Genomic DNA, 121,896 nt, shown 5'->3' on the forward strand with positions numbered 1-121,896 from the left:
CATTCCGTTTCTTCCGTCTGTATTACGCCTCGAGGAAGCGATGCTCTGATAATCCAGGTAACAAATAGGACGGAGTAGTGTTATTCCTTTTTTGGGAAAAAGGTTGAGAATACTAAAATTTTTCTGTTTCTTTCATTTCATTTCTGCTTCCTGGTCAGCAGGATCACGGAGGTTACCCGAGGTTCGGGAATTGAGGACGCACCTCGCGAGAAAGGTAACGCGGTAGGATAGAATACAGACGCCGATGCAGCAATCGCATCCTACTTCGCAGACACACACACATACTACACATACCCAAGCGCATGCTCCTTCGTCCTCCTCCTCGCCTCCGAAACTCTCCCCTGCGACGACACCAATAACAACAGCTACGTCGCACTTTTACAATATCTCCGCCGGCGATTCAGCTCCCCCGCTACACGGCGCTGGTCGAGTAGGTATCACCGGTACGGAATCCGGATCCCCGATGGACCTAAGGATGGAGATGGTGAAGGTGAAGGAAAATGCGTCGACTCTTCCGCCTGCGAGCGTTTGTCCTACCGACCATGAGAATATAGAGCCCTTGGATGCTAGGGTGGGGGAGGGGAGGCAGGGAGAGGGGGCGGATGCGCGTGCGCATGTCGCCGCCAATGCGGATGTTAAGGCGCTTGATAAGAGGAGTTTGGATTATATACTTAAAAGCGGGTTGGCGGGAGGTTTGGCGGGTTGTGCGGTATGTTTTGCTGGTTATGTTTATGTTTATGTTTATGTTTATTTTCAATTTTTTTTTTGTCCCCTAGATGTCACTGGTGCTTTCGTCCGTAAAAGAGGAAAAGATAACTAATCACATATGTAAAACCTATACAGGCGAAAACGGTCGTCGGCCCTCTGGACCGTGTCAAGATTCTCTTCCAAACCTCCAACCCTCAATTCGCAAAATACTCCACTGGCTGGTTCGGTGTCGTGAGTGCCATGAAAGACATAAACAGCCACGAAGGCGTCCGGGGGCTTTTCAAGGGCCATTCGGCAACCTTACTTCGCATTTTCCCTTACGCCGCTATCAAGTTCCTGGCCTACGAGCAGATCCGCGCCGTGGTAATCCCGTCACGGGACAGAGAGACGCCGTTCCGCCGATTGATTAGTGGCAGCACTGCTGGGCTGACGTCCGTGTTCTTTACATACCCTCTGGAGGTGATGCGGGTGCGCTTGGCGTTTGAGACGAAGCATAATGTCCGCTCGTCGCTGCGGAGGATTTGTCGTCAGATTTATAATGAGAATAGACCTGGGACGGTATCCGCTACCGCTACCGCTGCATCTACATCTACCTCATCAAAACCCCTCACACCTCCCACGTCCTGTCTCCCATCCAAGCCCCCCCGCTACGGCCTCTCAAACTTCTACCGCGGCTTCTCTCCAACCCTCCTCGGTATGCTCCCCTACGCCGGCGTTTCCTTCTTGACCCACGACACCGTCGGCGACTGGCTCCGCCATCCAAAGCTCGCGGCCTACACCACAATCCCGCACTCCGACAAACCACCCGCCTCCTCCCCCGCCTCCGCCCCACAGCCCTACAAGCGTGTGCAACTAACGGCCCCGGCCGAGCTGCTATCAGGCGCATTAGCAGGCCTCGTGTCACAGACGAGCTCGTACCCACTTGAAGTCATCCGGCGCCGCATGCAGGTTGCTGGTGCGGTGGGCGATGGGCATCGGGTGGGGATTGCGGAGACGGGGAAGCGGATTTTTGCGGAGAAGGGGTTTCGCGGGTTTTGGGTTGGGTTGACGATTGGGTATATGAAGGTTGTGCCTATGGTTGCGGTGAGCTTCTTTGTTTATGAGAGGTCGAAGTGGTGGTTGGGGATTTAGGAAGGAGGGGGAAGGAAGGGGGGATGTTGGTCTGTTTTACGTGTTTATGTTTTGATTGGTTTCCTTTTTTGCTGCATTGAGCGAGATATATCTCTGTCTTTCTCTGGTTTTTTGTTTTCTCATTCCTCACTGGCATGGCATGATATATTTTGCATTTTTTCCGTTGTTGCATATATACTCCCATCCTCAGCCTATCTACCTACATAGGCATAAGCTGCACATATGTCTCGTTTTCTATGTCTATATGTCTCATAACTAGATATTCCTATTGGCATTGGCTTTGTCCGTGTTAGATATTCATGCGGGTTGGCTTTTTCCTTTTCTTTTTTTCTTTTTCTTTTTCTTTTTTTTTTTTTTCTCTCACTTCTCGGTTTACCCTACCTTCCCGGGTGTGGATGATCAGTTGAGGAATTGGTGGGATATTTTCCAATCTTTTTTCTTTACATATACTCCGTAGATGACAAAAGATAACCATGCAATATAACTATCTATTATTAGCTGGAATATGATAAGATTAGCTTCAAAATTTAGACGAGGTAAAGGTGAGAGCATGGTGCAATATGAACGAGAGCTTTGGACAGACATCTCTACCCGATTGCAAATATTCCTTGGGGTTCTTATGCTGAGCTAGATTATTATTAAATGATGTAGTATTATGGTGATATTCTAATGTAGTTAGTTATCTTGATGAGGAAATGCTATCTACATACATCTATGATACATATCTCTAAACTGAATTTGAGTATCTATATATAAATCATGTCCATCCCATCCTACCCAACCAACCTTGACAAAACCAGTACGAAAAAAGATAAAAAAAATCCATCAAACAAGCACCCTCCTCAGCCCCTCCGAACCACCCAATACCCTGCGCCCAGTAACCGCACACCGCCCCTCCCCGCTCTCCCATCTCCCAACCCGACTACTCTTATTGTCAAGATCATTCCCTTTCCCGCCTTCCCCATCCGTACCGCTCATCTCTCCAGTCACCGTTTGTACCGTATTCTCTCTCCCATGACCATGACCATCACCATCATCTTCCCACTCCGAACCTTTCCCATTCATAAAGTCAATCTGCCGCTCATGCTCTCCGTTTATCCAGCGGAAGATGCAGCTGTAGCAGAAGACGTACCCTGTCTGGCAGGCTGTAGGGTTATTAAGAGGGTTGAGACAGATTGGGCAGGGGGATTGAGTGGAGGCAGAAGCAGGGTTCGCATCAGCAGCGGCCGGGTCGACGGCTGGTAAAGGTACGGTGAAGATGGGGAGGTATGATGTTGAGGAGATGGGGGGCGGATTGGGACGTTTGGGGATATGTGTTTGTGAGCTCGAAGGCTTGTCGGACGATTTGCTGGTAGTTGTGGATGTGGTTGCCTTCTTCGCCGTAGCAGACGCTGTTGCAGCCGCGGTCGCTGCTGTAGGCGATAACATGCCCGAGACAACCGGGGCGGGTAGGTCAAGTGCCTCTGTCGCTTTGCGAGCGAGTTGGCGCGAGAAATCGCTCGCGTGCCACCACTCTAGAAACTTTAGCGCGAATATGGAGGTTGGAAGGAAGATCTTCAGTGACCCTAGAAGATGCGGGTATATATTCTCCGGGCGGAGGAAGCCCAATGCACCGCTGGGCCGGGTGCCCGGAGTTTTCGTCTTCGCCTTTGGAGGTTGCGTAGCTAGCTCTATTGCAGCGTGGTCGGCAGGTCCCAGCCTTCGTATCCGTGTGCCTATCAGCCATAGGAAAGGCGAGGAGTACTTTGTGTTATCGAACAAATAGGCAAGATTAAAAGCTAGAATGGCAAAATAGTACGCCGCGTTCAGCGACGGGTAGACATTCCGCAGGAACCATTTGTAATAGTGCATTAGCCGCTGGCGCACGGTGGGGTTGTGCGGGAGGTCGTCGTCCGGATGATATCGTGGCCCTCCTCCTCCGCTGGCCGCCAGCGCAGCATGCGGAGCGGCGTGGATATCATATCCTTCATCCAGTTTCCGTTTCAAATAAGGTATCCCGACCATCACAGCCAGATTCTTCCATATGTCTGACGAGCGGAGCTTAAGCGTTTCGCGGACGGGCCCCGCCGCGCCGAGCTGGGCGCGTGGAACCTCGCCATTTTTGGTCGCGAGGACGCGTTCGCGTTTTAGAGAGTAGAAGTTCTCGGTAAAAGAGCCGCCGAAGGTGCGAAGGTAGTAGCGTTCTACGAGGAGGGAGAGGAGGGCGTATAGTTCGTCGTATGAGTTGAGGGCACGGAGAAGGTAGCGGGGGTGTCGGTGCGTGGCGACGGCGAGGACGTAGCGGAGAGACGGGGGTAGAAGGGCTGAGAGCTGCTGCTCTGAGAGGATTTCTGGGGATTTTGGTTAGCATGGAATTAATGAATGAACGAGCTCAGGAGACGGCGTCGAGTTGGTATTTCAGCACATAGAAACGAGGCGTATGGGAGAAAACGGAGATGAGCTTACCGAAGAGCGAAGGCTTGAAATCGTCGAACTCGTTCTGTAGAGCGGACATATACTCCATGCTAGCGAATTGATGTTCTTGACTGCCTCTCTGTATTGCAGGGAGAGATGGGAAGTTCTTAACACAGGCTAGGCCTGAGGAGACGGTCTGCCGGCTTGTCGCCGCTGATGTTCTCCTGGAAAGTTGGGGATGGCGGCTTTTGGTCAATAAACAGCCGAGGTAGGTAGCGATGAGAAATGCTGACTCATCAGATTTCAGTCTCGTAGCTCATCATTGATTTATTTATTCGTCTAATTTTCGTTTTTCCATTGAATTTCGAGCTCTATGCTATATACATGCGGATCTCATTGTATTGTCCAGGAAATTTATTAGGGGTATATAAACTAGAATATTGAGGGATCGTCAAGACATGGTGGAAGGGGGATTTTGTGCCCCTCTCAAAGGAACCTCCTTTTCAATCGTGATTCGACAGCGGTGCCACAGCCGGACCAAGGGACTCGGCTCGTTTCGCTCAACTCTATCCATTATCTCTGGATGTGCTATAGCAAGGCATCTTGCTATAACCTCTGCTAGCTCACGGTCCATATATACTGGGGGATTTTCTCTTTCCATCATTGGAATACAGTTCAGAAGGGTCGACTTCCAACCTTCCCAGCCATCCGATTCGGCGTGGAGCTGGAAAAGAAACACGTAAAGCGATTTGTCTCGAGGCATCCCAGCCAGCGCTATTTCTTCCCATGTATCCCAGAACATTGAGTACCATTCGTGGTCGAAGAGCACACGAAGCAGGCTCAGATACTCGTTTGCGCTCAGTTCTATTTTGGCGGCTGTTTTGACTTTGAGTAGACGCGTCTGGACGCGATTTACTGTCTCGTACGTATCAAGGGAAACCGGAGTACGGTTGCCGATAACCGGGGCATTCATAAGATCCCTTACTGGGCAGACCGGCACGCGAAATGAGGCGCCGACAAAAAGTTTCATCCAAACAGTCGAGTTAAGGAGGTCGATACCTCGGAGTCCCACATGATCTATGGTTTGTAATGCCAATTCCATATCAGCGGCTGGAAGAAGCAGATTGGGAGGATCCGAGGTCAGATCGGGTTTGAATGAGAGCAACGCATCCAAAATCTCCAGGAATTGGGGGGGCGTTACACCGTAGTTTGAGATGAAATGCTCTTGGGTCACCTTGAAGAGGTCGGTTTTGCCATAACCGGGATGATGAAGCATGATTGCAATGCATATAAGTTTTATTCTTTGAGCGGACGCCAGATCATCGGGAGCTTTCGAGAGTTTCCGGTAAAATTGCTCTAAAAATGTCGTAGAATTTGTGTCATTAACGTCTTGTCCGAGATGATAGATCGCTTCATATGGAGAAATATTTCTTAACCGGGAAGTCAGCGATGTTAGGGGAGTTGATTCAGAAATCAGTTCCGGAAGTTTAATTGTTCCGTCTGGGTTGATCGGCGCGTAATTCAACCCGTCCTCTTCGAGGTCTCGGTACTGACAAGACCCAGTAGATATACCCCTTCGTTGTTCATAGTTGACCGAAATTTGGGCCGCGTGGCTAACTCGATGACTGATGTGAGCTGGTGTAACAGATGAAGGTTTATGGATATCACCCGCCTCTTGTGGAGGCTCTTCCGCCTGCGGTTGCGGGAGGCCTTCATTCTCCAAGGAGTTTCGTTCCAGCGTCCGACGCCAAAGACCCTCTAGGTCAACTTCTTCCCTTTTCTCCTCTGTCATCAATTGCACAACGATCCGAGTCCCCTGCACAAACGTTCCGAAGCCAACAAAACCGACTTTCCGAGCCTCTTCCTCCGGTTTGCGGAATTGACCGCCTTCAACGGTTCCCACATCGACACATATCCAACCCGTTGTGATTCCATCGTCGGGCGCCGTAAGAGTTGATTTGGCGCTCTTGGCTAGCTTTGCACGACGAGCCTTTCTTCGGAGCTTAATCTTTAGCTCGTTTCTGCCTAGGAGACCATCGGCATCAGGCCGTAACTTATAGGTAGTACGCAGCCACCGACACAATCTATCTGCTGAAACATTGAGATGTTTCACGCCTCGAGCAGTACCGAAAATCATAATGAGATTTGCTCCCAGAGCGGGAGGAGGATCAAGTTTGCGGAGATCAAGCAGGCTAATATCATCGAGGCCAAGGTCGATAGATATATGTTCAAGTAGGCCATTTAATATTGGGGGTGGGTTCTCCGGAAGAGGAGGCAGCGGTTGTTGCTTTCTTAGGGGGTGTGATGTTGTGGCTTCAAGTTCTTCTTGAAGGTACCAGGGTATATGTTCTTCGGGTTCTTCTGGTGGCTTCACCGTCTCTTCCGTAATGTCCTTCTCAGGCATAGGATCAACAGCCACTTCAGCATTGTCAGAGGGATGGCTCGAAAATAATTTCGCGTGCTGAGATGAAAAATTCCGTGAGAGAGGTGGAGGGCGGGTCTGAGAGGCAGACCATGAACCACTTGCTAGAGGCATGAATGTCACACCAGAAACGGAAACAAACGAACGAACGACATTATTTCGACAAGCATGGCATTGGATGCCCGTTAGTAGAGCCCGACGCATTGTGAATATGACAATTGCCCGCAAATTGGGCCGATAGGTGCAAATACTGCTTGTCCGTTAGCAAGAGGAAGAAGGAAGAAGAATCAAAAAAAATGGTTGCCGTGTTGAGGATGTCGGTTAAATGTAAATCCGAGACGAGGCCCATTAATAATCTACTTTATGAGATTCTAGAGGGGCAAAATGCTTTTTGATATTTTGCGATGACATCCGTTCTACTTTACAACACTCGCTCGAAATACTAGAATTATCTCAGTTTCCCATTTTATCTGCCATCATGTCGATGGACTTGGATTCCCCGATGCCCATGCAGCAGGTTGCATACAAACCGCAGCAACAAACAGCAACGTGAGCACTTCCAACCGCCTGTCTTGACTTACCGAGAAAGAAATTATCTAACAAATTATTTAGGATCCTATGTTGTAACTGCGGTGCTCCTATCGATGGGACAACTTCTGCAGGCGCCCTTTGTGAAGATTGTGTGAAGCTTACAGTTGACATATCACAAGGAATACAGCGAGAAGCCACACTGCACTGTTGTAAGGACTGCGAACGTTGGCTACAGCCGCCTTCCCAGTGGATAAGTGCTACCCTCGAGTCGAGGGAATTACTTGCGCTATGTCTCCGAAAACTGCGTGGTTTGGGCAAAGTTCGCATTATCGACGCCGGATTCATATGGACAGAACCTCATTCTAAACGAATTAAGGTCAAAATTACAGTTCAGCAAGAGGCCTTCGAAGGGACCATTCTGCAGCAGACCTTTGAGGTAGAATATGTGGTGGCGTCTCAACAATGCTCCGAGTGTGCCAAATCGTATACCCCTAATACCTGGAGAGCGGCTGTGCAAGTCCGGCAAAAAGTCCCTCACAAACGAACGTTCTTGTACCTAGAACAGTTGATTCTAAAACATAACGCCCACAAGGATACGATTAACATCAAGGAAGCCAAGGATGGCCTGGACTTCTTTTTCTCACAACGAAACCACGCAGAGAAGATGGTGGATTTCTTATCTTCTGTTGCTCCAACTCGAGTCAAGAAATCGCAAGAGCTCATTTCCATGGACGTTCACACGTCGACCAAATCTTACAAAATCTCCTATTCCGTTTACCTGGTACCTATTTGCAAAGACGACCTGGTTGCCCTCCCCATATCGCTGGCCAAATCCTTGGGTAACATCCATCCTCTTACTCTGTGTTATCGTGTGGGAACTTCGATTAGTTTGTTGGATCCAGCTACCCTTCAAACGGCCGACATCCCTTCCCCAATATACTGGAGAACTCCGTTCAAAGGCGTGGCAGATGTCCAAGAACTTGTTGAATTCATTGTTATGGATATCGAACCTGCTGGTCGATCAGTTGGCCACTTCCATCTCGCTGAAGTCACCGTCGCACGGGCGTCCGACCTCGGAGTGAACGACACTACTTATTTCACTAGAACGCACCTTGGTGGCGTCCTTCATGTCGGGGATTCTGTGAAGGGTTATCTGTTGTCGGGGTCAAATTTCAACGACGCCAACTACGAGGCTTTGGAACAAAGCCATACATATAGTTCTACGATCCCCGACGTGATTCTCGTGAGGAAGCACTATCCCAGGAAGAAGAAGCCCAAGAGAAACTGGCGCCTCAAGCGTATGAACCGCGAGGAAGAGGAGGCTGCCGCCTCATCACGGAAACAAGAGAGAGATCGTGCGGAGGAAGATTTCGAGATGTTCTTGCGGGATGTCGAGGAGGATAAGGAGTTGAGAAGCACCTTTGCGCTTTACAAAGCCAAAAAGGCGAAAGCTGATGCTGAGCGTATGGATGGTGTCGATAAAGATGCGATGAGTGTTGTGGAGGAAGATGACGAGGATGACGATGATGATGGCATCCCTAAGATAAACATGGATGAGCTTCTTGACGATTTTGAGGAATTGAACGTGAACGGTTAAGACAGGTTTTGCCTGTTCTGCTTTTCTTTATAGCCATGACTAATATTTTGCATTTATGATGGGGCCATTGGCGTTACTATGAGGGTAGATGTGATTTAAAAAAATATATATATATAAAGTATTCAAGAATCACGGAACTGTGGCAGTTTCTTTATTTGGATAAAGGGTTAACTGATGTAGACGCAAACGAATCTTGTCCTCGAGTGTATAAATAATATCTATAAGCATAAGAGAGAATGACCACCCTTAGAAGATCTTCCCCAACACCCTCTTCGCATCCGCATCCAATGCCTTCTCCCCCCTATCCCTCGCCTTCCCACTACCCAGCACCTCGTTCTGCCTAAACACCCTCCGAACATCCAAACCAGCCTTGGCCTTAAAACCCTTCTCCTCCCCAGCCCCAACCCCATCTACATTCCCACCCGCAGCCTTTTCTCCTTCCACCACCTCCTTCCCCTTCCCCTTCGCCTTCTCCGCCCTCTTCCTCCGAATCCCCTCAACAACCTTCCCCCTCTCCACCCCGGCCAAAAACGCCTTCTCCTCCCTCCTCGCCCGCGCATCCTCAATCCGCCTCCTCGCCTCCCTCTCCGCCCTCTCCCGCTGCACCTGCTCCATCAAATCCGCCCACTTAAACCCCCTCAGATATTTAATGTTCCACACGTCGTCATGGTACCAGCCGCCCTTCTTGCCGCCGACGATGGTCGCATTGAGGGTCTCGGCGCATATCTTCGCGGTGCGCTTGGAGGCAAATTCGACCCAGCCGTCTGTGTATGTGCGGCGGCGGTTGCTGCTTGCTCTTTTGCCGGTGGTGGTGGACGAGGAGGCGTTGGGTGGGACGTAGGGGGAGAGGAAGATTTTTGTGATGGGGCTGAAGCCGCGTTGGGTTAGGAGGGATTTGAGAGCGGAGGGTTTGAGGTAGGGGGGGAGGGAGGAGAAGTAGATGACGCCGGTTTTGTTTTTCTTGCGGGTCTCCTTGGGTTTAAGAGGCTTGGACTTCGTGGTGGGGGCGGTGGAGGATGTCGTTGAGGTGGGTTTCTGATCTGATTGCGAATCGTATTCTTGGTATCCCCCCTCCTCCTCCTCCTCCTCCTCCCCCCTGCTTCCTTCATCTTTTTCTCCATCACCGTTCTCTTCTTCGTCATCGGTATCCGCATTATCAATAACTTCGTCCTCATCCCTATCCTCCTCATCTTCCGCAGAAAGAACCCCGGCATCCCGCCCGCCCTTAGAACCCCGGCCGTTAACGATACCAACCCCACCCTCATCCGCTAACGCAGATTCTGATGCAGATAGAGACAGCTTCCGCCTTTTCGTCGCTCGTCCAGTCACCTTCCCCTTCCCTTTCCCCTTGCCTTTAGCTTCCAGCGCAGCTTCAGAATCATACCCGCCGTCACTCCCTTCCCCACCACTGGATTCTATATCCAAATATTCGTTCCTTTTTCGGACCTTCATGATTATTTTCGTGTGGTGTTCTGCGACTGCAGAGTAGAAAGGAGTGCAGAATGTTTGCACTGATGTTTTTTAGGGTTTATTTTTTCCCTAATATCACTGCTTTGTTGCGGAGAGGCCCAGGTGGTCCGTGCATTCTCAGCCATCAAAATATTTTTGGCTCACTACATGCTCCTCCCAGGAGCCAGTTAAATGATTTCTACTTATTCCCTTTTGTTCAACGATTATCAGAATTCAAGAGTTATTTATTTATTGTATTTATTTATTTTTCACCAGTAAGGAAAATTGCATATTTGGGCCATAAAAATGTAAACAGAAGTCTCTTATATCACTTACTAGCTAACCAAAGAAGAAACAAAAGTGTAGGTGATATAACTAGTTATATCATAAATAAAACTATATCTAATTACAAAATTCCCAACAGTAAAAACTGCAAAATTATCTTGCACCCCCCCCCCAACCATCCATTTCATCTCACTCCCCAACTATATACGGCGCGGCCCCCTTCTCGAAGATAAGATGCGGTTTCCTTACCGCAAGGTCTAGAATAGTTTGGGCAAACACACTGTTCGCCCACGCGAACCAGCTACGCGTGTAATCGGCGACATTGTTGACGTTGACGCTCTCGTGGATGAGGCCGAGCAGACTCGCGTCGCGGACCATGTTGATAGATTCGAGAATTTCATCGTCGTCGTCGGATGTGTGGGCGCGGACGAGGACGGACATGGGCCATGCGTTTTCAACGCCGACTGGGAAGGATTAGATTTAGATTTAGATTTAGATATATTTTTCAACAGAAGAAATCTCCGAAAAAAGTGAAGAGGGAGATGTCCAAAGTCTCGAGAAATCATAAGCTTACTGTGAGGGCCACCGATGCCATGGAACGCCGAGCCAGTCAGATAGTACGGATTTCCTGCCTTGGACAATATCATCTTGCGCGTGTTCTGGTAGATTTTATCGTGCTTGTCGACGAAGCCGAGAAGAGGCAAAGCGAGGAGGGAGGGGAGATTGGCGTCGTCCATGAGTAAACGCGAGCCATACCCATCAACCTCAAACGCGTATACCTCCCCAAACTTCTTGTGCAACACAACCCCATGCTCGCGGATACCCTGCTCGATAATGTTTGCTCTATCCTCCAGCTTCTTGATGAGGTTGTGAGGCCCGCCGGCGGCTTTGATGGTTTTCGCCGTCCGCTTCAGCTCGACCGCCATCTGGGCGTTGGCGGGGATGAGGAAGCCGAAGGTACTGGCGTCATCACTGGGGCGGAAGGCGCTGCGGACAAGGCCCGTGGCGTTGTTTAGGGGGTTCCCAATGCCGCCCAGATTCAAGGTTTCGGTTCCTACGTTGGTCATGCGCGTGAATGTGTATTCGTTGCGGAAGTACTGGCCCTGTTCGTCAAAAGTAGGTTCGGATTGTTCCTGGATAACTTGAAGGACAGTATGCACGGCCTGGTACCATCTATCAGAGACAAAGTCTGTGGATTTGGTTTCGGCGTAGAACTTGTTTCCTAGCGCGAGGAAATTGGCTAGGGAATCGAGCTCGTATTTGCATTCGAAGACAACGGATTCTTCATAGGCGGGGTGAACGGTGTCTTCCTGGGTTGGGGGGATGGGAGCGAGGCCACTTGGAGGGGGCGGCTGGAACGCATTGCAGTAGGGAGATTGAAGGACGAATTCAACCTGGGTGTTGATGGCGCCCAAGATAAGGGCCTCGATTTTGGGATCTTTATTCGCGAGGGCTTGATACGGCGAAAGTTGGTTTGTCGAGTCGCGCAGCCATTCCGCATTGATATCGCCTGTGACAATGAAGGACTGCGGCCCCTGCCAGGCTTCATCTTGCGGATGTTGTTTCGATTTTTTGGATCGCCGCTCCTTCCCGGACACATGCCATCGGACAGTGGTATCCACGGTATTGGGGAATGCATTCCGAAAGAGTTGGGCAAGGTCCTTGTCGACCATGCGGGATGTCACATCCTCGATGACCTTTTCAACGAGCGGTGATGAGAAGGTTCGACATGGCTCAGCAGGCCGTTGGAAGGAGAGCTTGAGAGGGCCTTCGGAGTACGGGCCACTGCATAAAGAGAATCATCCATGGATCAGTAAAAAACCATTCGAACGTGCGCACAGTTTTCTTATCTCTTAAGGAACGACGAAGTTCAGTAAACGGGCGCTCACTGTTTAACCTGAGAGTACTCGAGGAAGTCAGGGCAAGCTTCCGCGAGCGATGCGGGATCATCCTGAGGGTTAGACCCAGTGTTGCCCGCGAGGGCAGCAAGCACCGCAGCTGTCTGGGGAAGGATTTTCATGCTTGCAAGCTGCCGAGCATGCACGAGCTAGTCAGAGGTACTCGATATTGCAACGAGATAGGTGACGTGATAGGCAACTTGTTTAAGCTGGGCTTGTAGAAATGCGTGGGCTGCTTGTTCTTATTGCATTCAAGGACATGTAAACCCCAGTTCGGCCTTTCACGCGCCAGAAATGTCCAGCCATGTATTTACTCAGGACTCCAAGTTACTTCCCATCCACTCCACACCAGGATTCCAGGGTTGATTTTGCGTCGAAAAAGTGTGGAGAGAGCTGACCAAGAGACTCACACGCGATGCCCAGGTGTAACCCTTGGTCCACCCCCCTCCCGGAACGCGCCAGTGGGGAGATCAGATGGTTTTATGCAAAGCTAAATAATAACAGCCCAAGCTTGGACGACAATCCACGACGGAAGCTACGACTAAATATTTATATGACTTCCCCCGGATTTCCAGCCAATGGTATTTATTAAATAGCTTCTTCCCAACAACTGGGAGTTCTGATCCTTTCCGTTGCGTTTCGGTGAAACCCGACCTGATCTGCCAAGCACTAGATCTCCAGCCTTTTTAAATACTACCTAGGTAAAGAGTACAGTGCAACTTATATCTTTCCTTCTCATTCCTTCGTAATTTACACATTCCCTCTTATGTGATATAGATATTAGAGAGTGCTGATCTGCGGTTTAGTCGGATGTACTCCGTACAGTACAGCCATAGGTAGCTCCCCTTTCACGGAAATACAGCTTCTTTCTTGTAGTTGGTGGATGTCCTAAAAATGCCCATTTTTGGGAGATATGGTTTTCATTCCCCCCGACATTTGGGGGTTTGGGGGATTAAAGGGGAGGGCCCTCGGGCCAAGGGGGAAATGGGGAAAAAAAAAAGGAAGCACCAAGAGAAAGGGAGGAATTCGGGGGCGAAATGGGAAAAAGGGGAAAAAGCCAGAAGGGGAGGGGAAGAGAAAAGGGGGGGGGGGGGGGGGGGGTTTATATGATTTCAATGCGGCTCTTAAATAATTTCCCAATCCCAGGTACGGAGTACTGCGGATGCTTCCACACTACATCGAGAATGACACATGCCCAGGTGGTGGTGGAGAGCACCTTCCACATTCACTACCTTCAGTATATTCTGCGGTTGGTTTCATGTACCTCATCTGCCTTATCAAACTCACTAGGTACATGTACATGAATGAATGTTATCATTTGACAGATTCATCATCACTCTCTGATAGATTCACTTCTCTGTCCCTACTAACTAACAGGGACTGCACACAGCACAGTGCATACTTCAATGGTGATATGAATTCTTAAGTGCGATCTTTCTATCAAGCATTTCATTTGAGTCCTCTGATCCTGTGCCTGTCTGAAAATAGTAATAAATACCTGCTACTGTAGTTATTTGCGGAGCGAAGCGAAGTAAATATATGATGAAAACTCTGATTATTAAAAGTGGAGAATTTCCCTTTTGAGGTTCTTGGCATGAATACAGCCCACTGATTAGTGCAGAATTAAGTGAAGTGTAATTTCATGACATTGCACTATGACTTCTTCTACACACTCACAATGTGTTCATCTTTTATCTCATTAATTATATCATCAACTATATTATCTACTCTGTACAGATTCTTGAATAATAGATTATATATCTTATTAACTATCTACTCTGTACAGATTCTTGAATAATAGATTATATATCTCATTAACTATCTACTCTGTACAGATTCTTGAATAGATAATGCATCTGATCAATCATCTTTTATAGATTCTCAAGAATAAATAATGTATTAAAAGCCTGTGTTCACTGCTTGTGAAATCAGTCTCTTAATTAATTCATTTCTTTACAGTGTTTTACTACTTCTACAGCTGTCTGCCTTCAATACTGCACTCAGAGAACTCAGATATTGTAATCTTCTCTCATTATATCTTTTCTATCACTGATTATCTCTTTACACTGTGTAGAACTGTAAATAGATGTGTGTAGTGAAACTAGATTCTTCTACAGCTACAGATTCTGTGATAAATAAGCCTGAACTTTCTCTGTTATCTCAGACATGTTAATACTTCATACAATTAACAGCAGTCTCTTAAGTCTGTGAATAGTCTATTGAAATAGACATATTATCTGAGATTAAGTTTTATTACTATAAGATTCATAGTTCTGATATATCTTTATTAACAGCAGTCTGTAAAAAGAAAACTGTCATTCAAAGAGCTCACTATGTTATCAGATATTATAGAGAATATTTCTCATTAACTTTATTCTTAACTTAATTAAGAAAATAACTGTGACTGTTATCTTTGATAATTAATTCATCTTCTGATTCTGCAGATCTCTCTTCAGTCTTTCATCAATCATCTATATCATTATTTAACTCATTTTTAAGTCAATTTCATTTCACTTTTACAGGTATACTTCTGCTGCAGACATCTTTTACATTATTTTTCTTATTCTCAACTTCTCAAAACTCTGTTTCTCAGAGCTCTGTAAATTCATTCATTAATTAACTCAATAGAAGAGTTAGTAGCTTCTTAACATCTCAGTACTCTATATAATCTGAAAGCTCAATTAATACATTAAATATAGAAGCTCTTATAATTCTTTAAAAACATAATCAGTTATAAGCTGTAATTATCTCAGACTCTCTGATGAACTCTCAGAGTTCTACTTATCTTACAGATTCAGCTGTTAATTCTGATAATTGACAGTGTATGCAGGAATTTCATCACACACTTGAAGATTTACAGATGAAGATCTGTAGCTGTTATTAAATTCACTAGTTCAGAATAAATCTTCAAGATAATATTTATACTTATTATTATGCTGTTGATTTGAGACAGCTGTCTGATAAGCTGTTTTTATTCTCTTAAGAGAATAATCTTGATTCTTGTGACATTCACTCTTGCTACTTTCTGAGACTTTCACCTCTTTCTTTCTGAGGCTTCTGCCTCTTTCTGAGACTTTTATCTCTTTCTTTCTGAGGCTTCTGCCTCTTTCTGAGGCTTCTGCCTCTTCCTTTCTAAGGCTTCTACCTCTTTCTTCTGTAAAAGTCAATCACAATAAACAAACAAGCATGTATATATATATATATAGAGGCGTCCGCCCATCTTCATCTTGAAGAATAAGACAAGATTTATCTTTTTACATGTATGATATATAATTGGCATACACTATAGATGATGTATGCTGCAATTTGATAGCATATTTTATTAAGAACAAGATTCTTGATTCTCTTAGATTTCACTTCATCTTCAAAAGATGTAACACTGATAATTGATCTGAGTTGTGAATAATGAAGTTCAGTTAACTGATGATTGATCTAGTTGATTTCTCTACATTCTTTCTATCTTTAAGAAGATATAACACTGATGATTAATCTGAGTTATAGATAACAAAGTTCAGTCAACTGATGATTAGTCTGATTGACTACTCTATCTTTTTTCATCACTGCAGCTGATAATCAGTTCAGTTGTAATAGACTCACTCTATACACATCTGTTACACACTGCAATGAAGCAGGATGAACATCTCACTAGAAGCAGCTCTCATCAGCTGCTCTGCTTCACTGAGCTGAATGAGTCTGCTGAGAAGTGAGCTTTCTATGAACCTGCTCAGAAATCTGATACTGAGCACATCTATCTACAGACAGCAGTGAAGAAACACACTGTCATGATCATGAAGGTCTGACAGAATGCAAATGAATGATATGATAGTGTCAAGAACTAAGTCATATTATATAACTGTATTAAGACAGAGAACATTCTTATAGAAGTGTTCATCAGGTGTTATAACAATGTTAAAATGACTCTTGACTCAGTTTCTGTTATAAAATGAAAGAATACTATTAATTCTTGGCTACAGACTTTCTGTACAGAGGTCACAAAGCATATGAAAGAAAGAGAATCAATAGCTTCAAGCTATGTTAAGTTTAATAATCAGAGTCATACCTCTTTCAGTGAAGTCACTGTATTAGATATAATTAAGAAGTTAAAGCAACTGAAGTTTCAGCTGACTCAGTGAGAAAGTAAGCTAGATAAGTGTGAGCACTGACTCAATCAGCAGCAGAATCAGCTGAATAAGTATATCACTCTTATTAATGAGCATGTCAACAAGCTTCAGAATAATTTCCAGCATTTGACAGATAGAAGAAGCTGACTGACAGAGATATGAAATAACTTTTACACAGAGAAAGCAGTACTTGCTGCTCAGAGATAAGAGCAGTAGCATGAAAATCAACAGTAGCAGAAATAACTGACTCAAGTTGAAGATGATGATTCTCTCACTGAATTCTTCTGATGACTGAATGTCTTATTTAATAAAGACTTCAAATCACTCTCTAGAGCTCTGCAGACATCTGCAATTCCAAGAGAGCTGTGTGATGCTGAATGAGATGTGTTTGAGAGCAGAACTTACTGCTCAAACATGATAAGAAATAGATTCAATTTTACATGAGAGACAGACATTTCATGCTTTATCTATGACACAGAAGAAAATTGAGTCTGCAGAGAGTAAGTGTCTGCAGTACTCTTGAAGAGAGAGATCTGTCTCATCTGTGATCATGATGACTTTCTGCTAGACAATAGATTCTGTTCATTCTCATAATGAATTGATGATGTGATTCACTACACTGAAGATGATGAATGAGAACATCTGATGTGACTGAGAGTGAGCAATGTTATGCTGTTCAATTCAGTGAAAGCAGATGTAATAATATTCATCAGTTATCTAGAGTTTATCATCATGCAGAAGAGAGAAGATGCAGTACTCTGAGTCTTTTCATTATACTTAAAGAGACAGATATTAGAATGACACAATAATCTGTCTACAGAAATGAGAAAGAATATGAGTACTTCTCTTCTCATTATAATCAGCAAGCTGAGATGAGAATTTCAGCTATCTGAGAAGAAAGTCTGAATGAAAGCTCAAGAACTGTGTTTCTTCTTTGAGAAGTTGAATAAGCTGTTATTAACACTGTATATCTTGTGAAAGATTAACTTGCTGTGAGCTGTCTCAATCTCTGACTCTGTGATGATGAAGAGACTTCTATGAAAAGAGTTGAAGTTGAATCTATCTCTGATCACATCTCTTATTCTCACTGAGTGTCTGAATGACTTCTGAAGAAGAATTAGAGACAATGAGTCAGTCATCTGATATGCTTGAACTGATCAAAGAACTTAATTTACTGAATATATATAAGACTTCAGATGAATTGATCAAAATAATGACTGCTGCTCTTATCAGATCTTCTTGATTAAATTATATATGAAAACTATCAAGTCATCTATGTCTGCTGCAGACTCTGCAGCAACTTTCTCTGTGAGTGTTCTCACAGCAAGCAGACTGCTGATTAGACATGCAGAGGGCAAATCACCAGCACTCACAGCAGAATACTATGTGTGCGAGAGCTCTCATTATGCTAACTACTGCCTCAGAAAAGAGAATCTAGCAAATCAAGTTAAATGAGAGAGTGATAGAGAAGAGGATGATAATCTATTATAACTAGATCTCAGTCTAGATTCTGACAGTGAGTTAGAAAAATAGACAATGAGTCAGACACTGAGAAGTCTGTCTTATTCACAGATGCTCTCTCAGATAATTATCTGAGTATATTTAACACTGATATATATACTATCACAGCGCATGATATTCTTATAAGTGATTGAGAATATATTAGTGAACTGTAGTACTTACTCTACATCTTTCTTATCATTCTCATTGATACTCTCTGAGATGATCTCTCAGTTTGTATTGATACAGGCGCGGATATATCACTTATTAATACAGTGATAGCAAGCTTATTCTTTCTCTGATGTCAGCTAACTGCTCTGTCACATGATCAACATGTGTGCATTCAAGAAGTTGATTTAAATACAAATGAATCAAACCTATTCATATCAACAGCTCTCACTTTAAAGATGAATAATGAGGCTCTTTTTCATCTGAAGAGTGAATTCCACCTGATGCAATATCTTGAATGCAATATAATTATAGCAAATGATATATTATCATCAGTGAGAGCCATCATTAATGTTTATAATGAGTGTATTATATTTCATGGAAAATATGCTATAAATGTCAAGATCATCAGAGACACTATTCATGCAGATAGAAACTCTTCTCTGTTATAAAAGTAAAAAAGAATTATCATCTGCATCACAGATGTCAATGTTGTCAATAATAATTCAATTAAGAAGTTGTCTCTGTTTTCTATCTCACACATGGAATTATTTCTATTGACAGATACAGAAGATCATGACAATTCTCTTCAGATTTTCATGATAAATGCTCTCACTGAGTGAGTTGAAGCACAGATATCAGATCACTGAGCAGTGAGTGATTATAAGACAATTCAGAAGATCATTGACTGACATCACAAACTTTTTAATCTCAACCTGAGATTATTTTCAGACAATGTAAAGATGCTGCTATAGTTTATTAATGAAGATGATTTTTCTGAACTGAAGCAGTAATCATACTCTCTCTCACAGAGAGATTGAGAAGCAGCTGATCAAATCTTGAACTTGCTTATTCAAAATGAAAGAATTGAGAGAGTTTCTCTTAGAGTCAAGAATTCTATCACTTCTCTCATGTTCATGATCTGGTATAAAGAGAAATCACATGTGATTGTGAACTTGTGAAAGATCAATCTATGATTGCTTTCAAATGTGTATTCTTTACTGACACAGCAGAATGTTCTGCAGTTGTTGAGTGATTTCATAGTATTCTTATCAATGAATATCTGTCAGAGCTTCTTTCAACAGCTCATAGAAGATTTCAATCACTTCAAAACTATCTTTGTTACACTGTATTAAGAGCTTGAATACTTTATAGTTGCTACAATGAGATTGATAATCTCATCTGAATTCTTCCAGCAATGTATGAAAGAGATACTGGCATAATTCTTGTAATGATTCATCTTGATCTATGTTGATAACATCATCATCTTCTCATGTTCACTAAATAATCATCTTCATTACATGCAGATAGTATTCACTGCTCTCAAGATGTTTGAAGTGATGATATTCTTATTCAAATATCATTTCATCTATTCCTCTGTATATTTACTGAGCCATCATGTTGACTGACTGAGAATATTCACTCAGAAGAAGAAGATAGTCACTATTACAAACCTGGTCTTCTCTATAACTCTTGAGAAGCTGAAGAAAGTTGTCAGCCTCTTCAACTACTACTGTGACTTTGTGAACTTCTACACAGATAAGATAGAAGCACTGAAAACACTTAAAATCAGAATACTGTGTAACAGCCTCTGAACAGGTCAGAAAAGAGCATTGTATGCAGCAAGAATCAAATTAATTGAGTTTAAAGCATTCTCACAATTTCAAGTTCTACTCACAGAGACTCAACTCTTCTTCAATACTGTTAAACAGGTCTTAATAAATACTCTCATGAGAGCATACTCTGACTTCAAGCAACTGTTCATCATGTATGTGAATTCTAGTAAACAGTGTGGAATAGAGATTGCACTGCATCAGATGAGTGCTGATAGAATTGAGAGACTCATTCTATTTCTATTGTGATGATTGAACTCAGCAGAGAGATAATATTGAGTGACTGAATTAGAGTGCTTGAGATTGATGTGAGCTCTGAAAAAGCTTTCTCAATACCTCAACAGTGAATTCATTATTATGACTGATTATATTACACTCATATTCACTCTTCAGTCACTCATCACAGATTATCAAAGCAATTGATTGATAAATTGAGCTCTGACTCTTAGCATGTATATCTCACACATGAAAATCCGCTATTGCAAAGACACTTCACATTATAATATTAATACTCTCTTCTGATTATGCACTCTCACAGACAATTCTGAAGAGATTCTGCAAGATGATCAAGAAAAGATATATCAAGTGCTTACTCAGCAAGCTGATGAAATCAAGAATGAGTTCATCACTGCTGTATTCAATGTAGATGTCACTCTCTTAAACAATATCAAAGATCAATTATGTAAGAATCTATCAGCTGATTCAACCTTGAAAAAGATCTATTATAAAGTGATATGAGAGAGAAAATATCATTCATTCACACTTTAAGACAGTCTTCTGTTCTTTATCAATGACTGTCTCTGTATTACACAGACCTTAGCAGGAGACCTCATTCACATGTGTCATGATACTGTCAGACACTCAGGTCTTCATTGAATAGAAGACATTGTGCACTGATTCTTCTTCTTATCTCATGCTTGTAAATGAATTCTCAATCACATCTCATGTTATCTCAATTATTAACTGTCTAAGCTGCTTAATCACTCTCAGTGAAGAAAATCACATCTCATCTCATCTCTGAAAGAATCATTTGAGATTCTATCAATTGATTTTATTACAGAATTGCTGATAAGTGACAGCTGTGACACAATACTGACAGTCACAGACAAATTCTCAAAAGCTGTCATTCTGATTATCAGGCAAGAGAAATGAGACACTCTGTGATGAGCAGAAGAGTTCTATAGAGAAGTAGTCTGCTACTGACAGCTCTCACTGATCATTATCTCAGATAGAGATCTCAAATTCACATTGCAATTTTGAAAGAGCATTCTTCAACAGATGAAAATCAAGAGCTGAATGATAACTGCTTACAATTCTCATTCAAATGATCAGAGTGAGTGAATCAATCTCACTATTAAAATCACCTTGCAAGTGCTTCTCATAGACAAGTATGAATCATCTTGAAGAACTCTACTCAATCAGATGAAAAGAGCTCTGAACTCAGTAGTCACTCACTCAGCAGTAGTCTTTTTATTTGAATTGCTTATAAGAGTCAAGCTGAGATGACTGCTGCTGAGAAATAAAGAAGCCTCAGCAGATGCAGCTGAATTCATTGTGATCTGTGATACTGTATAACAGAACACTCTAGATTTATACACTCTTATAAAGATTAAAATGATGAAATCCTTCAACTGCTTTCACACTCAATCAGTCATTAAAGTGAGTGACTTTGTCTTTCTTAACCTGGCCTGCAAGAATGAAAAAGAATATACTGTTTAAGAATCTTCAAAGATCTCATCTCTGTGAACTGATCTATTTGAGATTGTTATGAAAGTCTTTAATATTATCTTCTATCTACTACTTCTTCTTAAGTGATGCATGCACTCTATCATTTCTGTCATTCATTTGAAAAAAACACTTCTATGTTCTGCAGACCTTGAACATTCACTCTCAGAGTCAGTCATTGTGGCTAATCAGTCTCAATTTGAAATTGAAAAGATCATTGATAAATGCACAGAGAGGAGAAAAACATACCTTCAGATCAAGTGAAGAGAATATGAAGATCTGACCTGAAAACCTCTTGATATGATTGTGAAGAATACTTCAGATCTTGTCAAAGTCTTCATGATCAAGAGGCCTTATGAGTGATCATGTCAAGTCTAAGAGAAACAGGTAAGAAAGAGAATGTCATGAGTAAAAGTAACAAGGAAAAAGAGGAGAAGAAGAAAAGAAAAGAAAATTCATTATCACTATTTTTAACTACTGACTGCAGAAGAAAAAGAAAAAAGAAGAAAATAGAACAAAGAAAAGCAAAATCAGAGATCTTTTATCTGTCACATTCACTTCAAGCCTCTTATCAATCATTCTCAAGCTCATGTTACAGCTTTGTCTTCTGTTTAGTGAGACATGTGTTCCAGAATGCAATGTTCATTAACAGACTGTTATTCATGAGATTACTGAAGTGTGTCTCACTAGATAGCTTGAAGAAATGATTATTGTTAATGATATCATCTGTGACTGAGATCACATTAGTAAATTCTCTGATCTTGTCTAACTTCTTCTGAGTGACCTGCACAGTGTTCAGATTATATTTATCAAGATTAAATGACTGTCTCAACATCTTCAGATTCTGTGTCATACAGTTGATAGTCTGATTCTTGAAAGATAAAATTAATGACTGCTATCTGCTGCTTATCTTGATATTCTTGATCACTCTGACAGAAGTTGAACTAGCATCTTCCTTACTAATTCAGATGTGCTTGGTAGATTTTGAAGTGACTGAACTCAAGGCCTTTTATTTCAATGAAGTAAGTGTCTTCTCAGCAGAGACAAAGATCAAATCATTTTCATCTGCATCACTATCTTTGATAGTGTCATCTCTATTCACACTTACAGTCTTCTCAAACCTCAGCACACTTCTCTCAAACAGCAGATTGTCAGTGTTTTTTCCAAACTTGTACTGACTATGATGATTTAAAGAACAGTGAGCACTCTTATTATCTTACTAATAGTTAATGTAAGTGCCATGCTTCTGCTGAGTCTGATTATCATCTGAAGAAGTAATCACACACTCTTTGAATCACCTGTGACCTGCTGTATAAGACTGACAAGATGTGAGAGCTACTTCTCTATGAGTTTGAAGAATGATGACATTCTGATTAGCTGAATCTTTGAGATTGACTGTTCTTAGAGTAATTAAGTCATCATTTATCATTCATCACTGCAACTTTTGTTGCACAGGCATTTGTCTCAGCTGCTTGATCAACTGCTGACTGAGCAAGATAAAAAATTCACAGTTCATGAACAGCATTTCCTTGCTGTGTTCTGTGAGTCTTTTGATAATTGATACAGCATTCACAAGTTCTTCTACAGTCAAATCCTGCATTATTAATACACTCAGCTGGGCTGACTTCTCATTCTTCTAAAAGTGTAGATCAGTTTTGTCATTATAATGCAGATGATGTATATAAGTCATGTCTCATAGTCAAGGCATCTGATCATCTTCAACAACTCTCTTTCACTCTGTTCTTCTCAGTACATTATTCTCTAATGTGCTATATTACTTCTGACTATCTCTTCATCACTGTTTATCTGCTTCAGTCAGCTCTGGTTTCTCTTCATCTTTCTTCTCATGAATGTCTTTCACTGCTGACTTCACTTTCACTTCTATCTGAGCTACTGACTTCATCTTGTCTTCAGTCACTGCCTCCGCATCTGTATCTCTGTCAGAGAACTCATGTGTATTTGAAGACTATGACTTCTTCAGCTTGATGAATAATGTGATAAACTTCTGTTTAAATCTCTCTACAGTCACATCTGAATCTTTTGAGCTTCTGTTCTCAGATTTCTTTGCTGACTCATCTGCTGCTTTCTGACCATGTAACCTAGTCAACTAATGATGAGATGCAACTGTCTTTTTCTCATCACTTCTTGAATCTACTGTAGACATCAAAGAATGAGGTTCTGACTCTTTGATTTTATTTGTCTTCTCTGCAGTCTCAAGAAGGGCATTACACTCTTTCTAACTCAATAACTGAAATAATCTTTTCAATACTCTTCTTGTGTCACTTCTGTCAAGATGATTGATCTGATCAATCACTTCTCTCACATCTGATATTCTGAATACCTTTCTTGAACTCATTGCTGCAAGTTCTCTGAATTTCAATGAAAATTTTTTATGATAATGAGAATAATGATGAAAAGATAATAAGAAAGAGAAAAGAAAAATAAGAAGAGAAGAGTGACTGATTATATTATATACTTACAGATTATTCACTTATATCATTCTCAGTCTTCTGACAGAAGATCTGTTTCTTTATCATTTTCAATTCTCTTGTTCTCTTTTGTCTGTGTTCACTCTGCATTTTACAGTTCTTCATCTTTCATCTATTTTATTCATTCTTATGACTTCTATCATCTTGTTATCTCAGACTCTTTATCTTTGTTTCATTATTGTCTCATTGTACCCGTATGATATCTGTGAAAGACAAAGATTCTCTATGATATCTATTGCCTTGTTGTCTCAGACTCTTTATCACTGTGTCATTATCATCTCATTGTTTTAACTCCTTTCTTTACTCACTCTTCACACAAGGAGAATATTAATCTGCATCTGAAAAATGCCTAACTCATTCCTTATTAGGTTTAGCTTTTTTCCCATCATCTCATTTTCAGGCGTCCGCCTCTTTTCAGATAGAGAGACTATGACATTCACTCTTGCTACTTTCTGAGACTTCTATCTCTTTCTTTCTGAGACTTTCACTTCTTTCTGAGACTTCTGCCTCTTTCTTTCTGAGACTTCTGCTTCTTTCTGAGACTTCTGCCTCTTTCTTTCTAAGGCTTCTGCCTCTTCCTTCTGTAAAAGTCAATCACAATAAACAAACAAGCATGTATATATATATATATAGAGGCGTCCGCCCATCTTCATCTTGAAGAATAAGACAAGATTTACCTTTTTACATGTACGATACGTGATCAGCATATACTACAGGTGATGTATGCTGCAATTCTGATGATCTTGATTCAGATCTCTCTGTTCTCAGTCAGATTGAAAAGATGTTAATTTCATATGTACATATCTTCATTAAGGTTTGTCAAGTCAGAGAACATCAGTATAAATATAAAAATCATGTTGTTAACTTTCTTAGAGACACTGACTATGTTTATGATACTCTCTCACTTCTTTCTAAGAATCTTGATGTTATTATATTAAAGTCTTTAAATTCAAATGCAGATTCTCACTTACAATATCAGTTTCACTGAGATTTCATAATTTGTAAAGAAGCTGTTACTCAATGACTAATCTATCTTTATAAAAATCATCTCAGTTATCAGAACATTGTGATTGATAAAGAGACTTAAAATCAGTTATCTGAAAATAAAGATGTCTCTGATCAGATTCCTTTTCATAAGCTTGATAAACAAGAATTGACAGCTATTGAGAATGAGAATTATTTAAATCTTGATAACTTGAATATCTCATCTGAATACTCTGATGTTTCAGATCTTTTAATCTCACAGTCTGAAGTTAAGTAACTTTATCATGAACTTGAAATGTTATAGTGAGAACAGATTGATTATCTCACTCTGTCTTCAGTCTGTAATACATTACTTAGTGAGTTTAATAATACTCATTCACTCTTTTCTTAAGTCTTTTCAACACTGTTCTCATAAGATGAAGCTGAATTCATTCTCTCTAGATAAAGAATAATTAGTCTTGCAGATTATATGCAGTTTCTTCTTAAATATCATAACAGCTGCTTTGTCTGTTATAGCTATTTTTAATATGTTCTTTTCAATTCTCTATTCTGTAGATAGATTAATAATTGAGACTGCTTTTTCTATAATTAAACTGATTCTCTTATTAAGAATCTCACTCTAGAGAAGCTGCAGACTGCTTTTACTACTGACACTTTATAATCTGCTATGATTTTGAATTCACTTACATAGTTTACAGAGAGTCTTCATGAAACTCATTCTTTTTAAGATGCAAAATGTCATTAGCTACAAGCCTATGTTCAAAATATCAGATCTCTGCATCTATTTCTTACTCTCTCAGTCACAGATCATCACTGAGATGATCTGATACATTACTTCTCTGACTATATCATTTGAAAGCACAGCACTGATCTTGAGAGGTTGAAGTTTATAAGAGATAGTATTCATGACTATTCTGCTATAGTTGCACATTACTTTCATCTATAACTTGCAATCTTCAAGGAAAAGATTCTAGATCTGAAATTCAAAATTCTAGATCACTGAACTTGTTATGAGTGATAAGACTGTGAATCAGTGCACTCACATAGTGTATTTTAGTGTAAGAATGCACTGAATTCTGAACTTGATATGAATGAAGACTCTCATCAAGTCTTTGCTGACTACTAAGGTCTTATTATTACAGCTGAGAATTCTGAGTCTAATTACACTCAGTCTGACATCTAATATTCAACCGCTCCATCACGAACTCGCTCGATTTTTCGAATAAGAACCCGCCGATAGATCCATCGAAAAGCCCTCGATCATACGAGCATTCTGACCCCATCGCCGACCGCATACCCTGTGTGGTGGTGGAGTTATCCAGCCAAACGTGAACTGGACGTTGTTCGAAACTCCTGTGTGGGAGTATCCCCCGTTCTCCCCTACCACACCACAACCCCGGGCCAAAGTGCCATACAAATTGTAAGGTGAAGAGACCTAGCCATATGCACCAATCTTCTCGATTTTGGAAGATCCCCGATCTGTAGTTGTGGAGATATCTGAGGAGCGACCTCCGCGAAAACCCTGTCCATCTTTGATGTTCCAAAACACCAACGCCAAGTCCCACCGTTGTACCGCCCTTCCTAATCTGGCCCATCCCCGGCAGAAAAATACAAAAAGATACCTCGGCGATAATATCAAGCACATAACCAACGGCCACTTCTGAAGTGCAACCTCCGCGGTCTGTCTTCAGTGTATCTGGACATCAACGCCAAGTCTCGCCCTCGTACCACCCCTCTCAATCTGGCCCATCCCCGACAGAAAAGTACAAAAAGATACCTCAGCAACTGTACTCAATACATAATCGGCAGACATGACAACTATAAAATCAGTATACTTCAAGGTCTGACTGAGCCTTTGATCCCTGCACAGTGAGATATATTAAATCTAGTTTTAATACCTCAATATTCAATAGATTCTGCAAGGGATTGAGAACAGCAACACTAGATTTCTATTGAATTTGAGAATTAACTCTATATTGATATAATCATTGACAAAGTCTTCTATTTTGAGATATAAATAACCAGTTCCTCTACATCTTGCTGACAATATTTATATTATCATATAGAAACAGACTTATATTCTCTATAATATCAAGACTCTGAAGAGAGAAAGTCTTGATAGAGAATATACAGTAGTGTATATCTTAGCAGTTTCTATCTCATTCTTCTGCAGCAGTTAATGCAAAAAAAAGATTTTAGAAATAGTTTTTTACTTCTCTTAAAAAAGTAAGGTGTTTTTCTCTGAGTTTTACACAATATTCTTACAAAGAATTAAAAACAGAGTTGTTTTCTGTCATAATTTCATATTCTTTTAAGTAAGAATTACTTTTTCAGTGACTGAAGAGCTTTCATTAATACTTAATTCTTTTTTACACTCTTTATTAACTGATTTGAGTTGCACACCTGTTGTGTGAGGAGAATTGGATAATTTAGAATAAAATTGAATAGTTTTAATCAATTTCTCTTCAAAAAATTGATTTATTTTTTGTCAGTTTTTCTCTCAAAAACTGTTATATCATCTGATTTACTATTAATTGATATCATACTTTTCCTCACTGTATCCCAAGAAAGAGATTGTAAAGATTTTATTAATTTATCTTAAAAATTAATTTTAGTTTATTAGATTCTCTTCAAAAATCTAACCTAGTTACTGAACTAGTGTGAAAAAAATCAGGTGTTTTATACACAAAAGTCTGTGATTCTTCTTTTGAAATAGTCTGATCAACTTTTCAATTGAAAACAGACTTAGAAACCTCTTAATTGAAACAGTCTGACCAACTTTTCAATTCAAAAGAGTTTAATAAATATCTCAATTGAATCAGTCTGACCAACTTTTCATTGAGTAAGAACAATGAGTTCAAAAGTACACTCAGTTGATGTGAAAAAAGATGTATTCTCAAATGCTATTCCTGAGATTGAAATTCTGAAGAGAAGAAAGAAAGAAGAGATAGAGAAACAACAAGTTCTTGAAATACAGAAACTTGAAAAAGTAAGTAAAATTCTTGAAAAGCAGTGTCTGAGTGAGATGAATGAAGAAGTTCTGTTAATTCTTCATGCTCAGGCTAGACAACTACAGAAAGTGATCAAGTTCAAACTTGGAATTTGAAACACAGTTCAAAAAACTTTGAAAATTTCTAATACAATCACTGACTCTTCAGTTTGCTCTTCTTTCTTTTCTACTTCTTCTTCTTCTTCTTCTTTGAATTAGAAGAAAACATATGCTTAAGCAGCTGAATCTGCTGCCTCTAAACCTGCTGTCTCTAAACCTACTGTCTCAAAACCTGCTCAAAATTCTGAGAAAACTGAGAAGAATACTGCTCATGCCTCTATTCATAGAAAAGTGAAAAAGAAAATGCAAAAAGAGAAAAACTTTCAAATCTTCAGAAATAGAAGACTTATTCTCAAAGTCTTAAACCAGGACATTCTGCAAAGAAACAAGCTAAACTCAAATCTCATTTTCAGAATCAGAAATGAAATTAATCAGCAGTTCTTTTCTCAGTTGATAACTAATATTGAAGTTCAAAAACCAGTTATAGCTTCAATTGAATCATCATTCTTTGAAAACTTTATTATTCTGACTACAATGCCTGAATTCAGTGCTGAATTCTTTATTCAGAATGAGAATCTCTGAAAGTCAGCAGTAGAATCTTTGTTAAACACAATAATTGTATCTGAAAGAGATGAAAAGTGAGACAAATTCATTCTTCATGATATTTCAGTTGAAATTTTTGACTGTGAAGAAGAAATGCTACTTCTTAAAAATGAATTGAAAGAATACAACTTTATTCAACTGAGAAAGAAGCCTGTATAACTAAATTCAATTGAGTTCAGACAAAGCAGGAGAAATGCCTCTGTTCTAGTATATATAAAAACACTTGAACAGTCAAAGATCTCTGAAGTAAGAGTAACAGGTTTGAAAATGAGAGTTCATGAATACAAAGACTCAAGAATGAATCTCAAAGCTCAAACACAGTGTTCAAACTGTCAAAGATATAAATACTTTACAATCTCATGTTTTAGAGACTCAAAATGTGCATTCTGTGCCAGAGATCACAAAACTAGTGAGCATAAATGTGAAACATGCTCAAAAAGAGATGAAATTTGTCAATATACTCTGCTTAAGTGCTCTAATTGCAAAGAAAAACATTGTAAGAGGCCTACGCCGAATAGATCGGTATAATATTGATAGGTCTTATATAACAAAGATAAAAACATTAGAGAAGGAAAGAAAGAGAAAGTGTGAGAATCAGTAATTGAGATGGATATTTATACGCGTATGTGGTGGTGTATGTGGTGAAGCTTCGAGGTGGAAGAATATACACGTGTTCATAGCGGCCGAGGATCAGTGATCAGAAATGGCTGAGAATCAGAGTGTATGCTACACGCGTTCATAGCAGCTGTGAATCAGTGATCAGAAGTGGCTGAGAATCAGAGTGTACACTACACATGTTCATAGCAGCTGTGAATCAGTGATCAGAAATGGAAGAATCTATGAAGTGTAATGAAATAGTCTATATGATTGATCAGGCACAGCTCATCACATTAGTCCTCTCTTTTCAGAAGCAGTTCTCATCAGTCAAGGACTGCTGTTTTGAATAATATGAAACTCAGAGTCCAGGTCAGTTGATTGTAGCTGACTCATTTCATCAGATATTGTTGACTGTGGCTGCAGAATCTCTTATCAAGAATATCTTCAATCTCTCACTCAAGCTCATTATCTTCTTCTATGATGCCTGGCAGCTGTCAGTCAGAAGTCAGCTGAGAAGAGAACAGATCAGTGATAGTACAGCAGAGCAAGCTTATGTGAAATATATCATGAATTTCTAATAATGTATCAAGACAGTAGTTGTGACTATCTAGAACTTCTATCACTTTATATCTGACATGATGATAGTCTAGTGTATGAGATGAACATGTGATTCATATATTCTTGAGATTCAATCACACAAGATCTTCTATCTTATACTGCTCTGCAGAATCTCATCAGATGTTAATTTAATCTTCTTAGTTTTATTTTATAATTGTTATGAAGACCTCTGCTCAGTTATGAGTGTCTCAGAGCTTTATTACTATATTATCAGCAATCTGAATCAGACTGCAGAGATTCAGTGTGTACTATGTAATCTCTAGAAGATTCAACACTTTCATATGATACTCATGTGTAAGAAAGAATGAGCTTACATCTGTTGAAATAGCATCTCAACTGTTGATAGTAATCTCTGTGTGTAGAAGAAGATCATGTCAATCATCTTATGAGTGATTACAGAACTTATAAAGATAATTCTTTACAGTCTGAATTATTTATTCTGATGCATCATCAGTCTCAGAGTGATAGATAGTTAACAGACAGTGTGTAATCTTGAGAACTTGACAGATTCTTGTTCAGAGAGCACTCACAAATTGATGACTCTGATTCAATACTATCAATCTCAGCAATTCATATATCTGATAGAATGAACTCTGTAAGAAGGCTTCAGTGACTTGTTCAGTATTCATCTTATTACAAGATTTCAATATTACACTCTTACTTAGTCAGTTAACAATGATTAGAATGTTTCTGCAGTTCTTGCTCTTAGATAGATTAATAGTGAAGTTAATTACTACATCTCATCAGATTCTATCAGAGATATCAAGTGATTTCAGTAGATCTTTTCTACAGTTCTTTTATAAGATAACAGAAGAACAGTAATTGCAGTTTCAGATGAAGTATCTGATACTATTTAATATCTCAGATTAGTAGAATTCTTGAGAGATCATTCTATACAGTTATTCATAGCTCAGATAATTAGTTATATACAAATCATGCATCTCTTGCATTATCTGAGTGTATAAGGGTTTGAAGTGAGAGACTCAGCATTATTCATGAAATTATAGAGTATTATTGTCATTGATTGAGCATTCTGAGATATCAGTTCTGATATGTAGTTCTGAGAAAAATCAGAGTGCTTCTTGATATACTGCTTCAGTGAGAGTCTGAAGAAGTTCATCAGTCTGAGCTGCTGTATGCCATAGTTTGTTCAGTGTAGAGAAAGTGAAGATATTGATATCAGTTCTAATCAGAGAAGTATGTATGATGTCATGAGTTATTCTATCTTGATCAATTAATATCTTCAGATTCAAGAGCTGATGCTCTCAGTTTATTCAGTGAGTATCTGTTACATCAGATGATATATCTTACTCTTATTATAAGAGAGCATCTGCTATTGAGTTCTGACTGTCAGAACAGTAGTGTATTGTAAAATGAAAGCAGCTTAGAAACTCAGATCATCATATCTGTTATTCAGTAAGTTTACAGATAGTTATAAAGTATTTGAGATTCTTATGATCTGTGACTATCTCAAATTCAGAGACACTTCAGAGTTCAGAGTCTCATTCTTCTAAACAGTGTATAATTGTGAGAAGTTTCTTATCATAGATCTTATAATTATATTCAGCAGAACTCAGTTTCTTAGATATGAAGACACATGATTATAGAACATCTTTATCATCATATTACAATATCACTTCTTCTGTCACATAGTCAGAGAAATCAGCTTCAACAACTGTCTCACAATCAGAATTAAATATTATTAGCAGAGAGATATTAATGAACATCTTCTTCATCTGTGTAAATGCAGCTTCAGTATTCACTGATCATTGAAATACTGAGTCTTTCTTAGTGAGATCTGTAAGTAATCTTGTAATATCTGAGAAGTTTCATATAAATCACTGATAGAAGTTAGCAAATTTGATAAAGCTTCATACATCTTTCACAGTACACAGAGCTTCTCATTCAAGAATGATGAAGACTTTCTCAGAATTCATTTGAATCTTCTTATCAGCTTCTATAATAAAACTCAGATACTTGATACTCTTGACTTCAAAATCACACTTGTCAATATCTATCAGTAGTTCTGCTTCTTGTAGCTGTTGTAATATCTTTTACACATGTTCTTGATATTCTTTTCTGAATTCATTGATGAAGATAAGAATGTTATCTAAATAAGTAGATACAAACTTATTAAGAAAATCTTGAAGCACTCAGTTGATATACTTCTGAAATGTACTGAGAGTATTAGTCAGTTCAAAGAGTGTGACTATTCATTCAAAGAGGTCATAATGTATTTGAAATGCTGTAAGTCATTCATCTTCTTCAGTGATACAAATCTTATGAAATGCAGTGATGATATCTAGTTTTATAAATTATTGAGCTCACTCAATCTGTGCTAGAGTTTCATTGATGAGAGATAAGAGATATTGATCTTTCTTTATTAATCTGTTCAGACCTCAGTAGTTCACACAGAATTGAAGTTCTTCACCTGATTTCTTTACAAAGAGAATAGAGGCTGCAGTGAAAGAGTTGCTAATGTATATAAATTCTTTATTCAACAGATTATTAAGTGTCTTTCAAAGAAGAAGAAGTTCATCTTGAAACATGCTATAAAGAGAGCCTCATGATGATTCAGAGTTCTTATTAGACTGACTGTGTGACCGTGTCTGAGACCAGGATCAAACTTTACAGTTGTCATGTTGTCTAAAAGCATTACTTCTGATCATGATTTGTGTTCATCACATTGATCCCAAATCACATTATTTCAAATATTAAAGGTCTCAGATTCACTTTTCAAATAAAAATCTAGTCCTGAATAAAGAATATGTTTGAATTCTTAGTCACATTTTCATTCTGATTCTATTATTGAGAATGACATCAAATGAGACCATGAAATCACTTCTCACTTATATAATATCATAACATAGTGCTCATTTGTTGAAAATTCAACAGAGAGTGTTATCAAATATCATTACTTTTCTAAACACAGATTATAATTCATATAATTTTAATTATGAAAAAAACATAAAATACAAAAAAAAACAAAAAACAAAAAACAAAACAAACACAAGAAAAAATCACATTAAAAAAAAAAAAAAAAAGAAAAGGAAAAGAAAAAAACAAAAAATAAAAACAAAAAAAATCAAGATTACAGGGCTGCAGCATTCTCAAAATACTCACTTCTCAGAGTCTTCACAATGTTCATTATCAACTGTGTATTTCTCACAGTGAGAGTAACACAGCTGTGATAAGTCATTGTCTTAATATCATCTTACAAATAATCAGTATATATCTGTATAAATGTGAATAATTAGAAAACATACACTTAAAAAGTGTGGCCAGGGTGGACTCTGCTGCCACTTGAATAACATCAAGGACAGAATGCTGGAATCAATGATTCTTCTCATCAATTTCACAGACAAGGCATGTGAAGGTGGTCTTGAGAAATATAAGATTTCTCAACTTCTGATAAAAATGAATCTCATGAAGAGACTCTATTTTCATGATATCAGAGACTGAGTGTTATCAAAAAGTGTTACTTTTATGCAATGCACATGCACTTACTGTGATGATTCATCCTCTGTGCATGTGACTGAGAGTTGCAGCTTTTCCACGCCGCATGGCTCTCTCTGGAATGCTGCTGTCAGTTTGCAATTCACACAGTCTCTCAGTTCAGCACACGCTGCGCATATGCAGCTCTGCATGCTGGGGCTGTGTTGATCATTATAGCCTGGCGTGGTACTCGCTTTTCGCGAGCCATGTTTTGTTTGAGGGGGAGAGAGAAAGATATGACTATTGTTTTATTGAGAAGAGAATGAATAATTAGTATTATTGAATTATTTTGATTCATCTGCATTTAAAATTTGATTAGTTTATACTCTTTAATTTGAGGGTTTCTATGAGTGTTTTAATAGTTTTCATACCAGCTTGGACTTAGTGATGAGTTGAAGAAGAAGAGAAAAGAGAGAAGAAAGAAATGAGAATAACTTATCTTTATAATATGAAAACAGAGAATCACTGCAATCATTCTTTCTAGTAACAAAGATCTGTTTTCTGCATGTATCTCTGATATAGATTATATGATAAATGTATACAAAGAATATCAATAGTGCATGCATTGAATGAAGATAATGTTGCTACACAACACTGTAGCTGTTTCTGTACATCTCTGAAAGCTGTTAATAGTTTCTTTGTCTCTTTATATTTAGTAAGTCAATAATATATTCCGATGCACTTTCTCTTTCATCATCATCATCATCATCATCATCATCATCACTATCATCATTATCATCATTATCATCATCATCATCATCATCATCACTATCATCATTATCATCATCATCATTATTATCATATCATTGCCTGCCTTCACCTCTCTTCAACGCTCATTAAAATCAATCATGTCATCTCTCTTTAAATATTCTGCGGTTCTGCGGACCACCAAGGCGTGTGAGAGCTGTCACAGATTGAAGGGAGAGAAGAAGAAGGTGTTCAAATGCAGGGAGACAGATTGCAAGACATGTTATAATGCCTTAAAGAGGCTCTGCAAGAGAGCAGAATGATAATGATTTTAAGTAATACTTCTGATAGATTTAGACTGAACTAAGTATAGAAATAATGTGGATGGCACTGCTTATGAGAGATTGAAAAAGAAGACAGTGAAGAGCCTCATACAGCAGTGATGAGACCAGGAGAAGTCCTGAGAATGATTTAAGGCCAAGATGAAGAGAGAGAGAGAGAAGAAGAGTGTTACTGTAAATAAGCAGTAGCAGAAGAAGATTGAGAAGGTATTGAAGTGAGAGATAAAGAAGTCAAAACTGGTAAGTTTTTATTGAGAGGTAATGATTTTTGATAATGCTTCTGTTCTCTAATTGATTAGCAGAAGCTGGCAGAGAAGGAGAGGATTGAGGTCTTGTTCAGGTCTTGAATGCACTTCATGATCCAGAACATTGAGAAGACAGCCCTGCTCTCTGAGCATGCCAATCTGCTTACTGCTGAGGTGGAACCCGAGACAGCAGACCAGGAAATGCGGGATTTTGAGGCACAGATTGACCTGACTGAAGAGGAGCAGCAGGAACCCTCCTCTGAGAAGACAGTGAAGAGAGATTTTGAGATGATTATCACCTCAGATAAGAAGAAGGAGAAGAAGAAGAAGAAGAAGAAGAAGAAGAATAAGAAGTGAATTGTGAAGAATGATAAGAAGAATGAGAAAGAGAAGAAGTAGATTTTTTTCTTTTTATATTAGTTAGTTATAAGTTTAAGTTTTTAATTATTAATAATTAAAATTGATTTTGAGTTTTCAAAAATTATTGTACAAGTTGTAATCAAGTCAGGAATGATATATATATATATATATATTTAACTATCATGATTCACAAATCACTATAATGTATAAGTATCAACATTTTTTCAACATTGATATTCACAATATTAATATATTTTTAATGATATTATCTGATAATGCAATTTGATAATGCTCTCTTTCACAATATTAATATATTTCAAGAAATATAACAGAGATTAATCAAGATTATTTATTTACTTTTATACATCAATGATATTCAATCTGAGTTAGTACTAAAATTATAACTAAGCTAAGAAACAAGATTATTTTCTCTTATATTAATTCTTCTTACACACATCAGTGATCAGTTATTGAAAATAAATTATCATCTTTCTCAAATTATTATCATATCTTCTGAATTCACTTCTTTCACTTCTTTTACTTCTATTGAAGATTCACAAACTCTTCAAGAAATCACTGTGAATCACAAAGTCTACATTGTTTACAATTCAACACAGAATGCTCTCTTTCAATCATGATGAATAATCACTTCATTCTTCACATCTGATTCCAGGCCATGAAATTTATGAAAAACTCAACACAAACATTGAGATGAACTATGGAATAATTATTAACAGGTTGCATTGCAGATTACTGAAGAGTCATCTCTTTACTGCAATCACTGCAACTTCATTCAGAAACATTCATCATAAACTGGTCATAACTCTGAAGAAATTTTCCAACATCTGAAGTCATCAGAATGCAGACAACAAAAGAAAAATAATCAGAAAATTACTACTGAGCTGGTAAGTTACTCTACCAGGTAATGATTTTTAGTAATGCTAACTTTCTAATTTGAAGAAAATTATGTGAAAATGACTCTGTACCAGTACTCTGATTTCACAACTCTCATCTGATAACTTCTGTGAACAATTACTTCACATGTGTATATCTCTGAATCTTTCTCTTCAATCAATTGAAAACCCCGAATTCTGAACACTTCTTCAAATGCTTAATTCAAATCTTCATATTCCACATCAATCCTGTCTTCAGTCCAATCTTGAGACACACTACAAAGTCAATATGCAATATCTAGGATCAGAGTTGAAGAATCATTGAAGAGTGTCTCTCACAGTGAATGCATGAACTAGTACAAACAATCTTGCATTTATGAGAGTTACATGTTATTACATTGATGAGAACTGAACTTATCAAGAGACATTAATTGAATTTGAATCATTGATCAGTAGTCATACTGAGGATTATATGACAGAGGTATTAATGACTGTGATTAAAAATGACTATTGAGATATTAGTTTCAGTCTTCTTACAATTACAACTGACAATGCTGCAAATAACTACACTATGATGAAGAGCTTGAAGCAAAAATTGACTTTGCATTCCTGGAATGATAAACAAGATCATATTCTCTGCATTGCTCATGTGGTTCAACTTGTGATGCAAACACTGATAAAGAATCTTAACATCAAGGTGAAGAATAATGAGATGACTGATTCTTGAGATGAGAATGAGATGAAAGTGATTACTCAAGTAACTTTTACATTCACTTTACAAAAGATAATGTTTTTTGACAACACTTTTTAATATTGCTTTTTGATAATGCTTTTTGATAACACTACTGTTAATTTTGAATAGATTGACTAATAATTTAAATATCATAGATTTGAAACATTGCTAATGCAATTTGTACCTCTTCTAAACAATAACAATGATTTCATGATATTCAACAAATAAACAAATCAGTCACATCACTGAATATGATACAGGATGTTAGAACATGATGAAGTTCAACATATGAGATAACTGTTCAGACTCTTTGATTGTGTCAGATGATTGATCATTGAGTGCAACACTCTGATCAGAAAAAGATCCAGATATTGAAACTTTCTGATATGAAGTGAACTCAGTTGAAATATGTGATTGATTTACTGTTTCAGTTTTATAAGACAACAAAGGCAGTCTCAATCACTTGTACACCAATGCTGCAGTCAGTCTGGTGAGTGTATAACAGTTTATTTACTCATCTTGAGAAGCAGTTGAATCACTCAAAAAGAAATTCAGTCTGGGATAATGCTATAGTGCAGGCTATTATTACTGTAAGGAATAAACTGGCATATTACTACAGCAAAACAGAACAATCTTTTGCAGAGTACTATGCTGTAGCAGCTCTACTAGATCTCTCTCATTGAGTTAACATCTACACTTCTCAAGATTGGACAGAGGAGAAACAAGACTCATATATCAAATTAGCCTGAGACTACTACAATACCAACTATCAGAGATTTAAATGAGCAGATGTTTAAGATGTGAAGACAGTGAAATACAATTCCCTAGTAAGTAATGATCTTTGATAACACTTCATATCACATAGAACTATTATACTCACTTTGAAACAGAACTTGCATACATTGATTGCAACTGAAAATCAGGCAAAACTACATGCTTGTAAAACTGAATTTGACTGCTATCTTCAAGATGATCTGACAAATTTACACACCAAATCAATTCTAGAGTTATGAAAAATTGTTAAGAGTACATATTCAACTGTTGCACTGATGATGCATGATATTCTGACAATTTCATTGGCAGGGGTGAGAATAGAGTGAAAGTTCAACTCAAGTTGAGATATTTGTCACTATCACTGAGAACAATTACAAGAAGAAACAATCAAGAAACTCATGATTGTAAAACATGAAATTATCAGACAGTTTAATACCTCTGATCACAGTATATCAGAGGAGTGTAGTTTTCATGAGAAAGTGAAGAATAAACTTGCACAAGAATGTATTTAGTTGTTTCATGAGCATTATCAATAATTATTATCAAATTCTGATTATATAAGCAATCACTGAATGAACTGAATGAGACTGATTTTGATCTTCAGTCCCAGTTTCATTCTGATTTTGAAAGAATGATCATCTTTCACAGTTTATTCTGAAAAATTACTCTCATTTCACTGTTCTTGAATTAAATCTGGTCATTTTTCACACCATTTCTCTCAGAAATGGTCCATTTTCAGATTTTTTTGAGGCTTGGTCCTGGTGGGACTCATGCCAAGAAATGTATGAAATCAGACCAAATGGGACCAAATGTGAAATTCATGGTCCCGCCGGCCAGTCTAGTTCTTATCATTCTTTTTCTCTAACTTGATACTGTGATTCACTTCAGAATCTTATAAGAGAGATATGTTTATAATATTATCTTGTCAGAAGATATCTAGATATTCATGATATTATTGAGAGAGTTTCATACAAGAATCTGTTGTTATAACACAGAATAACTTTTCTAGAGCCTTTTTAATATCAGTCAGACTGGTGAAATAGATTGACACATAGTCTTGCTGTTGACAACTCTGTCAGTGATTTTAGTAATGACTTCTTTTTCAGAGTATTTTATATGCATTGACAGAGATCTGTGTCAGGTTCATGATCTTGTGAATATCATTTTCATAAACTCTATCATTATTAGAGAATATCAAGCTTCTGTTTCAAGCATTCAACAAGATGCCTTGTTCAGATAGTCAGATAAGTTCTAATATAAGATCATAATCAAGATTATCAACTTTATACACATAGACATCTTCACATTGATGTCCTTCTACATCTATGATCAGCTTCACCATGTAACAGGTACAAATGTCTTTTGAATCATCAAATTCTGCAAGAAGTCAGGGTTTTAATAGAGAGATACACTGAAAATTATAACATCTTACAACTGAAGATTTTATCATTGCATAGTGACATAGATCACTGTCTATCATGGCCTTCATATTATACATGTTATTAATCACAGTGAATACAAGAATTGTATTCATTATCATCTTCTCTTTAAATCATTGTCATCTGATCTCTTCAAGCTTCTGTTTGTAAATTTGAACAGAAGCTAATCTTTTCCCTGTTTCATTGAGACATTCTTATAGTTATTCTCTGAATCTTCCTCTAATGCAACATAGTTGATGCGGACAGATGCTGATTCATTCTTTGAACAAGAAGGCACTGATCCTTCTCTTGAATATGAAGACACATAGATTAATCAGCAGTTGAAAGCAATGTGTTCTGATCAGTTACAGTTAATGCACACTCTACATTAACATCAATCAGTGACTTCTTCAGAAGTGATCTCAGAGACTCAGAAGCCTGTTCAGATAGTGAAGACCCTTGCTTGTGTATAGATATTCAAGTCTACTCAATTCATAACATCTGCATCATTGTTATTTCTCAGCACAGGTGTATGAGTCACTGAAGTGTAATGTCTTCTATCACTGTTCTGTATATTCTTGAGCTTGATAAGACAGTTATTCATTATTCAGAGCTGTGTGTAGAAGTCTTTATAAGTTGAGTCTTCATCTACACTTATAAGAGCCTGTAAGAGTTCAAAAGTCAATACCTTCTTGAGTATGCTAATCTTTATTCAATTCTTTCAAGACTGATCATCTGCTTCTAGAATCTTGATATTGAAGTCAGGAATGAATGTTGTAAGAGAAGTGTTTCTCTGTCAGACACTCTGTAATCAATCTAATACTTTCTGTTACATGGCAGTGTCTCAGAACAGAACATTAAGATGTTTTATAATATTGTCAGATGTTTATAACACTGATTCATATACTTTCATTCATGAATGAAACTTCTGTTTCATGTGATTCTTCAATCATTCATTAATATATCAATCTTGATTAATTAATGAACTGATGAAATCTTCATCTACACTCAGTTTCATGAGCATTTTCATTCTTTATAATGAGTAGAGAGTGAGATCAGAAGCATTAAAATATATAGAAGCATTTAAGCATTCTTTCAGTGCTTTTATATTCAATTCTGTAGATGCTGAAATTGCATGAGTTTCTTGTTATGATAATCATTGAATCTCTTCATATTGATGTTATTAAGTTGTATGCATATCAGCTATTTATTGTTATTGTAGTTTCAACATTGCTTAAAGTCACTGTGACACTGCATCTATGCTCATGTTTGAGAGTTTCATATTATCATTAGACATGATTATATTGATTGTTGAATATATGATATCTGTGAAATCTGAAGAAGTGTAATCATATTCTTATACATCTGAGTGTCAGAACTCTCAGGTCTTTCACTGACATTCTCTTGTAAGATCTTATTCTCTTCATAAGATCTTGTTACAGGGTCAGAGTGACTGGTGAGCAAGCTTCTATCTGAGAACTCAGTGTTCACTTAACTGTGTGACTGTTTCTTATGTGTTGTTACATGTTTGAATATCTCTCAATGAATAATCATTCCTGATGAGAAGATAATGTGTGGATAATTGTTTCCTAATAAGAAGACAATGAACATTTTTATAGTGTAAGAGGCCTACACTGAATAGATCAGTATAATATTGATAGGTCTTATATAACAAAGATAAAAATGTTAGAGAAGGAAAGAAAGAGAAAGTGCGAGAATCAGTGATTGAGATGAATATTTATATGTGTATGTGATGGTGTACGTGGTGGAGCTTCAGGGTGGAAGAATATACACGTGTTCGTAGCAGCTGAGGATCGGTGATCAGGAATGGCTGAGAATCAGAGCGTACACTACGCGCGTTCATAGCGGCCGCGGATCAGTGATCAGGAGTGGCCGAGAATTGAAGTGTACGCTACGCGCGTTCGTAGCGGCCGCGGATCGGCGATCGGGAATGAAAGAATCTATGGAGTGTAATGGAATAGTCTATATAATTGATCGGGCGCAGCCCGCCACAAACATGTATCTAGCTCAAAAGAATGTATGTTTACTTCTAGAACTCAAAAGAACTGAAGAAAAGATGAAGCTCAAACTCAATCTAGAACTGAAGAGAAGAGTCAAGTCAGTAAACTCACAACTGCAAGCTTAAAAAGAAGAAACTCTCAACTATCTAAGTCTTCAAACTTCAACTCTCCAGCTAAATGTAAACAGAACTTGAATCCTCAAACTTCTATTAAGATTAGAGAATTGAGAAATGACTCTAGTGATAAACTAGATATAATGCAAGCAGTTGAGATTTCTACTTTTCAGAACAGTTATAATCTACTATCTGATGATAGTGATTAGATTCTACTCTACTCTCTTTTAGTATGAATATACAACAAAAACAATAAAAAAAGTTTAAAAACTCTTCAAAAATCACATTTATTCAAAATAATGTGAATAGAAACTCAAATTGTATTTATTCTTATCTTCAAATTACATTTGAATAAAAAGTTGATTTTATACTGCTTCAGAAGCCGAATTTTGATGCTGAGCAAAAATATATTATTTCTCATTCAAGCTACTACTGCTTTTTATCTCAAAAGTCTGAGATAAAGTCAAGAGTAGTGATCTATGAAAGAAAGAGATCAAGATATCAATTTAATCTAAGATTTGATATCATGTCTGACTCTGATATTCTGGTGAGTGATATTATAGATAAAGAAAATGAGTTTGATACTATACAGCTCATAAATATCTATAATGAAAAGTCATTGAAGAAAAATAACAATATCTGAACAATTGATAGAGAATTTCTGAACATAACTTCATCAAGAAACTTTATAATTGCAGGAGATTTCAATGCACATCATTTCTGATAAAATTCAGAATGTAAGAGAGCAGTGAGAGCTGATAATCTGATTGAATGAATCTTTGAGCATTCAATAGATTTGATTAATAAGTCTGATCAATAAACATTCTTTAGAAAAGGCATGAAACAGAAGTCTATTATAGATCTAATCTTCATGTCACAAAATCTAATGGAAAGAAGACTTGTAAACTGGTTTATTGATTCAAATGAGACATCAGAATCAGGTCATGAGATTATTCAATTTGATATTGAACTGAGTGAAAAACAAATGAGTGAAAATCCTCTTCTCTCTAATCAGTATAACTTTGAAAAAGCTGATTGAAAAGCAGTTGAAGAAAGTATAAAACTGCTAAAATCTGAAAGACAGAATGAGCTATATTGAAATTCTAGTCAAGATATCTCAAATGAAATGCTTGAGAATAGAGTGAAGCTTATTACATCTATTATTCTAACAAGTGTTAGAGATAATATTTCAAAAAGAAAATCTTCTGAGTATTCAAAACCTTGATGAAATGAGAATATCTCATCTAAAAGAAAAGAATTAGCTACTGCTAGAAGAGATTGAAAAAATGATGTAATGTCTGATGAAGAGTTCAAAGCTGTCAGAAATGAATATTTTTCAGATATTAAAAGAGCTAAAACAGACTGCTGGAATAAATTTCTTGAAGAAGCACAAGAGAAGGAAATTTTTAAAGCTTTTAACTATACTAAAACAAGAAGTGTAGCAAAACTTTCAGCCTTAGAATATGAGTTTCAGAATGAATCATATACAGCAAACTCTTTTGAGGAAAAATGTCAAGCTTTTATGAGAATTCTCTTTCAGAACTCATCAGACTCAGATTCAGATTCAGAGAAAGAGAATATATCACTTCTCAACTACATTGATGAAAATGACTGAAAATAATCTGATCTTACACAAGATGAATTAGAGTCAGCTATCTTCTCAAGTTCTGTTAAAACTGCTGCAGATCCTGATTCAATTAATCACTTGATTATTTAAAATACATATTCCTACTTAAAGAATGAATATTTTGAGCTCTTTTTCAATCTCTTGAAAAATGAATATCATTCTGAATGCTGGAGAGAAGCCACTGAAGTGATTCTTGCAAAACTTAATAGAAAAACTTCAATTTCTAAGTCATATAGAGTAATATCTCTATTAAACTGTTTAGAAAAGGTTTTAGAAAAGATAATAGCTACTCAACTATCTTTTATAAGCTCTATAGATGATTCTCTTTTATTCAGTGAATAAGTGAGAGATAGAAAACAGTGTTCTGTAATTAACACTATTCTCTCAGTTGTTCATGATATTTAAATAGCAAAGCATGAGAGTCTGATCTCAACTGCAGTTTTTATTGATATAAAGAGAGTATTTGATCATGTTTCAAAGTCAAAGTTAATTCAGATATTGAAGATATTAAAACTGTCACTTTCTCTAATAAAATGAGTTAACTGTTTTATATCTAAAAGAATTATACAACTCTTCTTTGATAGAATGAAATAAGACAAGACTGAGATAAAAATAGAAGTATCACAGAGATCTTCAATCTCACTCATTTTATTTGCAATATACACTGCATATCTATTCAAAAATAGAAATATGAGAATAGTGTGATCTCTGAGTTATGTGAATGATATTGGTCTAGTCTACAGCTCAAAAACTATCAAAGAGAATTTGAAAGTAATTGAAGAAGCTGCAAAGAAAATCTTTGTTAGAGCAGATATCAATCAAATTCAATTTAATATGAATAAAACTGAGTTAATTCATTTCTTTTCTAGACTCAATGAGAAAGAACTATCTCTAACTCTTTTAAATAGAGAGATTAAACCCAGTGTAAATGTCAAATGATTAGAAGTATGATTAAACTCCAAGTTGAATTTTAAATATCACATTCAACAAAGAACTGTCAAGGCAGAAAGACTATTGAACAACATAATCAGACTATCAAATACAGAGAGAGGTCTATTCTTCCAGGCTATGAGACAGTTATATATAACCTGTATTACATCAGTAGCTGATTATGAAGTTCAAGTTTGATGAAATAATCAAGAGAATTTCACTGAACTCTTTCAAAGTCTGTAAAACAGAGTCTTAAGAAGAATTCTGAAAGCATTCAAATCATCTTCTATTAAAGCAATGGAAATTGAAGCTTCAATTCCTTCTTCTGCTATTAGATTTGAAAAGGCCTGTATGAACTATGCTCTGAGAGTTGTAAAGATGAGCTTAAATTATATAATCAGAGAAAGAGTCTCTTCTTCATTTTCATTAATTAACTCTGGAAATGAACTGAATTGAAATAGATTTCTTGATTGAAATGAAAATAATTCTTCAAAGAAAATGCCTTCTCAACTGTACAGACTATGCTCTCTGATTAAAAATCAATTTTCTTCTTTAAATGTTGAAAAAGTTGATCATGAGAAGTTATCTCTCTGGAGAGAAAAGCTTGAATCTCTTATAGACTTACAAATAAGTGAACTATCAAAAGAGAAAGAATATAAACAGCATTTGAAGAGAATTTCTACAATCAATATAAAAGACTCTATTCTGGTTTATTCAGATGACTCAAAAAATGAGAACTTGAATAGATTAGACACAGGCATTGCTTATACTGAAGATAATATTAATTTTATCTCAGATTTCTGGAATCTAGACTCTGAATGTGAAGTCTTTGATGCTGAACTATTTGCAATAGTGAAAGCTTTCAAACTCATTGAAATAAAATCTCATAAAAGAGAAAATTGTTTGAAAGAGATATGAATATTCTCTGATAGTCAAGCTGCTTTAAAAAGACTTAGAAATAGTCAGATTCATAATGATCAAATGAATCTTGAACTGATCTTAAACTCTGTTTTGAAAATTCAAAAGAGAAGAATATCAAAGCTGATAATTCATCTGCACTGAGTTCCTGCTCACATGAATATTCATAGTAATGAATTGACTGATTCAGCTGCAAAAAAGAGTGCAGAATTAAGCAGATCTATTCAAAAAATTATGTCCTGATCTTTTATAAAGAGAAAAATAAAAGAATCTTGTTTAGATAAGTGAAATGAAAGCTGGCAGAAACAAAAGAAGAGTATACATTATTCAAGATTTGAAACAAAACCCAAGTGGAAATCTTGTTCAATTAAATGTAAAAAGAAAATATTCTCATCTATAATACAGCTGAAACTAGGACATGGCTATTTCAAATCTTATATACAAAGATTTGATGATAGATTTGACTCAATAGAATGCTCATTCTGCAATACAAATGAGAATTCTGAGTATATTGTAATACACTGTGCATTATATAATAGTCTCAGAGCCAGATTGAAAGAGAAGTATGATCTAAATCAATTAAATATGAGATTCTTATTCTCAACTGAGACAGGAATTAAATACTTAATAGACTTTCTATCAGAAACTCAAGCAGCTATAAGAAAATGACTAAATTCAGAATTATCTGAGTATGAAGAGGAGGAAATTAATCAGATATAGTCTGTTAAAACAGCTATACACTCTCTTTTAATAATTTGTTTTGTTATAGTCTCTCTTTACTTTATCTTTTTCTTTATCTTTTTCTTTCAATTTCTTTCTATCTATTTATTTAATGTGTCTATTTTTGAGACTGTGTTCTTTTTCTCTTTTCTTTTGTCATGATATTGTCAAATGGTTTCAAAGTATCAAAAGATGTTAAAACACTGTAATTTGTAAACAGTTTTTGTATTCTGAGCTGGAATTTTCTGATTTTGCATATCTGAAATTGATGAATGTATAATAGTTAACTTTACAGACATAGAAAAAACCCTGAGAACTAAAGTTCTCAGGTAGATGTCATAATCTCTGACTACATACATCTATAATTAAAGAATAATAATAATAATAACACTCAGTCTGAAGATACACAGTCACTTCTTTTCCTCAGTCATTCTGATCAGATAAATGTTATTAAACATTTATCTGCAATTCTCAACTGTGTTTAATATCATCACTGTAGTGAAAAGTACTGCATTTGTAAACACTGAGTCACTGATAATCTATATTGCTGATTTCACTTCCTGTATGAATGTCAGACTGACTGTGCTATTCTCAAATCTTTGAATAGTAGATATTATCAGCTGCATCTCTGTTATAATGACTCAATTCTCAATAACTACAATAGATTGATTACAGTTAGCTGACTAGTAAATACTGATATTATTCTCTGCACTGATAGCTATACTGTTCTTGATTATCTGTCTAAGTACATTGTCAAGACTGAAACAGACACAGAATTCTATCATCAGATTGTTCAATGAGTGATTTCAAGAGTCAGTTCAAGTCACTCACTACTCTCTACAGTTATTAAACTTATGAATCAGCTCATTGATAAGTGCAATTGATCTGCTCAGAAGATTTATCATCTTCTTTTAAATCTTTCTTTATAAATAAGTTCTTATGAGTTAATTGCAGTTGATTGTCAGTCTGAATCTTAACATCACTATAGCTATATTCTTGAATCTAATGAATTACAATGTAATTCATTCTTTTTGAAAAAATATAAGCAGTAGTTAACTGAATTTGAAGATCTTTCATTTCTTAAATTTCTTTGAATCTTTTCTCACAGTCATCAAATTAAGAGACATCTCTGTGTAAAATTCTGAGTGTTGATCTACTTTTCTGTTTATCAGTTTGAAACTGATTCAGAGAACTATGCTCATGTCAAACTTCTTCTTCATCACTCTTTTCATCAAATTGAAGATCTCAAGATTGTTGATCTTCTCATCTCTTGACTCTCTTTTACAGAGATCTTTAATTATTGTCATCTTTCTCATAATCACTCAGTTGATGCCTATGGTGAAGACATGCTGAAATCAGAACCTGAGTTTGAAGATGATCAGAATAATGAAGAGAAGCTTGATCTCTCTTAGACATTGCTTATCTGTTAAAACTCACAGTGTGATAATGATGATCTCATTAACATCTGAAACTGTAAACAGCTTGATCATTAGTTCTTAGATTTCAACTATAATTGAAGCTCTTATGTTGACACTTATATCAATCTTGACACAGAATTTTAAAACAATATGAAGACTGACTTTCTCACAGACACTACTCTTTATAAATATAACTTATTCAAGACTCTAGACTCTGATCAATGCCTTCTTCATGACACTATTCTCTATTATTATACTGAGATTCTTAACAGTGAATTCTCAGATTCTTTACTAATTAATCTAGATGATAAAGATAACACTGATAAAACTTATCTGATTATAATTTTATCTATAACTCTTCAAAATCTTGCAGAGGCTCAAGATCTCTTAACCTCAATTATTCAAGTCATGTCAACTGATATAGCTGCTCACTTCATCAACACTCAAACCTTGCATGCATTATTTCAGCTTCTCATACATAAGAACATGCTATATGAACTGCTCAACTCTCAAAATCTTTGATCTTTGCAGGCTCTTTTTAAGAATGTTCACTATCTGTTAATTGATGAAAAGTCAATGATTGATTTATAATAATTAATAACTCTCATGAATTGATCAGATCTGTTGTTATATATTCTCTCATAAGAATGCTCATTTTAATGATCTCAGTGTCATTCTCAGTGAAGATTTCTATCAGCTTTCATCTGTTTTTCAAACTCTGCTCTATCATAACAGATGTATTGATCATAAAGAAGATATTCAGAGCTGTTAAATCTACTTAGCTTTTAGTAAAATCATTCAACTTACTGTGATTTAATAATAAGTGAGTGAAGATGCTATCAGCTGCCAGTTCTGTGAGATCTTGAAAAATCTTTGTCTTGATCAGTTAACTCTGAATGATTGAGAGTTTCTTTCAAAGTATGTGCAGACTCTTATCTCTTATAAAGTCTCAGTCTTTGAGAATGCAATTCACATTTATGCAAAGAAGTGTCATATTCATGTCTATAATAATAATACTATTCAAAGCTGTAAACAACCTGTTATTAATATTCAGATCATAAATATTAATATAGATACTTCTCAGTTAGATTCTGATAAGACTGATAATCTTCATCAGAATCTTTCTCTCTTTATCAGCTACTGAATTATACTTCTATAGAATATTTGAACAGACTGCAGTCTTGTTAACAGTGCTCTTAAGACTCTTTATGATATTGTATGAAGTTCAGATGTGAAGAATTCTCATCAAGATTCTTCATTTATACTGCTAATTAATTTTAACAAATATAACAGCTCTGCTTATTTGAAATGAGAGAGTTTTAAACTTGTGCCTATCTTTCACAGCTGTTATAACTTTTCTCATGTTAATCAAGCCTGCAGCTGTACATAGTTCTCTATTACAGTTGTATATATCTTTACTGTTTATAAATCTCAAGAATTATCACTTGATTGAGCTGTTCTTGATATTTTCAAGACTGAATTCCAGGCTGATCTCACATATATTGTGATTTTATAGATTAAAATATATCAAGATCTTCTATTCAAATAACTCTTTGATTATTTCAGATTTCATCAGCCTGATAATGAAGTAAGCAGAAGCATGCAGATATGTGAGATTGATTATATAAGATATCAAAGTCAACAGATAACTAAGTTATATTTCTTTTCTTTTTATAGGTCTCTACTAATCTATATTCTATATAGCTTCATCTGTTCTTTATTTTATCTTTTTCACAGTTTACATTTAATCTGCTTATTCACTCATTCTTCATTACTGTAAGTTCTTTATTCTCTGTTTTATTATTCTCTTCATCTGTTCTACTTGCAGATTCACTGAATTCAATCATTGAATTTAACAAATCTATTACAGCTGATTCTATTATAATCACTGAATCTGAGAATGAGTAGTTAGTAATCTATAGAAGATATTGAAATAATCTAAATATTAATTTATACAGCTCAGATTTAATATAATAATATCTTTAATCTGAGAGATTAAGAATCTTCTGAGACCTGTGTTATTGAGATCTGTATTACATTATATGATAAGAAATATTGAATTCTTGCAGCTGTTAATACATGTATGAGAGAAAGTGAATGAATCTCAGAGTATTCTCTTTCTCTTTGAAGAATTTATCTTATCTCTCATCTTTTATCTCTATCAGTTGTTTTTTTTTTTTTCAGAAACTATGTCATTTATCTCTATTAATTCATCAGAAGTTCAAAAAATCATTAATACTGTTATTATAACTGAAAATAACATCTTGAAACATGTTCATTGTAAGTAAGATTCTTAAAATGATGAAAATTATAATTTTAACAGTCAGTATAGTTCTCAATAACCTTGTTCAGTCTATTGAGCTATCAGCTGTTAACTTCATTTTCAGTTCTGTATCTGTGTCTGTCTCTGCTGTGTCTGTTGATTCTAGATTATTAAGTTGACTGTTGACTTATTTAACTGAAAGAATGTCTGAGAAGCTGTTAAAGAAGCTACAGACTCTTATTAAATTATTCTATACTTATAAGTCAGTCTTATAAGAGAGTTGTCAGATTAATATAAAAATTAATACAAATTATAAAGCTCTTCTTCTATAATCTTATAGTGTTGTTTTTACAGTTCTCTGCAGTCACTGTGCTAGAGAAGAAGACTCTTTTATCATCTGTATCAGCACTCTGAATTGATGTTATAAAGCTTGTACTAGTTATCATTATAATAACACTGAAAGTTACTGCTCTTATTATAGAAGTAAGTCACTTTTTAATATGAAATATATCAATTTCAATACAATTAACTAATAGTTATACATAGTCAATGTCAGTATGTTTTTACAGTTCTATTCCTTCTATTATTATTAAAAAATGAATCTCTATATGTTTTTACAGTTCTATCCCTTCTATTATTATTAATAATAAGCTGTAAAATCAATCTTGCAGGGCCTTCTGTTTTGAGCTTAGCTCTGCAATGTCTTTGCACACAGAGGCTCGTGTGCATTAAGATATTTTTAGTTACTGTAACTATATGGTTTAGTCAGTCTTGGCTTTAAGAGAATGAGCTCCACAGATCTCTCGACCCCTTTCAATGTGTGTTTCTATTTCATACAACCTTCAATGAGAAGGTCTCAATTACTAATACAACCAGTATCAATGGTGTGTGTTCATTGTAACCCTGGTATAAAATACCCATCTGACAATCCCAGTTCCGTGGCCGAAAGAGGAACGGACGTTACCCTTGCTTTGAAAATGAACTTCCCTGTCATTTGGTGGCTTGGTGGGTGGATCGGTTTGCGGGAAAAAGCTTATCTGGTATTTCCATCCCTGTGAGTGTAACCTAGTGAGTGACTTCGGTGCTGCTCCTTTCTCCTTGAAGGTTACCATGTCAAGTTTCCGACCTTTTTCCCCAATCATCATGATGATTTTATTGGCTTCGGGCTTCTCCTTCGAGGCTTGCTTACTCTTTTTTTTCTTATGGTTATGGGTTTACCCTACATACTGTGTCACATACTGTGTCACATATAGATCGCCCGGGGAGAGAATGATGTCAAAGGCATTAAGGAATCGGGCAATAAGTACGGGAATATAATAGAATCCAAAAAAGAATCTGACGTAGAAAGATGCTAAGTGGTTGATGTTACATTCATAACTTTGGGCCTGCTACCGCTGGAGACGAAAGCGATCATCCATTGTGGAGAAATCTATTAAGGCTGTTTTCTGCCAAAGAACGACATAATGTTACCCTGACCCTGACCCGTTTTCTGGGTTCCCTTATGACTAGAAGACTTTGGAGTCACCGAGATGGCCTGCTTTCTTTTCGCCGGTGGTGGTGCTTCGTCTTCTGAAAATGATTCCCAGACAGGTTCCTCTTTCGTTACTGTGCAATTGGAAAACAAGAAAAGGGAGTGTGAGCTGCTGGCCTATCATGTTTCGTATGTGCTAGAAAAGAGAAGGAGAAGGAGCAAAATAATTGTACGTACCGAGATATCCTTCTGCATCTTTTATCGTCATCTTTTTCATCACTTGTCGTCTCCCTCTCCGTCGGCCCTTCCGAGCGCTCGCTTCCTCATCAGGCTCGGGCTTCGGTGCTTCTTCGGGCTGCGAGGCTTCGGCAGACTCTGGCTCTTCCGTGGTGAATGGTTCTGGCGCATCTGTCATTTCTTCATCTTTTGTTGTTTGTGACAAGTCAGCCCACAGCGAAGTGATCTGTAACGTATTCCCAGAGTCACTGGAAAATATACCTTCCATCATTTTCCGAAGCTTCTCTTCTCTCTCCTTCCTTGCCTCCCTCTTCGAGTTGCTGGTTCTCGTCCCTGTGTCAAGGAATAGGTCCTCTCGCTCTTCTTCCGATGAATCATCGAGAGCAACTAGAATATTATGAGCAAGGAAAATGAAAGAAAAAGGAGTAATACGTAAAGGTATCATACCATCTTCAGGGTCACTGGGTTCAGCCTACTCATATAAATCAGTATTTACTCTGACAAGACAATTGAGAGTGATGTTTTGGACATACCGATTCTACGTCAGGACCGCTCGATCTTTCAGGTGTATCTTTCTTGACTTTGGGCTTCGACTTGGCAAAAGCCTTGAATATATTCGAAGTGTCTCGTTTTAGAGAACTGGGTTTATCAGCCGTTCCACCTTGACCGTGACTACGATTGGATGGCCGTGAAGATGCTATAGATGATGCTTGAGGAGCTTGATTTTTAGCTTGTGACTGAGGAGGTTCCTCGACTTTGATGGTCTTGGGTGCTTCATCTGTTTTGGCCGGCTTTGGTTTTTTGACTGTTTCGATAGGAACAGGTGGTGGGGGCGCTGGTGGAAGTCCCGATCGCCGCTTTTAGATTTTCGACCGTTGGTTAGCATATCCAAAAATTGAGCGAGACTCGTTGGCCTTGGGTTCCTACCTTGACGTTTCTATTGAGGATCATGCCGTACTGTTTACCGTGCTCGAGGGGATCTTCTGGCTGGGGCTGCAGTATATCATGTCCAATGTCGCTTAGAACATTTAAGTCCTGCAGACGGGTGGGCTCAACGCTATACATAAAAATTGAGAATATTGTTTGATGCAGGCTCTTGGCTTCTATAGCAAGATATTAGGTCATTGTCCGAGCAAATAAGGTGAGAATTTAATTAAAATTTGAGAATACCGAGCAAGTCTTCCTCGCGCACCAAAGTTATCGTAGTCGTTGGGATATCATCGTTCTCATCATTATCTTCTTGCTGTGCCACCTGGCTGCTCATGGAGGGACTGCTTTGCATAATCTCATCGTCGCCATCCCTGATGTGGCCCTTGAGCGCATGTTGCTGCGTAGGAGCTTGAGTGCCAGTGATGAGATAAGTTGCATTGACACTTTGGGGTTTTTTGGAGTTCTCAACGCGGTGGAACTCAGAAAGCATCCTTCAGAAGATGGGTTAGCACATTTTGTTCCCACTGATCAGAAAGATATTTGAAACCTCCGTACTGTTTGGCTAAGTTGGAATGGACTTTTAGAGCTCTGCTCAGCGAGCGGTAGGTAACCTATGGGGAAGGATTAGCGTGTGTAAACCGCACGATATATGCTTGTAGGTTGCTTACAATCTCTTGCTCATTAAGAACCTTTTCGGCAAGGTATCTTTTATAATTGGCAGCCATCGTGAATTATATATCTCAAGCTTATGTCTCGATTACTCCGTACTTTGAAGCCTCTTGGTAGATGCTGCAGCTTGTCGTCAACGCGTGGGAACGTGATCAATTAACGCGTCTTAGTCATCAAGCTTTGATGATGAACTCGGACTCTTCTTCACGAGGTTTGGAGACGAGAGATTTGGCCGCAATATGAGTACTTTACAGCTGCAAGATCATATATATTAGTTAAAGAAACAACGGTACTCCTTTATGTTTGAATACCCCTTTCTTCCCCTTTACTCTCAATTTCACCACCCTTCTCTCCGTACACGAAACTTCAGTGTAAATGGATCATGCCTACGACATCACGGACTCGACAGATTGGCTCGGCACGCCCCTCTCCCAGCTCGCCCGTGTAGAATCCGCCCTACGATGTCAAGTATGCAAAGACTTCTTCGATAATCCCGTCATCACCTCTTGTTCACATACCTTCTGCTCTCTATGTATACGCCGATGTCTAAGTACGGAGGGGAAATGTCCCGCCTGCAGGACCGCGGATCAGGAACTCAAGCTGCGAAGGGACTGGGCGATGCAGGAGATGGTAGACTCTTTTAAGCTGGCAAGACCTAGCGTTTTGGAGTTTGCGAGAACTGCTACTGTGAGAACGGATGAGCCGGAGGAAGACCTCCAACTGCCTGCAGCGAAGAAGCGGAAGATAGATTCAGGGGTATCTGCGCCGGAGAATGGCAATGCAGCGACCCGTGCTAAGGGCCGGAGAACACGTTCACAAAGTAGAAGATCGGAGGATAAAGGTCTGCAAACACAGGTGGAGGTTATTGAAGATACGGAGGATGAGGATTTGGAACGAGGTATTCCTCTCACTTTTCGCGACGTCTGTTTTCTGCACAAGCTAAATACATCTAGATGATGCCCTTGTTGCATGCCCAGTCTGCCAGCGGAGAATGAAAAATGAGGCTGTATTCGCCCATTTGGATAGTTGCACTGGCTCCTCAGATCCACCGAAGCCGTCCGTATCATTTGGGTATGTTAAGCAATTTTCGAATTAGGAATGAGAGATATGATAATCGTTACTAATATAACCTAAGACCTTTACGAAGTCATGCTCCAACAAATACCCCAAAACGCCTCCCGACATTAAACTACTCGCTCCTGAAGGACACAGTTCTGCGGCGAAAGCTCAAGGAGCTAGGAATTGCCGACTGGGGTCCTAAACCCTTGTTACAAAAGAGGCACACGGAGTGGATGAATATATGGAATGCAAACTGTGATTCCAAGGTACCTAAATCGAAACGGGAGCTATTACGGGAACTCGATATCTGGGAGCGGACACAGGGTGGTCAGGCACCAACTGCTGGTATCTCAACATCTTCAGTAATGCGCAAGGATTTCGATGCCTCCGCTTGGACGACAACGTATGGTGACGACTATAAGGCACTCATTGCCAATGCTCGCAGAAAAACGCAACAAATGGTGCAGGTGGCTCATTCCGAAACCGCTCTAACAACAGATGAAGGCGCGGGAACCGCAGGCAATGAACGTGATCCAGCTATAACCAAATCAGCTCCACGTGACACTCGACATGAGACTCAGGGAGTCGAGAGTGAATCGAAAAATGATGCAATTGGTGGTGCTGTGAATGAGGTAAATGGAGAGGATCAAAGTGTGGGCATGGAACTTGATAGACAGAGAATTTTAGAGGACGCTGTGGAGTGATATATCTTTCTCCTTTTCGAGATCGAATGGTGTTCTAGTGGCGTTTTAAGGCTAACGAATAAATGTATCCAATACATGGTACGAGCAGTATTTGTCTCCCAAAATTGTGCCATTGCCTCCGGGGTATCTATTCTGCTATAACCTGTTCAGCTTTCTGCGCCTCCGTATTCTCCCTGTCTTCGATAGACATATTTGATAATTTTCCAATGCTATCGTCAAGCTCGGAGTCGTAGTCTACTACCGTTGCATTCTCTTTCTCAGCTTTACGCCGCGCTTCAGCTTCAATCGCTGATTTCTCGAATCGTTCAAGCTCCGCCAATTTTCGTTGCGTTGCTTCCGCTTCCTCAGCATCGCGTGCTTCTCGTTCCTGTTTCTCCATAGAGGCAAGCTCATCGTCCAGCTCGTCTTCATCAACTGCTTCTCCAGCCTCATTGATGATATTCCCAACTTCATCGACCTTACTCATCTCCTCTCGCAGCTCTTCCAGAACGTCTTCGACTCTCTCCACCCCACCGACTTGGGCATGTAAGGATCGAAGGGCGCCGGCGCTGGCTTCCATGACTCGTACGATATCTATCTGGTCTGCTGCCTGCTCCAGTTTCATGTAGACTTCTTCGAGTTGGAGTAAAGTATCTGTCCGTTGCTTGAGATTGTTTTCTGCCATCTTTTTGGACCTCAGTGCAGACAGAGCGACCACTCGGTTCTTGTTTGTCACTGCATCCTTCGCTCTCAATGACGATTCCTTGATTTTCGACTCGAGAAGTGCGACTTGTCCGATCAAATTTGATATTAACGTTTTCAAAGACGCGATCGTCCGATCTTCGTGTGTTATTGAGTTAACGTTGTTTTTGGCGCTTTTAAATTTAACCGTCTAAATACTCCTCAGTTACGTATTTATCGAAATACAATAGATGTGCATACCTCTCCATCATAAAGAATCGCGTTTTCATCCCTAGATAAGAATGTCAGGAGGACATCGACATCCAAGTTTGATAACACGGCTCCTCCACCTATATTTGCAAATCGCTTCGTGAAAAGTTCTTTTGAGTATATAAGGTCGGTATTTGACCTATGGGAGCTTGAGGCTGTTGCAACGATGCGTTTCCCAACTTCCTAGACACATAAATATCAAGAGATTCAGTTAGAGGAGTTTGACTCGGGAGTGGAGCTTGACTAAGAACATATTTCAATGTGAAAAGCTGAGGAGAGTCATTTCTAGTCATATATACCTTTAAATTATCCACCAAAACCAAATTCATAACTTGTAAATTTCCTGATCCACCTGAATGACCTTCGGAATCGAATAGGAAGGCCCTTAACTGCTTCATACTCCAACCCATAACTTGTGATATTGTTGGAGGGGGGGGGAGACGTATCCACGATGTTTTGAATGGACTAGTGGAGCTAGTTTGAAAGGCATCTAGGGGTATCATGGAATTACATCGGATCGCTTCATCCTGCGAATCGAGGTCGAGAACCAATTAGTGAGGCAACCGTAACGCACCCCATAGCTGAGAAAATCAAGCCCCAACAGTGGATGGAAATACATATTATGATAACGTACAATGGTAGTCTGTAATGCTACCGGGCGGCCCCATTCTTGCGTCTCCAGCTCTGCCATAAGCGCGTTGCCCGTCCTCAGCACGAGCAAATCACCTCTGGCTGCTGTTCCTTCCTCTCCATGGTGTCTGCTTCCTGGCGAAGAAGAATCTATGACGCCCGCAAGAGCAGCATGAGCTAGCGCTCGCTGCCATGCAGCGACGTTTGTCGCATATCCGTCTGGATTGGTATTCCGTTGGGTGGAGAAGTCTGAGTAGAGAGAAGGAAGTCGAGCTCTGTATTTTGGATTATTAGTTTCCAGATCATTTTGGCTTCTAAGACGGGAGTATGGAAGATAAAACAAAACCGCAAGCCTGACCTTCGGAAAGACTCTTCATGTGCAAGGATGTATGCTAGAAGTTCACTCATAGCTGTTTGATTGGGGTTTGTTGTTGGTGCCAGGAGGGAACGGCTAGTAAACCTTTCACTACCTGTTTACACCTTGTTATTTCGGCGCATAACCCTGTTTCCCGTTCATTTCAAAAGAGATCTTATGGAGTCCAGAATCCATCCGTTCTAAAGTAGGATTGCTAGGATTGCTTCTCCTGGAGACGCGGAGCTGTCCACGGGTGTTATCGATAGGACGAGCAAATATGATCACGTGATTCGGATGCCGTTAGGCAACTGAAATAGAGCTGCAACCAAGTGATGAATGAATTATCTAGTTTATTCAAGAAAATGAGTACCGATATTATGATACTTGGCTTGTTTCAATACCCCACGTCAAGCTCTAGTAGAACTGTGGATATCACCCTAGGAACAACAGTCAAAATGCCTAGTCGAAAAACCAAAGTTGGCGCCTCTACGCTGCGTACCTAGGTACATGTAGGCTTCTCTACTGGGGCAAAAGAGCTCTGTCACCACCAGCGCACTGCTGGTAGAAGGGCCGATCAACCCGGGACCCCCAACAGTATAGACATCATAAGCATGTGACATTACTCGATAATCCGTCCATTTATTTTTCTTAGACCAAATCATCCTGAACTATTCGAAATCATCATTTGGGTGACCTTCATCATCTGATTTTAACCGGGACACGGTTACAGGCGTAGATTCTAGTGGGTTCACACCTCCTCTTAACGATTTTCGGTGAACGCGATCATCCAGCTTCTCTCTCGTCTCTTCCGCGTCAAACTCTATCGGACTAGATATTTCGGCATCGTTGCCGAAACCGCGGGTGCCAAAATATTCCATCTGTATGGCATTCCGTAGATTGTCGATAAACTGTTGCATTTCTGGTAGAGGCCCCTTTCCTTCATCTAATACATCGCTATATAGGCGATCTGATTCTTCGAGGCAAATAGAGGCAAGATTTGGCTTTCCTTGTTTTAGCCAGGAGTCAGCAGCGAGAAGGGCCCACATAGCGGCTTTCCTTCGTCTCATTCCCCATTTTGCACCGCCCGATCCGGTTTTAGAGGCATAGCATGCAGACACTCGCTCGGAGACAAGAATTCGCCCGTTGTCGCCCACAAGACCCATATTGAGGATTCGTATTGCCCATTTTGCTGCAGCATCAGAGGCAGGGCCTCCACGAGATTTCAAGAGTTCCACACCTAAGACAAGGGTTCGTAAAGCATTTTGAGCATCGGAACACCTTGTAAGATATGAATAGCTGGCGGTATCTAAGAGGTGGTCGATGGATTCAAGTTTTGTTCTAGCAGTCGATGCCATGGGGTTTAGCAGAGTGCTGACGGCGCACATTTCATGCGCCCCCGCCTGGTATCTCCATGCTTTATCATGCCCATAGTCTCCTTTCACAAGCTCATAGGTTGACGACGCAAGTTTCCAGTCACGGAGCATGAATGCAAAGTCTGCCAACTTCCGTAATATTGCCTCGGGTGCATCGGGTTTGTAGAATCCCTGAGAATCATAATTGGTCCCTGATCCAGAGCCATACGCACCACCGGACGACCTTGTATTTGCTCCAAACCCGGCCCAACGCCTTGACATTGACATAAATCGACCACTCAAGCCTCGCCTCCGAGATGCAACTTGCTCATTCCAAAGAGCAACTCGATTTTCCATATGAGGGATCACCGACTGAGCGACCATTTCCCGAATGAATGCTTTGATAGCGGTGACGTCAGATTCAAAAATATATGAACCTTCGGACTCAACATCAATAAGAGTTTCTAAACGGATATTAGCAGGTATATTCCAGTTTTAGGAGTAGGGAAAGGTACATACCTTGTTCGCCCAACTCGGAGAGATCTTCCGACGGAGTTAGCCATTCACAGGAGGGAAATTGCGTGCTGTCATCGTCCGTTATGACGCATTGGTTGCTCCGCAGCCGTAAAAGATGGCAGTGGAGGCCAAAGTGCCTCTTCATTTGATCAAACAAAGCTGTTGACTTAGTGATGTCATCCTTGTCTTCGTCATGGACGAGAACGTAGTATCGAAGATATTCGGGATACACCCATTGAGGAGGTCGCTTATCGCCCTGAATTGTATGTGCATACAGTTGACGTAGCGATTCAAGAGGCGTAGGGGTATGTGAACTTATTGCAATAATGCAGGCAACGGGGTGCATGAAGGTTTCGTGAGGCGAGGTATACGCCGGGGAGAGTAGACGTCGAAGGAATAGTTTATAAACTGGAGAAGCTAGGGGTAAACGGCCATGTCCGCCATCGCCACCCCGAGTCCAACTTGCTAATGGGTCGTCAATTGAATGGATATGCCTGTCAAGTACTTGCTCTATCTGAACGAGAGAGGGAACGGGTTCCGTTTTGCTGGTCTCCGTGTCCTGTTTTTTCGTATCCAAATCAATAAAACGAACCCCGAAATCCTCCCAGGTCCGACTAGAGCCGCTGTTATCACGTATAACTATCTTTCCCGCGATCGTTTCCCCAAATGGCCTTATTAGTTCATGGAATCCATTTTTGAAGCCCTTTCGCTGCACTAGAGCATCCGTGTCTGGCGAGGCATATACGCCTATTACCGGGGAGAATGCTCGGATTATTAGAGAACGGATGTCGTCGGTAGTATCGATTTGGAACCCCAGCGGTGAAAGAGTACTTGAGCGAGATAGATGTGAGGCGGAGGCGGAGGCAGAATACGATAGCCTCCCATTGGGAGATGCTGTTCTCGATGATCGGCCGGAGGATAGGGACGAGCGTCGTTCCAGAGGAGAATCAGTCAAGACGGATTCAGATAACGAAGAGATCAGCGGCTGGGTGGTCTGAATCTTCTCCGGATATCTAGCTTTAGATACGTTGAGCGCGGCTCCGGGAGAAAAGGACGGCGGAGGCTTGACTGGCGCAACATCGTCCGGTGATGTCATTGGACACTTCGAGGACTCTATAGAATAGTAGTTTGGCTGGTAGCTGTGAGCATCTGTAGTAGTGCGAATAAAGAGAACTCGTTAGATGGTATATATAGGAGTAGTGTGTGCTGTTGGGGGAGGGGTTGTCGTTGCTGCTGTCGTTTGGTTAAATAGAGCTAGAGGCGCGGAAGCCAGAAAAGAAAAAGATCACTCCTCGTAAATATTTATTTAAATATTTAGCTCAAATAAATATTTAACGTGGCTTTCCTTTCCACAACGAAACCAACAACCAAAATTTTTGGAAGTAATCCACAACAAACGCGTTAAATATACCATCTCCCAAATACTTTTAACTACTCGCCATTATGACAGACCCCTATGCGCTCGTTAATCGGTCCGTTCCCAGATGACTGCTCGTTTAGCACAAGCAATCCTTCCTTGCGCCCAGCCCACTCGCCGGACGCTATTGACTCATTCCGCAACCAGACACATCATCGGGCGTTATAATCAACCTTCCATAAGCTGGACAGGAACCAAATCTGTGGGCTTCTTCCAAAAATTACGCTGTCTAACACAACCACTCCGGAATCCTATGTCATTTCGAGAGAAATCAAGCCTCTCTCCTGAAGAACGACCTAGCAAGCGGAGACGAATTTTAGGGGCCTTTGTAAAGGAGGACACCCAGAGAGCCATGACCAAAGACTCGACTACCTCGTCGACCGTTCCCCGAATAACACTTACGCCCATCGAACAGACTTTGCGATTATGTCTCCTTGATGCGGTGGAGTTTATTCAGCAACGAGACAAGGAAGATACCCAAGCGTTGCCAACAGACGTCGAGCCACTGGTTTTACGGTTCGCTGGAGGATGGGTGCGCGACAAGCTTCTCGGTGTTGATAGTCATGACATTGATGTAGCAATAAACTGCATTACGGGGGAAAGATTCGGGGAGGGGTTGAAAGAGTATCTGGACACCCCGGGAAACCTCGAAAAATACAAGGCGTTTCACTCTGACCCGTCTATTATTGATTGCATCAGAATCCATAAGATTGAGAAGAATCCCGAAAAATCGAAGCACCTTGAAACTGCCACTACGAAAATATTCGGCCTGGAAGTTGATCTGGTAAATCTGCGGAAAGAGACATATACTGATGATAGCCGCAATCCACAGATCGAAATAGGCACCCCAGAGGAGGATGCACTTCGTCGGGATGCTACTGTGAATGCATTATTTTACAACATACATACAGACATGATTGAAGATTTCACAGGAAAGGGGTTACAAGATTTGGAAAATAAAATTATACGTACACCGATGGCTCCCTTCCAAACTTTTAAAGATGATCCACTCCGAGTTCTACGGTTGATACGCTTCGCAAGCAGACTGGGTTACAGTATCGACAGCGACACAGAAGAGGCTATGAAAATTGAGGATATAAAAGCGGCTCTAAAAGCAAAAATTACGCAAGAAAGAATTGGTGTTGAGATGGAGAAAACTCTACGAGGTATGGTTTCCCAGGACCTAATCCCATGTTATTTACATGCGGCTAATTGAACACCTTTTTAGGACCCGACCCCTTAACCGCTTTGCAGCGGATCAACCGACTTGGTCTATATGATACTATTTTTGCTAATCATCGGGATAATGCCGGAGTTGATACATCATCCTGGGAACGAGGCTATAATGCCCTTACGCTTTTGTTAAGCGAATCGACTGGAAATATTGATGAATCGCAGAAAACGCGAGAATATGTCCGAGATACGCTTATCCGCGATGAGAATGAGAGATATTTTGCTTGGTTTCTCACTGCGCTTGCCCCGTGGGTCACTATTGCGGACCCAGTACCACCAAAACCCTCAAAGCCTACAGTACCACGCGCTACAACTGTCGCTAGAGATAGCCTTCGTGCAGACAACAAGGCTGCCAGTATTATCTCTGCAGCCTCCAAGAATTATCAGACGATCTGGGATATCAAATCATCTTTTCTTAAGAATGAGATCGCCGATACGCCTTCTGAGACCCGCGTGAAAATTGGACTCTTCATCCGCACCCTGTCTCATGACTGGCGATTATGTTTTGTTCTTGCTATGCTCCTTGAAGTTATGCGGGGACAAGAAGCTGATCATGGTAAGTCTTTTCGCAAGATTGTCGTCATATTTTACAAGGCTATAGCTAATGGTACGTTTTTTTCGATAGTATTTCACAATTATGAAAAGTTGCTTTCATACATTGAAAATACTAATCTTCTCGACGTGTGCTCATTACGATCACCTATCAACGGACGCGACATCATCAACGCTCTCGGCGTGAAGACGGGACCTTGGATGTCCAAGGCCGTGGATATGGTTATCGAATGGCAGCTTCGCAACCCCGACGAAGCAAGTAAGGAGGCCGCAATTAATGAGGTTCTTAGAAGGAAAGATGAGTTAGGACTAAATAGCAAAACAATGGGGAAATAGAAGTAGACAATCTGAAAGCAGGTTGATAATGAATATGCGGGGTATAGTAACTACAGTACAATCCATTTATTTATCATATTGTAGGGCGGTTGTTGGATACCTAGAGTCGAGTTAGGGTTTTTGATGACAAAGCTAGCTTCCACACACCTAACTACACCAATGAGTTTACTAGTGAATTTAAAGTCTACTGCATACTGTACAAGTACTATATTTGCCGGCTCCAATAATACAAACACTGGCACCATTAATTGATTTAAGGAAATTGATGTGTACTCCATGTGGCAATAATTCGCCCTCATGCACCAGTATAGGATAGCAGCTTGCAAAAGCTTGAAAGCCGTGGACGACAAAGCCAACTATCATCTTGATACATCTCAGATTGAGTCTGATATAAGCCTGCCTGACCTGTGGTCCGAGATCAGTGCAAATGAACCCTCTGTCACTACTGAAAAGGCATGTTTAAAGTTATTAAGGCGAATGCCACAGAGAGCATACACAAGTTCGTTCGTTACTAATATTATTCTGCTAGCAATGCGAAGATCTTCTCCTCGTGGAGGCAGTCTTGAGGGCTACCAGGCAGCCCGGTTTATTACAAAGGGAAGATCGAGAAGCGGCAAGATTCCTGACATTCTGGACTGCCCGCGCTGTGCTACCAAATGAAGATGTTACTGTTTTATGGGAAAACGCGCAGCTTGCCGATAGTGAGTTTGATTTAAACATCTTTGGGAGAATAAATGTATTTTCGCTAATCACCGTTGAGTAGACGAAGACTCAAAACGCTCACAACCCGGAACATACAAATTGGCCCGACTAAAATCAAGTGTTGGAGTATCGGTTTTAGGACTTCTCAATTTGATTAGCCCTATCGAAAACCTTGAAGACGAGGATGCAATTGATGTCATCGCCTCCCTAGCCGCCTTCACGTGCAGGAAGGACCCTTGGACGACGGAGCGTGCATTCAATGAGTCCTCAACTATTCTTCAAAACTATGAGTCATGCCTTGGCTCAGGGACGAGAGGAGAGTTGGCTGCTATTCAGGAAGATATTCTTAGAAAGAAAATAAAGCCATTGTTTTCGAAGACGAAGACGCCCGCGGTGACAGCTGCAGGCAGAAAAAATGTCCACCCTCTTCCACAACCAAGATTTGACCCGAGCATTTTTGACCCAGAGTCCAAGCCGTGGAAGCTTAGAGATGTGTACCTGATTACGGTACTTTCTTGGGTTATTGGAAGATATTCGGTACGTTGACAGTTACTATTTTCTACGGTACCCCTGACACTAAAACAATGGAAATCCACTGCCAGCTCGCTGTAACAACAGATAAATGTTTCTAATATGCTTCTAAAATTTCAATGGAGATGAGATATACTAATAGAGAGAATCCACCCTATTAGCCATCTGACAAACTCGCACTTGAATCGCAATTCCCTCTCCTTGTCCCAGCAATCCTATCCTTAATAGATGACGAAACCCTCTCATTCAAGGCCAAGGGCTGCGAGTTGCTGTCGAAATTCCTAGCTCCCCTTGAACAGTCAAACTCAGATATACTCCAGCGCACAAACCTGGATTCAGTATTCCAAGACGCTCTTAACCCTTGCCTGCTCTCCCTTCCTACAATCACACCTGAGCCTGAATCCATTCATCTTCTCCAATATGCCTACCCAGCACTTCACGCCGTAATCCGCACTCGTTTCCCTTCACCCCTACTCCAACCTACATCAACACCACTAAGACCCACCCAATCCAGACCGAAACTAGATTCCGAATCTCAAAAGCGTGTGGAATCTCTCACTAACCTCCTGCGCCACGGCATCCTTCACTCTTATCACCACACCAGCAACCCTCGCCCGATTGAAAACACCTCAATATCCTCGTATCCATATCCCCGCCTCTCTACCCTCCTTCTCTTCCAGCTCCCACCGGTCCTCTCGGAGTTAGGTATCCACACCACCAAGCATCTCCAAGATCTCGTTCCGATGATTTCAGCCACATTGTCCAACCCGTTTGGAACAGTATTCCCGCCACTTCTTGCTGCGGCGGTTGAAGCGACAAGAATGCTAGTCTTGAACGCATGGCCGAGAATTTGGAGGTGGCGGGCAGAGATACTAGGCGGGTTGTGTGCCTGTTGGTTGCATATCTGTGATGGTTTGGTAGATATAGGGATAGGCACTGGGGGCGACAATGGCAGTGGACAGAAGGCAGAGTTACTTCAGCTACAGGGTGGGCTTAAGGTCGTAGTTGCAGTAGTAAGGATTGCGATCGAGGAGTGCGTGGGTCCGGCTATGGAGGAGACTGGTAATGAAATAGGAGAACAGGGTGGAGACAAGGGAGGGAAGGGACAAGTTATTGATGTTGATAGTGAATTTGGAAAGTTGGTTCAAGGGGATACGAGGTTGAGTGGTCTGCTGATCGATAATGAGTATTTTGATAGCAAAGAGGGGTAACAATTCACTTCGCTCCGACAATTGCGTGATATTTGTCTCAACAATTTTCCTTTCGTTAAAACAATATTAAATTTTTGAAGCTATGGAGTCTAACACCTATGTCCTCCAAGATCAACAAGTGTAGGGTATAAATGTATCGTCATGGGATATTATCCAATTAGTTAAACGATGAAAACGCAAGAGAGAAATGTACGCCACAGTACAGACAGCGCACCCTCATAACCATGAGCTGAGACAAAGAACTACGTATCACGAATCAACTCGCTGCTTGAACAGGCTCTTTCCTCTCAACCACTGCCGATAACGCTTGTACCTTTTCTTATCGTGGTCCTCTGCTATGACTGTCAATCCTTCCTCACTCACATTGACAAACTCAAGATAGTCTGGCAAATTATCCTCCGCTAATAAGTCCAAGTTAGCATCGTCGAGTGTGAATTTATTGGCATATTCGAAAAGGTCAAGGTTTGATCCACGCTCCGCCAGCGAAGCGGCAGCCAGCGTGTCCTCTGAGGTCACGACAAGGGGGACTTTGAGAGGGTGATTGATGTAGCGTTCGTACTCTTCTGCCTCCACAGCGGAGACTGATGGGTGGAGTGATTCGTAGACTAGCTCGTCCAGACTCCATTGGATGAGTTGTGCTTTACTAGGAGCATGTGAGTTGTTGGCCATATAGGTTTCTGGGCTGTCGGAAGTTTCGAAACGGGGTGCTTTCATGATACCGGTCTGGGGCGGGTGTTTCTCGGCAGAGGGAGGTTGCTGGAGCCAGTTCTGGATAGGTTTAGAGACAGCTGATGAGTCGACGAAGGAGTTCATGGAGCGTGCGTCTTCGCTTTGGATATCTGATGGTTCTTGGATGGTGACGCCTTTTCGGCGGGATGGTTTCTTCTCACGACCATCGGGTTCGTTAACCACACGCACGACAAATGGACTGAAGTTGTACTGAACCCCTTGGATCGATCGGAAAGGAAGATAACGTATTGTTGATTTCATCTTGTTTGAGAAGATTTTGGAAAAGGAAGACACGGCCAACGGACGGTAGTATTCTAGCCAGTAGTCGTCGTAGTTGTTGACCTGGGGATTCTTTACACCTTTTGGAACCACGGCTGACGGTGTTTGGTGAGGTTTCAAGTATTCTGGATTGAACCAGTTTATATAATTATAGTTGTTCGACCGTACTCGTGGATCCGAATGATGGAGATAATAATCCGTGGCAAGTTCCCACAACATGGGCTGGCCGTGGGAAAATATGTAGTTCCCTAGGAATAAGTTGTACGCTTCCTGGCGCTGCGCATCGAGAAAGGAATTGTTATAATATCGTTTAAAGCTTTCAACCATATCTCTGGAATGGCTCGTCCACTGGTTGATTTTTCTATAGGTCGCCATGGTGTTCACGAGGTGTGATCCACCATATTGAACTGCTATTGTATCGCCATGATGATGCCACATGGTAGTGAACAAGTTCATCGCATCGGTGTCATACTCGACGGATACTTCGTCGATAATCCCCAAGGCATGGAGTTGATATCCCAGCGCCCGCTTACCAATGACAAACTGGGCGGCATTCGTTCGGTCAAGGCAGTCGATACAATTTGTTCTTGCAATGCCATTTTGTAACTGCAACCCGGATTCAGCATCCTTGCCGTTGCGGAAAAACCCTGTCTTTGGTATTATATCCTCAGCGATGTCCTCTAACGTGCCGATGACATCTTGATCACGACTCTTTGACGCTCGACTCATGTCCCAAGCTTTGTAAAGAATTTTCTTATCTTCAGGCAGAAATTGATTTAGGTAGGTAATGGCATTCGTAAACTCCGTTAGCAATTTGGATTCCCGTGGGACTCTCTCCCTGGCTTTGATAAGGTTCAAGACGTACACGGGTGCGCCATATCGTTCGAACAGGTTATTGAAATGAAGAGCAGCAGCCGAATAGAACGGGTCAACAAGATTCAGCTCAATATCGGGCTTCGGGCTGACCCCTGTACTGTCCTGCGTCCAATGCAATGGAATACTACCACGGTGTTGTACATACGAAGTGTACTGAGGATTTGCGTAAAGCTTTGGTCCAGGAGAATGAAAGGAGGTGGTCAACATTTCGGAGACAATCTGTTCGGTTTCAACATCGTTGGCGACGTAACCAAGATCGTTTGCGCCGCGCTTCAGAAATCGTGCCCCTGCAAAGAATCTAGACCGGCGGGCAATTATGGTTACATATACTAGTCTTCCATAGACGGATATCATCGACTGATCAACATATCCGTGTATGATCGGGAGGCACCAGTCAAACGCATTCTTAAAAAGGGAAACCACAGGTTCCAACATGTAATAATTCCAAACAAACATTGGATTGTGATCAACGTCGCGACCGTCAGAACTTCCTCTTTGTAGTTTCTCTCGTTCGTAAGAAATATTTCGTTGCAGCGTTCGAGTGATGTTATAAGAGTAACTGAAGTAAAAGGATCGTGTTAAATCGACATTATTCATAATGGCAATGAATCTTGCCTCCTCAGCATTTTTTTCAGATTTAGTTCGGGCTGATGCTGTAGAGGTTAATGGTACAAGTTCTGTGCCGTCAATCTGGTAGATATAGTGTCCGCCAATCATTGCAACTTGACTTCTTCTCGTGACCAGAAGCATGTAGTATGGCCCAGTAAATTTAATGAAACCTAGTAGGCCCCAGGAACTGCATCTAAGCTTTAAGCCACCAGAGCTTTTGTTTCCATCATCAACCGCATCTAGGAGCTCATTCATTTCACTTTTGGTGTAAACGGTATCGTCTTCTGAGATGTTGAGATCGTCCAGCTCAGAAGTGCGCTCGATCTTTAGAATCCGGAAACGTTGCTCCAACAAATCCATGCCCACCATGTAATACCGCGTTGAAGTCTCATATAGCGAGAACTTGTGCATTCTGGAGACCCAGTCATCTCCTATCTTCCCATCGAGGAAATGCCGACTTCTCTGGGCCCCAGTGGAAGGGGAAGACGTCCGTTCAAAGGATTCGGCGACATTTGGCTCCTCATCTCCAGCCTCCGTACCCTCGTCAAATATTGGCACATGGTTGGCAAGGCCGCGGGTAACTGACTGCTCCTCGAATGGGGTCGTAGTGCCATTTAGCTTCGTATCTTTGATATTGATATCACAAGATGCTGGTCGTGCTGGCTCAGGAATAGTTGCATCCAGTGAGCCCTGCTCCTCACTTTCGATAAGTGTTTTGAGGGGTCGCGTCACATTATCGAAACTCTCCATTGAAACTAGAAAACATGCGGTATGGCCAAAATAAAGGGCAAGACGAGTTACCTTGGATGGGACCTTGGTCAAGTGTATGTTCAAAAAGTCCCTTATCTCGATAGGATAGCGCGACGTTGATGGCGTTACGTCATACGTTTCCCCTTGGACAGAGAGCAATTAGTTAACTAGTTAACTATCACGTGATATCATATTTTGTTGGAGTGTAGTGTGCTATGCTATGCTGGTATGCTCGGTGGGAGATGTATGTAACTATGTATTTGTATGTACATTACTGCAAGATCAAACTAAACGCCCATCCTTTTGATTCATTGTAGGTTCTATTTTCGCCGCAAGATTGCTACTCCTGAGTATGCCGCTGTCAAGTTGTTTTTCTATTCCTTAACATGGGTCGCGTCAACTTCCCCAACATCTAGATAGGCAATCTGGGGGACAATTTCAAGCTGCACTGCCATGTCTGGCGCATCAATGAGAAAATCACTGAGAAGTCAACTCTGCTGCCCTCACTCCCCAGCATCCACAGAGGCAAAGCCGAGGCCCAGGCTGTCTATCACTACAAGGAGATTTTCCAGGGCAGATAGAACAGGAGACGGGTGTTTGTCAAAGTACAAATACACTAAGGATACACATGTCTACATATATCAGCAAACTGGAATAAATCTTGCCCATAGAGTACCCCCAGAGTTCCTGCCTAGTTTCAACTCAGGAGTTTGCACTCAGCTAGCAGAAACAGTGCTAGCAGGCTGGACATGTAATGAGCTGCACTCCCACACTCGCTTCAACAAGAAGAAATGCACAGTGATCCCCAAGCTGCTCAATGTTGTGAGCTCATGGCAAGATGGGCCTAAAATGCCTGTCAAATGGCTATCTGATGTTTATTGTGATGAACTCCCAGGTGTCTCACTGACTGATTTCTGGAGCTACCCTCTCTGGAAGCGCAATGTGGTCAGAGCTTCATTTGAAAGGAGTCTGACATAAGTAGCAGCCCTTTACTATTTGGACCTTTACTTACTAGTCATGACTACTTATAGTGAGCTATTTAGCTTTCACGGACGTCCTTGGGATTGCAGGCTCAGAATCTTATCCACAATGAGAAGACTGACAAATGGTAAGCCCTCAAGTCATTGTTTACATAACAAATCACTACTCATTATAGCTCTTCTTCTTGTAGCTACTTCTGTTGAATTTGAAGGAGTCGATGTGACAGAGGACAAACAGGTGCTCAGTTTTTCAGATATCTATTTCTACCTGTGGGGTTTGATGCTGAGGAGTTTGGCGAGGTTCGCCGCTAGTATGGAGCTACGAATGGCTGCTACAATCCAAGGTATCTAATGATATCTGAATCTCAAAATCGCGCGGGAACCCCTTGCCTTGACGTTCTAGGTACTCTCATATTGTTTTATTTCAGACACATTGGACATATTACATCCCGAAACATTGAACTAGCAATGTATGGCTGGGCGAATGGCCCACAGTCAGAGAAAATGCTACGAAGTCTGCACAACAGAGTGTCGACCGGAATATGGGAGCAAATATATTGTCTTGGTGATGGTGGCTGAACAGGGTGTCTCACTGTTGTCAACATTCTTGGGCTCGTGCGAAATTCTAATGGAGGTGCCAGCTTCATATGCCGCGTCCGTGGGAAAGGTATCCCTTGTTTGATTAAGCAATGGGTTTCAATTGTTGACGATGCTGTGGATCGCCCTCTATCTACGATTGTTCGTGGAGAACGGTACGACAAGGCAGCCGCTAAGAACAGAAACTAATGTTTCTGATACGTCCCTGGAAATAGGATTTGATCGGCATGGAAGAAGATTTGTGCATCATTCCAAACAAATGTCTACTAGAACGGCAAGCAACCCCTCATTCGACCAACCGAGAGATATGTCTGTTCGGTTAGCAGAGTGCCGTGACACCTCTCGATGGTGCCACAGGGTAAGGTTGGTCAGGGCTAGGTTCATTTGAGACCTTCGTCATGCAGAGATGCAACCTATTTTCCCATATGCTCCGGCCAGAAGTTAGCCACAAAAATTTGGGTGTTACCAAAACTCCTGAGGGAACCAAGAGCAAGATCCTGAACTGTGTCTCCCAGCGGCTGCCCTTAAGCCCATATGTACGCGGGTTGCTTCCTTATTGGCATGGTTAAGTTGCTGGTTACCTACAGCGGATTCCCCCGAACATCTCATAGTGGAAAGTGAAAGACATACTGCCCAGGGTTGATAGGCGATTACTGCATCTTGCCTACTCGTTTATTTCGGAAAAGTATCGCGGACGGCACGCTGAAAGTCATGAATGTGACAAAGATAAAAAACGAATATGCCGCCGCTTAGTTGTGGTCGTGGTACTCTCCCCCACTGGTCTTCTAGCTCGCGCGTTGTTGCTGCAGGTGTCGATCTAGCATTCACAGACGTCCCGCAGTTCAGGGACTGTCATCATGATTAAACTAAGTTTTCAAATTTCCCTGCCCCCCTGCCCATCCTGTAGGATCAAATGTCGACAAGTTAAAACAAGATATGATGGCTCAGGTTATTTCTAATGATGCCTTCCCCGTTCCTCTCAAATGATGATGCTACGTTATCCACATATGCTGATATCCAGGAAGGAAATAAAGAAAAAGAAAAGAAAAAACTACAAGATGACACTTGGGATAGCTACCTAGGTATAGAAGTCAATATATTCTCGAAACGCCTGATCTAGTCCCACAATAATAATACAAACCTAAGGAAAATAACGATTCCAGCCTCAAAATGCAAAAAGCACCCACCCCTTGTTGCAGTATACATACCATCTATCCTTTAGACCACTCTATGCATGCGACTTTCTATAATTTAACACCCATATTCTCCAAACAAACCAAACCAACCAACAAGCCTCATCTATTTACCAATCCATCAAAAACGGATGCGCCTCCGTATTAAAAACATACTTGTCCAAACTCGCGAGATCCGGCTCGCTAAACAGAAGATAAAAATATTTCAACGTCTCCCCAGTCCAGAACGACTCCATCTCATTCTCCACCCTCGGTTTTGGCGACGTGACATCATCCAGACCGCCGTAAGCGAACTCCGTCTTCGCATGCTTCTCGATGGCAGAGAACATTTCCCAACCTTTGTCTTGGAGGCTCCTGTCGCCAGTGATGCGGTAGAGGATGAAGACGGATTCGATAGCCTCGGGCCTGTTTTGTATGGTGTGTTAAAATCGGCAGGGTCCTTGATATTTTAATAGGGAAGGGGCGGGAGGAGCAATAAATAAAATAAAATAAATACCTTAAAGAATATCCCCTTTGGATAATTGTGGAAAATCCGGCAACCTTCCCCTGTTCCCGGCCCATGCGCTCGTAGTCGCTGTCTGAAGCCCCGTCATGAATTTCACCAATAAACCACGACTCCGGTCGCCACTTGCAATCCGCCTGGTCCTCACAGGGGACTACCTCGAACGTCTCTGGCATTACCCCACTGGGAGTGGCTTTGTATGCCCAGATACAACCTTCTGCGAGTTTTCTGGCGATCTCGAGTTCCTCAGGGCGATTGAAGACCTTAGCACCAAGGGCAACCATACCCCCTACAAAGCACGTAAGGTGTTGTCCTTCGGGTCTGAGTGTGACCATTGTTGTTCCTCCAATATATGCAGTTCCGGAAATCAGGATGTCATCACTGTCTTTGGTCATGGGCCGGAAAAAAATGTGTTTCTTGGCCACTTCGATGGCTTTTTCGTACATGTCTTTGTACTGCTGGTTCCGGCCACCGAGTAAGATATATTCCTAAATTGATGCATTATTAGCCACCAGATCATGGAAGGGCAGATGCATCGGTATTTGAGTTTCGTACTTTCGGTAGATACTCATACAGAGAATCTGCCATGCTACCAAAAGTGAATCGACGATCCCTAGTAAATGAGGGAGTTTGAGTATCGACAGATAGCGGCCATAATCCAGGAATGTTTGTGTTAAACTGGTGCTCCTGAAGTATATTTGTGATCCGATGGATGGCATCATAGTACTTGTGGTCCCCGGTAATCTGCGATAGCCTTGTGAATTCGAGGGATAATGACCCGAGTTCAGCAAGATTATTTAGCGTGCTTGACTCCTGGTTATCACCATCCCTTGCCCCAGGCCAGTACCAACGGAGAACGGGCATTCGATTCGGAGTATCGAATGCAATGTATAGAAGATCTCCTACTTCTACCGCTTTTTGCAAAAGGACCGGATAAGCTCCCTCTGAAAGATCGTAGGCTGCTAGAAATCCACCCAAATACCGAATATTCGTTTCAAACACATTTAGCATTAACATGTTACTAGACGAGAAGTCAATGTGCTTAACTGCCGCAACAGCCTCCTTGAATTCCTTCTCCAAGCCCATGAGCCACAACGTATCCAGCGTATCAACTAACGTTGCACCCCACCCACCGTATGGATTCCTCGCCCCACCGTTAACGGGTGCAAGCTCATCCTTCAACCAGGCATATTCCTTATATCCTTTCCATGTATGGAGGAATGCCTTTTTTACTAAATCCCGGCGAGATTCTCTAATTGCCTTGGAATTTGGATCCTCATTTCCAAATTCAAATTGGATTTTTGGAATTGGTACGGGTTTCGTGGTTGGAAGAGGGACCATAGACGTCACAGGGTATTTGATGACATGCCGCCTGAACCAATTGTGAACAACTTTCTGTTTTCGTCTTGCGGGTGGTGAGGAGACAGAGGACGTCGAGTCGGGCGATGAAAGATTATTTATGTGAAGCAAAGTGAATAGGAAAACAAAAGTGAAAATTAGGGTGATGACCCATCGTCGAATCCAAGCCATTGCAGAATGTTGAAAGGAGTGTATTATTCAAAATGAAAAGACCGAAAAGAAAAGAGCGGCAACGACGACGAAACGATTGCCCTGAGTATCATCGCACAGGTTAAAGGAAGGAGTAAGAAGATGAGAAGAAAAGATTGCAATTGCAACCGAAGAGAAATGCCATTGCTCGTGAAATCTGGGGTTCCAAAAATTTACAATTCATCTGCTTCTTCCATGCTCGTTCTCAAGGCTCCAAAGAAACTCAAGCTTGCTAGGATCCAGGCCAATCGGGCATTGCTTCGACGGGATGGGATTGGTCTTCTTTGCATTTCAGGAAAACTCAGGGCTCCCAAGTTCCACTACAGACCCATTATTCTGTCTTAGCTCATGTTTGATCTTGTTCCAGAGCCACAAAAATAGCCATGATGTTTGCCTGGGTATTGCTTAAGTCTCCCCGATTGGCGGCAAAAATGTTTCCAGGGGGGGGGGGCTGCCCCTGGTTGGCAGTGACGTAAGCTTGGCTAGGGCGGCAGCTGCGCGAGCAGCCCCAAGGATTAGGCGTCCGGCTAACGGGGTTCCAGGCCGTCCAGGCGCTGCTCGGGGCTTCTATGTTGGGTCTTCTTGCCCAGCGGTGGGCCCTGTGGGGCCGCTTGGCTCGCCTTAGCAAGCTTGTGTCAAGTTAGCTTGCATATCAGTGGACCAGCAATTTTTTGGGCCCAGTTTTGCTCCACGCGTGTGAATGTCTCTGGTGCTGCCAAGTTTTTCCAAGCAATCCATTTTCTGGGGAAATTGAAGCAACAAAGGGGACGAAATATTATTTATAAATCGGTTAAAAATCATATAAATGCAGCATGACCCACAGGAAGCCAAAGTTTTTGCAAAAATGCGCTTTTGTTCTTGGGCAAGCGCCGCCGGACACCGGCCGCCTATTCATTCATATCGGCTGTGTCATATATCGGGCAAGCAAGCAGGATGAAGGGTAGCAAGGTGAGTTAGTTCTCATTGTTCGATATAAACGCAAGAACGCTTCACTATATGAAGAAGATACCCTTCAAATGCCAATTAGGTGATCCCGCCTCCCCTCCAAAATCGCAGTTCATTCAGGAAGCTGCTAAGTTAAAATACCGCCCGGTTATAGTAGACGTAGATTTTAACACGCTTTGGAAATAACTTACTCGACATGGGGCTCCATTCAAAGGGCATAGGGACCACAACGTGATGTTCTTAAAGATGTTCTTCATTAATTTCAGATAGGAGATGGGTTCCTGTTTATTCCAGCGGAGCGCGTCCAAAATTTTATTATCCCCGGATACAAGTTCGCAGAGCAGTCGGAACTGAACTCCCAAGACAAATAACGGCCGTACGCTTCAAAGAAGACAGGGTCCCAATTTGAATTGACCCGAACTCCGATATATGATCAGCCTGCAAACGCATTTCCCCTCCTGAAAACCAAATGGATGAGGGGGTGTTTGGTGAGATGTGTATGGGAATGGGCGTTAAAGATCCAGTGGGCCTGAAAACACGTGATTGCTGCCTGAAATGATTTCGTATTGTCGGCTTGTTCGACCGGATTTGAGCATCAAGGGGTTTGCATCCCACAGAATCAACTCTTCCAGGGTTGTTCAAGGGTCAATGAGTCACATCTACAAGCTTCAGATAGCGTTGGTCGATGGGATGAAGAGGGGAAGGTTGATGCGACGTAGCCAGGACATAAAAAGATCCTTCCTTTCCCACCCCAAGCGCATCTCAATCTCTGGAGCTCCGCAGGAACAATATGAGCATACCATAATCTAAACTCTCGGGGTCAAAATTGATCAATTGGAAATTTATCCACCCAACACCAAAGAAAAAAACCTTTACTCCTTCCTCTGACCACCATGTCCCTCCCAACTTTCACCGTTCCCTCGCACAAAATTCACACATGTCTCTGGTTCGAGAAAGACGCCATCAAGGCAGCCGAGTTCTACGTCTCCCTCTTTAAAAATTCTCGCATAGTCAGCAGCTTCGATACTCTGGTCACACTCGTTCTCGACGGCCAGGAGATATCTCTCCTGAATGGCGGCACTTATTTCACCCTCTCCCCGGCAGCGTCCCTTTTCACCATTTGCGAGGATCAGGACGAGGTTGACCGTTTGTGGGCGGCGTTGCTCGTGGATGGCGGCAAAGAGTCACAGTGTGGTTGGGTCACCGATAAATTTGGCGTCTCATGGCAGATTGTTCCGAAATGCTTGATGGAGATGATGGGAGATTCCGACAAGGAGAAGGCAAAGAGGGTTACGGATGCGATGTTGAACAGCATCAAGTTTGATATTGCGACGTTGAAGAAGGCGTTTGATGGAGGTGATTGAGGTGATTGAGGTCGCCCCTCACGATGATGGAACAACATATATATATATATATATATATTAGCAAGGGACAAGAGAGCAGTCTACAGGGAGCTGTTACATAGTATGTTTTGGCTTACCCCGCCCATAGTTTTCAAACCACCTTTTTCTTTTTTTTCTTTTTTTTCTCATTTTTCATTTTTTCATTTTTCATTTCATTTTTCATTTCATTTTTCATTTTCTTTTCATTTATTTTTTTTCATTTATTTATTTATTTATTTTTTTTTTTTTTTTGATCGAAGGAGAGTTTTCAAATTTGAAATGAAAGAGTTTTTGGTCCTCTTTTTTTATCCAGAGTTGTCGTAGCCTTGTTTTCCGCATAGCAATCGTGATTCAGTTGGAAAGTATCCCCTCCTGATGTCTCCTGGCATATTTCGTAGGTACCTTCGGGGTACCACTCATGAAATCCCTAGTGCAGTACATTTTGGATTGCTTGAAAGTGACCGGAACGTCTCCCATCTCAATCCCGAAGTCCGATAAGCTTCGGCACCGGTTACCCCACAAACTCGGCCCGATACCAATATCCTAGCTCCCGAGGTACATGTAACTACTATACAAACAGCGAACCAATCAAAATTACCAATAATGTAGCTAGGTAGGGCGCGAAGAAGAATTCAAATGCGCATCAAACAGAAACCTAGGGAAGACTAGGCCCAACTTTTTAATCCGAGGCTCAGACTCTCATACTGGCGATTCAATTGAGGTCGTTGACGATGAGTTAATTGAAATCACTCCTCGCAATGACTCGACGTACCCAGACCTCCGCGCTGCCCTCTCAACTAAATCTTCTCAAACGAACTACGATAGTAAACGATAACTCCTAGCCCACCACGCCTCTACCAAACACCTTTCCCTACCTTCCATCCTTGCTTGAGACCTTCCTTCACAAATAGCAAAAACCATGCAAGCAATCCACATAACCGACTTCTCCGCCCCCCTCTCCTCCATCAGCCCACAAACGATCCCCATCCCACCACCCCCCAGCCCCAACGAAGCGCTGATAAGAATCCACTGCGCAGCCCTAAACCACGTCGATCTCCTCTACGCGCAGGGCAAGCACCAAAACAACACCTCTCTAATCCGGCCCCCTTTTACCCTCGGCCTCGAATTTTCTGGCACAATAATCGCCCTCGGCGAACCCGCGCCCACCACACCCCTTGCCCGCACGAGCAATCACGATACAGCAGACGAACACCCACTCCAAATCGGCGACAAAGTCTTCGGAGCCGGCCCGGGTGCCTTTGCAGAGCGCATTGTCGTCCCCGTCGGCTCTCTCCACCGCATCCCTCCAGGATGGGCGTTTAAAGACGCAGCTGGCCTCGCGGCTACGGCGTCAGTGGCATATGGGGCCGTTGTGATGCGTGGGGATGTGGGGGATGGGCAGTGGGTGCTAATTCATGGGGCGGCAGGAGGGGTTGGTGTTTATGCTTGCCAGATAGCTAAGGCGTGCGGGGCGAGGGTGATTGCAGGTGTGAGGAGCTTAGGGGATTCGGAGAAGGTGAGGATGCTTAGGGGCCTTGGATGTGTGGATGCGATTGTGGAGACGGGTGGGAAGGGAGATGGTGGTGAAAGTTGGATGAGCAACGTTAGGAAGATCACAGAGGGGAAGGGGGTGGATGTAGTCATTGATAATGTTGGGTTGGTTAAAGAGAGTTTGAGATGCTTGAGGCCTGTCGCTGGAAAGATTGTTCTCGTGGGGTTTGCAGGGAGAGAGGGTGTTATGGAGCAATTGTCTGTTAATCGGATTTTGTTGAGACAGGCGGTTGTGATAGGTTACGTGAGTTCTTCCTGCACAGCCTCCACTTCCTACCCCCCCCCCTTTTCAATTCCGGAGATATGGGGTTTACCTCAGACAGCTGACTGGGCGCATACGATAATAGCGATACGGGGAAACCAATCGCAGAAATCCTAATGAAACCAAACTGATATGGGATGGATTGATGAACCTCATAAAGTCTAATGCCGTCAAGCCAGTGACGTTTGAAAAGAGATACCGTGGGTTGAGTGAGGTGCGCAATGCCATGTCAGACCTACAGGCGCGGAAAATATATGGAAAGGCAGTGATATATGTTGATGAAAATGAAAGCGGCCGGGCTGCGCTATAACTACGAACTTACTCCGCCTTCATCCGCTTCGTTTCACCCTTTCGCTATTGCCCATTTTGAAAGGGAGATAACCATGATTTCCCGTTTGATTCCTACAAGCATAGTGAGTGAGATACTGCTCCAGAAGAGTGGCGATGTACTGTGCATGAACTGCACGAACTACTGTATATACAGTCACCAAAAGCAAACAAATGGATTTGGGCAATCCAGAGCCAAGAATTAAATCTTACAAGGTCTTTCGCCTTTTCTCAGAAGCTTTACCACAATCAAACTCTAGGATATTTAGTATTGGAAGTCACCTAAGAGCGACATAGCGCCGTTGGAAGGAAAAAGAAGTTAACAAAGGAAACACCAGGCTCCGAAAAGGGATGGAGACATAAAAGGAGGGGAGAATCATGCGCTTGAAACCCAAAGAAGAAAGCAGCAAGAATGGCTTTGCTTCTAATTTATTCCGACATCACCGGTCCAGGTTGGGTTTTCATACCTGGATACTATGTCATTCAAACATCGCTGCACATCCTTACATGACCATCTGCAACGAGGATACGGATCGAGCATTCCCTTTATACATCCAGTCAACTTTCTAAGGATATCCGTAGTACCACTCTCACTCTCATCTTTGAAGATCCCCGAACAATCAACCTTGGTTGCGAAGTCAGGTGGAAGTTTAGGCACGAGTCTGGAGGGCCTGCGCTGGTGTTGGTGGTCCTGCCGATGGTGCTTCATCCGCGGATTGGGTGAACAGGTCAGATCACAGAGCGTCATTTGGCGCTCCATTCGGGTCTCAAACTTATATAGTAGTTCAAAGAGGATGACACCAAGCGCGAAAACGTCTAGGCTTTCGTCGATGCTGAGGGCACTGCGTATCTTATTATGGTGTATCTCATTGTCACCGTGGCCACCGCCATTGTCATTGATTCCATGGTGTGTGCTGTGACCTGTGGTAGGGTATGAGGATGTGACGATGGGCGGTCGGTAGAATTCCGTGCCAACAGGACGGACATGGGTCCCTGTGGAACTACACAGAAGCCCTTTATCTTCATCCTGGCATTGGGATATTTCTGCAACGAGGCCGAAATCACCGATGCGAGGTGCCGTGTACCAAGTCCTTTCTGTACCAGCTTTCTTGCATGTTGGACATGGGCTGTCCTGCGCACCTGCTGGAGAAAGGAAAATGTTTGCAGGCTTTAGGTCCCGATGCACTATGCCAGTGGCATGCAGATACTCCACGCCAGCCAAGACTCCCAGAATGATTTTGAGAGAAGGAACTAGATGGTAGCAATGTTGCGGGGGTTTGGGACCTGGCGCGACGGGCTTCGCAGTCAGATATTTTGCCAGGCTCAAGGGATGTAGCGACATTTGTATATGCAACATAAGGACAGGGCCAGGTTTCACTAGGTCAATTTTCCGGCTGACATGGGCCATGGAGCCACTATGCCCCATCCCGTCAGAAAAAACATCATCATTTGTTTCACTCTCCGTTGTTGTGTGGCCAGGGGTTGGGAAGTCAAAATGGCGTGGAAGAGACTGGACTTCATCGTCTACGGTGTCACCTCTGCCACTTGATTTTTGATAAAATTTCTGCTTATCGCGTCGTGCGCCGGGAGTGTCGTGTGAGAGTTCACTCTCGTCAACTTCACTTTCACGATTTGTGGAAGAGTTCTCGAATACGATTCCGTGGCTGGAGTCCTCAAACACGATGCTAAAGTTTAATTCATCGTTTCGTGGTGATGACGATACGGGGCTCAGGAGTGGCTGTTGATTATCGTCCATCTCGCGATGACCAACTGGAAAGCTCGTAGGGGAAGTCTCGATAATTGGGCCACTGGGGCATTCAGCCCAAGCACCGAAATAACGCACAACATTTGGGTGCTCTAACCGAGCGAGCGTTCTAACCTCCTTCAGGATATGATCTAGACCTCTCAAACCACGTTCCTGCACTTGCCGCAGTCGTTTCTCTCCCAGCGGTATTTTTTTCACAGCATAAACTTGGCCATCAACGTGATGTCTCACGCGGTATACAGCACCATATGACCCTCTGCCAATCATTGCTTCCTCTTCAAACTCAATCGTATAGCGGGAAGTGGGGAAATTCATAGCTTGTGGATATAGAACAGGTAAGTTGATGGGAAGCTGCGGGAACGGAGTACGAGTATGCTTTACGAGATCCGCAATATTTGGCGGCATGGACTCATTGGGAGCTTCAGCATGGGCTTTGTCAGTAATACGTCTTTGAAGACTAGGGCGGGAAGCGCCACGTGGAGTGAAGTTCCTTATGTTTTCAAGATCGAGGCCTTCTAATCGCTTTTGAAGTTGCTCTGTATCTACCATTCCTGCAGCCTGTCTAACAGCTCCCCTCGATGATGGGCGAGGGGACCGGCCGCCCAAGTCCGCATCTCCTAAGGCAGCCATACCAAGCACATCCAGGTTATCTCTATAATACTGTCTCGTACTTTCCCAATCCTCCCCATCGACTCCCCCTGCAATAACACCATGATGAGACAAGAACTGCGACTTGTAGGCATACATATGCCTTCCTAAGAATTTCGCTTCAGGAGAATCTCGAGTATATGGTCCATGGGATCCTGGTTGCCCATTGAGGATGTCAGCAGCGCGACTGTTGCAATAGAATTCTAGGAGGGCGGCAGTCATCATAGCAGCCTGTCCTTCCGCATTGAGTTCGGGGATATCCCCCTGGTCAAGGCGATTACTTGTCTCAACTTGCTCATACTGAGACGTTCCGTATTCATGAGAACGGGTTGAAGCCTCGGCAGTATCGGTGCCTGTGTCTGTGGGAGCCTTTTGGGAGTGTCCCGGCCATTCGTCGGTCTCACCAGGGTCAAACTCCGGCAGAGGTTCGGAATCGGAAGACGAGATATCTTCCGGAGAACGAAATAGGGTAGACATTATGCGTCTGTGTTTTTCTGTATTTTTTGCACTCTTCTGGACTCGACGAGGAGATCGAATATTTAAAATGAGGTTTAACGAGGGATGGCAAGGAAACTCAAGCACAATGGGCAACAATCATTTCAGAAAGGAGTGTGTAGAATGGAAAAAAAAGAAAGACTGTATCATATTACTGTAAACAAAGGTAACGTGCGAAGTATAAACAGACATTACACACAATCAGAATGACAATGACATGTTTCTAGCAGCATTCTGTAAGTGATATTGGAGAATGCAGGAACTAGTGAACAGTGAAGTGAAAAAAAGAGGTCCCCTAGTGAATCTAAGCAGTTGGAAGTTTTGCGCTGGGGATTCTTGAATAACCAGGGTCAAAAGGGTTCAAAAACATGGATATTATGATATTTGAGCCTGTGAGTTTCGATCAGATTCCATTTGATATAGCTCGAAGGGCGCCGGTGGCTTGCCTCTCTGCCTGAGGGAGCTGCACAAATTAGTGGCTAGGATTCCACTATAAAAAGATAAAAGTCATCCCAGTAATAAACATGTTGGATCATGGCATATCGATACCCATTTGGTCGATATCAAATTGGAGCACAAGCACTGGAGGTTCAACTGAATGAGCCTCGCGCAAGTTGAGGCTGAAGAATCCGATAGTACCGACGTATTAACTAGACAGCGCAAGCTCCCCTTCCGATAACTACACTTAACTAGCTTAGGATATTTAAGCGAGTGACAAGAGCCAATAAACGCGAAATGAATAACAGTAACTTACGAATACTGCCTAATTAGGTAACTTAACTAACCAAATAGAAATACAGTGCAAAACCGCAGATGAGTCAGAATGACGCCAGAAAGGAAAACAAACGGCAAACTATTTACAATCTACTCCATCAAACTCTGCGCCATACTCCTTCACAAACTATGGGAAAGTATTTGCTGCCCTTGAAGAATACGTATTATCTTCCATTCCACCCACCACGCGGGGCGTAGCTCCGTAGTAGCAGGGCCTTCAGATAACAGAGGCGTCATTCGTAGCTCATGGAATATTCGCCAGCTTATCAGCCAATCCAAGCATTTGCATCGGCCATCGTAACAAGGGTCTCCAACTTACGCCTAAGGAGCGATAAATTGCTTCGAACAAGTGACTCGCCCAGCCTTGCGACCACCAGCACGAATCCAACCTGGAAAGGATGACACAGTAGTGCGCAAGAATCACCAGCGCCATGGGTTTTCGGGCCTTCAGATGCACAAGGTAGGCTTCGGGGAGAAGGATCGGCCAGCGAAAAACAGTCTCCAAGCTCGAAGCGGGTCGCTCAAACGAAATCCGAAGTTCGCGGATGGCATGATTATTCGCATCCTTTTCTTCAGCACTTAGCTGGGTTACATGTGCTCCATTGCAATCGTGCAAATAATCAAGTGCATTTATGACGTCTTTAGAAATCGGCTGTGGTATACCATCCGCAGGACGCCGGATCATTGGCCCCAGCTCCCCCTTCTGTATGAGCTCCCATGATGTACTTAGCACGCTCTCCACACCGCGAAATAGAAGGAAATCTTGAAGTAGCTCAGCAACGGGCTCGCCCCCACCCGGCCTGCCGACAAAACGAGAGAAAGCAAAGGCCAGCGCCGCGATGAGACTCGAGAACGCGAATACAGCGTTGCAGTTGGACGGGGTGATGTTATTCAGCACTGGCCGAAACGCTGCAAGGGCAAGATGCTGATGCATGGTGGCTAATTCGACATATTTTCGGAGGTTCGGGTCGTTATTGCTGCTGCACTCAATGAGGTGAAGTGCTGACAGAGATAAGAGTCCATGCATTAGAAAGGGGTGAGCAAGAGCTTCCTTGGGAATGACGGTTCTCCATATTTCGATATGTTCTGGGGTGTTTGATAGCGTCGTATACGTCTCCGTGGTGTAATGGTGCATAAGCTTCAAATCATCAATATGTAAATTCGATGTGAATTGGGGATTTCTGCTGTCAAAGGTGGTAAAGATTTCCAGCTGATCAACAGTTGACGAGGAAATTGGCGGCAGTGCTGAGGCGCCATTGACGATCGCCGGCCAACGGCCAGTTCTACCATTCAGGCGTACCGCCCCAGGAGGGGTCGCGAATTGGCATTCAATATTGTGCTTTTTGCAGTTGCCGCATGGCGGCGGAGCCTCGTCACACTGTTACATATGTAGAGTCAGATATCTTCGATGAAAGCTACAGTTGAGCCTAGACCTCTGTGCTATGATATTTACTCTTTTCGTTTCCATTTCAACTAGACCACGGTGAAAACACAAATAATCCAGGGAAACTTCGTAAATCGACTTGTCTTCTTACCTTTATCTTTCTTCTCTTGCACTGAATACATCCCAGGCGGGACTTGCGATGGCTTCTTCTTGGCGGCATTGTGAATACAGAAGCTTGTTATTATTTCCCTCGCTTCTGCATGCCAGTCAGATCATACGCGTAAATGTTCGTAGTAAAGCAAGCCACGGTGAAATTTCATAAAAGCCATGAACAACATCTAGGGCATGATCAGGGTTCCCTGGATCAAATCTTTAAACCAGGAAGGCTCAGCAGCACGCGTTCGCCTGGATACCCCGCTGAGCTCAGACTACCGGACAATAAAAAGGGACTAAACCATGCTAAGAAAAGGTCACCATAGGTAGAAAAATCCTTGTAAACAAATCAAACAAAGTAAATTATGCGTAATACGAGCTGCGCAGTGAAATTGGCAATATCTATGAGATCAAAAAAATGTCCGCCGAAAATCATTTTGTCAAGGCAAGACATGGAGCGCCAGAAGCCGCCACCAGCTCATGGTACGGGTACCCAAAAGTATCCACATGCAACTATCCGCAGGTGTGATACCCAGCTGGTGGGTATGTACTCCGTACAGTACATGTATGTATGTACTGTACGGAGTACATGTACGTACATTACATAGTTACATAGTGTCGGCCCCATCCTCACATGGCTGATATATCGTAGTCGAGTTTACTGCAGTTTCACACCTTGCTTCAGAAAACACGGAAATATCCTGTTGAGCTCCTGTTACCATTATCGAAAGCTTCAAGCTATGAGCATGCACATTTTTGTCCTGATAGTTATTTGGGTCTGTTTTGTCGCCACGCTCACTCGGGAGCAACACTTGCCTGGAGGAAATCTATCAAACAAAGCGCAGGCTCCGTAACTATTCCTGCTGTTAATGGGACTTCAAACTTTCACCGCGACCCAGTTGCGGTTTTTGCCGGGTCCTTATGTGTGTCAGAATTTGTTGCGATCCCGGCACAGGAACGTATTCCAGGATTTCTGTGGCGGCGCGTTGACGAATTCCTGAGGAATGCGTGTTCAGCTTGAGCTCGATGCGCTCGAATGGCACCAATATAACCTCTAACTACAAATACCTCAATGGTTGACCGCCCTAGTTGCCATTAGCCCCAAAGCATGTCTTGTGTTATTGGCTACCGCAATTGCGACGCAGCAGAACACATTCTCTTTGGCTGCTCGGGTCCTTCCGGTGTAAGGGACCTGATGAATTACTGGCTCCACAACACCTTCATGACGGAAGGGACGAAATGTAAAGGAGTGCAGGATGATTCTTTTGTACATGCCTATTGAGGCATGGACCCCGGGTAGGAGGATCACAAAGTGTCAGAAATTAAGACACACTTGAAGACAGCCATGCCTTTGTCATATGGAATCGCCCTATTCAATGCGGCGGCTAATTACGGCTCGGAAAAGGAATCTACTGTTGGTTTTTTTTATAAGATGACTATCATTGAACTCGGGTGCTACCTCATGGTTATCTAACTTGAGAGGTCAGATTTTTGAAACTTTAACAGGTTTAATTTCACAAGTCCCAGCGCAAAGTTTCGATCAAGAAGTAGCCTACATCCTCGGAAAGCCATACCCATGCAAGCCCTCTAAAAGTATGGTTTCCCCGGATTTCCTAGTCTCAGACACGCATGGCAAGTTGTTGTCAGCAGGGAAGCACCCCCAGTCAAAACCCAGGGATCTGGGGAATGACAGTTGGTTCTCCAAACAGTTAAGTTACCCGAGTATTTGGAGGTCGCGTTTTTATGTACTGTACAACGTGTGACCATAAAAACTCAACCTGAAAAGACAAATGTTTGCTTAAATTGCTGCGAACTTGAGATTATAAGTGTACCGTACCTCAGTGCGATATGTCTCATCGGTGTTTGAGGTCGGGCAGTTGTCTTCTTTTGGATTGAGAATATATACCTCGTTATTTCATATCATTTGGAGCTCGATATGCTTTTGGGGCCGAGTAGCTCTGGATTATCCCGCCAACCCCCGTTCGAAAACTTCTACGATTGCTTCGACCTCCTCTATGTTATAAACACACATCCGAGATAAATAGCTCTCATGGCTCTGAGTTTTTCACTTGATCCGCTTGTGATACCTTACTGACATAATTTTATAGCTCCCCGACAAGGTCGGCGTTAGGTACAGCTTTGAAGTCCAGAATTCTGTAATTGTCGTTCTTGTTCACCAGATATCCATCCTTCTGACATATCTGTCCTACTCTGTTGGAGGGCTGGTTCAATTTTATAAACGCTTTGCCGTGGTTGACCAATCTCACTAACTTAATGACATCAACTCATGTGCACAATGTGACATGGTTTGTTGGGTTTGGTTTGTCTATCTCCAATTTTGAGACCCTCTCACTTATCTCTAGTGCTCAGTGGTGCCCTGCGCTTGACCTGCAGGTTGACCTACGCCAATTTCGTATCTTGCACTTTTTGTACCCCAACCCCCAACGAGATAGACACATTATTCCTCCTGTAAAACGCAGGCCGTTGAGGGTTCGACGGCTTTGCTAGCAATTATCTCATGACGCCAGTGTGAATTCATGTGTCCAGTACACGGCTCTGCTTAAGCTCGTTGCTTGGTCATCGGTCTGATCCCTCCCCCCCCCCCCCCCCTCTCTCTCTCCTCCTCCTCTTCCTCTTCTTCCTCAGCGTTTTTTTTTTTTTTTTTTTTTTTTTTTTTTTTTTTTTTTGGTTGTGTTCGATCTGCTAAATAATAACGAGCTTTTTATCACAGGTGCCTCTTTCTTCGACGATTGGCAGTTCTACGGCACGTTCTATTGCGCGCAAATATTGTGCTAAACATCACAGCCCATTCATGGCCACCCCTCCACTCACCTCTCATGTCTTAGGTTAACACGGGATCAAACTATCTGCATTCTAGTGTGAAGTGCAATCTTCCTCACTGGGTCAAGACTCTCTGGATCAGTCTCGTATCATGTGGTCGATCTCATTAGCATTTTCTCTCGCATCGAGTTTGATATCCTACATAATTAGCCATCACGAAATTATTTTCGTTTTTCAGATGGAGATGGTTATTTAGTCTATAACTACTGTCTTGTGAGACGTTGCAGAATTGCTCCCCTCATTTTGCCCGCCATGATCGAATTAAATTGACGTTCTGGATACCATTGGTGTCACAGGCATCCCCAAGGGGTACGCAAAGGCCTCTGTCTTGAAGAATATCTCCATTTACGGCCTTTTATCTCACGACAAGATGCTCTAAATCTTGCAAAGTTGAAGTTGGAGCTATGTCCTTGACACATTATCAAGCTAGTTTCTGTTTGATAACGCCAATTGGTATTCGATCCAGCTCAAAAAAAACGTGCTCATTTATTTGGGATTGCTATGATTAACAATAGCCCGACGCACTTCATATTTATATCCTACATCACTCCCAACTTCCCTGCCTCTTGGATCAGTCGTTCCCATTCATTGTAATGTGTTTTTATATATGATTCGAGTCTTCTATTATACATTACCTTTGTACTAACTATCAAGCCTATTCCATATTTGTCCACAGATTTGTATACGGAGAATTTCAAGTTTTTACCACCAATCATGAAGCAACATGTTCTGGCGTCTCTCTTCTGCTTTTGCAGTATTTTGATAATTGGAGCACTGGGAGGGTCTGACACAGCGAACAGAAAGAGACGGGAGTTTATTGACAGCGGAGCACGCCTTCTTCAGCTGCAAAGCAAGGAAACCACCACCTGTATGAGGCACTTAGAGGACGACGAGATACTCGCCACGATGAAAAGGCGGGAGGGTGTAACAATGACTACGGTGACGGTAGTGGTCATCGGGATGATGACCGTGGGGAAATATGTCGCCATCAATGTACGCCAGGTAAATTAACTATTAGGAAGGAGTGGTGAGTTGACATTCTTCCCTCCGAAACTACATACACACCAATTTAACTCACTGGCGCTTCTTATATAGGCGATTCTTGTCCAAGGCAGAAAGACGGAAATATATTGACGCTGTGTATTGCCTCCAGTCGAAACCATCATTATTTACACAGCAAGAAGCACCTGGCTCTAAAAATCTTTTTGACTCGTTCGCAGCTGTCCATATTAACAAAACCCCATTCATCCATGGAACTGTATGTTTTTGATATATATGCGTCCCTCTCATATTTTACCCAAGCGCTTATGCTGTCTAGTTCAACTTCCTCGCCTGGCACCGATACTTCGTCTGGGCATACGAGAAGGCTCTTAGAGAAGAATGTGGATATCATGGGGCTAGTCCGTAAGAATCCCTCAATCCAGCCTAACTTGTGGCCTGTTGTGAATATATACTCATGTTTTAACCCATTCAAAAGTTATTGGGAGTGGGGATACGATGTCCATGATCCGGAAAAATCTGCAGTGTTTGACGGTTCGGCCTATAGCTTGGGGAGTAATGGTGCTCCATTAGCAGATAGGGCACCAACATACCGTCCGGCTCCTCCTCCGCCCTTGCCACAAACTGAGGGTCACGATTTTCCGGCTGGAACTGGAGGAGGATGCGTTATGTACGGTCCGTTTTCAGACTTAACCACCAATCTAGGCCCAGTTGCTATGCCCGGAGGTGACCTAAATAATCCATTGCGATACAATCCCAGATGTTTGATGCGTGATATGAACGCCCTCATAGGCCAGCACTACACTGCTTTCAACTGGTCGACGTGGACTATTGAAGAGAGTAAGGACATAGATGGGTTTCAATCTCGTCTCGCTGGGCTACCGGGCAATCAAGGCTCGAAACATGATCCGCTGAATTTCTTTGGGGTGCATGGTGGTGGACATCTCTTTTTGGGTGGGATGACTGGCCAACGTATGTATACTCAGCATAAATAGCGAATTTTGTATATACCCTCCTGTGGTGTACAGGTAGCACCTAACCATTGACTCGCACTTATGATGTCCGAGACAAACTAATGCTTTTCGTTGCGTCCAGATTCGGATTTTTATTCCAGCCCCCAAGAGCCAGCTTTCTTCCTACACCATGGCCAGATCGATCGTCTCTGGTCCATCTGGCAATGGCTAGATATTAAGGAACGACGGGATGCAATTTATGGCACACTTACGCTAGCCAATATACCTCCTACCAGAAATGGAACTTTAGACGACATCATCGACGTGGGTCCGCTTGCACCGCCAGTGTCTGTGCGAGAGGTTATGAGCACAATTGATGGACCGTTTTGTTACTTTTATGAATGATCCCAAGATCACCCTACGGTCTTCGGATTTTCGTGGTTTTTGTTATTTTCACCGACTATATATGATCTCTAATTGACATTTATTCCTTTTATTCTTCAGATTATTAGGGTTGGCCGCATCTAAGTGAGCTCACGAGCTGGTTGGTTGAACACACTTGCCAGTGTGGCTGCTTGAATAAACGCCTTTCTGGCTACTGTTTGAGATGTAGAATAATTGTATAAGTACTTCTCAGCATAATTATGAATTTTTTGTCTCGTTTTGAATACAATACATTAATTTTTATATCTCTGCACCCGGAACGCGCAGAATACAATCACGTGATTTAAACTCACGCGTCTGCTGGCGTCCTTAATTGGTTCACAACGTCACGTAATTGGGCGGCTCGCAGTTTCCGGCACGCGTACTCCGTGCAGAAAGCGACAACGACCTTCACATCATCCCCAGAAAAAACAGACATATGTCAACGAATCTGTTTCTCGATATGCCCCAGGAAACCATTGTATAATTACAATTAACTCAACTATGCTAAAACCCCCACAAAAACGAGTCCTTGGCGACGCTACACTCAGCCGTCACAATGTACTGCCGAAGTCGCCCAGTACCGCAAAGAAGCGGAAGCTCGAAACCGACCAGCCAGCTATTGGCATTAAACCGTCTTCACAGACTGGCAACCGGAAGCTAATATCCTCAGGCCCTCGTCAATCGCAGAAGAAAAGCCAGTTCGAGGAGGAAGTCTTGGAGAAATTGACACAGGACATTTCAGGACTGAAGGAGAGCAACTCGGAAAAAGACCAGCAGTGGGCTCGACCAAGTTTAGATAATTTTGATGCAGCGCGAGACACTCTTTGCTTCCAGCAAATTGAAGTGGAGGAAGGGACGCTAGGAGGTGGAAAGCCTGCGGTGAAGCTTTTCGGGGTTACTGAGGTAGGTTTGCTCATTCATCCAATAATAGGTATCTAGTTGCTTTATCGATTTGGTTCATCCTAACGAGATCATTTTCTTCTCATCTAGGCTGGCCATTCGGTTCTCTTACATGTTACCCATTTTCTACACTATCTCTATGTGGCTGCTCCTGTCTCATTTGCTCCAACAGACTGTGAAGGATTTAAGGCGTATCTTGAAAAGGAAATCGATCTTCATCAGCCAGCTTTACATTCAGTACAGATGGTAATGAGAGAAAACCTTTTCGGATTTCAGGGAAACCAGAAAAGTCCCTACTTGAAAATCACAGTGACAGATCCGCGACATATCAACAAATTGCGAACGCTGATTGAAACCGGCCAGGCGAATTATAAAGGCATGTGGAGAGGTAATGATGATGGGATTTTGACCTTTGATAATATAGAATATATTTTACGGTTTATGATTGATACAGGGGTAAGAATTTCTTTGTTGACTTAAGCTTCCTCCTACCCCTTTGCACCTGCTTGCCTCGGCTAATCAATTTTTGAAGATATCGGGCATGTCTTGGGTCGAGGCGCCGGCTTCCAAATACCACATGCTCCCAATGAACGAAAGGTTGTCGAATTGCCAAATAGAAGCTACGATTCATTACCGTGATCTTATTGCTCATCCCAACGATGGCGAATGGGCAAAAATGGCACCGCTCCGAATCCTTTCCTTCGATATAGAGTGCGCTGGTCGCAAGGGTGTGTTTCCTGAGGCCAACCAAGACCCGGTAATTCAAATCGCGAATGTCGTTACACGTTATGGGGAGTCAAAGCCATTCGTTCGAAATGTGTTCGTCTTGGACACATGTAGCTTAATTGTCAATACCCAACTTTTCGAGTTTGACGCAGAGGAAAAAATGCTGATGGCCTGGAGAGACTTCTTGGAGGAGGTTGATCCGGACGTTATCATCGGATACAATATTGCTAATTTCGATTTCCCCTACCTTCTTAAACGAGCGGAACATCTCAAATGCTCAGGATTCCACTTCTGGTCCAGACTGAAGCATATCGCTTCACGGGTAGGGGACGCAAGATTTTCTAGCAAGCAAATAGGCAACCGGGAGTCCAAATCTACGAATATCAGCGGCAGAATTCAACTCGATCTCCTGCAACTTATTCAGCGGGACTATCAGCTGCGAAGCTACACTCTAAATTCAGTATGTGCGCAGTTTTTAGGAGAACAAAAGGAGGATGTCCATCACACTATGATTACAGAACTTTTTAATGGAACGCCGGACTCGCGGCGACGGTTGGCTGTTTACTGCTTGAAGGATGCATACTTACCTCAGCGACTGATGGATAAACTTATGTGTCTTGTCAACTATACTGAAATGGCAAGAGTCACTGGCGTACCTTTCAACTTCCTGCTTTCCCGCGGACAGCAAGTCAAGTTTCTTAGCCAACTGTTCCGCAAGGCTCTCGAACAACAATTGGTTATTCCCAATTTACGGAACGAGTCGACTAGCGAACAGTACGAAGGAGCCACCGTCATCGAGCCTATTAGAGATTATTACGATGTTCCGATAGCAACCCTTGATTTCGCATCCCTATATCCTAGTATTATTCAAGCACACAACCTGTGCTACACGACTCTTCTAAAGAAGTCAACCATCGACACACACCAAATGAAGGAAGGAGAAGACTATATCGTGACTCCAAACGGGGATAGGTTCTGCACCTCAAAAGTCCGCAAAGGGCTCCTGACTCAGATCTTAGAAGAACTTCTTGGTGCAAGAAAACGCGCAAAGAAGGAGCTTGCTGTGGAAACGGACCCTTTCAAAAAGGCTGTCTTGAACGGACGACAACTTGCTCTTAAAATCAGTGCGAACAGCGTTTACGGCCTGACTGGTGCTACTGTTGGCAGACTACCCTGTTTGCCTATCGCCAGTAGCACGACTAGTTACGGCCGCCAGATGATTGAGAAAACTAAGGAAGAGGTAGAGGCTAAATTCACCATCGCCAATGGGTATTCTCACGATGCTAAGGTCGTGTATGGTGATACTGACTCCGTCATGGTTAAATTTGGAATGCAAGACCTTGCTGAAGCAATGAAGCTTGGGCGGGAGGCAGCTGATTTTGTTTCAGCTAAGTTCATTAAGCCGATTAAATTGGAGTTCGAGAAGGTGTATTTCCCATATCTCCTCATCAACAAGAAACGCTACGCAGGTCTCTATTGGACGAGACCAGACAAGTATGATAAAATGGATACCAAGGGCATTGAAACCGTTCGCCGAGACAACTGCCGTATGGTACAGACAGTTATCGAAACTGTCCTTAGGAAAATCCTCATTGATCGAGATGTCGGCGCTGCCCAAAGGTATGTTTTCTAGATTTATTTCCCTTTACTTCCCTTTGCGCTGCTCTATTGACATTTCATTTCCCCCCTCCCCAATAGTTACGTGAAGGATACGATCTCTGATCTCCTTCAAAACAAAATCGACATGTCTAAACTTGTGATCACGAAAGCCCTCTCTAAAAAGGATTATACTGCGAAACAAGCTCATGTCGAGCTAGCAGAGAGGATGAAGAAGCGTGACGCCGGTTCTGCCCCAACGCTCGGCGACCGAGTTGCATATGTCATTGTTAAAGGTGCTGGAGGTTCAAAAAATTATGAAAAATCGGAAGACCCGATCTACGTACTAGAAAACAATATTCCAATAGACACGAAGTACTACCTTGATAATCAGCTCGCCAAGCCCCTCACGCGAATCTTCGAGCCCATCCTTGGCGAGAAGAAGGCCGGCCAGTTGCTCACCGGGGAGCACACTCGATCCATCTCCGTCGCGGCCCCGACGCTGGGCGGCCTGATGAAATTCACCAAGAAAACACAAACGTGTATGGGTTGTAAGAAGCCCCTTACTGGGAAAGAAGGCGCCGAGGGCGCTGTTTGTGAGAACTGTCGCCCACGCCTCGGCGAGCTCTACACTAAAACCCTTACGAGAGTGTCTGATCTGGAAGTGCGGTTTGGCCGCCTGTGGACGCAGTGTCAGCGATGTCAGGGCAGTTTGCATTGTGAGGTTATCTGCTCGAGCAGGGACTGCCCGATATTCTACATGCGGATGAAGGCGAAGAAGGATGTTGAGGACGCTGAGAAGGAGTTGGCACGCTTTGATCACGATCTGGGGGCCTGGTAGGTGAGTGGGATATAGGTAATATGTTATCTCTCTATTCATCGGTCACTTGAATTTATGCTGGCATTACATCGGGAATAAATCATCCTGGATTGGCTTGCTTGGTTTTACGACATGTACGCATTGTGTAAAATGTGAAGGGATCCTGGCTTTTTGCGTCTATATTTTTGTTTATTGTTTTTATGAGCATTGTGGCAGGCATATGCTGCATGTACGTCTACTAATGGTAATGGTATTTTATATATTCTCTCTTGAATATTTTCTTTTCTTGCCTGTTCTTGTCCATATTCATCTTTGATGACGGCCAAATAGTTAGCTATCTGTACCTCATGTTCTTGGCACGGTCGGGCCCTTCTCCCCTCCTTCAAAATTTCTGTACCATCACTCTCTCGCTCCTTATTTTTTATCTCCCAACTCCTCATTCTGGGCTGTTACCCTTCTTGGCTACGTATCTACCGCAGGTACGTACACCTATAAAAAGCACCAATAACCTTATCCCATGCATCGCAGTTACCTGCGAAAATGACGACATTTTTGGCCTGTCAGCGTGAAGCTGTTTACTAGCTTTCTACTTCTGCGACATCCTATTTTATCCATTCTAAATATACTTACAGTTTTCGAAACGCATCCACCTCCAGATAGTTTCTATGAACTTAAATATCCCACATGCGAAAACTTTACGACAGAGTTCGTGGTTTTGGCTACAAAAGTAGTAGAAAAGAAAAGTTAAAATAAATTTGCTAGATGAAATTCAAGATTTTTGAATACATCTGTGAGACAGCCTTGAGAAGAGAGTTTCATATGCTCCGTCCTCTACTTAGTCGAGTCGTACTATGCTTGTAAATGAACAACTAACGTGAACAGACGAAATACATGCGACACAAATATGAGAAACCAAGATAGCAATCCACCTTACTTTCCTCGGGTAAAGTACTATCAAGTTACTTGTCCCCTGTTCGCAATTATAGGGAAGATAAAATATTTGGCAATGTGTGCACGGAGGAGAGAAATTCAACGGAGGTGCTTAGATACAATTCTGCTTGTTCGAGGAGGTAGATAATTAATGTTCTCTCCCGAGAAATGGCCGAAATGGCCTAAATAATGCAGAAACCCCAGCAACCAATATTCTGCTCATTGGCGATCTGGTGAGGCCCCATGAAGGCAAGGCTAGTCAACTGTTGCAGTGTTCACTATTTGAGCTGTGATCCTCTTGCAAGTTGTTCAATTTCATCCAGAGTCGGTCCCTGAGCTGGCCCAGGTTGGTTCTCAAGAAACGAAATACTGGCCGCTCATTGGCCAGCGCAACGTCACCCTAACTTCAATCGTGAATCAGATTCGAGCTTCACAAAGCACTGCCAGCAATATCTTCATAGCAGATGCGAATCCACTTAATGTTAATAATTCATCAGTTATTCGCCCATAGCAAAATGCCGGAATTACAGAATCCGCGGTCGGATGATCATTCAGTATCATGGCCAGAGGTAAGCCGAGTTTTCACAGCTGTGTAGGGCGCTGCATACCAGTGACGATGTATTTAATCGTTTTGCTGACAACATACTATTTCTCCTCACTTTCTAGATATTTTCGCAGCACCAGTCAAATCTGAATCGACACCTTCAAATATGTGGCATGGTTAAGCAACATGTCGTTCCAGAAAGTCCATCATTCCGCGCCATTTCTTCCATGTTGAATCGAACTCAAGAGCTGCTCAAACAGCTAGAGGAACTCAGAAGTGAATTTGTAATTTCCACCACTCTCACCCTTGACCTAGAACGATATCATTTTGCGCATTTTGACTTACAGATTTCTATTAGATGCCTCAGCATAATGCAACCAGGTTCCTCTCAGGCAAATGTGTGGATAGGGTCGATGAGCAAAGGGCAATGAATAGAGGTGCAGAATCTGTGGGCCAGGGTCCTGCAACCTCACTTCCATCTTCACAAAGCGGAAGCAATCAACATCCCAGTGATGGAGCAAGCGCGACTGGGACACCGGTCCCACTTTTTGTGTTTGACAAGACACCCACTCCCATTTCCCTCCCTCAGCGTCCACGAGGTAGGACCAAACGCTCACTAGACGACGAAAGCAGAGCTGAAGATAATGGCGAAGCCATAACTGCCTTACCTAAAAGAAAGCGGCAGAAGTTTTTCTCAATCGAGAATGGCGACAATACGTCTGCAAGTACTTCATCCCGCTTCGTCGAAACTGAAGATATTTCGGCGGAGGTTGAAGCGCGACTCAAGGCAAAAGAAGAAAGCCGACGACGTATGGCGGAGGATCGGGAGAGGAAGAGGAAAAGGAATAGCTCGGGGTCGAACTCTGGGGGGCTTGGTGCCGAAAGCTCATCACAACAGCCGACGAAACGTTTCAGGGCATATCATGGCACTGAACGGGAAGAACTTTCCGGCCCTTGTCCAACAGATGGCAATGTAACAAAACGCGAGAAAAGGAGAGCCGTTGGCAACGTTCATGAGATGGTCAAAATCAACGGGGAAAGACATGGTGCAACAATGTACAAAAAGCTGAAGAAGTCATGACCCTAGTTTAGTATTAGGATAAGTACAGTGACGTATATTATTCTGATACTTGTCTATACTATATTGGACTCTCTCCGTCATCTTTCTGTCCTGAGCTTGGTATACATGGTGGCATTCTTCTGGTCATTCCGTGATGAAGAACTGCCCGATGAGGCTGTTTCCTATTTGGCCTCTTTTGAGTTCATGCCATTCCGCTCTCGTTTCGCTCCTCCTACGGGAAAGGCGCTCCGTCCGTCGTGCCTTCTTTCCCTTCTCAGTCTAGCTTCCAAACAACCAGGAAAGAGTTATGAGCATCCGTGGACCCGGAGAACTGTGTAGTGCAGGTCGCTCTTACTCCGCAATGCTTATTCCAGTTTTGCCCCAGGATTGCCCCAGGATTGCCCCGGTTGGGACCGTTGAAGCCGTTGAAGCCGTTGAAGCCGTTGCTCCGTGAAGGTAAACCGGTGAACTCTATCAATCGCCATTCTTCGACCACTGGTTCTCTTTGCTTTCGGCCATTCCTACGGCAATTATGGCGAGTGATGATACATTTTTATGATTTTAACTAATATCCAGGAGGCGATCAAGATGAGCACTCTTCTTATTTGGAAGTCGCTCGAAAGAGCTTGCGGGGGACAAAGTCCCAACAATCTTTCCAGTCTCTGCTATAAAATACCCTCCCACCCCCGGTGCTTTCCTTCCTACATCTTCCCTGCAACCCCCGTCCGTCGTTCGTTCATCCGCTCTCTGGTTACATATATCGGTCCTTCGTATATATCATTTCTGGCTTCTTCCAAGCCTACTTGAGTTTACTTACTCTTCTCTCTGTGAGAGCCCTCATCGCATATTTTGCCCTTTTTCCTGTAAAAAGGGTGGCTCAAAGCCCACCTTACAATCACTTTTTTTTCCTACCTCTTTGAACCTCGATATACTGATCCCACCGCTATCTTCCTCTTTATTTCCGGTTATCTTCTGGCCCCTCGTCATATATTGTCTCTATATCATAATCTGAGCAAGAAATACTTTGCGACATTCACCTCAGCTTTTACTATACCATTTGCTCAACTTAGCCTATATATCTGGAAGCAGCAATACTATTCAAAGCTCCTACGAGCTTGGTGATCATTCCGAAGTCTATAACGACCAGTCGTTCGTAACAACCGATCAAATACTCGAGCAGTCTATCAAATATAGACGAGTGCGACTACGTACCTGATATCCTCGGGTATTCTGGACCCTCGACGAAAACCCTAACAAGCTACTTGATTCATCCGGAAGCTTCAAAGGATCTTAAGCAGCCTATCGAGCTCCTGACGATAGAACCGTCATACGAAGGGAGACATTTGTGAACGGATTTTTTTTTTCAATTATCTAAAATGTCACCTCAAAACAACAAAGCCAGCCAAAGCAACAATTTTAAGAGTATCTCAGAAGGTATGTGTTCCCATTTAGGCAAAGCTACGCTCATGATATTGTTGACAGTGAAACTAACACCCCTTGATTTAGACGCTCTTATGGAGGCTACCGTGGGGTAAATATAAGCCCTTATATGCATTATTTTCTCTTTAGTTGGTCGCGGCCTGATCAGCATTCTTCGTCTCTGCAGCAGTGATACATTTGGTATTCCTCCCAGAGACGATCTGCCGAAACCAACCGAAAGCATGGATATGGACGGGGTTGGGGAAACGGGCCATTATGGCTGGGAGGATATTGGCCTCAAGGATACAATTTTCGAAACCATAAACGACGAAGACAGTTTATTCAATATGTCATTTAATCCTCCACTTACTGTCAAGGAGAGATACCGACAAGCATGCCTGAATACACTGTACAGAGAACCTCGCCCCGTCACCATCATTATTGACCTCGCTACAGAGAACGATACGAATCATGCAGAAACAGTCAACACTACGAACGTGACAAATGGGACAAGAATAGCATTACCTATTCGTCAAAGCCCCCCACGGGGGTCAAGTCTATCAAGGTCCCCTCCAAAAAAGGCTGGTCATCAGACAAGTAATTCCATTCGACAAATTTCTCCGAATCGTTCGCCAGATGGGGAAAATGGTCGGAAGAGCCAGCAACCTCGTTCCAATTCCAACGAAGGCCGAATCAAAAAGCAATATAAAAACTCGCTTACGGCATCGTTTAAAGAATTTACGAGGCAACAACTCCAACAAAGCCCAGACGCATTTAAAGGCGAGTGGTACAAAACGCAGGACGCGACACCCACCAAACGCATTAGTTATGTTAAGTTTTTGAAGAACGGCAGCAACGCTAGCGGACACAACTAAACTGGAATGAACCCTATGATGCATTATGTTTATATTTTAAGTTTTGTTATCATTCGCTGTGTTTGCATCCGCCGATTCATCTTCTTGTCTACGTGTGAAAATTGGATTCTGGCAGGAGCTGGGCTTGGAGACAAATTGAGAAATTTTCGAACTCTCTTACAAATTTTATTTGTCTTGCTGTTTGTATGTTCGCATGTTCGCATGTCTGCATGTCTGCATGTCCGCATGTTTTCATATTAAGTCTTTTCTGCATTGCGATTGTTTTGTACAATACCCACATACATGGTTTGAGAAATTTGGATAACTTGGGAAATTCCTTCTTTTTCACCCCTTACTTCGGGTGATTTCTAGAATGGACCTGTTACTTTGCTCTTCATACGGAATGCTGGTACTGTTGTTCAAAGGTTTTTATCAAAGAAGTGAATAATACAAGTGTTTTGTTTTTTTCCCTTCTACGGATGGTATGAGAGTAAATAAAGACGCATGAACATGAAATGGAAAGAAAGTGATCCAACTAGTTCTACCGTAGATTGAAGGCTATCCCCAGTCGACTCCCACGCACTCTCCCGGTACCAGTGGAGGTGAGGTTGTATGTAGTTTTCATCCAGGTGTAGCATCTCCTTTTCACTCCAGCTCCTTTACTACAACACCAAACAGCCATGTTTCCAGGTTGGGGAGATGAACAAAAGACGAATAGAGCCGCCAGAAGACACATCATTAGTAGCATTAGACACGTAGGCGCAGCGAAACAGTTGCTGGAGGTGACTGCGAATGAACCGCGGAATCCCCGCTGCGTCGCAATTTCGTCAACGTGATACAGCCGCCGGGGAAGCGGAATGGTGTATATTGTACGTCGGCAATTTTCATCTTCATCCCTCAACGTGATGGTTGAGACTCAAGAGTCATCGCGGTGGTGTAATCGGGAACATGGCCCGCCATCCAGCACAATCCCTGTCGGACCAACACTGCGAGATAACATGAAGGTTAAGGGTAAAGAAGCTCACATTCCATAACGAAATGGAAAAACCTCAACTCCGCTGACTCCCCCCCTCCACCTCTCCCCCGTTTTGCTTCTCAACCCCCTCTTCGCCTGCCTCATCATCCTTCTGGCCCCAATTTATCACATCCCAAATATGTTCCTTGATCAAATCGCCATAACCCTTTCCCTCCTCCAGCGCCTTCAGTTCTTCCCTGCGTCTCCGTTCCTTCCACCCTTCTCTTTCCCCACCCATCCACACCTTTTTCACAATATTCATCTCCTTCTCCTTCTCCTGCCTCCGCTTCAACCTCTCCAGCTCCTCCCCTACAATTTTCCCTTCCCGAATCTCAGCGTCCCGCGCAGCCCGCAGCTGCGCCTGCATCGCCTCCGCCTGTGGCGTAGGCAGGTCGCGGAACACATTTGGCCGGTTCTCGCCGACCGTCCGTGACCGGATGTGCCCGACTATACTGCTACCTGTGTGTACGGAGGAGAGGCGGTTTGCGGAGACCAGGAAGGCAGCACCAAGACTGAACGTATAGAAGTCTAGTTTACGGGGCGGAAGAGCGATGAAGACGGGAGCTGCAAAGAGGAAGGTGTAGGATGCAAAGTTCTTGAACTTTTCGAAGTCGGCGGCGCGATCGCGGGCGGGAAGGGTTGCTATGGTTGTACTGGAGGATGATTGGGGAGTGGAAGGCTCGGCGGCCGCCATGGTTACAATTCAGGAGGGGGTGTGTTTTTCTCTTTCTTATGTAGAGTCCAGGACAGGTAAAGTCCCTGACGTAGCCAGGTATGGTATTCCTTTTATGTTTCAATTGAGGCTGACGGCCGTTTTACTTTTGTCTGATAGTGGGTTGCTTCGTGGAAACGGTATCTTGCGGGCAGGATTTTATTGCGAATAGAGAGAAATTTTGATAGGTAGACGTATAGTTAATAAATAGGTATTCATATAGTCTTAATTGATAGAGCTAGTCTTTAAATAAATTAAAAAGTATACTGGTTGGGAGGATACAGAATATTGATTTATTCATCATCCTGAGCTTCAAAGCCTCAAACCTCTTTTGCGGGTGTGGTGTAGATTGCCTAAAAGGGCATAGGCCGAAAACCCATAGTATTTATTAAACCACTGCAAACGACAAAAATCTCAATTTTCTGGTTAACGTTCTCTGAGTAACCCGCTGATATACGATGAAGTGATCTAATAAACAGACGTTAACCTCCAAAATATATATGAAAACAACTGGTTTACAGCCAACTATGCTGTTCATTATCTCTCCAATTACCCCTCCCTGGCTAATAATAAGAAATATTAAGCATCGGGATAGCAAGTCACTATTCTTGAATTATCGTCAGCCATGCAACAACGCCAAAAATCTCGCAATATAACATTCTGTTTACTATCCCCTCGTCATGTTCATCAATATCTTTCCCGCCAACCAATGTGGTTTCCCTTCTCCCGTAGCGTTACTATTCATTGCCTAAGCTACACATAAGAAAGAAGAGAATGGATAACAAGAACCATCTGGCGAACGATGCGCGCCGATGTCTAAGTTCCGATATCACAAGCATACTTGTCTAAGGTCTATCTCCCTACCACCTAACATTCTTCAAATCAATTCCAGTTTGAGATGGCGCCACCGTCCTATATATTATAGAGCCATCCTCATTCTCCCCGGCTGGCTCGATGAGCCCGGCGGAAACTTCATCCAGGATGCGGGCATAGTTTTCGTCCTTGTTGACTTTACAGCGCACTGTGGCGGATTCGCAGTGCGCTGTTAATGCTGTACTAGATTTAAACATGCGCAAACAACCAGGACAGCTAATGAGATGGATGACATATTAGTTTCAGGGACTAACTCTGGGAGAAGCGAAGGCGCAGGAGCGGAAAATGTTCGATATAGAAGGAACAAGACACAACTAAATACGGGGATAGGTTTATAAGGGGAAGCTTTCATACCGGAAGACACCACCCATATGGATTCCAGACTTAATATGGCCCTCAAAATCCTTCTCGCTGTCAAATAACTTATCGCATACACATACCCACTTCCCCATAGCGGGACTGAAGAACTTAGAAGGGCTCCACGGTTCCTGTTGGCGTTTCTCAACAGTTTCACTTTCCCGAGGCATGGGCGATGGGGCAAACCTGCTTTCCCAGGTTCCCCAAGTGTTGTCAGATGCCTTTGACGCCGTCTCATCGAGGTCAATCAGAGGGGTATGTTTTCCCGTCGGGGATGTCGGTGGACCGCTGTTATTTGCGCGGAAACGGCTTCTAACCTCCCGATCATCACGGCCATATGCCGCGTCAGAATATGCCATGAAGACTTGCTCCTCTGAGCCTATCTCCACCTCTTTCTCTTCCCCGGGGGCTGGCCAGAGACTCATTCCGCGAAGCTGCATCGAGACAGAGGTGGCGTCATATCCACTGCTGCCTGTGGTCCCGGGTTTACTTCTCTCACCCGACGTGGGCACCGTTTCCCGCCCATCTAAGAGAGGAAGGCCAATGCCACCATCCAAACTGGAAGTGATAGATGAATCAGTGAGCCCAAAACCCTTATTAGTGGGGCCCAAGGCTCGGGACATCACAGTTCGGAGCGCTTCCTTCTTGACGCGCTGTTCTCTATACCGTTCTGCGGAGAAGGACGGACATTGGTCGTTTTCTATATGACACATGTATGCATGGGCACGCCTGAACTTGGCATGGCAGAAGTGGCAGACCATTTCCTGGTTGGTTCTATGGAACTGTTTAACGTCAGAGACTGTGATAAATACCTGGAAGTGCAGAAGATAAATAACACGTAACAAGAGTGAAAATGCAAGAGAGCAACGCCGATGAAGCAAATTTGATGCATAACAGAAGCAGAAGACCTCATACCTGGGCGAAATGTGTGTTCTTGCCTCCCTCGCTTTTGAACTCCTCTCCGCAGCTGGGGCAGGCAATGTGTTTATTGCTTTCGAGTTTATGGGCGAACAGTTCTCTCTCATCTTCAAAATCTAGATTGCAACGGGCGCAGTATTCATGATCGGTGAATTCGATTTTATGCTTTCGAAGCTCCTTCTCTGTAGCGAAGGTACGGTTGCAATTTTCAAAAGTGCAGACGATTCTGGGAGTGATTTCTGTGGGGGCCATCTTGATAGTGGCTGTGAGAAGACGCCTGTAGGTGGATATAGTTATAACGACGCGGCAGAAGGGAGTGAGGAGAGAAGTTTTGCAGAAGCAGTATAGGATAAAAGAAGGGCCAGGAAGAAGCTTGTACGGTCCTTTGTATCTTATTCTCGTCAAAGTCAGTAAAGTGAAAAACGAAGAGAGAGTCAACAAAGGGTTCTCAGAAGGTCAGTGAATGTTCTGATGAGTAATGCGAGAGAGTCTTCTACATCTCAACCTCATTGCACCTGGATGTAGTTAATATATATATATATATATAACTAGTATTAAAAATTACTATTGAGCAAGACTTTGGTTCGAATGTATGTTTGCCCAGCCATTGTATTCTTGGTTTGATCAAGGATAATAACAAGGCATTGCTTTTTCATTCAGCGACTACGCCTTCGCATTGCTATCATGTAGGGCCAACTGTGCTATATGGCCATCGGCCAAAAGCCCAGGTTCAAGAAATGCCAATGAATAGAGCCTTGACATAGTAGATACATCAACATCAACATTTCTTTAATATTGCAGACATATGTTTACCCCTTTCCCTTTCCACACGCTCAGAATCGTGAATATGGAAGCCTGTTGGAATTAATCAGCCCAAAATGCTCAGTTCAATGTTTCCAATTGATTGAAAGGGCACCGATCCCAATGGATAAAATAGAAAAGAATAGAATAGAGAATAGCATAGAATCACACGTACCATTTCCCCCTCCACGTCACAACCGCCCAATTATTCCCATCCTTATCCGTCTCCTTCTCAACCGTAGTCGAGAAGGAAATCGCACTCATAATCCCGTCTCCAAATTTCTCATTCATCACCGCCTTATACGCGTAGCCATAGTTCTGCACAATCTCATACAGACGGTAAATCAGCGGGTCCTTCGGGGGGAAGGAGACGGACTTTCCCCGGTCTGGGAATCCGCTCAGAAGAGACTCCAGATGAGCATGGTCAATTTCAAGGACCTGAGCCAATTTGGCAATATCCTCCTCGGAAGCTTTTGCTTGTCCATAGAAGATGGCTGCGGTGGCTACCTCATTCCGGCCAATGGCTGCTGCTATGCTCTCGAAAGAGAGCTTCTTGTCGGCTTTGGCCTTGAAGAGAACCTCGGATGAGGTGGGGAGGTTAGCGTGTTCGGAGATCTGGGAGGCATAGGTTAATTATCTGTTCACTGGCGATCTACGAAGGATGGTGGAGTGGTTGTGAAGGTATCATACGTCAAGGGTCGCGAGGTTGAGGTTGGACATGGTGTATGCTACCCTGCTTGGAGTTACTGATTGTGCGGGGCCTGCTGTAGGAATGTTGTATTTTGTCAAATTGGCTCTCGGGATTATTACGTTCCTGGTCTCTCAACAATGCAAATCAAAGAAGAGGAGCGCTGGAATAAATAGAATCGAGATCAGATATATGCCTAAGAAGTTTGTAACAAATATGCGGCGAAAATGACGGGAAACCTGTTTTCCCCAACTTATTTGAAGGCGCGGAGGTTGCTTGGTGATGAGGGGTAGCGAGTGAGGGGTTGCAAGGACTGTGGAAGTAAAGGGTTCGGACGCAAAACCTGGGTTACATTTTTATATGCGTGTAGTATATCGATGGCAGTTTAATATTGGTACTAAACTCTAATTTATAAAATCAAGGCCTTACGATAACATATACTCTGTTCCCATGCATCGAATTCAAGCCATTTGGAGCTCAGCCGGTGCCGGCGCCATGACGTCATCTGGCTTCGAACTGGCAACGCTATTTTTGGTCCTAAACTTGCAGATCACGGCTCGACATCTGCCTGTTTTCATCAATCAACAACTTCAACACACCGGAATGGCTAACTATGCCATACCATACTTATTTATTTGCCACAGATCTTGTCCAGAGATACTTTTCCCATCCTCACTTAACAGATGCGTCAGTGTTTAAGGCTTTCATCCGGACCGCCAGTGGGATCAATCTCAAAGATCCACTGAGCCCGCAAGAATTCCAGCTTGCAAAGGTTAATAAGACCTCGTATGTCCTGAAGAGATTCGAAAATCATGAATATTTCAAGCCTAGGAAACGCGCCTTGAGCACCGGCATCCTCTAATATAACTCTCAAAGAAGATAAAACATAAAAGAGTAAAAACACGCGACAAATGCCAAATGCAGCCTAACGTGCGAGCTCTCTATAATCAACATCATATGTTTGGTCCCAGACCTCGCCCTGCTTTTCCTCATAACCTTTCAAGTAATCTGACTGTATTCTCCCTGCCATACCGCGGAGAGAGCCCTTCCGCGCGTCAATGACCGGGCTCATCCATTCTGTCTCTCCATTCCTTTGAGCCGTGCGGATCGGGAAAGACGCCGCGCTTAACCCCGTCGGCCGGCTATTTCCATAGATATTCTCCCATTGTCCCGGTGGTACGACATATGTCTCGTGATATATGGAGACATGGGGGCAGTCCTTCACAACGCTTGACCAATATTTCACTGCTTGAATGTGGAACGGCCCGTGAGCGTATTTGTGCAGGGACTCGAAATCCCGGAAATACATCACAGTCATAACCTCATTTGCCGCTGAGTCTTCGGCACTGGTCCAGGTCGCTGAACCCAGGTACCCCGAATGCTCAGCGGTCTCTTTGAGCTCCCTTACCATTCTAAAGAAGTATTTGGCTAATTTGAGATATACCGGATCGAAAACTCCAAAGGGGGTGACTGGATTTCGTTCCTAACATAAATACAACGAGCGGCCGTTCGGCAAAAGTCGATCCAAAGGATCCGTCTGGACGAGGCATTTAGGCAGTGAATTTGGTGAGGAGTACATCTGAGAGGTAGCGGTTCTTCGTCCAGCCGAAGGCCATGAGAAGGTTGTCACCGATCCGATAAGCAATGACCACTGTGGCTGGCAGGAGGTTAAGATAGCCTAGCAGGGCGACGGCCACACCCTGCAACAACCCGCCGACCAGAAGCCATGTGCTCATGGTAAAATTATCGCGCATTATGTTGTTCTTGATGTTTTTCCTGACGGCTTTTGCATTGTGGTTGTACGACGGCACTTTTTGTGGTGAGGAAAGTGGACGAAATGATTTTTCGGCCATCGTGATGTAGACTTGGTCGGAGGAATTGGTTAGTTCTTCAAATAAGGAGTATAAAACAAAAAACACAAGGATTCCTGTGTTGCTTCACACTCGGGAAAAAGGGGGAAGGGGGGGATGAATGACGACTTTATAGTCTTCAGATAGGGAGCCTGCACCCAGAGGATATCCAAGCATGTCAGCCCCCTCCCTGATACCAAGCAAGAGCAAACCACCACATTATTAGCAACGGAAAGAAATGAATAGATTCCTGTATTCCTCCGACGGGCAGTAATATTTAGGCGTCAACCCGAGGATTTATTGTATGTTGCGGAGAGAAAGATACATTCATTTTAAAGCTCTCGGAAAATTTTACGCTGCGTAAGCAATTAGTTATGGACATGGATTCCGTTTTGTTTTAACCTTACTAAGGTTAGCCCGAAACGGACTGGCGAGCCAGAGACATAACTATTCATCGCTGATATTTTTCGGTCCTAACCATTATCGTGATTAAGTTAACTATAATTATTCTTTTAATTTTTTTTTTTTTTTTTTTTTTTTTTTTTTTTTTTTTTTTTTTTTTTTGGTTGTAGATGTAAATAGATAATTTACTTCTATTGAAGGACATTCGGAACTTACCTATAAAATAAGTTCTAATATCAATAGGATTCCAGCTCAGAATAATTATATATATGTGTGTGTGGATATGTCAAAGGGTAACCAGGAAGTCATGTCACCTCACAAGCTGACTATGCTCGGGCAACCGAAATCTTGAATACTATTTCACAATTTGCAAAAGAATATATCCATGGCTTTCAGCCCTATGTGACCTTTCATTCATATACTCTCCATGGACTTCTTTTGCATGAGTGCGTGGACGCTAATCGCCTCAACTTGCAGGGGTTATTCCTGACAAAATCGATCCCAAGGGTGTTCCAGACGCTGATTAAAATACGCCGAGAAGGTCGCAATAATACGGACTGTTAAAGGTTAGTAAAATCTACTTGGTGCTTGTCAACTAGGGGTGAATAGACAGTTAAACCGACCGGAGTTTCCTTTGCAAGACTGTATAGCAATATCCGCCTTACTAACTACTCTACTCCGTATACGGAGTTGGCGAGGGAATATCAACTCGCTCCTTTGACAAGCCCCTGCATCTGGGAAACAAACAGGGGTAAGGGGAACCTTATCACATCAAGAAAACATGGATGCTAAAGTAAGCACGCCGCCACCGGCTGGAGGCCAACGTCAGCTCCTATACTTAGTAGCAGTGCACTGATCCTAGGATAGTGTCCCGCCATTAGCAACGTCGGGCACTAACAAACGGTGCCTGCATTGGCACGCGCGTGCTGTTGAAGTCGGCTGAGCACACCCTTCAATGTCGACTCCAAAGTTATGATCCAGGAGGGTCAGGGGCCTTTGTGTGTCCAGCCGCATCCGTGGAGCGGGAAGCCATGGTGAGCACGTCGCTAAAACAATCCCTTTATCAACCTGTAGCATAGCAATGGTTTGCGCGGAACTGCACCGGCAGTTGAGTTCAACGTTGGGCTTGGCGTGAAATGACGGCATTAAAGAAGCGCGGAATTCCATATCCATGAAGCGGTGTAAGCTGCACGTTCGGGAATCAGGAAGGATATGGCGTTGCATTCGTTGAAACAACTGGTAGTACTTGCCCGTATAGTTAGTCGAAAGGAAATATGTAATACACGAGCGTCCATATCGCTACCTGTAGAATCATTTGCGGCCAATATCAAGAATATCAAGTGGGGACAAGCTGTCGTCATGCGATGTGTTCCCGGTGTCCCACCCTGGCGGCAAATTGAAAATAGCGCATCAGCTACACTTCGTAATATCTCCCTCGTGTCGACGTATTCATAAGAATACATCACTACAACCATTCCTAATTTATTTTGTCTCACTGGTAGCAGCAACGTCCCCATCAACAGCAGCCGCACTGTTAAAGCCACCATCAACCCCATCAACTACCTCCCCCCTCTTTCCCTGACACATAATCTCCCCCAGAAATTCCACCAAAGTCTCTCCCTCCCTCTTCGCGCCAACCTCATCCTCTCCGCCCCTCCCATCCTCTCTCCCGATCCTATCCTGAACCCACACCTCCAACCGCCTCAACCCCCTAACCGTCAGTAGCGGCTTCAACCACTTGGCCCCGGTCGACCGATCCAAATACTGCCCCTCGTAATTCATACAAAACCCCAGCTCCACCAAGCCATCCATCTTACTCCTAACAATCTCCCAAAACTCGCCCCACGGCTCATCCCACAACGTATATTGTTCGTACGAAGCGTAACCAGCTACACCACGGCGTACCGGCGCCATTGTCAAGCACGACAAGCCAACTCAGGTGCTCCGCAGCCGCTTGACGAGCGCCAAATTACGGGTGGATACCATGCACGCAAAGAGGAGACATGTCTTTAGCTCTGAAGCTTCGAAGGTTAGTTCGCCGTAGAGCACTGCAGCTGCCTCATTGTATAGCTGTTTGTTGGTGTATAGGATGGCGGTCGGTAAGTGGGCAAGGATTGAGCGCGGCGTATTGGTAATTATTTTATTCCTGCTATCGCGCTGAAGGGGTTCGGAGAAGGTGTTGCTTAGCGCCTGGATGCAGAGGTCGACTCGGGAGCTGTGGGCGCAACATGCATCGTCCAGGTGGGGGGTTTGCTGGCGGCAGCGGAGTAGGTATAGAGTTTCCCTGACATGGAAGAGGTGTAGGATAAGTCGCAGCTAAAGAGAGCGTAGTAGATTTGGTTGCGGATCTCAGGCGGAAGGGACAAAAGGGAAAGGGTGATTGATCATTGGTTTTGCGGCCGTCAAGGCTGATTGAGTGTCATTTTTGGCGTTTGGTAAGTATGGAGAGCTTGCGAGAGGAGAAGTTCTCGATGAAACTGCGCATTCATTGTTCGGCTCCATGGAGTGGATTTCGAGGTGTTTAGCTGCGGGCGCATTTCTACAGCGTAGTTCTCGCCCCAAGATGTGTATGGGGATTGATGTCGTCGGGAGCAAGCGCCAGGATATGCTGATCTGCCAAGTATAACTATCACGGACCAGGGGGAAGCTTCGCATCAACGTGGTTTCAGTTTCCCCCACACAGAGCAATCCGTCGCCAATTTTTCCCGTCAAATAATGCAGAGATGGTCAGACCCTGACCAGCCACTTTTTTGCTGGGCTCCTGGTGACTTTCGCACTTATTGACCTCGACGCGATACAGTGGAGGCTTCAAAATTGTTCTAAACAATTATTTGACAGATCCCGATCACGGATTCGGTGGTATTTCCATGGTATTTCTGCAGTGGCCGAAAAATCCCCAACGTTTGCGGTTGCTGCCTAAGGAATGAACATGCATCAGTATGAGGGGCCAAGATCGCTCTCTACTTTCTCCCTTCGCTGCTAAGAAGCCCACAGCCCTCTGTAGTGAGGCACGTCTCTAGCGCCAGCCCACGCTTCAGCCCGATGTGGCCCGAATCCCAGTGCAGCTGAACATCACAGCTGGGTTCCTCGGTGTCATCTTGTTCGACTGTGTAACATAACTAGAGGTTATGCAGCAAACTTATGCAGCAGGCTCTAAGAGAAGAGCTGTTGTGACTGGTCCGCGGAAGAAGCGAACCACGATCCTGGGTTTGCCTGAGTGGACACTGACGCCACGATAGCTGTGGCTGAGCAAGCCACAACGAGATCAATTCCCCCACTTCGCGTGTTCCAGGACCAACCCCAGGACCCGGGGAGGGGAACAACATCCTTCATATAAAGACAGCACTCTCCTGCTCGTTTCCTGGGTTGGGTTCGAAGCGGTGTAGATATGCGATAGACATTCACTCAGTTTGCTATTGCTAATGTTAACCCCCGAATAAAAGGGTATTTCAAGCCGCGAAACCGAGCATCCTGTTTGAGCCCCATTCCCCGCACTAATTCGCAGTCAGCCGAAACTCGCCCTCAATGTCCGGAAAAGAAGACCCTTTGGCCTACGGGTATTATGGCGGACAAGGAGAGTCTGAAAGAGGTTCTGGCGATGGCAGGGGGGGAGGAGGAGGGGGGGGGGAGAGGAGCCTCCTAGGAGGCACCCTCAACAAGTTCCGTGACAAGGTCAAGACTTACGCCGGTGGACCAGGTTCTCAACAACCATACCAACAGTCCCATTATGATACTCATAACGTCCAACAGGTGAGAGACTCGGAGAGAATACAGTGGAATCCCTACTTTTCACATACTGGTATATTGGCGATGGGGGTTTTTTATATTCCGCTAACAAGGTTTCAGGGACAATCCGGCTCCCATGGTTATGGACAACCATACCCACCACAGCCTCCACAACCATATGCTGCTGCCCCTGGCCAACAGCCATATAATGAACCTCCCCATGGCCAGAACCCCCCTTATCATGAAAATAAGCCATCCACATCCAAACCCGATATGGTATCGGGGCTACTTGGCAAGATTCAAGGAATTGGCTCCGGTGTAGCACAGAAAATTGGTTCTACCCTTGACCCTCAAGCGTACGCCCAGTATGGCCCGCCACCAACAAGCTCACAAAATCGATTTGGAAGTTTTGCACCCCCTAGAGATCACTGTGATGCCAAGTGGTATATTGATGGCTGTGATTATATGTATGCGGTGTCCAGGGCCTTGGAAAATGCAAAGGAGTCTATTTGGATCCTTGACTGTAAGTGACCCCTTCAAACAACGGTTGCTTTTTTGACAACTAATTATTTTTCATTTAGGGTGGTTATCCCCGGAACTATATTTGAGGCGCCCACCTTCCAAAAACGAGCAGTACCGACTCGATCGAATGGTCCACGCTGCTGCTCAACGCGGGGTTCGTGTCAACGTAATTGTGTATAAAGAAGTGACCCAAGCAATGACTTGTATGTATTTAAACTGCAACCCACGGGTCAACATTTCCCCGTAATACCTATCAAAATGTGAGTGATACGTTATTGATTACCGCGTGATAGTGTCGTCCTCTCATACCAAGCATCACCTTCAGAACCTTCATCCAAACATTGCTGTGTTCCGGCACCCAGATCATCTTCCTGATCGGCAGACTATCCATTCTTCCGTTGTAGATTCTTTCAAAAACTTAACCCTCAATGCGGCTGGCGTTTCTAAGCTTTCCGCTGATGCCCTGAAAGGTTTATACGGAATGAGTGGCGATGTTGTCCTTTACTGGGCTCACCACGAAAAGCTTTGCCTCATTGACGGAAAGACTGCCTTCTTGGGTGGCCTTGATTTATGTTACGGACGCTGGGATACGAATCAACATTCTCTTTCTGATGTTCATCCTAACGATATCAGAGAGACCGTTTTCCCTGGCCAGGACTATAACAATGCTCGTGTGTTGGATTTCGACGATGTGCTACATTGGCAGAATAACAAGCTTGATCGCAAGAGCAACTCTCGTATGGGATGGGCTGATATTTCAGTTAGTTTGCATGGACCTGCCGTTGAAGACCTTCGAAGGCACTTCGTTGAGCGATGGAACTTCATATATGACGAAAAGTATAACGTTCGTCAAGATAGCAGATACTCGAGGTTGGTACTCTATGAAAAACCGCTATCAGCTGCTAGCATTACGGGATCGCACGGACAATCACAGCAACAGCATCATGGACACCAGCCGCCTCCTCCAGCACACAACCAGCAGTACCACCCTCTTCCCCCAACTGGGCCTCCTCCGACTCAAGCGCACCATGGCAGTAGCAATCAGCCAGGACAGCCTGGGTGGGGCGCTTCAACACAGCAATCGCAGTCCCAGACGCCGTATTCCCAGGCGCCGTATTTCCCACCGCCGCCAAATCAGGCTGGGCAACATTCGCAGACTCGTGGACCTGAACCATACTATGAGCATGGTTATCAGCAACAGTTCCAACCGGGTTCTCATCAACAACCCGGGCAGGATCGCAGTCTGACCTCAGAACTTCGTGGTTTGAAACATGACCTTGGCAATTTTGGCAGCGTCCTTCGAGGTCAACTTGCTGGACAAGTGCACCAATATCAGGATCGATATTTCTCAGGCACACCTGGTAAGACAGGGAGGCCAACGGCGAATATGTCTTGTCAAATTATTCGCTCCTCCGCCAAATGGAGCCATGGAACCCCAACAGAGCACTCAATTATGGATGCATATGCGGCTATTATTCGCGACAGCGAGCATTTCGTATATATCGAAAACCAGTTCTTCATCACAGCGACCGGTGATGCCCAGAAACCTATCGAAAACAAGGTTGGTGCCGCGATTGTGGAGCGCATTCTTCGCGCCGCGAGAGCAGGGCAGAAGTACAAGATGATTGTTGTGATCCCAGCCGTGCCTTGCTTTGCGGGAGAGCTCCGTGATGATGTCGCCCTCGGCATTCGCGCAATTATGGAATTCCAGTACACTTCTATCAACCGTGGGGGCCATAGTATCATGGAGCTGATTTCCAAAGAAGGATACAATCCGATGGACTATATCCGCTTCTATAACTTACGCAATTATGACAGAATCAACACAAGTGCAGAAATGAGGAAGGCTGAGCAGAAGAGTGGTGTTGACTACCAGGATGCCCAAAAGCAGCATGATGACAAAGTTACTGCAAGTACGACCAGTGCGTTCGACACCACTGCGGCGTACCAACCATACCAAAAGGCTGCACAACAAGTTTCCCACCCGACTGGATCTGGCCGTTGGAATAGCGTGAGCGAATGTTATATGCTTGGTGGCGAGGATATACGAAAGGTTCCGTGGGAACATCCCGGCGATGTTTCTGAAATCGACGCATTTGTCAGCGAGGAACTCTATGTTCATTCAAAGGTTTGTTCCTATATTTTCTCAATCTGTGATCTATGATATTCTAATGATTGTGTGCAGGTCTTGATTGCCGACGACAGAACGGTCATCTGCGGAAGCGCCAATCTCAATGACCGTTCCCAGCTGGGGGATCATGATTCGGAGATTGCCGTCATCATCCAGGACCCCACACCGGTGGAGTCATCAATGGACGGGAAACCATACCTCGTGAGCAAATTTGCAACTACCCTCCGACGGCAACTCTGCCGAAAACACTTGGGCTTGATTCCGGTCCAAGATTACCAGCGGCCTACCGCCAATTCTGAGCCTGTGGGCGTGCCCAATGTTTACGATATGAACTCGGCGGAAAATCAAATCGTTACCGACCCTCTGTCAGACACATTCCAAAGCCTTTGGAATTCTCGCGCAAAACAGAATACCGAGGTCTACCGTAAAGTCTTCCATGCCGTTCCCGATGATACAGTTCGAAACTGGAATGATTACAAGGAGTTCTTCGAGTACTACTTCCGTAGTCCCGTTGCTGAGGAGAAAAAGAAAAAGGAAGGGGAGATACGTGAAGTCAAACCATACTTGATGGGCCATGTCATTCGCGAAAATTTCCCAGGAGGGGTACAAGAGGTCAAAGAAGAATTGAGTAAGGTCAAGGGAACGCTCGTGGAGATGCCCCTGATGTTCTTGATTGAAGAAGACATCGCGAAGGAAGGGATCGCATTCAATAGCCTCACGGCGACGCTCTACACTTGAAGTCCTTCCCCCTTCGTTTCAAGTTGATGTGTGATTGGCTAGGGGTTTTTTTCTTTTTTTTTTTCTGCAAGTTCGTTTTAATTGGCTCTCCATTTTTGATGTGATGTATTCATGAAATATCTGCTCAAATCCCTATCCTCTAACACGACTACTACTGATAGCACCTTCCACCAGCCCGGCGCGCGTCAGCGTTGGCCAAGTTTTCGGGTCACAACGTACGGGCTTTCCCATTATCGCTGGTTTAGATACGGGCTAATTCGCCCCGGATGTCAGAGCCGCCTGATGTACGATGTCCTTTTTTCCAAAATTTTGCTACGATAGTCAAACTTTTCACCTTGGTCTTATCCTACTACTTCTAAGTTATTGATGATAGGAAATGCAAATTGAAAGAATTACCTCGTCTTCTCTAGAGCAACCCGAAGCAGTGCTACATAGCCTTTGCCTCCACATTTAGCTGAAGCAAGCTAAGGCCAGATGGGGCCTTCAGAGCTATCCATGCCCATCTACATACAGAGTACAGTACATATTATAAGGCTCTCACACCCTATCCAGTTCCCATATTCCTCCGCAGAGATCTCCCCACAAACGTAGATCCAGTGTTATTTAACCACATGCAAAAATGCCGGGTTCATCAAGATTGGCATCCTATGGATAGCTTAGCTAGCCTAACCGCTTTCAATAATGTCATATGTACCTTGTGTGGCCTGTAACTGGGGAAAGTCCAGATTCACCGGGGTATGTCAAAGTGGAGCCCGAGGTCCCATTCCGAACGTACGTACAATTTAAGGGAATGTTGGGTCAAAAATGATACTAAATGTATTAAGTAGTAGGTTTATATTGTTCAGTAAAAGAACAATACTAAGCTTGTGTATGTTACTCTAAAACGAGCTCTGTGATTTGCTGGTTGGCTGAAACTTGGCGGCTGTGGTTGCATTTAGTTTAGCGTGGGGCTCTGACTAAGACATTTCTAGATTAGTCGCTTGCAAATGAACCAAAGGCCGGGAAATTCAATTTCAACGACACAGTTAAACATTAAACATTCCAAGCACAACAAACACCTCTTCGAACGTGGGAATCTAGCAGACAGGCAATCGATACCCGTTTCTTGGAGCAGGTGGAGATTTGCGCAGATGTTGGGGCCGAACAACAACCGGAATTTATCGAGAGCGATGAACAATGAAAATGTTATTCCCCCCGCATCACCTAGCATTACGATCCGTGCTCAGTGGACCCTAAGAGCCGGGATAGTGTTTGTGGAGAGACTCAGCGGTTTATGGGAGGGATCGGGAAATACAAATCGAGGAGTTGGATACGACTGGGTTGAGATGCCCGGGACCAAGCATCGTGTATACGGTTGACCACCCTTCACTCCCCCGGATGTAGAAACCTGAAGAAGGAATGATACCAAATGCTGGAAGCTACTGGGCCCGCACAACACGCAATCAATGTGTCTTGATCTGCGGCGCTGCCACTTCCTACATACGGGAATATGTCTGGAAGGCCCCAGCTGGGATTCCTGCATAAACAGCTCCTGGTTTGTTGCGGCCACGGGGGGTGTTTTTTGATGGGGAGGTTTTCTCCCTATGCCTGTTTTCTCTTTTTCCTTGATTTTTTTTGCTGTTAAGTTCTATGCTGCATCCGTCGTCTGTGCATGTATCACATGGTATGATCCACGGTTTTGCGCCCGGACCAGATGGATAACGGGCTGTCACAGAACCCTCGTGTTAAGGTGAGTGAGAGGAGCTAACAGCCCATGCGAGGTGGCGCATGTGGTCGTGATGGGCTTAGCTCTGCTTTTTGCTTCGATCGACATGTTTCAGCATCTGGCTGGCACGTTATATGGACGTCGGCTCTCTGCGCTTTGAAAAGGCTATGAAACCGCGAGCATCCTGCATTTCTAACCCGAAGCCAACCCGCACACGCCGTACTCTGCGAAAGCGTCGACCGTGTGATTACATGAGGATGCAATCTTCGGTTTGGGTGCAATACCTTCTAAATAAACTGGTCTGTATATGACCTGTTATCTACCGGCAAAAGCATCTCCAGTAAAGCCAGGATCCAGTGGGTAGAGTACATGCCACGTTTCACCATATTCTGTTTACTTTTTCAAAATTGCCTGGCTAGAGCTTTGTCATTAATGTAGTTCCAGTGGGGATATCACAACTTTCAGTTTTCTCTGCGCATGTTTATGAGCTTTCTTGGGCGAGCATGTCAAACCCCTGTGTCGAACGCCTTTGAAGCTGGCCTCGACGCACCACTAAATTCCGCAAACAGTCTACAACTTTTCAATATGATACATTCTTTATCGCTTATACTTCTTCCTGCTCCATAGATTCACTTTCAGTTTCTTTAAAGTTCATTCCTACCCCCCTTTCAGTCTCCACTCTCTTTTTCCGCTTTGATAAAGAACAATACTAAGACAAACAATACTAAGAACTTACGCAGGAACACCACAACTTCTCGGGCATACAGTCTAATTCCCCCCATGGGTCCCCCGTCATTCCCACTCCACTGGCGGCTTTCCACTCTGGGGAATGTATCAAATTATTGCATAGTGTTCCGCCATACGGGGTTCAAGGCGTCTAGTTGCGTGCTGTCGTGGTAGCTATTCTCCTACGACGCATAATGCCATGACTAAAGCCACGTGCAAGTGACTGAAGGTATTACAACAAACAATATAACCAATCCACCGGAGTATTTACAGTTTCAGTATTCTACTTTCCTTTGAACAGATCCCCGAATTGTACTGGGTATCCCCCTTGCAATCGCTGCCTTCACTGTTGCCCTATCTTCAATCTACAAGCTCCGGAATGAATATATAAACCTGCCTTATTTCTCTTTTTCCTCTGCCTTCTGTTTCTCTTTCTTCAAACATCAGTTACCAGAGTTCCAAACAGCGTCCCAATATTTCAACTACCAAATTTCGCAAGAGGATTATCCTTCCCTCGCACTTCCAAACAAACTACCTTCAAACAAAATGTCTCCCAATACTGCCAACATCTCCTCCCCAAAGGTCCCAGAGACCGGTAAGAATTGCTTCCATGTCTACCCTGCTTCCATAACATTACCTAACCGAACCTACCCTTCTAGGCCCGGTCTTCGTCCGCAACAGCGGCGGCCAGTGCATTGTGATGTAGATATTCTACATCACAATATGTGGCATCTGCCACGGGGGAAACATTTTGCAGAGTGCTTCGGCCTCAGTTACATTGATATAGAAAACGACCAATTCTTTTTCCTCGCGCCGTGGATGCAGGGTTCCTTCAGCTGTTCTTTTTGAGTTATGCCTGTTACTTGCATGGTTGGGATTGCCTGTGCGAAGTTATCGATGAAGAATCCAAGTTCACACTCAGAATTGAAAGGCGGCTAGGGGAATGAGAACTACCAAGGAGGTTATTCGCTATTTCCTTCCGACTGGAACTCTTTCTCGTTACCTCACCTTCAGATTAAAGATACGCAGAAACTATCGAGTCCAACGTAACCCGCCGGCTATCACATTCTAAAACTCAGAAAAGACTACCACCGACGCAACTCTACTTCCGAACGATCTTCGACGACCCCTTTGAGAAACGCAAAGCCCTTTGTATCCCCCTTTGCGACCCTTGCGGGGTTGTTTACGCGAGCATGTATCCTCTATCCTGTCTGATCTTGGCTTACAGGCTCTGTGAAATGTTGTTCCCCCCCATTTTCCTTCTCTTGTTATTTTCCTTTTCATATTCGTGATGCGAAAGTGATCGTAACCACCACCCATCCTTTTCTGTTGTTATTGTTATTCTCCTTCAATTTTTTTGTCAACCCCGACGGGAATGTTGTATTCGTACTTACATTGGATATGTACTGCTTCCTGGGCCTACTTGCATTCCTTGTTTGTCCCGAATCACTGTTACTTTTCCCAAGGCCCACGCTCCTCGGCTTTGGTTATGCAGTCTGGCTGAACATTCGGAAACATGAGGAGAGGGACCAGAAAGGAAAGAGGAATAGGGTGGCATCATGGTAATGCATGTATGAGTTGTTGTTGTTGTTTGGGGGGGGGAGAGGGGAGGGGGGGAATGTTTAAAAGAGAAGAGAAAAAGAAATGAGACGTGATTTTTTTCGCCTCTCTCTCCTATCCAACCCGGCCGTCCTCGCTCATAAATGCAAGTACACTTATCGATGATTGTCTCCCCGTTTCTCTTCAACATTCTCGTTTCGCATTGTTGTTTACCCATACCCAATCCCAGTTTTTATGACATGATGTTCCTTGCCAAGTTTCTTACCCTCATTGTGCCATATCACGACGCTCTTTTTCGTTTGTCCCCCTATTATCTTCGGATTGTTGTTATTATTTTGCCTTCTTACATAGGGGATAAGCTGGGTATGTGGATGGGCCAGTGTGGAATTCAAGGCTCCATGTTTTATGTACTGTGCTGTGCTGTGCTGTGCACAAATGACTTCAAATGACATGTACATGTGATACATAAACAACCATCTACTACCTACCCCACTGGCGGGTGTTGTTTAACTCCTTTACTCATTGAATTTTTGTATTTTTAGTAAGCAATGAGTGGAATTAATTGAGTTAGTAGATGCAATATTACATTAAATTGGGCGGGGAAGCTTCATTATCTTTTTTCTCTTGCTTTCTTCCTTCCTTTTCACATTTCTTTGTTCCCTTGCTCATTGTATAGTACAAGGGTATTTTGGGGGTCATAAACGCAATACAAAGACGCAGAGAGGAGAATGACAGTAATGATAATAATAATAACGGTAAAAGTTTGTACATGGTGGTATAGGAAGTGTTTAATCCAAAATGTATCAAAAAACAGAATTAACCTCAATCGCAGGGCGTCTTATGGTGTATATGGTGGAGGCTTCTCATCGTCAATGCCTAAACGTCTAATATCGGGAAGATCTTGTAGCGTAAACTCGCCGTCCTCATCGGGGTCGAGTAAGCTTTCGGCGGCACTTGAGTAGCGCTCTGTGGACGGCGAGCTGGGGTAAGTTTCGGTGCTGATATATGGTTGATCCTTTGAAAGGGGTGGTGACGTTTGTTGATCTGGGCTACGTTGCTCATCGTCTGCTGCTGCTGCTGCTGCCGCTGTAGGAAGAAGAGAGTCGAAATGGGGCGGTGGTATTTGGGGTGGGTTGGCAAGCTTAGTTTTTTGGAGTAAGTAGTCGGTTTAGTAACTAACTAATTTGGCAGTGAAAGGAGTAAAATGTAGGGGGTGTAGGATAGAATATGCATTGGGCTCGCGAGATAAGGGAACTACCGATTTCCTCACTTACCATATCGTCGTCTTGGAGACGACGTCTACTGTCACTAGCTTCACCCGATATTATCTCGGGCAGCGCGTTATCTCCCTGAGCACAACGACCAGCAGCAACGGAAGCAGAAACAGGATCCTCAATACCTCTGGCTGGCCCCGTCATTACCCCTATCCCCACCCCTATCCCCACCCCTATCCCTAACCCCTTGATCCCTCTAACCCTCTCCCGCTCCTGCTCCCGCTCCCGCGCCTCAATCTCCGCAAAATTCCTCGCCTTGACAATCACCTCCTCCCCCTCATTCACCTTCCCAACCAGCTCCCCATCCTCCCAAATCCCATTCCTCAACCACAGCCCGGAAAACTTCGCCTTCGCAATCCGGCATCCGTCGATATCGCAATCATTCAAACACGCATCCTTAACCGTACTCTGGGAGATTTTTACGTTGTTGAGTCTGCTCCGGCTAATCGTGCACGGTAATGGGCCGACGATGGAGTCGCGGATGTCGCCTTTGTTGACTTCGGTTTTGGTAGTATTAGTAACGGGATTTGGTATGGTGCTATTATTATTATTATTAATATTAATATTATTAATATTATGGTTGCCGTTGTCGTTGTTGTTATTGCTGTTATCGTCCGACGTGCACAGGAATTGCGCGTTTTTCAGCTTGCTCTGAGAAATGCGCCCTGTGCCTAGTATTGTTGAGCCGCGCACTTGCGAACCCGAAACGTACTCTGCGTTCGACGTGGTGGTCCTCCGCATGCTGCAGCAGTCGATGTTGCTGCCCGAGATGGTGCAGTGGGATACATGGCTCTGCGAGATGGTGCTCATGCCATTCCCGCCGCTGCCCCCACGGCTGCTGCCTTCGTTAATATTGCTACTACCTGGATCTGTGGTTGATTTATTAGATTTTACAGTCGAGTGTCTGATGAATGTGTGTCGGATTGCTGTTGCGGGGCTTAGGCTGTCTAAGGTGATGCCGTAGAGGTGGGAGTGGCTGATGACAGGGTGATATGTGGCGCTGTTTGTGGGGAGTACGGTAACGGAGGTGAGAGAGCTGTGTTTTGCTGTAGAGATTTTGTGAGATCGACTGGATTTCATGGTTTTGATATGCTTTGGAGGGGGGGGGGGGAGATGGGTAAAGGTTTCGCTGGGAGGGAGGAAGAAATGGGGTGTTATCGCATCAATGTGATGGGTTGAGTTGAGGAATTGACGACCGACTGCAGCACACTGAAGTTGCGCCGCTGTGGTGTGGTGTGGGGAGCTCGAGGAACAAAGTGATTGCGCTGGGATGAGATTGAGGGTCTAAATTATATATCCAAATGGCGATAGTTGTCCGACAGCAAAACACAGCAGAATGACCACTATGCCCTATGGTGGTTGATTATCATGAAATTTGTTTCTTGAGAAAAATGAACCGACTTTCACTGCCACACTCTAACTATGCCGTCATGTCATGCAATGCCGTAACTGGGGATGGATTCTCGGTAAGGCTGCTTTACGAGCCTGCCAAGGATGTTTGAGTCACCAAACCGCCGAAGAGCTGTGTCTTATTGGCAGTCACATACAAGGTTTGAACAGTGCAAGATTTGGGTTCGCAGTTGAACATCTGGGAAACCCGAAAGGGAAATCACCCCGCAACAATGTATTGGATAACTACCTAGCACGGAGCATGCCGAGTATGATGCGTTGACTGCGATGACTGAGGAACGGAAAGTCGGGGTCACCAGCGTAACTAGTTACTCGGCTCGGCTCCGGGTTTAAATAATACGACGCGGAGGAACCATAGAAAAAGCCGAGCTGAAGACATGACCGATCTGTCGAAACCGAACTAATAATATAACAAACTCTCTCTACCTAACGGGGAAATAACTAACACATAGCTAGAACAGAAAACTAAAATATAAATTCGACACAAAAATATCATATCATACCGCATTCGTTTCCAGTTAGCCAGCTCCTGTCGCATATCTCATATCTGAACCAAAATGAAAACTGTACTCGCAACGCACACTTATTCATGAAAAACAGATCCCTTCTGGGAGAGATCAATAACGGGCCAAAACGGCTCTTACCAGAATCTTCAAAAAGCATACATCCACTCCACCCTTACTTGGCATCTTTGAAAGCAAACGCAACTCCCCTTTTCACCCTTCACCCTGGCCACCCAACAGCCCTGCCGAACCCTCCTCAATCTCCCCAATAATATGTAACACCAACTCAGCCGCTCCGTGGCCCATCTGTTCTGCCTCATCACCAACCTCCATCTCGACCCGTGCCTTGATCTCCGCGTCTGTCGATATATGCTGCGCGAAGGTCATGAGTGGAACGAGGAAGTTGGATTCGAAAGCAGGGTGGAGTTTTTGTATTTGTAACCGCTCGAAGAGGGCTGGGGACTGGGTGAGGAAATAGTAGAGGTTTAGGATGGAGAGGTAGTAGGGGAGCAGATGTTGAGTAAATGTCATCCAGGTGTTAATGAGGTCTTCGGTTTTGGCGGTCCCGAGGGCCAGCCAGTCGGCCGGGATGGGTTTGTAGATGTGCTGGAAGAGGATGGCGAAATGGTTGGGGTCCGTGAAGATGTTTTCTTTCTGGTCTGGTGGTGCATTTAGCGCGGCTGCTGGAAGGAGTTCATCCTTTAGCCATCCTATTGCTGGTTCTCGGGCATACTGCAAATCTTCGTTCTCGAGGATTTTGCTGATGAGATTAAATCGTGCAGTTGGGTCGGGATTGCTGTGGAATATTGTTGATGGAACACGGGCCATCCGGCTAAAACTACGGAAACCAGGTGCACGGGCACAGGCCGTGAGCTGGATGATGAGTTGGCTAAATTCAGTTTCATTTTGAGGGGCTGAAACTGGGTTACAACTGGCAATCACGGCTAGGGATAAGAGCGAATCGACGAGGGCTTCGGGTTCTTCCATCATGGTTGAATATGGAGATTTGCTTTCTCCAAGGAAATTCAAAAATATGGCGGCAAGATCAGGGAAGACAGGAATGGGTTTTACTGGCTGGCCGGAAGAGAGAAGTTTATCGGCGGCAGACCGAGCTGCCAGCAGCAGTAGACAGCCATGTCTTTGAATGGGGACATCGTTCGGGTGTTTCGGAGTCTCTTCAAAGTCTAGAGGAAGTGGTTGCTGGTCACCAGGCTTCGAAATGATATCCAGCAGTTCCTTTGTTTCTAGGTCAAAATCTCGCGATAGTGCCTGGACACAAGAAATTAGAAATGAATCCGCGAAACGAACAAAGAATATAACTAATGGGAGTGGGACAAAACATACGATAATCTTCCCAACAGTCATATCCCGCTCTTTCAATCGTCCATCCCTTCCGAACTCCTCAATTAAGCTTAACGATGAGTGCATCCGATTCTTCGTATCCAATTTCTCCTGTAATCGAAGTGCCCACTGCATGCCTGCAGGCGCCTCATTAATACAATGCAAGAGATATGTTTTCAAAAGCTCAACAAGCCCAAACTGCATAAGTCTCTTTACCATAACACCTTCCCCGGATGCTGCAGTCCCAGGATGCGATTCAGCCTCAGGATCCGGCGCAGACTCTTGTGTGGTCTGCGGCAACAATGATTCACTTGTAATCCGAGGCGGTAGACGAGGACGCTTCTTGCCAGCTATGTCTCTGAAGAATTCTAGCACTGCCGCTGTTGTTTCCACCGTTGGGAAAGCAGTGTATGCTTCCAGCACGGCTTGGAGGGAGGTTGCAACGAAACGGCTGGGGTACTTTGTTTGGATGCGGGAGTGGAGGACCGAGAGCATGGAAAGAAGGCAGTTGAATTGCAGGATGTGCACTGGGACTTTGGGTGTAGCTACTGACTTATCGTCTACAGCTTCATTGTCGTTCACACTGGGTTTCTCCTCCAGATTAACCTCCCCAATGGTTTCGCTGATTCTCTTTTCGTCCATTTCGTCCTTCGCTTCTTCCTCATCTTCTTCGACGGGCTCCAACTTCATCAATGAATTCGAAACCCGCAAAATAACCTCTCGCGGATTCCCCAGCCTAGCCACATCTTGTAGACATTCCTGAGATGCCGGAATCATAGGAAGAAGCAACTGGACCAAGTCCCAGCCTATATTTATCGTCAGCTTCTCATCCTGGAGCAGATTGTGTAGGATCGGCAGGCGTTCGGGCGTCAATTGGTATTCTAGAATTGTGAGATAGGTCAGGTAGTCTGTTTCGGGAGGGAGAGCCTTGACGAGAGGGTCATCGCGTTCATCAGTTGCCATGATGGCGGTAACTCTGGGATGTGAGAGGTTCTTTCTATACGCGCATCAGTACTCCGTACGATGCAGGAACCTAGGACAGATAAAATGTACGCGTCAGTTTGGCCACCCCCACTAAACCACGGAGTTAACAAAAAACTGGTAGTTGAAGGATGGAGAGGGCGCGAGTACTATAGAGGAGAGGATTGATAAATATAGAATTAACTATGTCCAAGTCAAATAATCAAACGTACTAAATCTCAAAAAAAATTCGTTATTTCTAGAGGTTGATCCCTGGGTTGATTCAAGGTAACTAACTAGCTAACAAAGTGAAACCCAACGTCGGACAAGGGATGACGTAATAACAATGTGTCCGAGCATCGACCATCGTCCTTCCCCGCACCAATCACGCCACGATTTCTTTGTACTCAGTAAGGTAAAGATATATATTCCTCTCTCTAAAATACTGCATAAATACCGCAAGAAGGAAATCAATTGACATATCTCCTCACAATGGCTGACTATTATAAATATCATTATATCTCCCCAATGCCATCCTCGTCAATTCTTCCATCTCCCGACCCAAAAACCTATTCGGATCAAGAGCCTTGAGCACAACCTCATCATCGCCACTAACCTCACCACTCTCATCGTACCGCCGGAGAATTTCCCGCGCAAGAATCGACGCAACACCAGCTGCATGAGATACCCACACAGCAGCGCAGAGCCACAGGTTCTGCACATCCCCCACCTTCCCCGCCAAGGGTAGATTGTCCGGCGTGACCGAGAATATACCATTGAACGGCCTCTTCTTTTCCGTAGCGATCTCCTCGTCAGTGCATCCATCCGTCGTCTGGAACAGCTCGCCGTTTTTCAGACATGTTCTGGCCCCCTCCGCAAGCGCAATTTCGAACGTTTTAGGCCAGCTGCCCAACGCGGAGTTGAAAGGGTCGGTGATTTGAATTGGTGGGTGGTCGTAAGTGCCCATCCCGTCGTTTGTGCCGTGATCGCGCGCGTAAACCGTTCGTTCAGGCCAGCGGACGAATGGATAAGGAGGGCCTTGTCTGGGTGCCCGGGTAGGGGTGAAAGTGTATGGATGCGCGACGGGGGTGATGGGAATGGGCGATTTAGTTATAGGGTTGCCAGACGATGACGCGGATGAGGCGTCATTTAGTAAAAAGCGCGTCCATATTCCCGTCGCGAGAACGATGCGGCTCGTAGAGCAGACATTTAAGGGTCCTTCAGATGTTGAGATCGTTTTGATCGCTCCATGATCTCCCACTTCCAAACCTGTCACACCAGCTTGGACAAAGAAAGCGCCGTTTTCCGCGGCCTTTTGGCGAAAGTATGCCGTAATAATCTTCGGGTTTGCAGTCCCATCAGAGGCAAAATGTAACGCAGCCTTGGTGGTATCCGTCTTGACGAAATCAGGCGCCAGCGCTGCTGCTTTCTCCACGGTAATCATCTCAGATGGTAAACCCGCTGCTAACGCATCGGCACACCGTCGCTTTAACCGTCCCACACCAGGTTCCGTAGCTGCCAACTCCATACCCCCTACGACATCAAACCCATTGGGGACGGTAAGGTATTCCCGCACACTGTCCATTGCCAACTTGGTTTCTATGGCAGAGTCGTTGTACTGTCCCACAAATCCTGGGGCGTAGTTGGTTGAGCCTAACAGGGACCCGAGAGATTTCTCCAAAACCACGATCTTGGGAATCCCATTTTGGGCAGTGGCAGATTTGCTGAGATAGTATGCTAGAGATGAACCGACAATGCCCCCGCCTACGATGAAGATGGAGTTTTCTGTGGTGTTCTTTTGGATGGTGGAAAACGGAGTTGCAGGCATGGCTTAAGATTCAATTGAGGATTCGGTATTGGGAGGAAATGAAGAATCTTCAATAACGTAGCGGATGGTATGTAGTCCCTGCAGAGAGAATTATGCACGATGAAGAATAGATGAGAGAGACCACAGCGGGAAGTATCTACGTACACTCAGAGCGAGTGTGGGGGTGGGTGCCTACCAACTTTTATATGAGCGGAATGTCAACAAACAGCCATGGAGAATTCGACGTCTCACCTTGTGCTCAGTAAATGAAAGCTAGAGGGAGAAGAGATCCATTGAACACGAGGCTTTTGACGCCCTACATAGGAGATCGCTCAAACCACCTCCGCTCGGTTGCCCTCGGTATCACACGCCATTTATCGCGTTTGC

At 42.9% G+C, this 121,896-nt stretch overlaps 34 protein-coding genes across 36 annotated transcripts in view; 14 read left to right on the forward strand and 20 right to left on the reverse strand.

Annotated features, from left to right (window-relative positions):
• The window catches only part of BDCG_01220 (mitochondrial carrier protein), a 2,767-nt gene extending 402 nt beyond the window's left edge, over nucleotides 1-2,365 (forward strand). The window contains exons 1-2 of the mRNA XM_045416727.1: nucleotides 1-709; nucleotides 844-2,365. The exon at nucleotides 1-709 is cut by the window's left edge and continues 402 nt beyond it. Of these exons, the coding sequence (XP_045272383.1) occupies nucleotides 245-709; nucleotides 844-1,839 (1,461 nt within the window). The 5' untranslated portion in view covers nucleotides 1-244 and the 3' untranslated portion in view covers nucleotides 1,840-2,365. The remainder of the gene's footprint in view (nucleotides 710-843) is intronic.
• A 117-nt stretch (nucleotides 2,366-2,482) lies between these two features.
• On the reverse strand, nucleotides 2,483-4,460 carry BDCG_01221 (peroxisome assembly protein 12). Its single transcript, XM_045416728.1, has 2 exons — nucleotides 4,285-4,460; nucleotides 2,483-4,169 (listed from the first exon to the last, which is right to left on the reverse strand). The coding sequence occupies exons 1-2, from the start codon at nucleotides 4,340-4,342 to the stop codon at nucleotides 2,665-2,667; spliced, it is 1,563 nt and encodes a 520-aa protein (XP_045272384.1). The 5' UTR covers nucleotides 4,343-4,460; the 3' UTR covers nucleotides 2,483-2,664.
• Nucleotides 4,461-4,516: 56 nt separating this feature from the next.
• BDCG_01222 (ATPase synthesis protein 25, mitochondrial) lies at nucleotides 4,517-6,916 on the reverse strand. The gene has a single exon (XM_045416729.1). It carries the CDS (start codon nucleotides 6,857-6,859, stop codon nucleotides 4,685-4,687), a length of 2,175 nt encoding a protein of 724 aa, XP_045272385.1. The 5' UTR covers nucleotides 6,860-6,916; the 3' UTR covers nucleotides 4,517-4,684.
• An 88-nt stretch (nucleotides 6,917-7,004) lies between these two features.
• BDCG_01223 (nonsense-mediated mRNA decay protein 3) lies at nucleotides 7,005-9,697 on the forward strand. The gene is made up of 2 exons (XM_045416730.1): nucleotides 7,005-7,204; nucleotides 7,268-9,697. Exons 1-2 carry the CDS (start codon nucleotides 7,134-7,136, stop codon nucleotides 8,781-8,783), a joined length of 1,587 nt encoding a protein of 528 aa, XP_045272386.1. The 5' UTR covers nucleotides 7,005-7,133; the 3' UTR covers nucleotides 8,784-9,697.
• BDCG_01224 (pre-rRNA-processing protein ESF2) lies at nucleotides 8,773-10,304 on the reverse strand. The gene has a single exon (XM_045416731.1). The coding sequence runs from the start codon at nucleotides 10,233-10,235 to the stop codon at nucleotides 9,030-9,032; it is 1,206 nt and encodes a 401-aa protein (XP_045272387.1). The 5' UTR covers nucleotides 10,236-10,304; the 3' UTR covers nucleotides 8,773-9,029.
• Nucleotides 10,305-10,496: 192 nt separating this feature from the next.
• BDCG_01225 (uncharacterized protein) lies at nucleotides 10,497-12,917 on the reverse strand. The gene is made up of 3 exons (XM_045416732.1): nucleotides 12,407-12,917; nucleotides 11,092-12,302; nucleotides 10,497-10,981 (listed from the first exon to the last, which is right to left on the reverse strand). The coding sequence occupies exons 1-3, from the start codon at nucleotides 12,535-12,537 to the stop codon at nucleotides 10,707-10,709; spliced, it is 1,617 nt and encodes a 538-aa protein (XP_045272388.1). The 5' UTR covers nucleotides 12,538-12,917; the 3' UTR covers nucleotides 10,497-10,706.
• Nucleotides 12,918-26,172: 13,255 nt separating this feature from the next.
• BDCG_16302 (uncharacterized protein) lies at nucleotides 26,173-26,828 on the reverse strand (the record flags this gene model as incomplete). Its single annotated transcript, XM_045425551.1, has 2 exons — nucleotides 26,173-26,675; nucleotides 26,744-26,828. The coding sequence occupies 2 exons, from the start codon at nucleotides 26,826-26,828 to the stop codon at nucleotides 26,173-26,175; spliced, it is 588 nt and encodes a 195-aa protein (XP_045279496.1).
• Nucleotides 26,829-34,761: 7,933 nt separating this feature from the next.
• On the forward strand, nucleotides 34,762-35,007 carry BDCG_16303 (uncharacterized protein; the record flags this gene model as incomplete). The annotated part of the gene is made up of 1 exon (XM_045425552.1): nucleotides 34,762-35,007. One exon carries the CDS (start codon nucleotides 34,762-34,764, stop codon nucleotides 35,005-35,007), a length of 246 nt encoding a protein of 81 aa, XP_045279497.1.
• A 14,718-nt stretch (nucleotides 35,008-49,725) lies between these two features.
• BDCG_01227 (DNA polymerase delta subunit 3) lies at nucleotides 49,726-52,389 on the reverse strand. Its single transcript, XM_045416733.1, has 9 exons — nucleotides 52,145-52,389; nucleotides 52,032-52,087; nucleotides 51,717-51,967; nucleotides 51,474-51,649; nucleotides 51,080-51,403; nucleotides 50,994-51,018; nucleotides 50,808-50,933; nucleotides 50,547-50,732; nucleotides 49,726-50,443 (listed from the first exon to the last, which is right to left on the reverse strand). The coding sequence occupies exons 1-9, from the start codon at nucleotides 52,199-52,201 to the stop codon at nucleotides 50,271-50,273; spliced, it is 1,374 nt and encodes a 457-aa protein (XP_045272389.1). The 5' UTR covers nucleotides 52,202-52,389; the 3' UTR covers nucleotides 49,726-50,270.
• Nucleotides 52,367-55,259, forward strand: BDCG_01228 (DNA repair protein rad18). Its single transcript, XM_045416734.1, has 3 exons — nucleotides 52,367-53,043; nucleotides 53,099-53,216; nucleotides 53,281-55,259. Exons 1-3 carry the CDS (start codon nucleotides 52,521-52,523, stop codon nucleotides 53,906-53,908), a joined length of 1,269 nt encoding a protein of 422 aa, XP_045272390.1. The 5' UTR covers nucleotides 52,367-52,520; the 3' UTR covers nucleotides 53,909-55,259.
• BDCG_01229 lies at nucleotides 52,394-56,076 on the reverse strand. Of its 2 annotated transcripts, none has more exons than XM_045416736.1 (5): nucleotides 55,827-56,076; nucleotides 55,473-55,743; nucleotides 55,138-55,358; nucleotides 54,830-55,021; nucleotides 52,394-54,779 (listed from the first exon to the last, which is right to left on the reverse strand). In XM_045416736.1, the coding sequence occupies exons 2-5, from the start codon at nucleotides 55,504-55,506 to the stop codon at nucleotides 54,036-54,038; spliced, it is 1,191 nt and encodes a 396-aa protein (XP_045279498.1). In that variant the 5' UTR covers nucleotides 55,507-55,743; nucleotides 55,827-56,076; the 3' UTR covers nucleotides 52,394-54,035. The 2 variants fall into 2 exon arrangements, with proteins under 2 accessions (XP_045279498.1, XP_045272391.1); XM_045416735.1 differs by having other exon boundaries at nucleotides 55,138-55,365.
• Nucleotides 56,077-56,491: 415 nt separating this feature from the next.
• On the reverse strand, nucleotides 56,492-58,787 carry BDCG_01230 (uncharacterized protein; the record flags this gene model as incomplete). Its single annotated transcript, XM_045416737.1, has 2 exons — nucleotides 56,492-57,639; nucleotides 57,695-58,787. 2 exons carry the CDS (start codon nucleotides 58,785-58,787, stop codon nucleotides 56,492-56,494), a joined length of 2,241 nt encoding a protein of 746 aa, XP_045272392.1.
• A 388-nt stretch (nucleotides 58,788-59,175) lies between these two features.
• Nucleotides 59,176-63,673, forward strand: BDCG_16304 (uncharacterized protein; the record flags this gene model as incomplete). Its single annotated transcript, XM_045425553.1, has 7 exons — nucleotides 59,176-60,274; nucleotides 60,337-60,897; nucleotides 60,967-61,175; nucleotides 61,536-61,667; nucleotides 61,759-61,930; nucleotides 61,993-62,468; nucleotides 62,624-63,673. 7 exons carry the CDS (start codon nucleotides 59,176-59,178, stop codon nucleotides 63,671-63,673), a joined length of 3,699 nt encoding a protein of 1,232 aa, XP_045279499.1.
• BDCG_01233 (SacI domain-containing protein) lies at nucleotides 62,032-67,035 on the reverse strand. Its single transcript, XM_045416738.1, has one exon. The coding sequence runs from the start codon at nucleotides 66,914-66,916 to the stop codon at nucleotides 63,923-63,925; it is 2,994 nt and encodes a 997-aa protein (XP_045272393.1). The 5' UTR covers nucleotides 66,917-67,035; the 3' UTR covers nucleotides 62,032-63,922.
• A 970-nt stretch (nucleotides 67,036-68,005) lies between these two features.
• Nucleotides 68,006-68,940, forward strand: BDCG_01234 (uncharacterized protein; the record flags this gene model as incomplete). The annotated part of the gene is made up of 3 exons (XM_045416739.1): nucleotides 68,006-68,024; nucleotides 68,088-68,240; nucleotides 68,480-68,940. 3 exons carry the CDS (start codon nucleotides 68,006-68,008, stop codon nucleotides 68,680-68,682), a joined length of 375 nt encoding a protein of 124 aa, XP_045272394.1. The 3' UTR covers nucleotides 68,683-68,940.
• A 570-nt stretch (nucleotides 68,941-69,510) lies between these two features.
• On the reverse strand, nucleotides 69,511-72,113 carry BDCG_01235 (mannosyl-oligosaccharide alpha-1,2-mannosidase). The gene is made up of 3 exons (XM_045416740.1): nucleotides 70,744-72,113; nucleotides 70,183-70,676; nucleotides 69,511-70,091 (listed from the first exon to the last, which is right to left on the reverse strand). The coding sequence occupies exons 1-3, from the start codon at nucleotides 71,716-71,718 to the stop codon at nucleotides 69,797-69,799; spliced, it is 1,764 nt and encodes a 587-aa protein (XP_045272395.1). The 5' UTR covers nucleotides 71,719-72,113; the 3' UTR covers nucleotides 69,511-69,796.
• A 387-nt stretch (nucleotides 72,114-72,500) lies between these two features.
• On the forward strand, nucleotides 72,501-74,215 carry BDCG_01236 (3-demethylubiquinone-9 3-methyltransferase). Its single transcript, XM_045416741.1, has 2 exons — nucleotides 72,501-72,684; nucleotides 72,836-74,215. Exon 2 carries the CDS (start codon nucleotides 73,575-73,577, stop codon nucleotides 74,043-74,045), a length of 471 nt encoding a protein of 156 aa, XP_045272396.1. The 5' UTR covers nucleotides 72,501-72,684; nucleotides 72,836-73,574; the 3' UTR covers nucleotides 74,046-74,215.
• A 452-nt stretch (nucleotides 74,216-74,667) lies between these two features.
• Nucleotides 74,668-76,440, forward strand: BDCG_01237 (alcohol dehydrogenase). Its single transcript, XM_045416742.1, has 2 exons — nucleotides 74,668-75,858; nucleotides 75,962-76,440. The coding sequence occupies exons 1-2, from the start codon at nucleotides 74,983-74,985 to the stop codon at nucleotides 76,184-76,186; spliced, it is 1,101 nt and encodes a 366-aa protein (XP_045272397.1). The 5' UTR covers nucleotides 74,668-74,982; the 3' UTR covers nucleotides 76,187-76,440.
• On the reverse strand, nucleotides 76,415-79,730 carry BDCG_01238 (PEK protein kinase). The gene has a single exon (XM_045416743.1). It carries the CDS (start codon nucleotides 79,091-79,093, stop codon nucleotides 76,628-76,630), a length of 2,466 nt encoding a protein of 821 aa, XP_045272398.1. The 5' UTR covers nucleotides 79,094-79,730; the 3' UTR covers nucleotides 76,415-76,627.
• Nucleotides 79,731-79,749: 19 nt separating this feature from the next.
• Nucleotides 79,750-81,893, reverse strand: BDCG_01239 (C6 zinc finger domain-containing protein). The gene is made up of 2 exons (XM_045416744.1): nucleotides 81,421-81,893; nucleotides 79,750-81,263 (listed from the first exon to the last, which is right to left on the reverse strand). The coding sequence occupies exons 1-2, from the start codon at nucleotides 81,487-81,489 to the stop codon at nucleotides 80,130-80,132; spliced, it is 1,203 nt and encodes a 400-aa protein (XP_045272399.1). The 5' UTR covers nucleotides 81,490-81,893; the 3' UTR covers nucleotides 79,750-80,129.
• Nucleotides 81,894-84,977: 3,084 nt separating this feature from the next.
• BDCG_01241 (tyrosinase) lies at nucleotides 84,978-86,620 on the forward strand (the record flags this gene model as incomplete). The annotated part of the gene is made up of 5 exons (XM_045416745.1): nucleotides 84,978-85,256; nucleotides 85,417-85,521; nucleotides 85,582-85,667; nucleotides 85,741-86,234; nucleotides 86,358-86,620. 5 exons carry the CDS (start codon nucleotides 84,978-84,980, stop codon nucleotides 86,618-86,620), a joined length of 1,227 nt encoding a protein of 408 aa, XP_045272400.1.
• Nucleotides 86,621-86,970: 350 nt separating this feature from the next.
• On the forward strand, nucleotides 86,971-91,626 carry BDCG_01242 (DNA polymerase delta subunit 1). The gene is made up of 5 exons (XM_045416746.1): nucleotides 86,971-87,544; nucleotides 87,632-87,997; nucleotides 88,074-89,887; nucleotides 89,966-91,473; nucleotides 91,566-91,626. Exons 1-4 carry the CDS (start codon nucleotides 87,143-87,145, stop codon nucleotides 90,702-90,704), a joined length of 3,321 nt encoding a protein of 1,106 aa, XP_045272401.1. The 5' UTR covers nucleotides 86,971-87,142; the 3' UTR covers nucleotides 90,705-91,473; nucleotides 91,566-91,626.
• A 502-nt stretch (nucleotides 91,627-92,128) lies between these two features.
• On the forward strand, nucleotides 92,129-93,238 carry BDCG_01243 (uncharacterized protein; the record flags this gene model as incomplete). Its single annotated transcript, XM_045416747.1, has 3 exons — nucleotides 92,129-92,182; nucleotides 92,280-92,441; nucleotides 92,516-93,238. The coding sequence occupies 3 exons, from the start codon at nucleotides 92,129-92,131 to the stop codon at nucleotides 93,236-93,238; spliced, it is 939 nt and encodes a 312-aa protein (XP_045272402.1).
• A 1,355-nt stretch (nucleotides 93,239-94,593) lies between these two features.
• On the forward strand, nucleotides 94,594-95,511 carry BDCG_01244 (uncharacterized protein; the record flags this gene model as incomplete). The annotated part of the gene is made up of 3 exons (XM_045416748.1): nucleotides 94,594-94,651; nucleotides 94,724-94,748; nucleotides 94,824-95,511. 3 exons carry the CDS (start codon nucleotides 94,594-94,596, stop codon nucleotides 95,509-95,511), a joined length of 771 nt encoding a protein of 256 aa, XP_045272403.1.
• Nucleotides 95,512-95,629: 118 nt separating this feature from the next.
• BDCG_01245 (uncharacterized protein) lies at nucleotides 95,630-97,551 on the reverse strand. The gene has a single exon (XM_045416749.1). The coding sequence runs from the start codon at nucleotides 97,197-97,199 to the stop codon at nucleotides 96,540-96,542; it is 660 nt and encodes a 219-aa protein (XP_045272404.1). The 5' UTR covers nucleotides 97,200-97,551; the 3' UTR covers nucleotides 95,630-96,539.
• Nucleotides 97,551-99,659, reverse strand: BDCG_01246. 2 transcript variants are annotated; one of them, XM_045416750.1, is made up of 3 exons: nucleotides 99,363-99,659; nucleotides 98,445-99,229; nucleotides 97,759-98,306 (listed from the first exon to the last, which is right to left on the reverse strand). In XM_045416750.1, the coding sequence occupies exons 1-3, from the start codon at nucleotides 99,615-99,617 to the stop codon at nucleotides 98,078-98,080; spliced, it is 1,269 nt and encodes a 422-aa protein (XP_045272405.1). In that variant the 5' UTR covers nucleotides 99,618-99,659; the 3' UTR covers nucleotides 97,759-98,077. The 2 variants fall into 2 exon arrangements, with proteins under 2 accessions (XP_045279500.1, XP_045272405.1); XM_045416751.1 differs by lacking the exon at nucleotides 99,363-99,659 and having other exon boundaries at nucleotides 97,551-98,306; nucleotides 98,445-99,351.
• Nucleotides 99,660-100,198: 539 nt separating this feature from the next.
• BDCG_01247 (cyanate hydratase) lies at nucleotides 100,199-100,886 on the reverse strand (the record flags this gene model as incomplete). The annotated part of the gene is made up of 3 exons (XM_045416752.1): nucleotides 100,199-100,220; nucleotides 100,342-100,781; nucleotides 100,857-100,886. The coding sequence occupies 3 exons, from the start codon at nucleotides 100,884-100,886 to the stop codon at nucleotides 100,199-100,201; spliced, it is 492 nt and encodes a 163-aa protein (XP_045272406.1).
• Nucleotides 100,887-101,779: 893 nt separating this feature from the next.
• Nucleotides 101,780-102,707, reverse strand: BDCG_01248 (uncharacterized protein; the record flags this gene model as incomplete). The annotated part of the gene is made up of 2 exons (XM_045416753.1): nucleotides 101,780-102,337; nucleotides 102,432-102,707. The coding sequence occupies 2 exons, from the start codon at nucleotides 102,705-102,707 to the stop codon at nucleotides 101,780-101,782; spliced, it is 834 nt and encodes a 277-aa protein (XP_045272407.1).
• A 1,710-nt stretch (nucleotides 102,708-104,417) lies between these two features.
• BDCG_01249 (uncharacterized protein) lies at nucleotides 104,418-105,020 on the reverse strand (the record flags this gene model as incomplete). The annotated part of the gene is made up of 2 exons (XM_045416754.1): nucleotides 104,418-104,491; nucleotides 104,603-105,020. 2 exons carry the CDS (start codon nucleotides 105,018-105,020, stop codon nucleotides 104,418-104,420), a joined length of 492 nt encoding a protein of 163 aa, XP_045272408.1.
• A 1,611-nt stretch (nucleotides 105,021-106,631) lies between these two features.
• On the forward strand, nucleotides 106,632-110,223 carry BDCG_01250 (phospholipase D; the record flags this gene model as incomplete). Its single annotated transcript, XM_045416755.1, has 5 exons — nucleotides 106,632-106,856; nucleotides 106,953-107,355; nucleotides 107,414-107,557; nucleotides 107,648-109,482; nucleotides 109,540-110,223. 5 exons carry the CDS (start codon nucleotides 106,632-106,634, stop codon nucleotides 110,221-110,223), a joined length of 3,291 nt encoding a protein of 1,096 aa, XP_045272409.1.
• A 681-nt stretch (nucleotides 110,224-110,904) lies between these two features.
• Nucleotides 110,905-114,941, forward strand: BDCG_01251 (uncharacterized protein; the record flags this gene model as incomplete). The annotated part of the gene is made up of 4 exons (XM_045416756.1): nucleotides 110,905-110,958; nucleotides 111,195-112,284; nucleotides 112,669-113,249; nucleotides 113,314-114,941. The coding sequence occupies 2 exons, from the start codon at nucleotides 110,905-110,907 to the stop codon at nucleotides 111,579-111,581; spliced, it is 441 nt and encodes a 146-aa protein (XP_045272410.1). The 3' UTR covers nucleotides 111,582-112,284; nucleotides 112,669-113,249; nucleotides 113,314-114,941.
• On the reverse strand, nucleotides 114,427-116,656 carry BDCG_01252 (uncharacterized protein). Its single transcript, XM_045416757.1, has 2 exons — nucleotides 115,489-116,656; nucleotides 114,427-115,355 (listed from the first exon to the last, which is right to left on the reverse strand). The coding sequence occupies exons 1-2, from the start codon at nucleotides 116,566-116,568 to the stop codon at nucleotides 115,053-115,055; spliced, it is 1,383 nt and encodes a 460-aa protein (XP_045272411.1). The 5' UTR covers nucleotides 116,569-116,656; the 3' UTR covers nucleotides 114,427-115,052.
• Nucleotides 116,657-117,592: 936 nt separating this feature from the next.
• BDCG_01253 (uncharacterized protein) lies at nucleotides 117,593-119,705 on the reverse strand (the record flags this gene model as incomplete). Its single annotated transcript, XM_045416758.1, has 2 exons — nucleotides 117,593-118,670; nucleotides 118,746-119,705. 2 exons carry the CDS (start codon nucleotides 119,703-119,705, stop codon nucleotides 117,615-117,617), a joined length of 2,016 nt encoding a protein of 671 aa, XP_045272412.1. The 3' UTR covers nucleotides 117,593-117,614.
• A 484-nt stretch (nucleotides 119,706-120,189) lies between these two features.
• BDCG_01254 (N,N-dimethylglycine oxidase) lies at nucleotides 120,190-121,571 on the reverse strand (the record flags this gene model as incomplete). The annotated part of the gene is made up of 1 exon (XM_045416759.1): nucleotides 120,190-121,571. Exon 1 carries the CDS (start codon nucleotides 121,528-121,530, stop codon nucleotides 120,190-120,192), a length of 1,341 nt encoding a protein of 446 aa, XP_045272413.1. The 5' UTR covers nucleotides 121,531-121,571.
• Between the last annotated feature and the right edge of the window lie 325 nt (nucleotides 121,572-121,896).

The sequence above is a fragment of the Blastomyces dermatitidis genome, assembly GCF_000003525.1.
Source record: "Blastomyces dermatitidis ER-3 genomic scaffold supercont1.1, whole genome shotgun sequence".
Taxonomy (NCBI): Eukaryota; Fungi; Ascomycota; class Eurotiomycetes; order Onygenales; family Ajellomycetaceae; genus Blastomyces; species Blastomyces dermatitidis.

What these genes read in the sequence shown, in the direction of transcription:
- BDCG_01221 (XM_045416728.1), bottom strand. Translation starts at nt 4,342, where the DNA reads ATGGAGTATATGTCCGCTCTACAGAACGAGTTCGACGATTTCAAGCCT. An exon ending in TTTCAAGCCTTCGCTCTTCG is followed by an intron (nt 4,170 to 4,284) that starts GTAAGCTCATCT and finishes CAAAATCCCCAG; the next exon opens with AAATCCTCTCAGAGCAGCAG.
- BDCG_01222 (XM_045416729.1), bottom strand. Translation starts at nt 6,859, where the DNA reads ATGCGTCGGGCTCTACTAACGGGCATCCAATGCCATGCTTGTCGAAAT.
- BDCG_01223 (XM_045416730.1), top strand. Translation starts at nt 7,134, where the DNA reads ATGTCGATGGACTTGGATTCCCCGATGCCCATGCAGCAGGTTGCATAC. An exon ending in CCGCAGCAACAAACAGCAAC is followed by an intron (nt 7,205 to 7,267) that starts GTGAGCACTTCC and finishes CAAATTATTTAG; the next exon opens with GATCCTATGTTGTAACTGCG.
- BDCG_01224 (XM_045416731.1), bottom strand. Translation starts at nt 10,235, where the DNA reads ATGAAGGTCCGAAAAAGGAACGAATATTTGGATATAGAATCCAGTGGT.
- BDCG_01225 (XM_045416732.1), bottom strand. Translation starts at nt 12,537, where the DNA reads ATGAAAATCCTTCCCCAGACAGCTGCGGTGCTTGCTGCCCTCGCGGGC. An exon ending in GAGTACTCTCAGGTTAAACA is followed by an intron (nt 12,303 to 12,406) that starts GTGAGCGCCCGT and finishes CTCTTTATGCAG; the next exon opens with TGGCCCGTACTCCGAAGGCC. An exon ending in TGGCATCGGTGGCCCTCACA is followed by an intron (nt 10,982 to 11,091) that starts GTAAGCTTATGA and finishes AATCCTTCCCAG; the next exon opens with TCGGCGTTGAAAACGCATGG.
- BDCG_01227 (XM_045416733.1), bottom strand. Translation starts at nt 52,201, where the DNA reads ATGGCTGCCAATTATAAAAGATACCTTGCCGAAAAGGTTCTTAATGAG. An exon ending in GCGGTCCTGACGTAGAATCG is followed by an intron (nt 51,019 to 51,079) that starts GTATGTCCAAAA and finishes TTATATGAGTAG; the next exon opens with GCTGAACCCAGTGACCCTGA. An exon ending in AGATGCAGAAGGATATCTCG is followed by an intron (nt 50,444 to 50,546) that starts GTACGTACAATT and finishes CCAATTGCACAG; the next exon opens with TAACGAAAGAGGAACCTGTC.
- BDCG_01228 (XM_045416734.1), top strand. Translation starts at nt 52,521, where the DNA reads ATGGATCATGCCTACGACATCACGGACTCGACAGATTGGCTCGGCACG. An exon ending in GGATGAGGATTTGGAACGAG is followed by an intron (nt 53,044 to 53,098) that starts GTATTCCTCTCA and finishes AAATACATCTAG; the next exon opens with ATGATGCCCTTGTTGCATGC. An exon ending in AAGCCGTCCGTATCATTTGG is followed by an intron (nt 53,217 to 53,280) that starts GTATGTTAAGCA and finishes ATATAACCTAAG; the next exon opens with ACCTTTACGAAGTCATGCTC.
- BDCG_01229 (XM_045416735.1), bottom strand. Translation starts at nt 55,876, where the DNA reads ATGAGTGAACTTCTAGCATACATCCTTGCACATGAAGAGTCTTTCCGA. An exon ending in TAGCATTACAGACTACCATT is followed by an intron (nt 55,366 to 55,472) that starts GTACGTTATCAT and finishes CTCGATTCGCAG; the next exon opens with GATGAAGCGATCCGATGTAA. An exon ending in TTTTGGTGGATAATTTAAAG is followed by an intron (nt 55,022 to 55,137) that starts GTATATATGACT and finishes TTATGTGTCTAG; the next exon opens with GAAGTTGGGAAACGCATCGT.
- BDCG_01233 (XM_045416738.1), bottom strand. Translation starts at nt 66,916, where the DNA reads ATGGAGAGTTTCGATAATGTGACGCGACCCCTCAAAACACTTATCGAA.
- BDCG_01235 (XM_045416740.1), bottom strand. Translation starts at nt 71,718, where the DNA reads ATGGCTTGGATTCGACGATGGGTCATCACCCTAATTTTCACTTTTGTT. An exon ending in TGTATGAGTATCTACCGAAA is followed by an intron (nt 70,677 to 70,743) that starts GTACGAAACTCA and finishes GCATCAATTTAG; the next exon opens with GAATATATCTTACTCGGTGG. An exon ending in CAAAGGGGATATTCTTTAAG is followed by an intron (nt 70,092 to 70,182) that starts GTATTTATTTTA and finishes CATACAAAACAG; the next exon opens with GCCCGAGGCTATCGAATCCG.
- BDCG_01236 (XM_045416741.1), top strand. Translation starts at nt 73,575, where the DNA reads ATGTCCCTCCCAACTTTCACCGTTCCCTCGCACAAAATTCACACATGT.
- BDCG_01237 (XM_045416742.1), top strand. Translation starts at nt 74,983, where the DNA reads ATGCAAGCAATCCACATAACCGACTTCTCCGCCCCCCTCTCCTCCATC. An exon ending in AGGCGGTTGTGATAGGTTAC is followed by an intron (nt 75,859 to 75,961) that starts GTGAGTTCTTCC and finishes ATACGATAATAG; the next exon opens with CGATACGGGGAAACCAATCG.
- BDCG_01238 (XM_045416743.1), bottom strand. Translation starts at nt 79,093, where the DNA reads ATGTCTACCCTATTTCGTTCTCCGGAAGATATCTCGTCTTCCGATTCC.
- BDCG_01239 (XM_045416744.1), bottom strand. Translation starts at nt 81,489, where the DNA reads ATGCCGCCAAGAAGAAGCCATCGCAAGTCCCGCCTGGGATGTATTCAG. An exon ending in GCAAGAGAAGAAAGATAAAG is followed by an intron (nt 81,264 to 81,420) that starts GTAAGAAGACAA and finishes CATATGTAACAG; the next exon opens with TGTGACGAGGCTCCGCCGCC.
- BDCG_01242 (XM_045416746.1), top strand. Translation starts at nt 87,143, where the DNA reads ATGCTAAAACCCCCACAAAAACGAGTCCTTGGCGACGCTACACTCAGC. An exon ending in AGCTTTTCGGGGTTACTGAG is followed by an intron (nt 87,545 to 87,631) that starts GTAGGTTTGCTC and finishes CTTCTCATCTAG; the next exon opens with GCTGGCCATTCGGTTCTCTT. An exon ending in GGTTTATGATTGATACAGGG is followed by an intron (nt 87,998 to 88,073) that starts GTAAGAATTTCT and finishes CAATTTTTGAAG; the next exon opens with ATATCGGGCATGTCTTGGGT.
- BDCG_01245 (XM_045416749.1), bottom strand. Translation starts at nt 97,199, where the DNA reads ATGGCGGCCGCCGAGCCTTCCACTCCCCAATCATCCTCCAGTACAACC.
- BDCG_01246 (XM_045416750.1), bottom strand. Translation starts at nt 99,617, where the DNA reads ATGGCCCCCACAGAAATCACTCCCAGAATCGTCTGCACTTTTGAAAAT. An exon ending in AGAACACACATTTCGCCCAG is followed by an intron (nt 99,230 to 99,362) that starts GTATGAGGTCTT and finishes GACGTTAAACAG; the next exon opens with TTCCATAGAACCAACCAGGA. An exon ending in CATATGGGTGGTGTCTTCCG is followed by an intron (nt 98,307 to 98,444) that starts GTATGAAAGCTT and finishes CCATCTCATTAG; the next exon opens with CTGTCCTGGTTGTTTGCGCA.
- BDCG_01252 (XM_045416757.1), bottom strand. Translation starts at nt 116,568, where the DNA reads ATGAAATCCAGTCGATCTCACAAAATCTCTACAGCAAAACACAGCTCT. An exon ending in GTCTCCAAGACGACGATATG is followed by an intron (nt 115,356 to 115,488) that starts GTAAGTGAGGAA and finishes CAAAAAACTAAG; the next exon opens with CTTGCCAACCCACCCCAAAT.